Source organism: Mya arenaria, chromosome 4 (assembly GCF_026914265.1).
Source record: "Mya arenaria isolate MELC-2E11 chromosome 4, ASM2691426v1".
Classification (NCBI taxonomy): domain Eukaryota; kingdom Metazoa; phylum Mollusca; class Bivalvia; order Myida; family Myidae; genus Mya; species Mya arenaria.
In genome coordinates, this window is record NC_069125.1 from 51,067,576 (window position 1) to 51,211,754 (window position 144,179).

At 36.5% G+C, this 144,179-nt stretch overlaps 4 protein-coding genes across 8 annotated transcripts; 2 read left to right on the forward strand and 2 right to left on the reverse strand.

The window, feature by feature from the left end:
- The first annotated feature begins 2,136 nt into the window (after positions 1-2,136).
- Positions 2,137-3,930, forward strand: LOC128231153 (uncharacterized). Its single transcript, XM_052943612.1, has 4 exons — positions 2,137-2,322; positions 2,463-2,578; positions 3,183-3,341; positions 3,533-3,930. Coding segments are annotated over exons 1-4 (366 nt in total). The 5' UTR covers positions 2,137-2,320; the 3' UTR covers positions 3,622-3,930.
- Positions 3,927-31,446, reverse strand: LOC128231152 (AP-2 complex subunit alpha-2-like). 4 transcript variants are annotated; one of them, XM_052943607.1, is made up of 25 exons: positions 31,347-31,446; positions 26,157-26,244; positions 22,206-22,274; positions 21,706-21,848; positions 21,129-21,322; positions 19,545-19,674; positions 19,210-19,311; positions 18,837-18,945; positions 18,348-18,570; positions 18,030-18,126; positions 17,522-17,659; positions 17,031-17,213; positions 16,574-16,671; positions 15,963-16,092; positions 14,560-14,661; positions 13,360-13,551; positions 12,675-12,872; positions 12,045-12,077; positions 11,301-11,509; positions 10,973-11,145; positions 10,435-10,558; positions 9,065-9,181; positions 8,137-8,206; positions 7,406-7,540; positions 3,927-7,164 (listed from the first exon to the last, which is right to left on the reverse strand). In XM_052943607.1, exons 2-25 carry the CDS (start codon positions 26,218-26,220, stop codon positions 7,087-7,089), a joined length of 3,111 nt encoding a protein of 1,036 aa, XP_052799567.1. In that variant the 5' UTR covers positions 26,221-26,244; positions 31,347-31,446; the 3' UTR covers positions 3,927-7,086. The 4 variants fall into 4 exon arrangements, with proteins under 4 accessions (XP_052799567.1, XP_052799569.1, XP_052799568.1 ...); XM_052943609.1 differs by lacking the exon at positions 12,675-12,872; XM_052943608.1 differs by lacking the exon at positions 12,045-12,077.
- A 192-nt stretch (positions 31,447-31,638) lies between these two features.
- Positions 31,639-61,978, forward strand: LOC128232381 (doublecortin domain-containing protein 1-like). The gene is made up of 39 exons (XM_052945897.1): positions 31,639-31,742; positions 41,830-42,019; positions 42,226-42,495; positions 42,714-42,799; positions 43,201-43,313; positions 43,564-43,726; positions 43,959-44,064; positions 44,304-44,403; positions 44,822-44,915; positions 45,181-45,347; positions 45,661-45,756; positions 46,409-46,591; positions 46,856-46,951; positions 47,231-47,399; positions 47,651-47,777; positions 48,139-48,280; positions 48,463-48,570; positions 49,070-49,255; positions 49,598-49,743; positions 50,067-50,190; positions 50,400-50,484; positions 50,613-50,698; positions 50,911-51,072; positions 51,301-51,547; positions 51,919-52,072; positions 52,425-52,592; positions 53,349-53,540; positions 53,813-54,107; positions 54,396-54,549; positions 54,730-54,989; positions 55,199-55,367; positions 55,613-55,690; positions 56,036-56,179; positions 56,306-56,407; positions 58,105-58,241; positions 58,668-58,760; positions 59,031-59,180; positions 59,403-59,588; positions 60,192-61,978. Exons 2-39 carry the CDS (start codon positions 41,841-41,843, stop codon positions 60,285-60,287), a joined length of 5,613 nt encoding a protein of 1,870 aa, XP_052801857.1. The 5' UTR covers positions 31,639-31,742; positions 41,830-41,840; the 3' UTR covers positions 60,288-61,978.
- A 1,115-nt stretch (positions 61,979-63,093) lies between these two features.
- On the reverse strand, positions 63,094-72,133 carry LOC128230056 (putative phosphatidate phosphatase). 2 transcript variants are annotated; one of them, XR_008260154.1, is made up of 8 exons: positions 72,084-72,133; positions 70,940-71,037; positions 70,546-70,697; positions 70,029-70,336; positions 69,663-69,720; positions 68,322-68,498; positions 64,040-65,293; positions 63,094-63,952 (listed from the first exon to the last, which is right to left on the reverse strand). XR_008260154.1 is itself a non-coding variant. In XM_052942052.1 (7 exons), the coding sequence occupies exons 2-7, from the start codon at positions 71,010-71,012 to the stop codon at positions 65,153-65,155; spliced, it is 909 nt and encodes a 302-aa protein (XP_052798012.1). In that variant the 5' UTR covers positions 71,013-71,037; positions 72,084-72,133; the 3' UTR covers positions 63,094-65,152. The 2 variants fall into 2 exon arrangements, 1 of the variants encoding a protein (XP_052798012.1); XM_052942052.1 differs by having other exon boundaries at positions 63,094-65,293.
- Positions 72,134-144,179: the final 72,046 nt, after the last annotated feature.

The window sequence follows — 144,179 nt, forward strand, 5'->3', positions numbered from 1 at the left end:
CAAACCCCAGGGGAGTTTAGGTCATACACCACAAATACCATTTTGGTAAAGCTTCAGTATTTGGCCCATTTTTTGAGCGCTTTGCAAAATTTATCCTGTTTTGTATTTTATCCTGTTTTGTATTAAACAACATTTCTTATCAGTGACTTTATTAAATACTTAGATGATTACCTCAGGGCAACTGAAAGCACCGAATGTGTTAAGAACATGCATGAAGAATGTGCTGATACTTATCAAGAGGGGTATCCTCAGAACTAGGTATACCCTTAGCGGAGGAAAAACTGCAAGGCCTTCGAATGGCTAGAACCTGATAGCCAAAGGTATACTGACATAGGATGAAAGTTTGCGTACCGTTAGGAATACTTAAGCAGGTTCGGGACAAAAAGGTTTTTTTAAAAGCTGCTTGGAAAGGACAAAATCACTGTTACGGACATACAATCCTTTATCGACTACCTGGTTTTCTGTTGCCATGCAATTCGAATGGAAAGTCCATTATGCCGGCGCTTAATTGACTTGACTCAATTGAATATGGCTTGGCAAAGCTATATCAAAGCTATATCATCGCAGAATTACCACTGAAGTAAAAATATATTTGAATTTCAGTTCTTTACATGCCACTATGGTATGGACTTTCATGATCGGTATTTGGTTTCCAATGAACACGTCTAATTGTTTTCTGAAAGTGCAGGAAAGGACTGTTTAAGTTTTGAGAAATCCCTCAATAGTCGCTGGTGCCAAGCCAAAAAGATTGTCCATTGGGTAACACTGGGAATATCATTCGACATCACAGTCGTCGAACTTTACCCCATTGTAGTAGCACTCTGTGACTGTATTGCCAACATGCAAATTCGACTAAATTAAGACAATATTACTATGGTTTACATTCCTCCATATACTCACTTCTAAATCTGCAATAGTGATGAGGTCAGTAAGGCACGGGATGAAAATCGAGCGCCTACGAAACATGTATTCGATGAGACGATGTTCCCTTTTACCAACTTCAACTTAATGATTTTACCAACGCTCATCTTGTCACACCTTTTACATGTGTCTGGATCGTCGGGGACTTGGTCCAATTCTGTGTGAGACAGCAGGCAATTCATTAAGGGCGGGACAACCTTGGTCTCAACAAGTCAGACGAGACGCGTGGCTATGTTTCCTTGAATGGGAGTTAGGCGACGTCCGCAAACAATTGAAACCTGTGTTCTTTTTTGCGGAAAAAAACGTCCAGAGGTAGTGTTGCTTTATCTGGGTGGAAACGACCTGGTTGGCATCCCATAAGTATGCATATTTTCTTCCATTAAAAGAGGGCATGGCTTCCTTCGTGCTGCCTTCCCAGACAATACTCTTGTTTGGACCAACATTCTACCAACATTTAGCTGCTAAAATAGATCACTCGTCAAATACAAAGCGTAAACCGGTGAATTGGTTCGGGAAGGTGAAGTAAGACGGACGGGGAAACACGACATCTCAATATCTACATTTCCCTGGACGACCTTGCTTTCTTCCACCAGAGTGGAATACACATGAACTTTCTTGGTACATATTCTTAACTTGCTGTCGTTAAAGAATCTGAAGCCAGTCAAAACACAAAACGACATAGGTTTTGCTTATTAAGTTGTAAAAGGTTTTTTTTATTCAATTGAGTTGGAACATTTAATCAAAGCCCCGGTGTCCACAGTGAACATTTATCAATGTATCAAGTATACCATGAAAAGCATCGATCCATTCAAGACAGACGGTATGTATATACTGTAGGGACTGTTAGTTGGTTACATTATTCTTTATTGAACTTATTTCATATTTGGCGCATTCATTAATTTGCAATTGAAAATAAAATAAATATTGGCACAGTCAAATACATCTTTCAGAATACTCCAAAATCTTTAACTGTGAGGGGCAGGATGCGCATTCTGAAATAACACATGTTATTGCATTAAGATTTTTTCCCCGGGATGCTTAGCTATTATCTCGAAAACATATCAATGTCAATATAGATCGTTGACTCAAGGCATGTACGTTTTTCTTAACGAATGAACGAACACTTAAATTATGATGAAAGAAATACAAGCACATGAGGCTAAATTTAAATGAATGTGCTTACTTTCCACCAATCGTTACTGCTGAAAGTGAGTAAAGGCAGGATGATAAACAGTAGCGTATTTGAACATGTATTCAGGATGTAGATAGCAGTGTCCCTTGTCAATATGTGTAGATACTGCAATCGTTCCGTTAATATAGATATGAAAGTGTGAAGAATTCCTTGGATCTAAAACGCAGAATACTTGTACTTCATACAAGGAAATGATCCCGATATTAGATGTAAGCATATCACGATACTTTTTTTAAAACTATATCTGCAATAAATGCTCGTATAATTTTATTATTATATTCTTGCTGTTGCGAATCGATCCCGAGTTGCAGAAACTGGGTGAATTTATTTCCTTTTTTTATTGTTTAAGGGAGGAGGTGGCTAGCAGAAGACGTAAAACTCAAGAGCATTGTACAGAACAGCAAAACGCTAAGCGATCAGCAATCTACGTCGAACATCACGGACCCTGTTCTCGGTCGGACTCGGGTAATTATGTTATACATTTTTTATGTTCATCTACCGGACTTTTATAGCCTATGTCGTCTCTGAGCATATGGTACGAGCTGAACAAGGTTCCATTGTTAAGGTTACGTCAACACTACTTAACGCGAACTCGCTGTTCTTACTTTGCCTCGCTTATAACAAAAAACAACAACATTGACTTAGTTTAATAGTCAGTAAATTTAGTAAACATTTGACTCTAGTTTCTATTTTAGCAAGCGTTTGGCTTTGGCTTCAAAATCAAAACATCATATGTAATAAGCATGTAGCAAGCATTTGACTTTAATTAGCATTAAATGCATTCTACTACGGGACATAAAGTACTGTTAAATTTACAGTTCCATTTTTTACAAAATATTTTTTTGTAGGATACTAGTACTTGTATTTGATTTTATCGTTCTTTTCTAGTAGGTTGCATTGTCAGCCATGTTCTTTTGTAGAGTAGTGAATTATGGGGCAAGGAAAACTAAATAACTCATTGGTATTTGTTATCTGTATGTTCTTTTCATGTCTCTGTCTCTTTTCAATATACCGATATCCGAACGGCCAATTAAAAATAACTAACTGTTGTTCATCGAATCCTTTTAAGATGGTCACCAACCTCGAAGCAGTTACAAGCGTTCCGGTGTGTACATGGACGACGCGGATGAACGGAGGCCACTACTGAGCAAGGAGGAACTTGCGGAGCAGATAGAAGACTGCCACAGGCGTATCATAGAGAGGGAGCAGGAGTACGAACGGAGGGCAGGTCCGTCCGTCGCGCTTTTCCGGTCAATAGCATAAATTGAGTATGACCTCTATGATAAAAAATAAAGCTAATTCGCCCATTGCCGAGGATGTTAGTCAAAGTATGGAGCATACATGTAATTACGACAAGTTTTTAGAGAGGAGCTATATCTGTTGATGTATTGGATTGTAATGACACCTATATATTTTCAGAAAATCTAGAGGATGCCGCCGCACAGTTTGAAAAGATTCCACCGCGAAGTGAGTGCGCGTGTTGTAAACGGTGCTGCACTATCTTATAAACTGTACACTAGTATGAGAAGTCGTTGTTTACGACAATAATATTGAGAAAGAACTACACAATGAAATAGCTTCCGGACACCAGCTGTTGTTTCAAGGGGAATCCACTTCAAACGTATATGTATTTCCGGACATAGCTACATGTACAGTGTACAGATCTCACCGGACATCATATTAACTACAAATGTTGCAGATATATATATACAAATAACTTATTCTTGAATCGCCATGTTTAAGCCTATGACTTAGAATACATTGTGACATTATGATTATATGTATAGCAGTAATAACACAAAAACATGACAAACTGAGATATGGACATTTTATTTACTTATAACATCTTCATATTTAAAACAAAATAATCATGATACACGTCTACAAAATTTAAGTATCCTAGGAAACCATTTAGTTCATAATATATAACACAATCCTCACAGTAACATCTAGACTGTATAAACTACAGAATTACACAGAGTGTTAACGTACATAATTATAAATACAGGTTGCATCTATTCACAACGTAGATAATGATTTTTATGAGCCCATAATTTAACATACATTGTAACATGTATACTGAAGCTATTTTTTATTATTCTAGAAAATGGAGGATTTATTCACACCATCTCTCAGGAATGTTTTCATATATTTTTAGGTGAAAGTATTTTTGTATGGGTTAATCATTGAATAAAAACAATAATTTGAATTCACACCATGAGCTTCCAAAACTGGTATGGACTCTACCATATGACAAATGAGCCCCCCAGAGTGAAAATTCCACCAATCTTCTCGCAAACTGGAAGAGCCCCTTAACTACAGACAGTATTTGCATGATGAACATGACAGGATTATTGCACACTTTAAAAACAGACTGAAGCAATTGAAACGGCTGTAATGTTCATTGTTGTTTTATTTCTATACTACTTAATTATAATGCAACAGACATTGTTTAGACTGATTAAAAAAACGTTATGAGGTAAATAAGTTTTAACACGAGACTTCTACATTAATACTTCCAACAAACACTGTCTTTAATGTCTAGATGTAATAGTTTCAGTTTCAGTAGCTTCCGAGGAAATTCTCACAATCTTTAATGCCATTTCGAAGCCAAGATGCAGGCTAACAAAAGTAAAGTAAGGCTTTCACAACCATTTCATTCTGGAGTTTTTTGCGAAACACAATTGTGTTATGCAGTCTTAATTTTGAATAAAATTAATAAAATAGAAAGCTATATAAGAGATGTGTTTCTTACATTAATGAAAAAAAAATGCAATGTGCATCTGTTTCAAGGCATTCTTATTTATAAAGGTTTTAAATAATTGACTGTTGTTAATTTGTAGTGAAATCATTACTTTTATTAGGAACAAATATCATTATCATATTTGTTGTTAAACTGCTATCAATGTACTTTTTCCTCTTATATCTAACAAGAAGAGGATATATATACTTTAGCTAATTCATAATCACAATTGCTTCTCATTTTCTATTTACAAATAAAACGTACATGTACATAACATGGTAAATATGAGTATCTTGCTACATGTTTATCAAGGACAACACAATAAAGCGAATACAGAACAAATTACATTACTTAAGATAACGGGGCCATCATACCAATACACATATAGCACGACTGCTTTTTTCAAATTAATAGTTATAATATCTATTTCGAACAAAGAGCTCTATGTTGGTCAGCTCAGGCAAAGTTAATAGGATTTTGCAAGTAAAACTTTCAACTGAATTTGTGACACTCACTAAAAATATATATACTTATTATAACCTATTTTGTGGTACGCTCAATGATATGATGGCCTGAATGTCTTAATGCCGTTTGTAGTTAACAGTTACTGTGCATCTTCCCAGGTATGATTCAACACCATACAAAGGTAGAAGCTAACTATGACATGTAGCTAACAATTAAGGATATATTAAGAAAATATTTTGCAATCACAGGTATGTTGCAAGAAATAAAATAACTGTCTAAGATGGTCAACAGTTTACCTTGTTTAAGCTGTTTATTTTTACAATGAAAAACTCTGACAATGAACTATAAACACTGTTGCCAAGTATACCTTCAATAGCACTTCTGCTTGGAATGCAAAAAACAACAACAGCGAGTTGACCATTAAGTACATATAATATATTTAAAATCTTGCAAAATAACCTAAACCATGCAACTTTAGACTTACAGCTTGGGATACAACTGATTTGATGGAAAATGTATAATAATCACTTCTCTAGGAACCTTAAACAAAATGAATGGTTTTGCTTGTCAGATATAAATACTTTTAATGGTTAAACAGCAATGAATGTTGTATAACTATTAAACGTGAATGGTCAATAACAGTTTGTCTTGGGATTGCTTACATGTTCACAAGGTCAAACTATATAACATGAGCACCCTGCTGCAGATGCATATGCCTGTTGTTGTTTTTTCATAAAAGAAGAGGAATAACTCAACAGTTATTTAAGTCAGAGTAGTGGGCCTTGCTACACATGTGGTTATTGTCCATGGCAACATGTGTACCATGTTTCATTGAAATATCTTGAGTGAATTTTGAGATATGGCAAAGTTTTGCACTACAATGAGAACAGCTGGCTATGACATTACCTCAACTTTTTTCTTTGAAAAACTCCCCCTGACAAGCTTATAATCAAGTTCAAAATGATGTATGTTGACAACAATTAAATATATTACTAAATTCTAGTACATGTATATACTGGTTATTCAAACCTTGAAGGAGCATGCACAAGTAGGATAAGATGGGGTTAAGCGGATATAAATGTCCAGGAATCAAGGGCAATACTGAGCGCCACTTCATCAAAATCATGAGCACTTATTGTAGACGAAAAACTTGAAAATGATTGCACAAGTATAAAATATACTGAACTATTTGGCCATATTCCACTTTCAAACCATCAGTGGTAGTGGTATTACTGAAAAAACACGCAACATGCAAGAGTGTATTTACTACATGTTCTCAGCATTTCTGAAAGGCCAGTAAGAACAATTCCTTCACAGTTAAAAGGATATAAAAGTCTATCTACCAGTTTTCTAAGTAAACATGCAATCATTATCATATCGCAACCCATTCCAATGCGTTTTTCAACAATGGTCCCATAACAAAGTGCTTAAAGATAAAGCTTCATGAAAACATATACAATTTGGTAATACTATAACATTCCATATGCAAAGGATATCTCCATATAAACAACAATTTTAGTATACAAGTATATTCATAAATAACAAATAAAACCGACAATCACTCACAGGCAGCTACATGATATATGTCTCTTTACGATTTATAATTTTCTTGTGAATGCAGTGTACTGAATGGAATGACGATGGCCACAAAGAATGTTATCACCCCATATGTTACATATACCCAAAGCGTACAACATTCACACAAGGGAGACATCTTGTCCCCAGTAAGTGCATCAAGAGTTCTGTCCATTCCACCCGGTGAGAATCAGAGCTGGGATTGTAGAAGATCACACAGGATTTTGGCAACTCTGTCTCGGCTCGCTCGAACTGTCAACCGGTACATCTACAAACAGACAAAGGAAACACATTTTTAAAAATCTATATGACAAAATAGAATTATAAGGATTGTGTAAAGCTGACCTTAAGTTTAATATATACAACTGAATTACCACCAAAGACATTAACACTCTTTGTTCCTGATCAAAACAGTTCAACTCAAACTGTTGCAATCTTATTCGTAATCTATTTTGCAACTGAGGCAAGCAGAACAAAGAGAAGACAAATTCTCTGACACCAATCCTCACCTGTGCCTGTTTATTTGGCTCGAGTCTGACGAGGATTCCAACCTGTTGGTTGCGGGTGTGCAGGACGCCAGCAGACACAAAGTTCTCCGGGTTGGGGTCTATATTGTCTAGGACACTCACATTGAATCCCAGCAGCTAAAAACATATGGGAACATTTAACTTAGGTAAATGGCTATTTTAAATATCACCATCAATGTTTCAACTCCTTCATTTACTCTCTAGTACAATGACTAAATGAAGTAAAATCAAAGATATATGTCTCGATTAAAGGCTAAACTGTTTGCATTGAACTTAGCAATTGTCAGTTGTGAAGCATTGAACACCAAGTGAATATGGAAACAAGTGCAATATCTATAGCCTGACAATCAACCACACTCATCAAAGGAAGCTGAGAGCCACTGTCAGAAATTGAGCATATTCTTTAACATATCAATGTGGATTTTTCTACTAAGGAGATTGCTCATGCTTTCAAATCAATTGCCAAATTAAATTGTAGCCTTAAAATACACTCTTTGAAGTGCTGACATTTAATGCTCAAAATCTTTGCAGAAAGGCATTATGATCATGCCTGTATAAGCCGACTGAAAAGTACACTTTGCCAAGTTTGTTTGCAAATAGCAGTTTAATTATGTATAATTAAAAAAATAATGTTCTTGAAACCAATGACAATATAAAACACTTTGAAGTAAGTTATGCGCCAAACTAGGAATGTATATAGCAGCAAATTTTACCTTGCTTTTTGTTGTTTCAATATCTATTGGGGCGCTGGCTTTAAATATTTGTTGACTTTCTTGACTGGGACTGAAAAGATTGAAGATCAAATGAAAACATTTTTTTTTCACAAATTGATATCCTTTTCGAGTTTGAGAAATACAATTAACCATTATCAAATGGTTGATAGTGACCCCTTATATGGCCAATTGTTCAGAACATTGTTTAAGTTAACAATGCCATTAATTGCATCATTGTTGACTGTTAAAGGTAAAATGTTTCATGATGTACTGATGAAATCAAATAAAACAAGTAAGCTGAAACAGTTGTCTCATATCAGCATATGTGTAGCTATAAAACTCCCTGAGTAGTAAAGATGTGAAAGTTAACAAAGATGAGGTTAACAAACTTGTTAACTTTAAACAGTTCTAAGCAAAATGTTCAAAATCTAATAAAGTGAATTCACTGGAATGTCCAGTCATGTGCTGTTTCTCATGATACAAAACATGGCTCTTTTAAAGGTCACTTAAACTGGTGATCAGCAACTGGAGATTAGTCAAATCTAGGAGAAAAGACAAACAGAATGAAAATAATGAAGTGATTGGAAACTTGGTCAATCACACTATTGCAAATGTTCAGAAGGAAAATGGTCACAGCATAAACCAGTTGAATTTTGCAATGTTACCATTTTCCTGAACCTACACTAAATATGTCCACCTTGTCCATAACATTGACATATTTTGGCTTTCAATATCAAAGGAGACAGAACACAAAATAAAATTTCGGATCAAATTGAAAGCTCACTGTCTAGCTATACCTTATCAAGAGCATTTTCAAAATGATAACAGATAGAATTTTTTTTTTCCAGATGTAGCCAAAAAAGGGCTCGTCAAAAAAAACCAAATATGCTAAAATACATGTACTCTGTAACATAGACCATGTGCTTACTTGCTAAGTGCCTTCCATCTGCCAAAGAAGTTGCCGGAGTCCATTTCAGCTGGGGTGATGTACTTGCTCAGGACCACTGGCAGCTTCAGGTTGATCTTCTGCTGGGCTCCACTGTACCTATAATAATAGTTCTATATATTTACTCTGTGCGATATCATAAGTATAAAAACATAGATGTTCAGTTAGCTCTTGTTTTGTTGATTGATTTTTTTTCACTTTTGTTTACCTTTTCTCTGTGTCTTCTATCTAGCAAAATAAGCAAATGGATTTAAGACAGACATCACAACTCCGACAAATGCTATAAAGTGACACGCTAGCATCGCAGTGACACACCAGCATCACAGTGGCACACCAGCATTACAGTAGCACACCAGCATTACAGTGGCACACAAGCATTACAGTGGCAAACCAGCGGTACAGTGGCACGCCAGCATCACAGTGGCACGCCAGCATCACAGTGACACACCAGCATCACAGTGACACGCTAGCATCACAGTGACACACCAGCATCACAGTGGCACACCAGCATCACACCAGCTTCACAGTGGCACACCAGCATCACAGTGACACACCAGCTTCAGTGACACACCAGCATCACAGTGACACACCAGCTTCACAGTGACACACCAGCATCGCACCAGCATCACAGTGACACACCAGCTTCACAGTGGCACACCAGCATCACAGTGACACACCAGCATCACAGTGACACGCCAGCATCACAGTGACACACCAGCATCACAGTGACACACCAGCATCACAGTGACACACCAGCATCACAGTGACACGCCAGCATCACAGTGACACACCAGCATCACAGTGACACACCAGCATCACAGTGACACACCAGCATCACAGTGACACGCCAGCATCACAGTGACACACCAGCATCACAGTGACACACCAGCATCACAGTGACACACCAGCTTCACAGTGACACACCAGCATCACAGTAGCACACCTGCATCACAGTGACACACCAGCATCACAGTGGCACACCAGCATCACAGTGACACACCAGCATCACAGTGACACACCAGCATCACAGTGACACACCAGCATCACAGTGACACACCAGCATCACAGTGACACGCCAGCATCACAGTGACACAACAGCATCACAGTGACATGCCAGCATCACAGTGACACACCAGCATCACAGTGACACACCAGCATCACAGTGACACACCAGCATCACAGTGACACACCAGCATCACAGTGACATGCCAGCATCACACCAGCATCACAGTGACACACCAGCATCACAGTGACCTGCCAGTAGTAAAGTTTGTATCAAGGCTACGACTATACCTGAAACATTTTTTCATTGCAAAAGAGCTAATATAAAGTGAACACATGTTGAGCCTTACATGAATTGTATGTTGAGTATAGGTGCATCAGTGAACTCCTGTACACAGGCCATATTGAACTGTTGTTTGACCTGGGCCCCTGCCTCCACCTCCCCTCCAACAGGCTTCTGCTGAACTGACAAGCCTTATCACAGGTTAAGGATTACACAGGAACTCGATGCACTTCTCTTGACAAATTTCTTAAAAATCATCACATATAAGCTTTTTTAAGAAACAACATGATGAATCAACTGAAAGCATCTATGCCTATAAATATTAAAATACCAACAAAACACATTCGTCTCCTTTATATTGCTATTCACTGAGTAATGGGCATTGAGATAACAAATTTAAAATACAATCAAGTTATCATATTCACCCTTTACAAAATGACCCCCAATTGGCTTAAACTCTCACTCCATCATTGAATTAATGTCCAGTAGCATTTGTTTGGATCTTATTTCGCCTTTATTTATCAAACATTAAACTTTCCCGCCCCTAAAATCCAACGACTTTAAGAAATATCCTGTGCCCAGCTTGAGAAGGGGTCAAAGGATACTGGTAGCGAGGTCGCCGGGTGTACTAATGTCCACACAGAAAGCGTTGAGCTGGAAAGACGTCTTGTTTCCGTAGAACACCCAGACTCTGCCCAGGTCCTCGCGGTACTCAGACTTCACACCAATCTGTAGCAGGTCATTCTCAAACAGCACACCATTGTTCTTGCAGATGAACCTGTGTTAGAGAAAAAGACAAATGTTCAGGGCTATAGACTATATAAAGATGTTTCCAATGCTCAACAAAACGTGGATGTCATTTTAACCTTGGGACATTCTAAGAGAGTGTAAGCACCTCTTTAGCTTGTAAAACAATATACAAAGAACACTCACTTTTTGAAAGCCTCCTCTGCTCCGCCAGTGAGGCCACCAAGGTCCATGCCATTGGTTGCTGGTGCAGGTGAACTGGTGGTCAGAGTATCAAACATGTCCACTAGGAAGCCATCTCCTCCGCCAACAGGGGGTGCTGTCGTCTGGGTTGGTGTGCCAAGGCCCAGCAAGTCAACAGAAGCTGAAGCTGCCCCGCTTGCAGCTGGCGATCCCTGTAATGTGGGGGCAAGAATGATCATACATGCAGTGATAGTAATATGAAACAAATTTATTTCACACAAAGATTAGGAAGTAAGCTAAGACATTCATAAGAGATGAGAAATTGAGAATCTTGAAAGATTAAAAAAAAGTATATCTAGTACAATTTCTTGGTATTTTATGGTTTATTCAAATTTGGTAAAGTGTGAAAATTACAAATAAACATTTAATCAAATAAGCTACAAAACTGAATTCGAGCAATGTCCATAAAAGAAAATAGACATAACAAAATACTTTTTAAAGTAAACAAGACTACTGTGTCAATGTTGAACTTGTAAACATTTAACAAAAATAATAATTATTTAAATTGTTTTAGAAAAAATACATACATGTAACTGATTCTAAAATACAATCAAATGATGATTATCATTCTTAAAGATCAATTCAAACAGTAGGAAAAGCAAGACATGTTGCGACAGTCAACAAACAGAAGGGGAGGGTAATCTGAGTAGAGTGCTGAGAAACTAGGGGGAATAATTAATATCCTACTTGGTCTAAAAAGTCATCAGTACTGCTCTCCCCCTGTGGATAAAGGCCAACATGCATGTTAGTGTACAGCAGGTCAATCACTGCCAAATGCAGTTTAGTTATTAATGCTGATTAGTTGATTCAACCACAAAATACTTGGTAACATTATTAAATGTTTCTTACATTAAATGCTTATTTGAAAAGCACACAAATCAAAACTTATTCTAAATAGCAGCTCAAAATTCATTGCAGTACTAAAATAGCAGCATTATTCTAGCTTGACCCTAATAAACATAAAATGTCAAACAAGTATGTTTAAAATACAAAAATGGATTAAGAGGAATGTATATGGCAGTAGTGTAAATGAATTAAGGTTTGTGATATGAAAGGGAGATTAATAAAAATGGTGTAAAGGTAATAGGTCTTCATGGAAATGTGGATAAATTGCAATTGTTTTGATCTGGACAAAGTTTATGATGGCACTGTGTGTAGGCTGTGTGCAAAGCTACATGTAGCTATCTTTACACTGTCACAATTTGATATCAGCAGCTAACTGCGGTACTCTGCTCCAATGCTCCAGTTTCTAAGCTGCGTTTGCAGGCTATGAGATAATGATATATGATGTAGGTGAAGGATAAAATGTATTCATACAAAATCGAATCCTTGGAGAGTTATGCCTGATTCAGGGGCACCAGCCCCTAGGTTTGTCAAAGAGTCGCCAAAGTTGTCATCCAAACTGGTCCCTGTATCTCCAGGGAAACCAGCAAACGTGACCCCAGGGGTCGTTGTGGTGGTAACCGTTATTGTCGATGGGGGTTCCTCAAAGGACACAAGTGCATCAGCCTTGGACTGAGGGAATGCAGTGAGTTTAGTTCTCAAGTTCTTGACTAGAGTTAAGATCTTAACTTTCACACACAAATATACATATAATGCAGATTAGAAAGCAATATATTCTCTAATAATAACACTACAGTTAGTATAGTCAGTATCATATATGAAACAAAGACGGTTAAAACGAATGCATTAAAAGAGAAACAATGTTGCAATAAAAGAGAAACAATGTTGCATTCAAAGAGAAATAATGTGAAAATGAAGCAACCTATTTTCAGCCATGGATTAAGTTACATGGGATTTGTGCATGTTTTAATACAACATTTCCACAAATGACCCTAAATCCTTTCATAGTAAAAGAGAAAAACCAAACTTTTCATTCCAATATATTGTCTGACTAAAGTAGGAGTATGCATAAATAAAGTAATTCACTGAAACAATTAAGATTCAGATGACATAAGATGACATAAGTACAACATTGGATGAATGAAGAACCACAACATACCTGAGACATGAGGTTGATAGAGGTGGGTTGGGCAGAGTCGCTGCTATTTGACATTTGGGCAGTGGGCAGCTTGGGCATCTGGTCCTTCTGCTCCGAGCCATCGGGCACACTATTCGGCTTCTTCTTCTTCAGTTTGGCCAAGATGGAGGACTCACGCTCTGGGAATGGTGGCATCTCTTCCAACACTGTAGCCTGCACAAATGGTGAAAATTCATTAGCAGGGAAATTGAATACAGAAAAACAACATTTGTTTGGTTATGCGATTGAGGAAAAACAGATTCTTGCAAAAAAATCATTTCTGCATTTACAACAGCTGTCACAGAGACGGCGCACTCGACTATTCCACGGTTTTTACAAAGTTTTGGTTTAACATGCATGGATCACTGTGAATTTAGATTATGTGCAAAACTTTAACCAGAAATAGAATAATAAGAGGCCATAATTTGCATTAAAATAGAGCTATCCAGCTTGATTATTTAAGTTTGATCGTTGAGCATTGTGTAAAGTCTCGATGCTCAAGAAATTGCTGAGATTTTTAAGTTGAATAATAAAAGGCACTACTTTGCATCGATGCAATATATAGTTACCTTTCTTGATGAATTCAAGGTTGGATAGTAAATGTCAATGCCATATTATTTATTTGCTGAGATATTGACTTAAATGTGGTTACATGCTAAACCTTTACCAAAATTTCTAAGTCAAAAACTAAAGAGCCAAAATTTGCATTTTATTCAAAATAGAGCAAACAAACTTGGTTATTCAAGTAGCTTCGATGGTTGAGTAGCATTGCATGAAGTCTCAATGCAATATATTTATTAGTTGATGACATATTAAACCTATGTGTGCAAACTATAAAACCTGAACCCCAATTTTCAAGTTGAATGATCAAGGGCAATTAGTTGCATTACATGCAAGATTGAGTAATCTTACTTGATTAATGAAGTAGGTTGAGATAACGTGTCTTAAGTTTAAATGCAATACATCAGTATTTGCTTAGATAATGACTTAAATGTGCTTACATAAAAATCCCTAACCAAGAAGTGATTTCAATGTTAGGGTGTCAGAGTAGTAAAGCTCTCCTTATTCTTCGAAAAGACGTGCTAAAAATCACTTTTAAATAGAAATACCATGTGAATATCATGAAATCAACGTAAATTACAAGAAATTCATGTATATTACTATTATAATTAGTGCACTTACTAAAACATCAGCAGTAGCTATTGAACTAAGCTGCAAGTACTCGATACTCCTCTGTTGCAGTTCTACATCCGAGTTCCTCATATTGTTGTCGCTTTTCAGGACCTGAAAATAGAAATACTTGTAGTCTACATTTTGAAACAATTTAAGATTTTGACAAAGTAAAAGTAGAACTGTTTGTTATGAAAAGTAATAGGCTTTGTATCTCGTTTGCTTCTATCATGAGTTAGATTTTAAAAGACATAAATTAGTTTTAAAGACTTCTTTTGATGGTCTTACTGTATTGTTCAGAACTTTGATAAAGTAACAAATGGCAATTAAGTTATTTTTAAGAGCGGTCACAGACAGCTATATCCCCCGCCTCATGGGAACATTTTTTGTAACGAAAGCCAATCAATGGTAAGGGTAGTTTCTCAGGAATAAAAGAAATGCGTAAAATTAAGAAAGGGCAATAACTCTTTCAAAAAAGGTCAAATTGCAAAAGCCTGACAATATGCACTGTGTCACTATATAGTCATAAACATAAAAAGAGTTGCAAAGAAACCAATTTTAAATGGAAAAAAAAAAGGACGACAACTCTTTCAAAAATGGCTGAATCGCGAAAGCCTGACAATATGCGCTGCGTCACTTATAGTCATCAATATGTGAAAGTTTGGTAGAAATCGCATGAAAAACGTAAGAGGATTTGCGAAGAAACCAACTTTAAATGTAAAATAAGCAAAGGGCAATAACTCTTTCAAAAATGGTCGAATCGGGAAAGCCCGACAATATGCCCTGCTTCACTTTACGATCATCAATCTGTAAAAGTTTGGTAGAAATAGCATGAAAAACGTAAGAGGATTTGCGAAGAAACCAATTTTAAATGTAATATAAGCAAAGGGCAATAACTCTTTCAAAAATGGTCGAATCGGGAAAGTCCGACAATATGCGCTGCTTCACTTTATGATCATCAATCTGTGAAAGTTTGGTAGAAATTGCATGAGAAATGTAAGAGGAGATGCAAAGAAATGAATGTGAGACGGACGGACGCACACACGCAGGCACACACGCACGGAATCGCGCCTACCATTACTATATCCCCTAACCTTTTCAAGGCAGGGATAAAAATTGAAATATTTTATGATGCCCTCCTGTTGTCACATATCTTTTTAGAAATACTAAACTACAACTGTGCACATGAAAGTTTCATACTAAACATGAGTTGTAAAAATCTAATATTTAACACCATCATTATCTTCAACAAAGTTCTGAACAGTCAGCTTATTGTTGCCTTCCTTGAGGAAAACCATGCTTGCAATCCAGTTCTACCTGACAGAAGAACTGTCAATCGACCGTGAAGTAGAGATACCCATCATTTAAAATCATTATTTTACAACCAATTTACACATGAACAATGAGCCCCTTACGTCCTGTATGGTGTGTTTGATCTCTGGGAAGAGGTTGATAAACTTGATGTAGGTGGAGAGCAGCAGCCCTCGTGTGGCCGGGGAACACAGGTGGTACTTAGAGTGCAGCAGCTGGAACTGAACCAGCGGGCTGAAACATAACATAGTCTATGGTTTAAGCCAGCTTAGAAAAAAAGTCAGGGTGCTGCATAAGAGTGACAAGGTGTTAAAGGAGAAAATGGCACATAGTTTCAAGCGATGAAGAACTTGAACATAATGAATTTCACAGAAAATTACATACTGTGTTACAGTAATATCAGGTTTCAAGGGCCAATAAGTAAAGTGTGTATGCATTTGTCATCATTTTACAAGATTTAATCAAGGCAAAATAAATATTTGAGTTTTAAAATTCATTCTATGATGGCAGACACAATGCTGGTCTCTATGATGACTTTAAAAAGGACTTGGTGTGGCACCCTTCCATAGCTCTTCAGCTAAAACCCTATTAGTATGTCTGCAGGGTATCTACATAGAGATTCTTTAATTTCTTCTTTATTAATATCAATTTAACAAGTAACAAGGATTTTGAAAAGAAGCTTTTGCAACATTGGTTGCTTACAAATGTGACTTACCTTGACCTAGGATCTCCAGCTATAAGGTTACCAAACTCGCCCATGATGTAGCCGCCCACCTTCACCATGTTCTCATGACACGCAGGAGCCTGCAGGGCCTGAAAATACCACAATATATTGCCAATTAATGAGACCAACTAACAGTCATGTTAACATACAGGACTGTATTTTACCCAAGGTATTTTAATCTGAAGAAGAATTGAGACAAGGCTGGCATTCTAAACAGCCTACAAAAACACACAAATTAAGGTCTTGTGCACAACTGATCTAATCCCAGGATAAATTGATATATAAAGTCATATGGGTTTTAAGCTTTTCCATTTTTAATGTTATTTGTTCAAATTTAATTCTAGATCAGCTGAAAAATATTTGTGCACATGGCCAATTGGGAACCATGCTTTGAATCTAGTAAGAAGCAGGACATATTTCGAAAATTCCGCCAATAGCTTATTCTCACCTCAAAGACAGTTTTGGCTGCGTATCCTTGCACATCATCCCGATTGATGACAATCTGTATGACACGGTACCACACTTCCTCACTCACATAGTCTCCAGCAATACGAATCAGGTTCAGGATAACATCAACGTACCAGGTGTAGTCCACGGCATACTTCTCAGCCAGGATGGCAACTTTCAACACCTGCATATTCAAATCACAGCATTGAACAATATTGTTAAAGAAGCTTTAATTTTATATTTAACACTCCTGCACATTCTATTATGTCTTTGGAAATTGAAACTGTATGATAAGTATTTTCTAATACTGCAATAAGTGGCTTCACGACACAAGACTCATATCAATATATATACGTTATAAGAAGAAAATGGACTCCAAACTGAAAATGGAAAATATAACTTACTTGTTATTCAAATGTGTTTATAGCTTGAATAGCATTTGTAAAAAAAGAAGAAATACCAGCCCCATGTATCCAGTCAATACCCACTCACCATTTCCTCCCTAATGGAGTAATCAGCTGACTCAAGGTACTCCAACATTTCCCCAACTATCTCCTCGGCGTTAGTGCGGTCACACATGGCATACAGCAGGTCCACCGCACGCTGTCGTACACTCACATCTCGCTCAGTCTAGAACAGGGTTAACATACGCAGGTTGAATGGCTGATACAAGGATGAGTTATTAGATGAGGTATTAGATTGTCTATTCACATCATGTTTGAATCAAAATTCATTACACTAGAGCAACAAAAATTTATAGCAGTGACATTTGAAATTATTTGCATTTGCTTTTTCTTACTTAGATCAAATTTCAGCAGATGTGTTCTTTTTATCTCAGAAATGTAAGAAATCAACCTTTCTCCCAGAATAAAATCTAGCTACATGTCATTGGGATAAGAATTACAGCAGTACTGAGAATTACCGCAGATATTAATTTTATTTCTACTCCATTGTACATGTATAAATGTGAAACTGTAAAACATTCATCGAAAAAACCAACCTTTAATGCAGTTATGACAGTCTCTTGGTGCTTTTTCACAGCTTCATGGGAAAATTCTGATGTAGCTAGCAAACACATACTTTCTAAAGCAAGATATCTGAAAAAATGAAACAGTACTTTAAATACTTTTTTTTCTATTTCAACATATTTTCCGACTTTTGATACAGAGGCTTATGTGAAAAGCAGTTCATCTGTTTATCTTGTGAAGCATTTAATACAACAAATCTAATGAGAAGAGTTCAGAAAGTTTAAAACAAACTTGCAAATTACTATATCTATGCAAGTACAATAATCTTTTGAGCCATGTCACTAACTAACCTAAGATTTGTTTCCCTATGTTGTAGAAACTGTCCCAGCTGGTTGCAGGCTCTGACTAGAAGGTTGGGATCACTGTCCATGTGTATAATAAGGTTTATTGCTTCAAACAGCACAGCATTCTTTGCGTTTGAGTGCTGCACTTTTTTGGACTTTGGCGGCTCTTGGGCTTTGTTCAGGATTGTCTCGAGACACTCTGTCAACCGTGTCTTCACTGCCGGATCCTCTGTTCATGTTAATGGACACATTTTAAACATGGTCTTATTTCATATTGCATTTTTATTGATTTGAATCTGTAACAGGAGACTTAAACGACTCTTTGGTTGTAATCCTTAAAGACTCCTTGAACTCAAGTTTTCAAGCATAGTTTCTTGTTTTGAAATCTAAGTCTAGTTTTTAATACATTTGAATTAGTTATCTATCTTAATGTACGACAGTATTTCATATATTTCAGAGAAAACACCATCCTACTGAGAGCTGCAGAACATGTACCTGGAGGAGGGTAGTTTTGTAGAAGTCTCAGAAGTTTGACTGACAGCCAGGGGGCTGGCACAAAGTAGTATGTGTAGTCCTGTAGGTCTGTGTAGGACGATGTCACAATCTGGAAGCATATTCATGTTATATGAAACATACTATTCCTGCACAGAAATCAAATATATTGCAAAAACACTGGAAAAATATATTGTATTGCATATGTTCATTTTTGTTGCATTGCAGGCAATACCAATACTGCCTTATAGTTCACATGCCTTGCTAGACAGTGAGAGAGTAACACGATATTTGTCTGGGTTTTTACTTTTCTGTACTCACTTGCATTACCTTGCCATGTTATTCCCTGATTACTGTATGAACAATTTGTTCCTACCCTGCTTAGCCTGGACACAGCCAGGGAGACACAGCCCTTGTATTCCTCCGGGTTCTTCTTCACTAGATTTTCAATCAAGCTGGCAGCTGCTGTCACAACACCCTGAAATTGGAGACATACATGTAAGGCTAGAGGTAAGTATTAAGTAATCCTTTGTTAGACCAACACTCAATTTATTAGTAAGTATAAATAATTTAATGCCATAAAGAATCAAAGAAGAACCAGTGCAAAACCTTAATTTCCGAACCTTCAGCCCTTTTTATTTAATACTGAACTTAAAATAAAGAGTTAACAGAAACCATTTTGTGTTCAGTTAACTGCAAATGTACTGTTACCATATGCTGGTCATTGAGTAAGTGTATAATTCTGGATGTCCATTCTCCCATGGGAATGATGTCTGGTGATGACCGCAGTAGCCTTAGCAAGGTGAGAGCTGCACTCTGCTTAACAGAGTCTATTGTGTCCCTGAGGAAATCAACATACAAGAACAGAATTAATATTGCTATTCGAATTTGTTTGTCTTTCTCTCTCTCTCATAGAAAAGTGTAATAAAATAGCAAGGGGTGAAAGCCATACAGTGCTTCTAATATCTGTGTCCCTTGTATGCCTTCAACCTTCAGCCACCCATAAATGTCTTTATTAGAAAGATATGATGCCAACACTATTATTACTCAGACAGTATTATCTTAACATTAAAGAGAAAGCCTTTCAGGAATAATGTCTACCACAGTGGGATTTTTGTTACTAATGCATATTTGCTACAGAATATGTGACAACATTTTCCTAAAATCAGGCCACAGGGGAAAAAGATGAAACCTAGAAATCACCTTTTTCAACACACCTAATGTTTAAGATTGACAGTGGTATCGTTTTAACAGTGAATTAACAAATAGACAGTAAAAACAAAACAAAATGTCAAATCAGCTTGTTGAAAAAATGTGTTTTGTTGTGCTACATCATTTTTGCCTGAGGCCTGGTTTGTTCAAATTCAAATATGTGAAACTATAACTTACAAGAGTGAACATTAACCAGGGGTTATAACAGCTGATAATTGTCAATCCTTAAAAAATTTCTTCAATCAACTATGCATATGGGTTGCTCATACCCATATCAGGGTCAAGGAGCTTGGACCCCTTTTTGTAACTGTTTTCCTATGTAATTTATAAAAAATTCAGGTACTTCCGAATGTTTGCAAATGTCTTAAAAAAAGCAAACTTTACAACGGTAAAATAATAGGAAGCTAACAGCTGGTCATCCTGATTTCAGTCCTGAACTAAGGAACAGGCCTAAGTAGCTTCTTTCAAATGGCTGAAATGCATACTTCAATATGATTTCATTAATGAAAAATATTTTTTTGCGATTATCATTATGATAGTTCCAATCTATAAAAGAATAAAAATTCTTGAAGAAATAAATGTAACGCATATTACTGAAAAACAAAAATAGTGAGCTAGCTTTATCCTGTTATAAGGGACTTAAAAGTTTCAGGAAACCGGGGCCTAAATAACAGATGATACTGAAGGAACAAAAACAATTCTTGAACAGAACATCTGTACTTGGTAATTCCACGGAAATCCTTCAACTCTTCATCCAGGAACCTTCATATACATGTACAAAAAACTCAATACAAAGCAAAGCTTCTACTTAAAGACACTAAGCTATTTTAATTATAGCAAAATCCATCCATATCTAAAAACCAGCAGTTCTTTAATGTAGTTTCCTAAATTCTACTAGATCTCCATTTAAAGAATGATACTGTCCTAGATAAGATTATACTAAATTTCCATTTTAAGAGAAATTTAGGGCTACATGAATATCATAATATAATATTTTGGTATACTTGTGATAATACTAACACCACACGAGAAACATAAAGGGTAAAGTGATAAGCTTTTATCCGCTATTTTTAGAACACTTACCCAGAGACAAGAAGTTTTGGTATATCTACAGAGAGTCCCTCTGCCATCTCGCGTGAGCCGATATTCGCCACGCACTGGAGCGCGAGAGTGATGTGTACAGGGTTACGACTGGCCAGGTCATTACGGATCGCCTGTATCACCAACTTCATCAGGTCATTGTTGGCTCCGATCAGCACAGAGATAAACAGGTAGCCCTGATAAGAATAATATATAACTAACTAGTAAGTACTACAACATAGACTTGTCTATCAAAAATAGGTAAGTTCATGTAAGTGACATAATTATTCAACATATATATTATATTTGGTAAAATGCCAGTTTTCAGTATTGTTTATGTGACTTCCTTTAACAGAACTGAGGAAACAACAGAGATAATTGCCAATTATGTATTTAGAAGTCTCTCACAACACTTACAGAATGACAATTTCAACTTGAGACTAATGCAATACACTAGTAAATACAAGTTTACATTCCATAAAGGTCATCTGTTATAGTTTATCATGACATCATTCTGATACATTTGTACAATTGGCTCAGTTTAAAAGTTTCAACACAACTAACGCTAACGAAAACTCACAATCTGTTTCTCTGTGTACTTGTTGGAGCTGAGGAGGTTGACGGCCTCCATGTGGCCAAAGTCGATATCGTGGCCCAGCAGGAAGATGAAGAGAAGCTTGCACACATACTTCTTCTTCTGGTAACCGTCCAAGGTCTTGTCTCCTGAAACAAACAGGTACAGGTGAGCATGTTACAGGGAAGTAAGTGCAATATGGAGAAATAAAAAAGCAGTTTTGTGGAAATATTTAAATGGTTTATTTAACACAAATAGCCAATGGATTTTATTATGTATTTTCAGTGTATAAGAATCATGCAAAAACTGAATCTAAGCCAATAAAAATGAACAAAAATGAATGCACGTGACAAATAGGTTAATAACTAACCTGATATAACTTGCAGATTGTCAAGCGTTAATTTCAATTATAAAAGAAACAAGATTGAACATTGTAGGACCGCACCACAGGCAGATCATCTAGTTTACATTAACATACTTTTATATTGAAACCATGCGATCTATACCTTTAAACTTGGAGCGGATGTTGGCCAATTCTTTGTTGATTCTCTTTATTTCAGCCTCCTTGCTTTTACCTGAAATGTCAACAACACACATCAATACATACTGATGACAAACTGTGTTACAAAGGGCTTCGACTTTCTCTCTTGGACGGAATGTAATCAGGAAGTTTTATTAGCAACGTCCATATTTATGGCTTCCAATTTTTTTAAAGTACGGAAAAACAGCACCATTGGTCCTGTTTTAAAAACCAGAACAAATCCTTGGAATATCTTATAATTCAAACCAAGAGAGATGAACAAATACAAACAGAAATCAATGCAGCCAAGTTGTTGTTTTTTGGCCTGAACAACGCTCTGTCTGTTTCATTTTCTGTAGCTCCACAAAACCAACAATTAAGTAATTTTTGCTGATGGTTTAAATCTACAAATGAGAAGGAATGCATAAATTGAACACAAATTGCAATATATCATTCACTCAATTTTCCGATGACAGCATCTTAGTGTTGGGAAATTTAATATTCAATATAACACTTCAGGAATTCTTTGATAGAACGATCATAGAACCAACTTGTCAGTTAAGCTCCAGTAAAAGAGAAGCTGCCCTGTAATAGGGGATCAATGGTCTGAGAGTGGGCCAGAATCAATAACTAATGGAGGGCTGACACAACTATCTGTTCTTTCACAGCTCTCAATGTTTTTATTGATGCTAAGGTCTGACAATGTATTAATTAGTAAATCAAGGTTCTCCAAATTTATAGTCTTGCGTTAGAGTAAGTTTAGAGTCTTGATAGGTTTAAAAAATTGGTGCGATGATTTCAGTTTGTAAAGATAAGGTTTAATTATTTTTCTGCAGTAAGAACCATTCTGTGCAACATAATGTAACTGTAAGAGGAGCACACCATTCCTGATGGAATTTCCAATCATGTCCAAGGATTACATGAACTGCCAAAAATAATTGTGATATTGATTACAAAGAACATTTATGACAACATCACTAGACAATTGTCTTAAAGCTATGGAACATTAGAAAATCTATATGGCTGCTAGGTTAAATGCATGCAAGAAATGTTTGAGTTGAAATATCACGATTTCTAAGCATGAGAAAGGATAAAAAACAAATATAGAAACAAGCTGCGTATCCAGCATACTCTTGTGTGTGACCTGCGAACAGTTAATCAACTAGGTCATGCATCAGAATGGTTTGTTTCAGGTTTTTACACAACGCCACCTTCATAATTAATAAAACAAAACAAATTTAATGTTAACAAACACAAACCAAATCAAAACAACATTAGCCTAGGGAATAGCTTGAGCAGAAAATTATTTTACATGAAACAAAGTCAAAAATAAACGATAAACAAGACATGTTTGTCAAACAATATTATCTCCTGAGCGCCATGTTGTCAGGATTATTTGGTAAATTGAATGAAATATGCACGGCCCTCCAAGTCAAGTTTTAGGGCCATGGGTGCAGGCAGTGTAACGTTATCACCCAGACAAGCTTTTTGCGTTCAAGGTCACTGTGACCTCAACCTTTGACCCGATGACCCCTTAAATTAAAAGGGATCATCTACAGGTCAGGTCCAATCCCCTAGTCAAGTTTGATGATCATAGGTCCAGTCTTTGTTGAGATATCACTGTTAACTTTTTTTGTGTTAAAGGCCACTGTGACCTTGACCTTTGACCAAATGAAACTTAAAATCAAGAGGGGACATCTACTGGTCAGGCACAACCTTCATGTCAAGTTTGTTGACCATAGGTCCAGGAATTGTCGAGTTTGCTTTGAAGGTCACTGTGACCTTGACCTTAACCTGATGACCCTCAAAATATAGTCAAGTTTGAGGGCCATGGGTGCAGGCATTGTCGAGTTATCACTCGGAAAAGCTTTTATCATTCAAGGTCAATGTGACCTTGACCTTTGGCCTGATGACCATTAAAATCAAAAGGGGGCATCTACGGGTCAGGCCGAACCTCCAAGTCAAGTTTGAGGGCCATGGGTGCAGGCATTGTCAAATTACCAATCGGACATACTTTTCCCATTCAAGGTCACTGTGACCTTGACCTTTGACCTGATGACCCCTAAAATCAATAGGGGTCATCTACTGGTCAGGCCCTATGTCGATGTCAAATTTGATGACCATACGTTGAGATATCACTTGGACAAGCTTTGGTCTACTGACAGACCGACCGACAGACATGTGCAAAGCAATATACTTCTCTTCTTCGAAGGGGGGCATAATAATATTTGCGGAACCGCAAAGAGAAACAATTCCCCAAATTTTTTACCCCAATCTAACTAGACTACAGAACTTTGAAGCATTGTTAATTTATTTCCCCTAAGAAATCAATCACAGGAATGTTCTCAGACAAACTGGCCAATAAACAGATTAATTGGATAAGTATTTAAATCAGTGATAGATAAGCTGCTTTTCGCTAAACTAGTTAATGTCAACCTCCATTCAACCTACGTTCGAGCAACAAATATTAAAATAATCATACAGCAAAAAGCGGTGATTGACAAAGAAAGTTTATTCAAGGAAACAAGTGACTGTCAATATATAAGGAAAGGTAAATAAATAACCCTCTGGGAAAATCCTTAACTTCATTCTTCCATAAAGGACTGAAAAACACAGCTCAATAGTAATGAACCTTCATGTGTAAACCTACAAAGTAGCAAAACTAGAATTTTTTCTCAGTTACAAAAATTGTTCTGAAAATGGTAATAATTGATAATGGTTGTAGACTTCGTTCCATCTCTTATCAAGGAAGAGAACACAAGAAAAATTCTGCACAAGAGCACTGCCAGATGATGCCAAAGATTGTCTGTTGTTGGTTGGTTCGGTTGATACAGGGGCATAACTCTACATTAATCAAGCAATTGTAATAGATCTTGCTACATATTTATGTGAAAATCATCACTTGAAACATAATATGCGCTGAGAATGTTTATTTCAGCTATAGATAGCAAAGGTTTGAGTCTTTGCACTAAGTCGCAAACAACTCTACAATGAACTTTTTCAGGGGAGTTCCTGTTTAGTAGTCAACGCAATAACAACAAGAGATGTTTGTCAAACATTATGCGCCCCCTGAGCGCCATGTTGTCAGGATTATATGGACAATTGAATGAAATATGCATGGACCGAAATGACAGCTGATTTGTCACTGACATTGGATGCCATTAAGGCAGTTTTAAGATTATGACCATTCAAGTGTGAGGATAGAGTGTGTTATGACCATGACCTTTGACTCTATGACCTCAAAATCCATAGGAGTCATCAGCTGGTCACCAAAAACCTAAATGTCAAGTTTGAGGGCCTTGGTTGCAGGCATTGTCAAGTTATCACAGACAAGCTTTTTTCGTTCAAGGTCACTGTGACCTTGACCTTTGACCCTTAAAATCATATGGGGTCATCTCTTCTACAGGTCAGACGCAACTCCAAGAAATGTTTAAGGGCCATGGGTGCAGGCATTGTCAAGTTATCACTCGAAACATTTTCGCATTCAAAGTCACTGTGACCTTGACCTGATGACCCCCAAAAACAATGCGGGTCATCTACTGGTCAGGCCCAAATTCCATATCAAGTTTGATGACCATAGGTCTAGGCATTGTTGAGTTATCACTCGGACAAGCTTTAAAATTATTTTACTATAAAAGGTCACTGTAACCTTGACCTTTGACCCGATGAGCCCTTAAATCAATAGGGATCATCTACTGGCCAGGGCCAACCATGTCTAGTTTGATGACCATAAGTCCTGGAATTGTCGAGTTATCACTCGGACAAGCTTTGGTCTACCGACCGACATGTGCAAAGCAATATACCCCTCTTCTTCGACGGGGGGCATAATAATTAAGGAGTAAGCAAAGTTCAAATGGATTTGTTATGAACTTGTTACTAAACTAGATTATACCACTTTTTTACCCTCCAAAAAGACGAGCCAAAAATTAATGCTTACAGTTTCTGATATCAGATATAAAGACGGCAAGGCCGCGCATTCCATCTCCCTTCACAGTCGGCATGACGACAGTGGAAGCTTCTCACACCTGAAAAAGTATTAATTTGTTTTTAACATGTTATTTTAATGAACATGGGTAAATTTATAAAGGTTAATTTTCGATGTCAGAAATTCAAGACACAATGAAATCTTGATAGGTAGTTTTCATGTACATGTATTTGCTATTTGTTTGGGGAAAGGGGAAACATATGGAAGGGTGTACCCCTGCTCCTGTACCTACCCAACATAACCCAAGCCTGTCAATTGTTATTGGAAACAGCTAAAGTAAGCACTATTACACATAAAACAGGAAATGAGTAGTCCAACTTGTTGTTCTCTGCAAAATGTTTAAAGATTTTTTTATGCAAAGACAACCACATAAGCATCTCGTGTAATACTGCATTGTGTTGATCAGATTTCAAACAGTAATTTTTAAATATTCATTGTTTATTATATAAAGCTGATTCATTATACAAAACAAAATTGCATTCCTGGAAAGATCAATCATTTCCAATTATTTGCGTAGCTGGAAAGATTATTCATTTTCCAACCATTATTTCAGAACTGGAAAGAGCATTCATTTCCTTTCATAATAAGTTGTTTTTTATGAAATTGATTAAATCTAAAAATTAAATTAAAAATCTAACACATCCTAGTTTTATGACTTTCTTCCTGATATTTTACAGGTATATGACTTTCACCCTGATATTTAACCACACTTCATAGTTAATTTACAGTTAAATGACTTTCTCCCTGATATTTAACCATACTTCATAGTTAATTTACAGTTAAATGACTTTCTCCCTGATATTTAACCACACTTCATAGTTAATTTACAGTTACATGACTTTCTCCCTGATATTTAACCACACTTCATAGTTAATTTACAGTTAAATGACTTTCTCCCTGATATTTAACCATACTTCATAGTTTTATTGCTTTCTCCCTGATATTTTGCCACACTTCATAGTTAAATGACGTTCACCACTCATCAGTATTCTTGACTTTCTCCAGTAATATTTAACCACTGCATAGTTTCATGGCCATCCCTCCTATTTCACCACAGTTCAATACCTTAACGCAAAACTGATTTTCATGTAAAAGCAATAGGAGAACCCACAAAGTACTAATGTGTATGTTTTCATAATTGTTTTGTTTAGCCATGAGCTTAGTAAAAGATGAAATGCATTTCATACCATTTCATCAGGTATTTGTGGTTGATTTTGACTACTTCGACAGATACAAATATTCCAATTTTTTTAACAATGTCATGATTATTCCCCCATTGTTATTGCTCCAATCATTTTTGTTACCCATCCCATCACCGGTGTTTCAATTCTGGCTGCCATTGTTTCCATTCAGATTACAGATGATTGTATTCCTGTAGCCTTTATTAGCTCTCCAGCGCCCTTGTTACCATTTCAGATGCTGTAACTAGATGTACCCCTCTCGTCGCTGTTGTTTCCATTTTCTACCGTTCCATCGCTGAAAGTAGGTGTTCATTCCATTTCTCTGTCACCCTTGTTAGCCCTCCAATCACCCTTGTTAGCACTCCTTTCCCTTTACCAGCCTCTCATTGTTTCCATTTGCTACTTTTCCAATCACTGGAATTTCCATCACCTTTGTTTTCATTCCTGTTGCCATTATTGACCTTTGTTACCACTCCCTTCGATGTTACTACCATTCTCTACTTTTCACATTGCCAGAATTCTGTTCCATATGTCTTTGTTTTGGGTGCAATCGCCAGAAATAACCTTGCCGTCATCAATTTTTTCATCCGCACCAAGGTTATTTGACACTGTTACCTTTTTTGAAGTCGCTGTTAATACAATATCTGTCTAAGCTACTGCATATTCAGATGCTGTTAGCTGCTTTCCCATTCTTATTCAAATTCTGTAGCTGTAGCTACAACTGAATTCTGGTATCTGTCATTACTGCCCCCGTAGTCTTGGTTACAACTCTTTTCGTTTGATTTATCTTTATTATAAATCCCTAATTGCATTTTAAATAGAACATCAAGAATGATATATTTGTCACAATGATTGTTAAAGCAAAAGTTATGGTCAAATTATTATACTTCAACAATTCGCATAAGAGATCAGATCCATAGTGTTGTACAAGTTTTATTTGTTTATCATACAAAATGGATAATTTGCATACAATTGGCACGAAAGGCAAGTATTTTACATAAACAGTAACAGAATTTGACCCAAGAGCACCCCTGTTACATCCTACCAAGTATAGTTTAAGATGCTCACACATAACATTGTCAGATGACATGATTAAATTTATAAGGAGCGTGAATAAAGAAATTATTGTTTCACATATTCATGATGTTACAGTACACTCAACGAGTTAGACCCACTTTCCCCTCGCTCACTCCGAGGGATAAAGTTGATGATCGCGGATTTCCTCCGAGGGTAAAACTGTTGCCCTTGCTAAAAAGCCCCCCCCCCCCCCCCCCCCCCCGGAGTTCCTCCGAATGGCTGGCTTACCGCTGAGTTTAATATGAACGATAGCGTTAAGAATTGTCAGATTTTATGATCCCACGGCGGAACTCCGAGCCTAATCAGATAAGCAAGAAATCATTCTTGTTTAGAAGTTATTTATTTTTATGCTTATAAACATTGTTAAGCGTAAAAGATTCTTACATGTACCAACGTTTAATTTATATTTGTGTCCGTAAACGCCAATTGAATATTGTCTTGATTAATAAACATTGAATCATTAAAGTACTGCCACTAATTTTATTGCATCATAAAGCAGCCGACTATTTACACGATTCTGAACCATGACCTCTGACGTCAAGCGCATGATCAATACAATGTAGAATATACTATTTATTATTGGTGGTTAAAAATAGCTATGACGTTTACTGGAATTTTCCACAGAAAACAAGGAAAAATTAACCTCCTGATTTTCCAAAAATGTGTAACCTAGCCTTTCTCGGATGAAATGTGTTTATCAATGTATTCTGTCATAAGCAAAAGCATGTTTATAAGATGCATGCGCAACTAGTGAAATACAACTGCATTCTTATGGTAAGCTAACTTCATGCAAAACGGGCAGAGGAAAAAGAATAATAGCAATTTACTGGAGCCGTCGTAATCGGTTGAAAATTTTCATAAAAAATAAAATAACTTTAGCGTAGATTCTTATCAAGTGTCCGCAGAGTAAACCCCTCCGAGGAACGCCGAATTCGTTGTTCTTCGGTCAACTGATCACCCTCCAAGGGCCTTAAATTCAAACTCTGAGGAACGCGAACAGTCGATAAAATCATTGTGTTGGCCGCGATAGCGCAAATCCGCGGAGGGAAACGGAAAGAGGGTCTAACCCGTTGAGTTTACTGTATGAATTGATATGAAAACTAAACACAGTATTTTTTTCTTAATAAAACAGACATTAGTGATCAAAATATGTTTTAGATATAAAAAAATACAAATTAGTTATACCTTTTGACTGTCTCATAATTGTTATCCAATAACCAACAGTTGTTTCTATATTGCATTGATACCTGATACTAATCATGATTTTTAAAATTTATTTTGACATAAATAGAATTTAATGAATGTTTGGATTGAAAAAAGAGTAAAAGTGCCACTATCATTCTTTTGTCCTCGGCATGAGAAGTGTAAAATGTCTTTGTCTGCTTATTGAAATCCCTGTAAAACATTTTTTTTCATTAAATGGTAAACTTATGAATACCTCTGCAATGATGAGTTTGAAAATGGTGACAGATAGTTGATAACTGTGACACTAGGGACATTTTTTAAATTAATTTAATATAATAACATTGAACTGTTGCTTCAGGCTCTTTAGCACTATGAGCCTTTGACAATGTTTTGTGATTATGAACAAAAGGTTAAAACAATGTATTGACTACTGTTGGTATCACTCTAAAATGGGGGATTTCAAGCCTGCTTTTTTAAATGAGAATTTATTTGTCATAGAGTTTATGACTTTTCAGTCAGTCTGAAATTAAATAAATCCCATTTAAAAAGCCTTTTTTGCCACTTCTCAGTATCTGTATCTGTTTGAATATGACGCCGGACCAATTCTGGCATAAGGCGTCGGTAGTCTAAAATAAAAGACGTGTTATACGGGATTCTTTCAATCCCTAACGTCTAAACGGGTTTGTGCAAAAACTGGGTGGGTTTGAAAAATATTGAAATTGTATTTAGTGAAGTATTTTATGTTTGAAATGGATAATAAAAGGTTTATATTAATATTTTACCATGTAAGTACAAGCAAAAACAAGCATTAAACTCATGATCTACCTTTCCAATAAAACGAAACTTGACTGACATAGACAACAATTATGCCAAGGGGAACAACTCGACCCAATCGTAATAACTTGGCCCCCTCAGACAAGCTTCGTGATAGACCTCTTAAATTCAATCGTAACAACTCGGCCATGACCGAAGTGCTCCGATTGTTGTAAAAGTGTGAACTGCAGCCTTGTGTTATGTTTTGACAGAATGAAATGAAGATAACCCCATCAAACTCATAATTATTCGTTGAATATTTATTTTTTGTGTACGGAACTAATATAAAATAACATTATCTAGTAATATTTCTTGTTTTTATGATATTTTATGAGCGCAATATGCTTTAACCCGGAATCCCGATCGGAACAACTACCCACTTTTGGTACAAAACAATTTGTACGTGAAGGATTTGCCATATCAAATCATAAAAAAAATCCGTCAAAGTACAATTATTTGGACTAAAGGCGTCGGTGTCTATGCCCCCCATGTTTTTTACTTTTGAATGCATCACCCAATAGCAAATTAATTTCCCGGTAGCATAAGTTTTACCTTGGAGATTTGAAAAGCACTTTCAGCCTTGCATATGCCATAGGAGTCCGCATTTGGCTACGCAGTGCCAGAGATTGGACTACCCATTCCATTCAAGCCAAGTTTACACGGTTTTAAACATAACATGCAATCAAAACTGTTGAATATGAGGTAGATAAAATAGATGTTTTAAGTTAAACAGTAATTGTTTGAAATCTTCTTGATAATATTTTGAAATGAATCATACAACAGTTGGCTGAGTTGTCATGAAAGGTTAATGGTAGAATTATAAGAAACTGCGACAGTAGTCTACAATGTCAGCGATTTCCATTGCTTGTTAACACGATTTTCTTACCCAAAAAAGTTTTCAAAATAATTTTAATGCCTGTTTAATAGAGAAAACTTGAAAAGTTTTAGTGGGAGGTGTAACATCCTCTGCAGGTGGCAGCCATTTGCAATTTGATTAAGGGGCGAAAACGAGGCCGAAATATACACCCACTTTTTGTAAGCAATGTTTCAAAAATAAACAGTAACAAACGAAATTATTATTAATTCCAAGTTAAAGTAAAATATATAAAAATATTGTTTAGATTAAAATAAAACTTTATTTAAATATTAACCCCATATTATAAGTGACGTCATCTCCTAGGTGATTCCAAATATTTCAAGATGGCGGACAGTGTGTAATTTAGAAACAACTTCATATTTCCATCCATTGCTTCCAACGTACTCTTTAACAAGTGAAACACAGGTGAGGAATTAGTGTTTTACACGTGTCCTAACATAAATTGGGTACATTTGGTAATGGAAACTCTATGTAATAGCCCAAAAGGACTAATGTTTGGCATAATTGATCGAAACAGGTGCTTGTTTGTACAAGCAAGGGATATAAAATACTATTTATATTTCACCAGATATAATTAAAACGTAAGTCAAATAGTGTATTAAAACATATGCTTTAAGCTCTATGTATCAAGGATAAGATATGTTCACTGTATTAGTGTAGTTACAATAGCTGTTAAGCCAAATGTTGTGGACTCTTAAAATGTTTCCCTGTAATGGCACTACTTTCATCTGTGAACCCCTAGCCCAAATATATCGATTATTATTTTTTAAGCTCAAATTCCAGTTCAATTTTACTAACAATTATAAATTATTTTCAAATATGCATATATGATCATAACATTTGTTTTAAAAAATGAGCTTTTAAAACATGTTATTATATTGTTCACAATGTGTAAATACAGTAAATCTCATACTAGGATGGTGTTGACAAGCACCTTTGTACCATTTCATACCGTTTATTCTATTTTTACTTTCAATGTTATTTCATGAAGAATCGTTTAGCCAAAGGGTCAATGAAGTGACTCATATCAACTAAAACTTTGCATAGCTTCTACTATCATTTATATCGGGACCAATGGCGGCACTTCAAACCACTGTGCTGCATTCACCATAAGCAAACAGCATAGCGTGTAGACGCCTCACGTCTGCCAATACCAAAACTTATATAAAGACTCGTTATGGACTAATACTTTCCCTTTTGAACTAAAGAAAATTGTTTTTCATTTCTGAATGTTTATGTGTGCATGTATACCAGTAGTGCATTCCTAGAGATAAATAATGTGTATCCTGTATGGAGATTGAACAAAGTCCTTTTATGTTCCCAATCCAACACCACAACCTCAACATTAAAAGGCTTGCCCAACACTGTTGCCATAAGTTCCAAGTGCCCTACCGACACTTCTCAAATTAAAATTAAATGGAAGTAACACAGCACTTACATGCTATACAATGTTTTAGGATGTCACGTTACCTAAGTTTGTGCATTGATCAATGATGTTAACCCCAGTAAAAAAAAATCTGAACTGATGCATTATCTTTTATCTAAGGTAATTCTCTTTTTTTTCTTCTTTTTTTTATATTCAAATGCTTTTTGTTCGAATTGAAAGCTAGTGAAGCAAACAAGTGTTTTGCATGATAGCCACATATATTCATGAACCTGGTCTGACTAAGATTGGTAAAATTTGAGTGGGACTACGACTGGCTTACAAAAATGTTTCGCAATTTTACAATAGATAAGAAACAAATAATATGGCTAACAAGTTTTTGGTCTTGTAAAAGCAGGCAATAATTTGCAAAATCTGGCAAAACCAGTAAGACTTTTCTCACCACCAGTATAGTATAGGATTGGAGCCAGCCAAGGTCACATTTGTAAATACACAAGAAGATATCCAATAATTTCTTAGGACCTTATCAGGCACAGACCAGGTACAATACATTGTTTCTCAGGGCCTAATTAGGCACACACCATGAACTACACATTGTTTCTCAGGGCCTAATCAGACACACACTATGGACAACACATTGTTTCTCAGGGCCTAATCAGGCACAGACCAGGTACAATACATTGTTTCTCAGGGCCTAATCAGACACACGCTATGTACGACACATTGTTTCTCAGGGCCTAATCAGGCACAGACCAGGTACAATACATTTTTTCTCAGGGCCTAATTAGGCACACACCATGAACTCCACATTGTTTCTTAGGACCTTATCAGGCACACACCATGTACACCACATTGTTTCTTAGGACCTTATCAGGCACAGACCAGGTACAATACATTGTTTCTCAGGGCCTAATCAGACACACACTATGTACGACACATTGTTTCTCAGGACCTAATAAGGCACACACCAAGTACAGCATGTTGTTTCTTAGGACCTGATTTGGCACACACCATGTACAACACATTGTTTCTGAGGACCTAATCAGGCACACACCATATTCGACCCGTTGTTTCTCAGGACCTGATCAGGCACGCACAATAAACAACACATTGTTTCACAGGACCTAATAAGGCACACACCATGTACGACACATTGTTTCTCAGGACCTAATAAGGCACACACCAAGTACAACATGTTGTTTCTTAGGACCTGATTCAGCACACACCAAGTACAACACATTGTTTCTCAGGACCTGATCAGGCACACACCATGTACAACACGTTTTGATTCAGGGCCTAATCAGGCACAGACCAGGTACAATACATTGTTTCTCAGGACCTAATCAGACACACACCATGTACAACACGTTTTGTTTCAGGGCCTAATCAAGCACAGACTAGGTACAACACATTCTTTCTCAGGACCTAATAAGGCATACACCATGTACAACATGTTGTTTCTCAGGGCATAATAAGGCACACACCCTGTACAACACATTGTTTCTCAGGACCTAATCAGGCACACACCCTGTACAACACATTGTTTCTCAGGACCTAATAAGGCATACACCATGTACAACATGTTGTTTCTCAGGACCTAATAAGGCACACACCCTGTACAACACATTGTTTCTCAGGACCTAATCAGGCACACACCATGTACAACACATTGTTTCTCAGGACCTAATAAGGCACACACCATGTACAACACATTGTTTCTCAGGACCTAATAAGGCACACACCCTGTACAACATGTTGTTTCTCAGGGCCTAATCAGGCACACACCATGTACAACACATTGTTTCTCAGGACCTAATAAGGCACACACCCTGTACAACATGTTGTTTCTCAGGGCCTAATCAGGCACACACCATGTATAACATGTTTTGTTTCAGGGCCTAATCAGGCACAGACCAGGTACAATACATTGTTTCTCAGGACCTAATCAGGCACACACCATAAAAAACACGTTTTGTTTCAAGGCCTAATCAGGCACAGACCAGGTACAATACATTGCTTTTCAGGACCTAATCAGACACACACCATAAACAACACATTGTTTCTCAGGACCTAATAAGGCACACATACTGTACAACACATTGTTTCTTAGGACCTGATCAGGCACACACCCTGTATGACACATTGTTTCTGAGGACCTAATCAGGCACACATTATGTACGACACATTGTTTCTGAGGACCTAATCAGGCACACACCATGTAAGACACTATGTTTCTCAGGACCTAATCAGGCACACACCCTGTACAACACATTGTTTCTCAGGACCTAATAAGGCACACACCATGTACAACTAGTTGTTTCTCAGGACCCGATCAGGCACACACCATGTAAGACACTATGTTTCTCAGGGCCTAATCAGGCACACACCATGTAAGACACTATGTTTCTCAGGACCTAATAAGGCACACACCATGTACAACACGTTGTTTCTCAGGGCCTAATCAGGCACACACCATGTAAGACACTATGTTTCTCAGGACCTAATAAGGCACACACCATGTACAACTAGTTGTTTCTCAGGGCCTAATCAGGCACACACCATGTACAACTAGTTGTTTCTCAGGACCTGATCAGACACACACCCTGTAAGACACTATGTTTCTCAGGACCTAATAAGGCACACACCATGTACAACTAGTTGTTTCTCAGGGCCTAATAAGGCACACACCATGTAAGACACTATGTTTCTCAGGACCTAATAAGGCACACACCATGTACAACATGTTTTTTCTCAGGGCCTAATCAGGCACACACCATGTAAGACACTATGTTTCTCAGGACCTAATAAGGCACACACCATGTACAACTAGTTGTTTCTCAGGACCTGATCAGGCACACACCATGTAAGACACTATGTTTCTCAGGACCTAATAAGGCACACACCATGTACAACTAGTTGTTTCTCAGGGCCTAATCAGGCACACACCATGTACAACTAGTTGTTTCTCAGGGCCTAATCAGGCACACACCATGTAAGACACTATGTTTCTCAGGACCTAATAAGGCACACACCATGTACAACTAGTTGTTTCTCAGGACCTAATAAGGCACACACCATGTACAACATGTTGTTTCTCAGGGCCTAATCAGGCACACACCATGTAAGACACTATGTTTCTCAGGACCTAATAAGGCACACACCATGTACAACTAGTTGTTTCTCAGGACCTGATCAGACACACACCATGTAAGACACTATGTTTCTCAGGACCTAATAAGGCACACACCATGTACAACTAGTTGTTTCTCAGGGCCTAATCAGGCACACACCATGTACAACTAGTTGTTTCTCAGGGCCTAATCAGGCACACACCATGTAAGACACTATGTTTCTCAGGACCTAATAAGGCACACACCATGTACAACTAGTTGTTTCTCAGGACCTGATCAGACACACACCATGTAAGACACTATGTTTCTCAGGACCTAATAAGGCACACACCATGTACAACTAGTTGTTTCTCAGGACCTAATAAGGCACACACCATGTACAACTAGTTGTTTCTCAGGACCTAATCAGGCACACACCCTGTACAACTAGTTGTTTCTCAGGACCTAATCAGGCACACACCATGTACAACTAGTTGTTTCTCAGGACCTGATCAGGCACACACCCTGTACAACTAGTTGTTTCTCAGGACCTGATCAGACACACACCCTGTACAACACGTTGTTTCTCAGGGCCTAATAAGGCACACACTATGTACAACACGTTGTTTCTCAGGACCTGATCAGACACACACCCTGTACAACACGTTGTTTCTCAGGACCTAATCAGGCACACACCATGTACAACTAGTTGTTTCTCAGGACCTGATCAGGCACACACCCTGTACAACTAGTTGTTTCTCAGGACCTGATCAGACACACACCCTGTACAACACGTTGTTTCTCAGGGCCTAATCAGACACACACCATGTACAACACATTGTTTCTCAGGGCCTAATAAGGCACACACCCTGTACAACATGTTGTTTCTCAGGACCTGATCAGACACACACCCTGTACAACACGTTGTTTCTCAGGGCCTAATCAGACACACACCATGTACAACACATTGTTTCTCAGGGCCTAATAAGGCACACGCCATGTACAACTAGTTGTTTCTCAGGACCTGATCAGGCACACACCCTGTACAACACGTTGTTTCTCAGGGCATAATCAGGCACACACTATGTACAACATGTTGTGTGCAATACATGTACATAAGGTTTTTTGAAATATGGTAAAAGACTGAATATAATAACAATAATTGAATTATGTAATTAGAATGTGTGGAACTTTTTCTTTCAGGCCTTGTTCAAATCTTTGTACTGCTTTGATTGCCCAATAGCCAAATTGGCTAAGTAGTAGAATCCTGATTACGTCATTACCAAAGAGCCATTAGTATCTACACTTGCGATGGTGTTTGTTATTGGATGAAATCTCATGTTTGTGCAGAAATTGACATTACTGCAAAAATAAGAATGTTTAAATGAATATTTATGAAACACATATTGACATATTGACATATATCTCTTTTGGTTCCCAAATCTTGTTAGATTATTTTTCTTTTCAATGTTGTGGGATGAATCTTGCGACTGTATGGAATGAGAAACATTACAGTCATTAAAATGTGATCACCAAGATCATTATTATGATTCCAAAGTCATTTAAGGTCATGGTTGAGCCATTTTCTGGCCATCAGTTACGGACATCAGTGAGGCATACTGGAAGTCTTAATTATTTATGTCCCTTGGTAGCTGTAATTTCAACAGTATTGTTTCAACTAAAATTGTCACTCTTGTACTTTATATCACAGGAATGAAATTCACATAGGCATTAGTTTTTGAAAATGGTAAAGCTAACTTGTGATACATCCTTTTTCTTGAAGTCAATGCAGCAGCAAGCCTTTTTCTCTCCCTTAATGTGTTCATGTAGCTCTTTGTTTGAATTATTAATATCCTCAAACTGTTCTTGCATTTAATGAAAGTGGCACTTTGATGATGCCAGACAGATTTATTTCTTAACCCCATAAAATCTTAAACATCTTGAAATAATTGGCATTGAATACCTTGGTAGTTCATTTGTCACAAAGTTGGATGACATGAGCCCAAAATAGAATGTAATGGGGGAGTTGAGGGTTTGTTTGTGATTGACAAAATAAGCCAACAAACACTCCCAGCAAAGGATGTGAGACTGTGCCTTGAAATGAGGAAAAAATGTAATGATATTAATAAAAGTAGAAAAACATTAACCAGGGATTCTTAAGTTCAAGATAATCTTGAAATTAGGATTGAAAGTTTTTAACTTCAGGCTTTTGTACAATTGCATAGATCTTTTTTTTCTAGGACATTTGCATAAAAAATAGTAGGAAGAACCTTCAAATAATTATGAATGACTGGAAACATTTTCAAAAGGGGTCTCAGCCAATTTACTGACTGCTTTGAGCATGAATCCCTCATTATCATATTAACAAGAACATAGAAATTTATTATTTCATACCAGAATAATCTCAATAGGCACATTTACATGTATTAACATTTTGAAGTCAGAGTAAGTACCGGTATATGGCAAGGTAGGTTGTAGAAGTTTACCTAAATGGCTGAATTCCACCAGTTTACTAGACATAAGGAAGAGCTATGTTTTGACATACAGCTACAGCAAACATAGAAGGTTAAAATCTGAAACTAAAAGCCTGACTCTATCGGTAATACATGTAATGGCCATGTAAATGAAAGATTGGTGCCTACACATACTCTATTTTTATATCAAATATTTATCTTTACTTTTCAGTGTCAACATGTCTTTTACAAATTGTTTACTTTAAGCATTTGATTAAATAAGAAGGATGAACCAGTAGAATAAATGATTATTCCTTCATACTGTGTTGGTTTGCAATTAAATCATTATACTGAGCAAATATAGCAATTTTGAAATTGTGCAGATCGTGTCGGAAAGTATTAAGGCTCGAAATTAAACACTAAAATGATGCTGGATTTATAATATAAAAAAGTTGACTGATGTTAATCTGGTAAGCATTTTTCTCGACTAATGGAGATAATGAGAAATTAAATGTGTTTTTTCATCGGATTGGCTGTTATTGGTTTGTTGTTAAAAGCAATTCTGTGTCACAATCGTCAGTTATTAAAGCACACAGCATGGAGTCAAAAGCCATTCAGTAGCCCTGTATTTAATGCTATAACCTTGTCAATTGCTCAGATAACATTGTCAATATCTCACTGTTTCCATAGATTGTGTCAAGAAATCTGTCATTAAAGTGGGAAATGATAGGGCATGAATTTCACTGACTGAAATGCCACACGATTGATGACATTTTGACTCCTATATCATACAGTATCATTGCTGGTCAAAAGTACTTGAGAACATTAGTAGACACAGACCATGTACAGTTGCCATGAAACACAAGTACATCTATGTGATGGAATGTTAACTGGTTTATAAATTATCTATATTGTTATTACTATCATTCTTTAGGGAAATATTAAATAGAATTTTAAATTTGAACTAGCAAAGCATGACTATTGCAGGGCTAGAGTTCATAATGATATTTGAATAGCTGTTTTGCCATTGTTTTGCCGATAGCTTGGATGATACAGTTTAGCACACGATGCTAGGAAATTTGAAACTTGAATTAAGAGAGTCCAAAGTGGATGGATGGGAGGTTATGGAACGCATTTACATCATACCTGTTGAAACAGAAGATGATACACAATCTGGCTCCTATCAACAGAAAAATGAAGATTTTGAAAAAAATCCTGTTTTCCCAGTAACTCTTTCAAAGAAGAAACCAGCTATTAGCAAAATATCACACCAAGAAGCAGTTGTGACAAACCAAAATTTGGATGAAGTTAATACAATTAGTGGCATGAAAGAAATTCAAGCAGAAACCAGTTTAAAGAAATCTGGTCTATTGAAAAATTCTTCAGATTCAGACATTAAAACAAAAAAATCGGTGACATTTGGGCCTGTTTTGGCAGAAGTTCATCATATATCGAGGGAAACTACTGTGGACAGTCTGGGTGAAACTGCTGCCATAAATGCTGATAGTAACAGTACCAAGAAGTTGGATGAAGATGATGAAAAAAATAAAAACATAGTTGAAGTAGAAGATCAAACTGAAACACAAGACCAGGATGATGAAGATATCTCGACCAACCCCAAAAATGAAAAAGGAGATGTAAAAGGAAATATTGTGTTTGATTCCAAACAACATAAAAGCAAGAAAAAAGAGGATATAGCTGAAGATAAACGAGAACCACAGCTTGCAGGCACAACTACAAAAAAAGAGTTTATTCCACTAGACAGTTCTTCGTTGTTAATCTCGTCAGAATCTTCCTCTGATAAGTCACTGGACTCTGCAGATGGTCCAAAAGTCACTTTAAATAGACCAAAGACGGCTAGAAGATTTGCCAGGGGAGGCAAAAGAGAAAATAAAGATTGCAAAATTGAAGTTATTGAAGTGAAAAATGTTAATTTAGATGATGCAGGAAATACTGCTTTTCATGAACATTTTATGGAACCAGGTTAGAATATCAACTCTCAGAGGTTGATGTTGGTGTTGTGGTTGTCTGCCAGTAGCTCTGCCTTTTAGTTCATTTACAGTTAGTGAGATAATCAAGAGTTATTTTAGTGATAAATCTTGCCAAGATATCTTGCTGCATTGAGTGAGACATAAAAAATATAATAAAAAACTATGCCTTTCTTGAAAAGCTAAGGGGTCGGCAATATATAAACAAAGTTGTAAAGTAATATAAGTAGTAAATATATATAATCTAAATTAGCTCTTTTTTATTCTTTGAGCTTTTTATTTTTAAGTTTTAAATGATTTTCTAAACAATTACGTGAAAAGTTCTGCACATTGTGCAGTTGGGACTTTCAAAATTCAAGGGTGGTCAGATTTCTAAAATTCCTACTACATGTATGAAATAATAATGGTAACTGGGACACAAAGCCTATCATAATAACTTACCACTTACTGGTTTGCATTTGTTAATTAATCCAAATATTTAATGGTCAGAAAGTCGGTTATCTTTGTGCTTTTGCATAAGATGAAGTTTGTACTAATTTCTAACATTGATGCAGGTATACTTATATTTTGCATACTGTGAAATCATTAATGTTCGTGGGGCATTAATGTTCGTCGTTTTCGTGGGTCGGGTGATCCACGAATTCAAGATCCCACGAAGTATAGACCCTTTATTCACTTTTTCAATTGCCATGTTATGTACATACTCAGGTTTATTCGTTACAGAGGTCGCATTATTCCCGCGTAAATATCCGTCTCACTGTATATCTTACTATCATCGTTTTGTTAGTATATTGTATCTGCCTTTAACAAATAATAAACCAAATCATTTGAATGTGTTTTATGAACCAAATGACAGAAGCACGTGCCTAAACGTGTGCTGTTCATGAAAATCTCCAGGCTAATAAGATGAGTGTCGGTTCTCGATTTTTTTCTTTAATGAAATAATTAATCAATTACATTGGAGGTCCTGAGCACCCACGTGACAATGTTCAAAACAACACGTTCAATACACTCATTTAACAAAAACGTGTGAAAAGATTGAAATTATGTTATGAAATGAGATGATTTTCAAAGTGATTTAATTTGTAAACATCAGCTATCTTTTGGGATTGTTTTCTCAAATATACGGACCTTCTCGATGTTTTCACAGTTTGCAAAATTCTTAATTGGCATTCAATGGCTTCGCCTATCCGTATTTACGATCAGGGTACATCTTCTTTTATGACCTTAATTTCAAATTAAATCGATAACTGACACGGGTATATGCACTAATTGGCATGTCGTACCTCTTTAGCAAGTGTCATAAACCGTGTGTCGTAGAAGACTGAAATCACGGGCCAGCGCGTGGAGATAATGCAGACGATCTAGGACGATCGCAGTTTTGATTTTTTTTTCAAAAATGAAAAACCACGAATTCAAGTACCCACGAAATTGTAATTTTTCGGCAAACCACGAAATTTCATGCCAACGAATATAAATGATTTCACAGTATGTTTAAATTCTAGACTGACACACAAACCCATCATATTAAATTGTATCACAATGATGTTATTTCAGAAGACGCTGCCATGTCAAACAAGTGGGCAGAGAGCAGCCAGGAGAGTAAACTAGTCACCACAGTTACACATGTCAGCTTGAAGAACCAGACACATGGGGGGCCTGGGGGGCTGGTCAGTTATGAGGATCTGCTGATTGCCCAATATCTAGATGAGCTGAGGAATACACGCAAAACAAAAGGGGCAGATGAGTGAGTTCTAAGTGTTTAGTGCATAATTATTATCCCATGGAGCTTTTTTTTCCCCTGTTTTCATTTGAGATTTGTTTTAGTGATATGTAGAATTTGTTTGTATGATTTATCTATTACTTTGATAGCTTTCTCTGGCAAGTTAATAAGCCATCCAAGCTGTTAGACTTTGAATCCAAGTGTTACTATTTTCTGGTTTTTCCTTTCAGTGGACCATGTATCAAACCATCCCCCTACACTCAGAAGCTTCCCCACTCTGACTACACATACAAGTACCCACGTCGGCGCCCCATGTCCGCCACTTATGCTGGGGGAATGGGAAAGCCCAAAATTGATGCTAAGTTCATCGCAGACTCAACCCTGTGGGATCCTGCAACGCCAAGGAACGATGATGAAGGGCCAGAGAAATACCAAGTGTACTTCACTGAGAAGAGTCTGAGGAAACAGCGACCTGCCAGTGCTCCTGTAAAAACCAAAAAGTATGCCTAGATTCTTTGTCATTTTCGATATAAAATGTAATAAGCATTATTAAAAGATTATTGTGCATTCTCTTACTCCAAGAAAAGTTTGTAGAAATAGTTATTTGTTTCTCTTATATAAATGTAAATAACTTGAAACTAAAAACGATCTGTTAAAATGCACTGCATTTCCTTGATTGGCACATTTGAATGACTGTTGATGGGTCGATGTATTTCAGACTTAACAGACCAACGAGTGCGGCTTCCACACTCTCCTATTATGGAAGAAGTAGACCATTCTCTGGCAGGTCTTCTCACTATGGAGGTTAGTTATCATTTAGAGGCTAATGATAAGCTGTTTTTATGTATGGGTATTGTAATGAGGACAATTTTCACTCCATTTACTCATTTTATCTATGTGACTGTAAATTGCTTTGAGAATTAACCAGCATATCAAGCAGTTCCTATCTTTTTGTGACACAAATCATAAGCGAGAAAAAGTTGCAAATGATAGATAGTTTGCACTTGTTTTATTTACAGATCTGGTATAACCAATGTTTTAATTCTGTTAAACAGACTTATTTTAAATGGAAAATACATTTATGTTAAAAAGTATAGAGGATATAAATCAGTATTTGTATTGTACATATTGTAAGCACCATGATGTTTAATACAGCACGTGTATTTATATTGAACATATTGTAACTACCATGATGTACCATACAGGACGTAAGATCAAGTCCCAGTACAAGAAGCAGCCTCATACCATCAGAGTGACAGCCTTCAAGAATGGCACTCGGGAACCATTCCTCAGGATTGCAGCCCCAAATATCAAAATGGTATGTAAAACGTTTGTAACTCTATCTCAGCTATCATTGGAAAATGGTTGTTTCTTTTTTTAAGTATTGTACATGAGCATTTAAAATTATGCTGTCAGTGGTTTTAAAGTGTTCTAAAATTGCAGTATTTATGATCTTTCAGAAAACGTGATTAATTTTAAGTATCTTTTATTGCCAGATGTTTATTGAAATGAATTGTCTGGATTTATAATTATATGTACTGAATTCAAGAGATAATTGCTTGTTTCAGCTACTGGAATATTGCACAGACAAGCTTAACCTGCCATTTGCTGCAAGGCGAGTGTTTTTAGAGGATGGGGTAGAGGTTTTCACAGAAAAAGACATACCACTGGATGGAGAGGTGTACATCTCAACTGGGGAAAACTACCGTGACCCGTACGCAAGCACCAAACGTAAGTGCATCCTACCACTTCTTCCTTATATGATGTTCCCAATCGATGTATTTCTTAACAATGTTCCTAAAAGGATTGGTTTAGATGTTTTGTTATTATATTGAAGAAAAAGGATTAAATTTCAAGTAAGAAGTAGCTATTTCAAAGTATCTGTGTATTTTTATAAATAACACCAGTGTAATGCAAGTGTTTACATTTATAAATTATTGTGCAAAAAAACATGTGTTTTCAGGTCACATAATCTTGAACAATGGGGCTAAGTGGAGTCTTACAGGGGTGATTTTACCATTGGAGGGGAAGAAAAGAGTCTCCAAGCCGAGACTCTCCAAGAGAATGAAGTAAAGACAGCTTTGCTTGAAACTAGTGAAGTATTTTGTACACAGATTTATCTACATTTACATGCCAGCTGTTTCTATTCTATTTAAATGCATGTAGAGAAAACCATACTGCAAGTTCCTCTCAATTTCTGAGGTATATACATTGACGAAAAAAGTGCCATTGTAAGTTATTTAACGTAAACTGGTATTTTTTTACGGTTAAGTTGAAACTTCTACACCTGCATTTTCCACTATTCCAGGAAGTTATCGGAGCACAAGTGTGTTCGTATCATCGTGTACAGGAATGGCAAAAGCACAGAGCCTGTGGAGGTTGTGGCAGACCTCTCAAAGATGGAGGAGGTAAGAATGAATAGATTACATATATTCAAGGCCTTAATTCTTATAGATACACAGACGGCCAATTATCAAAATTGCCCCAAATTGGCAAAATTTATCATTATTTTAAACAGCTCAAAAAGCTTCATAAGGTGTACACCTTTAGAATATTAGAAAATAAGTACAGAAATAAAGGTATTTTTCAGTATATTGCAAAACTATCCAAAATTTTATTGTAAAACTTCAAAATATTTCGCCAAATAATTATGTATAAATCTTTTTTTACAATTTTAACAATTTACATGTATGTGCTTAAATAAAATTGAAGATAATGAGTATGCTGAAATCTATACTTAGATGATTTCATAAAGAAAATCGGCATTGTAGATTTTGTTGAATTTCATTGTTTGCAACATGGTAAATATTTTCACTCTATTTCTAGTTTCTGGTTGCCTGCACATCTAAGCTAGATCTGAGAAGTCATGCAAAGATACTTTATGATTGGGAGGGGAATGAAATCACCCATCTGGCTGAGAGTATGTATTTCAAGTTTATCTGTAAATACACATACTGGTATGTATGCGGGTAAATTTGTTAAACGGAAAGTTACAGAATCTTAAAATAGTGAAATTGTGGTGACATTGAAGTAATATTTGTTCTTGGTCTCATGCTTTGAATGATAATCCTGAGGAAAATAAAGGCATGTTCTTTGTTCTGAAAGTGTGAGTATTTTTTGTAGCTTTTCAATGTTATTGAAATGAAGTATTATTTTTCACTGGTCCATGTACTGCTGCATTCCAGCCCCTATCCTGGATGAGTGCCTGCAACCAGGGGGTAACTATGTGCTGGGCCCTATTTGGGTGTCAAATGGGGAGGGGTTCAGCCCCTCAGGCACCCGTGACTTCCTTATCACCATACAAGAGGTCCTAAAGGCCAGGCTCAAGGAGGCAAAATTATTCAGAAAGGAGGTATGTGCATACATATGTATAAGAATACTCTGTAGTTTTTGGTTTTAGATTTTGTTTCTTTTTCTTAGAATGGATGTAAATATTTAGCTATTCTTTTTTTTTTAACAAAATAAGAGCAGATATTGTCATGGCCTTGGCATCTATGTCGTGCAAGAACTTTAACCCCCAATAAAAAACATGTCTTCATGAAAGATGTAGGAAATGGATTTCATTAAAACTACAGCGTCTAAAAATGAAAATTAGCTGCATTTGATGGAGGTATAATGATGAGCTTGTAATGAGATGTTGTATTGTGTATGTTGTATATTTTCAGCTGTTTCACATGCGTGATGGAGAGAAGGATGAGGTTAAGGTTGCCGTCAAGATCCTGTCCATGTCTTCCAATGAGGTTGAGGAGGCTATCATCTATGTATGTGCTTTACTTTCTGATTGTAAAAAGCATAATCATAAGATTATAATACTTCATGTAGATAGGTTTACCAGTATTGTCAGCCAAAAATCATTCAAAGGTCAGAAGCTTTAACTATATCAAGATGGAGGTGACTCAATCGTACAAGTACTTGCACTTTATTCTTTGTTAATCACATATCAGTAGTATGCCCCCACCAAGAGGTTGGGGGCAGCTGGCATATAGGGTAGTTTAGAGAGAGGGTGATACCCTACAGGTGAAACAGGCCTGGTGAGACATCAAACCTGGAAACAGTCTTTGCTAGAATTGTTTTAATAGAATATTTGGGGCCTGGAAGACCCCAGGGCAATTTCTCTTGCCCCTGGGGTGTGGTTTAGACAACATTTGCAGGTATTCTAAATCTGCCTTTATCCCCAGACCCTCCTCCTGGTGACTGTGTGGCAAAATATTTATAAATATAGGAATTTGCATATACATATAGATGTAGGGGAAATAGTTTTTGTTTTCTTGTTATAAATATGTTGAATTTATACATGACTTTTTATTCCTTTATATTTTGCACATGTAGAGCATTGCAATGTTAATGATAAGAAATGTGTGTAGAGCTATTTGTTTTCTGAGCAAATCTTACTTGTGCAAGTGTTTTTTACAGACTGACAATGACATGGAGCAGTTGAATGATGCGTTGCAGGGGATTAAGGAGAAGCTTGACAATCTCCAGGAGCTGGTAATAAAGGAGGAGGCTGAGGGGACGCACTTCCGCATGCGACACATTCGCAAACTTGATGACGATAAGACATTCAAGATGGTTGGCATTCCTGGCCTCAAACTCAAGGTACAAAATACTATAATATTAAAAATCAGTCTTTGATTTGATATGTTTATTTTAGTTACAATCAAATAATGTGCTCTTTTGAATTTTTTACATGATTTTGAGAAATTGGTTTTGTTTGCTGTGTGTTTTACATACACTATGATACAGGCATAGCATATTAAATTCTTCAACCTATGGGTTTGATTCAAGAATTGATATTTTCATGAAGCAAAACTTTAGTATGTATATCTTACATGAAATAACATCCTTTGTTTTTTATTATAGATCCATGAAAATGGGACAGTGAATGCACCTCGCGAATTTTACTTCAACCTGAGGAAGGCAGCCCAGGGAAGCACCAAGGAAATCATTCTACAGAGGGTAAGCTATGATATGGTCTCAAGCTGACCATTGTCCAGTAAAATATGTGCTTTTTTTATATGGTTTCTTTGTGACACAAATCTGAGGTCATCCTAGATTAGGCATGGAGATACAGTTGTGTGTGATAATTACCTTTGGTCAGTTTTACTTAGGATTGAAATTTAAGTTTTCGATTCTGAAATGACAATTACTTACATGGAGGCATTATAAGTTTAGTCATAAAAACTTTCTTAACAACAAGGACATGGAGTTCAATAATGTTAATATTAAATATTTCAGCTCCTGGATGAATTGTCCAACATGTTTGTGAACCCAATGAAGCCAAAGATTGCCCCTGTTGCCAAAAAAATATTCAATGCATTTGGACGGGAGATTACTGATGTGTATACACTAGAGTCAGAGCAAGAAGTCTGGGTCTCATTCGGAGAACCTTACATCTCACCAGTCAGTAAGTACAAGCTGGTTGCACATATCCGGGTCACATCGGAAAATCTTAACTCTCTGACTCACCAGTCAGTAAGTGCAAATATTTAACATTGTCAACTTAACTTAAGTATTATAATTATTTGTTTAAAATGTTCACTTATTGTAAATCCAAATGCTGTATAAGCATTCTAAGGATTAATTAACCCAATTAATTTACAATAATATACTATCTACCTATGTTTAGGCTGCCAATTGTCCATTTTCCCATTACAGCATACTGCCTACAGGTGATATTTGACCTGGCTCGGGGCAAGGATGTATTTGGAGAGAAACAGGTTATACTTCGGGAACAATTACAGCAGGATGGTATTGATGAAGGCAACCCGCAACAGGCCGCAAAGTAGGCTTTTGTTCACTAACTATACATTTAGTGGTTGAAATAAGAACATGCCCAGCACTGATGAAAGTCTTGAAGGGCTTCTTAATTTTCTAAAGCCAAATGTAATGTAAGAATAAGGGTTGAATAAGGGGTTTTTTTATCAAAAATTTAATTTTGTTAACTGCTCAACATTGAATGTTATATTCAGTTAACCATTTCGAGTTCAAAAAGTATTTACAGAGATGTTGATTTTAACAAATGTACATCTGGCTTATGATAAAAATATTTAAAGATATTCTTAATATTGATAAGTTAATTAATTATATTGAATTTTGCATAACATTGCCCAATAATGAGACAACATGATTTTGTATCATTTCAGCTATGAGTATTATGAGGCCCATATTGGGTTCCCTCCTGGCTATGAGTATGAACCATGTAAATATGAGGGAGAAAGGGACCATTTAGCCAACCTAGCTAATATGGCAGAGCTTGACCCTAGGGGATCATTTCTACAGTACATGGTAAGTGTTGATACCATGTTTAGCTCAAGATACTCCCCCAAACATAAACATGCTAGGGTTTTTCTGAAGGGAAACAGAATATGAAGTTCCAAGTTAAATGTTTAATGCATTTTGATATAGGCTCGTGTGTTTGCCAAGTGCCATTAACATGTATAACCTGCAAGCAATCTCAATATTTTCAGCCAATTCCCTCAGCAGTGCTGTACCCAGAGATCATTATGAGTCAGAAACTGTCCAAGGGCCACAAGGAACTCTGGCCTTCTGAGTCCCAAATATGGGTCATTTCCAAGGTAAACTTGCACATTCATTCAAGGAATACTGGCCTGAGTCCCAGGTATGGGTCATTTTAAAGGTAAACTTGCACATTAATTCAAGGAATACCGGTACTATCCCGAGTCCCAGATATGGGTCATTTTCACGGTAAACTTGTACATTCAGTACAAGGAACTCAGGCCTTCTGAGTCTCAGATATATGGGTCATTTTTAATGTAAACTTGTACATTCAGTATAGATGTACATTACGATTGACCAACAATTGTTGCTGTAAACAATATAAAAAATGTAGCTTGTTGAATTCAATTGTATGATGGATTATATTTTCTAATGTAAAAAGGAAAAACATTTTTTTTTTTGAAAACATACCGTACCAGTTCTAATGCTTTGTTTAATTTTTGATAAAAAATGCAGTTTGAAAATACAACAACACTGCTTCATATCATCATTTCTTTGTTTGTTAAATTGCAGCAAGTTTTATTAGAAAACAAAATTCAAAACTGATGCTTTTTTCAGTCTGGATTCATCTACTGTAAGCCGTTTCCCCAGCTGTGTTTAGCTGTGTCAGACCAGAAGGTGGACACCACCCTGACAGGCAAGGAAGCTCCCGTATCTGGCTATGTGGTCACCCTGCAGAAGAAAATGGTTGGCAACCCACACCAGATGTGGACATTTAACACAGACGCTACCATCAGCTCAAAGGTAAGGGGGTGATACCGTAAAGAAATAGTTTGCATTTTGTATAAGACAAATTAGAATATTCTCAGTTATAGGGAAACATCCTTACAAATTCTTCACTTAGACATGTAAATAGTTAGTTGCAATTTTTGTTGTAATAACAGATGGTTGAACTATTGTTTAAAATTTGCCTCGTTGTATTCAATTTTCAAGTTGTTGTATGGAGCAAGTATAAATGGTTAGATTAGAAGATTAGCTGAAGTGTTAACTCAAACAATATTATTTTTCTTTGAATGTTTGTTTCAAATCCAGTATTTATTAATCAAGCTTTTACATTTTATAATCTATGTATTGTCCCTCTTTAAGGCATATGGGGACCTGCTATTGACATACCTTGGTAAGAAGTTTGGTGAGGAGTCAGATGACTCGGTTCAACCGGAGGGTGTGAAACCGGGCAACAGGGTTTACATGCTCCTGGCTGAACCCCTGAAGAAGGGCAAGAGCCTTCAGAGGTGAGACCTTAGTTGATGGTCTTATTTCAGTACACTTTACCTTATTTCTACTTCAACTAGGGAGGTTTGATGCTAGTTGTAATAAAACTTGAACCTTTGTTGGAGTGAAAATCGACAGCCATATGATTCAGATATCAATGTTGTATGATTAATAATAAATCTTTTACACAACTATTTTTTTCTAGGAGTGAGATTTACAATTTAAAGTCATTGAAACAGTCCTTATCTACTGATTTTTCATAGGGTTCTATTGAATTATTCAAAGTTGTTTTCTAATGTATATTATAGTTTTTATGTAGTTTTTAAATGTACACTGTTTGCAGGTTTGCCATGAAGCAGGAGCGGTTAGTAAACATGGGCCAGTGGAAACACAATGATGCCACCAACCCAGAATGGAACAAGCAGGCCCTCTCCTGGCCTGTTCGGTCAGATGGATCTCTTAACCAGGTAAGCTTTTCTAACCAAAGATCAACTACATCTGAATGTTGAACTGTATCAGATAATTGAGATAAACCTTTTTTAAATTGATTAATAAAAATAAAAATGTCAGAGTCTCATCATATCTCAACTTGTACTCGAACACTTCCATTTGTGCTGATTTTAATCAGTTTGTGTAAGTGATATGTTTATAGTTCATAAACAATACTGTATTGTAGGACTATGACTGGCCAATGGAAGGCTTCATCCTGCCATGTGCACCAAAACTACACAAGAAAACCCATGATAGCGAACTCTCAGGAAGTAAGTCTGTCATTTACCTCATGTTTCTTGCTATCAGTCACTATAAACAATTTAACGGAGCATATAATACTTGTTCACTTGTGTGATCTAAAATAAATGTTACCTGTACCTGTGTTTGCTGTCTTCAGTGACGCCACTGAGACTCATGGTAGTGAGGAACGGAGAGAGGAATACCGGCATGGCTGTACCAGTGGTTGGCCCTAACCTCACCAATGTAAGTTTACATCTAAAACAGGGTCAAACGTTTAATTTATGTTATGGGTACAAACATTATTGTGATTGTGCAATAAACTGAACAGTAAGTGACGACTTATTAACTGAAAATTATATGAATCAAGAAGACTAGATGAAGCTCCTTAAAAGACACTTATTATTCTATGAAGAAGTTACTGCCTCAACCTAATTTTCCTTATCCATTTGCTCCAGTTCATGAAGGACATCTCAAAGAAGCCTCCTCGTCCAGAGAAGAAGGGCAGACGTCGCCAGGTGCAGGAGGAAACTATTCCTGACACAGACGAGGGCAATATCGAGACGGATGTCAACCTGCACTGTCGTGACCTCACAGTGCGGGAACTAGAGTTCAGCATGGTAAGGATCGAAAAGAAAAGATGATGCTTTAATTATTTGAGAACAAAGAGTTAGTTGTTGATTTTCTTTTTCTATGCTTTTAAAGTTTAGATGGAAAAAAAATAATTGCACAATAACTTTTTTTAGCAGTCAAGGCAATTTGGTTTTGGGAATATTAAAAAAAATAAAGACCACATTTATTGTTTATTTCACTATGTATGTGATGCAAAAACTTTTAATCTTTTTTAGTTCTTGGACCACTGCACTTCCCTACTGAACCTCCCATTTGCTGGGCGGCGCTTGTATGACAATGGCGGGAATGAACATTTCACCTTAAAAACCCTCAAGCGGGACCAGTTAGTGTATGTCTCATGTGGGGAAATCTGGACTGACCCAATGCTGTCAAAGGTGGAGCAACAGAGGCGATATCTGCTCTCTCAGCTGGCACAAGATGTAGCCAAAATGCGGCAGTTTGCTGCTTTAAGAAACCCTGAACGTAAGTATCGAGAATCACTTTCTACTTTTAACTCTATTTTAACTTTGTTAATTGTTAGTAAATAGGTATAAATAATAAAAAAAGGATAATGCATTTATTTTGGTATACATGTCTTCCTCTAAGGTTGTTGGTTTGAACTTTCTCATAACACCATTACTGGTTTATATGCAGAAAGCAGACTTAAGAATGACTTAATAAGCAAAGAGTTTTCATTGCATTCTTGATTAAATAACTGTAGTGTAAAGGAGAAAATGTAATGATATCCTGACTTATATTAGGCAACTGAATTTGATATAGTTCTGTAACAGGATGGGCATGTTATGATTACGATATTGGAATGGTCTGACCTTTTTGCTCCCCTTCTTTTGCAGGTTATGTGCTGCAGGTTGACCCAAGCCTGCAACCAGGTTCCAACGCAATTGTTCACCAGCAGTGGACAAAGGAGGATGACCAGCTAGCGCAAGAGGAGGTGGACACACAGAGCATCCCTGTGGGTAAACCACCACCTAGTGTCATCTCTGACAAGTAAGTGCTACTGAAAATTAAAATTAAAGTTGTATGTATTTGTTTCAGACCGTGTAAGCCCTCTTCTTTTTAAATTAAATTTTAATTTAAAACGCAGACATATCTTTTTTTAATATTGATTTGTTTGAATTTTTGCTAAAGTTATCAGGGAGTCGAATCCAGGTCACCCTGGTGAGAACCAACCACTAATCACTTTGCCAAGCAATGTGCCTACCTGACAGCCAAAGGTGCTTAGTAAAGAAATCAGTTGTTTAATGAATATGGAATCTGTTTCTAGTGGCCTTTTTCTATGATGTATGTATATTTGATTTATTTGACTCATAGCATTATCAACTCCTTTCTTCTTATTCAGTGAATTGCTGGGTGACAAGTCAGCTCATGAGCGAGCGCACGAGAAGTCCGAGCAGCGGCTTAACAACCTCAAGTGGCCATGGGAGAGGCTCGTCAACGTTAACAATAGCTTTGACACTGATCCAGAGGCCAACAAGTTTACAGACAGGGAGATGTATGAGAAATTCAAGTAAGCTTGATTTTAGCCTTTGTTTTATGCTTTTTAAAAGATCTCTTAATGATCTGGTTTAGTAGAGTTCATCCTAGAGTCAAATCTTGAGAGAAGTTACTTCTCCCTTGTTTGAAAAACAAGAAAATAGTAGACACAATAATGTCTTATGTTTTTAAATAAATTGTTTTATTAATACATTAGTCAGTCACTCATCCCTACACTCATTCAGTAAGTTTATATTTACAAATAAAATAAAGCCATATGTAATAAAACTCTTTATAAATTACAATTATCTAATTATTTAAAGATGAATCAAGTGTGAATAGTTCCTAAATGAAGTGCCCTTAATTATATAATTATTTAAAGATGAATCAAGTGTGAATAGTTCCTAAATGAAGTGCCTTTAAAAGTTAGTTTCATTATTCTGTTAATTGAAGTTGAGAAATATAACCATAAAACAGCAAATGTTAAGGGTTGTCTGGTTAGCCCAGTGGTTAGCGCACTCGCTTCTCACCTGGCGACTCGGGTTTGATTCCCGGCTTGGGCTCATGTGAGTTTGGTTTGTGGTCACCAAGCTGGACAAGTGGTTCGTCTCCGGGTTCTCTGGTTTCACCCACAACACAAGACCACACTCGTAAAATCATGCCAGAGAGTGATTAATATAATGTTGTAATAGCTTGTTTCACAATCTTTGTAAAATGTTTAAAACTTAAAAAACCCTGCTTCTTGTTATGTGAATATCTACATGTACATGTTGTTTCTATTAAATTTAAGGCCCAAGCAGGTTACAAAAATCTCCCGTGACACCCTACAGAGGTTTGTATTTGAAGATGGCTATATCGCGCTAGCAAGCAATCGCCAGCTGGTGCTTGGGTTGTCAGAGCCGGAGGGGCGTGTTGTCGAGGTCCACCTTGTCAAGCGGAGACCTGACGACGTCTATCAGCAGTGGCTTATGAAGGAAAATGGGTGTGTAAAGTACTTGTAGATGTAATCATTATCTATAAAAAAGTACTTTTAAATACATGTAATAAAATCACTATATATTACATGTATATATATGGCTTTCATTTCATGGACTTGGCTTTGTCAACTGTGTTTGAAAAAATATATTTGTCTAAATTCGCATCAGTCATATCAATTGGTGAAACATAGTCATTCTTCAAAACCATGTGATGTAACTAATTCTCATGAAAGTTAGACAAATGCATAGTGTTTTATGTTAATATTCTCACTTCCAGAGAGATCCGTCCTAGATACAGTCTCCAACTTGTGCTAACAGTTTCCATGCCAAACAATGAACCTTTTGCTGAGGATGAAGAAGGCCGACCTTTGACCTTTATAGGATGCAAGGTCACGCTCCAAACCCGTAGAACAAATGAGTTTGGCAAAGCACACCAGCGATGGCGGTATGACGCAGAGACTGGGTTCATCCACGCTTTCTTTGCGGACCTGCCTGATAAGGAAATAACAGCTGCCAACAAGGCTGATGTCTGTACCTACGCCATAGCCAACACTTCAAAGATTGACCAGCCGGTAAGTGTGCTAAGTTTGTAGGGATTTGTGAGGATAGATACTATTTGTATGGCAGGAGCTGATGAATATTTGCATTGCTAAATAATCTTATGTTCTACAATAAATAATTGCAAAATCTATCGCTTCAATGATTATATAATGGTGTTTTACCTGTCAGAGAGTGGATAGCTTTGACAGCAACTGATTTCAATGTGTTCATCAGAAAGCTTCCATTGTCTACTTGTTATTTTTTATGCTAACACTACTTATATCTGTAATTCAAACATATTTGCATTCTTTTCTCCCCAGGGCTATGTCGCGTCTGTGCCGGTGCAGGTGTCCCCAGATCGAGCGACTGTAAAGCGGATCAAGGTTTGCATGTCATGTGCACGTGCCATGAGAGGACGTTACAAGCTGGACAGGCTCCCAGACAGTAGACAGTTCTCCTGTGCAATGGGAAATGGTACGTGTTATGATACGTTGTTGTAGTACAATGATCAAGTATATGACCATTTAGTAATGAAAAACCAGGAGTTTTACTGATGTCTGGGAATGATTATTACCTTGTCTAACTTGTTAGACTGGAAAAGTAGAAGTATTCCTCTCTGTGATTTATTTCATCAATCAACAATGTTTATTTCAGCTAAAGCCCTGAAACTACAGCAGATTGGCAGTTTCCGTGTGCTGAACGGGAAGGTTGATTTGTCAACGCATGAGTATGCACTCACCCTGCAGGATTGGGAGGATAAACTCGCAAAGCTAATGGTTGAGACGAGTGCCCGTGCCATTACCAAGGAGATCAATGTGGCAAGCACTGTACAGACTGTGAAGGTTCTGGCTTACAAGAATGGAGAGGGCCGTCTCCGGCCAGGCGAGATCATCTGTGGATCTAGTGTTGTAGGGGTATGTGATAGAAAATGTTCATGTTTTGATCTAACTGTCATTTTATCATTGTTTGTCTTTTTGCTACACAAGATAAAAATACAATTATACTCTATATACATATGTAACAATAGTTTACTAGATTAACTAAAATTTGAGTAAAACAAGCATACTCTGTTCAAGATCATTTCATAAGGATTTGTTTTTGATCTTAAACTCTTTTTTGACAGATGCTGAACCAGTGTACAATGCGACTGGGGTTGAACCAGGCAGCTGTCCGTATGTTCACAGAGGACGGAACGATGATCGTCGAGGTAGAAGACCTTGTTGACTGGGCTGTACAGAACTACCGTTCACTCATGGCTGACCATCTGGAGAAGGTTTGCCAGGGAAAACAAGGTGAGTAGTCCAGCTTCTTGCTGTTGATAAAGCTATCAAAATTGTTGTTACTTTTGTGGAGTTTACTCATTCGGATCTTAACAGTAAACAATCAAGGTTCATTGATGTAGGATTTATTGCATTTTGTCAAAAGCAGAGAATTTCAGTAAATTAATCTTAAACTTTGTTGAATTATTAAATATGAGATTCTTCAGAATAAACTGCAGTATGATGTATTTCCTTGATGAAAGTATCTGTATTTTCAGACAATGGTGAGGACGAGGGTAACCAGCGAGGGGAGGGTGAAGGTCAGGACTCACAAGAGGAAGGCCAGGATAAGGCTGGTACGTTACCATGGTTATGATACAGTACAAACGAAACTGTTATTAACCAGAACAGAACATATATAGTTGAACATGTACAGTTCATCGTTATTACAATAACATAAACAAATGGCATGTAATGTATGGAAGCGATTAAAATTAATGCATTGTAACATTGTTATAACAAAAATAAAATTAAATGTCTTACTGTAAGTGTCTGATACACATGTTCACAGCTGTGCATACATGTACTTTTATTGTGAAATATATTTTGTTTTGTTTCAAAGCAATTATTGGCTGAAACAGTATGATAAATATAAGGTTGTATTTTAGATATTTATGTTCTTAATCCATTTTTTTCCTCAGAGACTGATGACAAGGAGACGGACAAGTCGTCACGTCAGCGAGACTTCCTGCTGTCTCAGGTACAGATGCCATCGGTAGAGACCATCCTTCGATATCCCATCGAGATCTGGGTCTCCAGCGGGAAACCCTTTGTACCGCCAGAAGGTAAGTAGTTGTTAAAACCAAGAATTTTAGCATTTGAAGCTTTGAGTCGTAAGTATGCATGTTTATAAGCTGAGTTATAAGTGATCAGTTCATAATTCTAATGACAATTATACAAATGCATTCCAGTTGTTGAGTCCAAAGTTGAAAATCGAAAGAAGAAGCGAGCATTTAGGGCTGCAGTTTCTCTGGAATTGGACATGGAGAAACATATCCTGAGGATTATGAAGGGTAGGTACAAGTACTAGCAGCACTGCAGCATACATATCATACCAAAGCACCAACGTAACACTTAAACCATTAAGGTTAACAGCTGCTTGTAATTTTATGAGGTGTATGGATACCATTGATTCTGCTGATAGAACACTTTGACCATACAGGGAAAGTAAATATTCTACTCACATAATTATTAAATAAACAATTTATTTTATAAGTGAAATAAACTGTAACAAACACCAGCTCTTATAACATATCATTTTATTGAGTTGCAACTTTTTAAACAGAGAAAATATCGTGGATGACATCGCAATATATAACATCAATGTACTACGTACTTATTGTAATAAAATTCAAAACAAAAAGTGAACATATGTGGACATATGCGGCCGCAAAAAACGGAACTGCAAGGGTTCGCTTTAAGGCGCCAAGCAGTCCGTTAAAAATACAACCAGCCGAGATAAGGGCAGATAATTTGTATTTTTACCCCCCCCCTTTGCTAAATATTTAAAGTTAAACTTAACGCAATGTTTGTACGCAATACACACCCTGCTGACACGCAATTAAAACGCAAAGCAAACTGTTTCCACAGCGTTTAAAGGTTAAACGCAAAAAATACTGGACACAACACGCAAGAACCTGCTGACACGCAATCAAAACGCAAAGCAAACTGTTTCAAAGCGTTTAAAGGTTAAACGCTCAAATTACTAGACACAACACGCAAGAACCTGCAGGGTTACGCAACATAGGTGTTACCATAACACAAGAGCAACAACCTAAGGACTTGTATATTATATTGCGTTAAATTATCGTCTTAACATGTTTTTGCCCGTTTGTCTGTAACCAACAATTCACCGATGGGTATGGGGCTTAGCCCCGCCATCAAGTTTCAAGTTGGCAACAAACATAAAAAATATTGGATTTAACCAAAAAGATTATTGACTGATTTACTGATCATGTAGATTAAATGTTGCCCTACTCTCAGCTGGCTGAATTTTTCTTTGCGACTTGTAATAAAAAGAAGACATGTGAATGAGTATAACAACTTATGTTAAAAGACTGGCACTATATAAAATATAAACGAATCTCCCAGTCTTATCCTTGGCGCATATTGTAGTAATAGGTCCCGTTGTCTGTGTGTCACTCGAGGGGACAACGATCAAACACACCGACGCCGTTTGTGCTCCTGGCAAGTTTTTTCATCTCCACGAACAATTCTCTCAATCATTATTACAACACCGAGCGCACTGAAAATACACAAGCAGAAAAAGGACAGCAAGAACACCGTTTAATGCCTTGATGCTGTAAACAACTTAACTGTTTACTCTACATGTGAAAAACAATGGGGAGTGGGAGGGCGGGTGTAAACTTTTGTATGCTATCCTACAGACGACGAAAACGGAAAGGAAGAGCTATGACAGACTGGTTACTAATTTCAGCCTTAAATCTTGATATCTGATTACATTTGATCCCAGAATCGAAAGCTGTCTATAAAAATTAATTGCACTTCCGGCTGTCAGAAAGTGTAAACAAACGACCACAATGCGTCAAATTACAAAGTTGTGTATTACTGCGACTACATAAACAATTCTTACAGGACTTAAATAGAGCGGTTTATTTCCTAAAAATAAATGTCGTTATGCCTATAAAGTCATATAAACGAATATTATTTGTGTAAGTAAACTTAACTGACTGCTCTCTCTCCCTGGTAGGTCGTCGTCTGGATGAGTTGAGCCCGGGCGAGTACAAGGGCACTAAGAATGCTACGAAGCCTGTGGTGGTAGAAGGCCACTGGGAAGAGCCCACAGCTGAGGAACAGCAGAAACATGACTCTGTGCATAAACTACAGGTACGTAATTTTGGGCATATATGTTGGTTTAGATCAGAGGTGGGGCAGGGTGTATCTAAATTTGAGGATGCAAATCCTGCAAGGGGTCTTGAGGCATGATTCCCTGCACAAAAGCATTTTCTTGTATATCTTCAAATATTTATTTTTTAAATAATAATAGTTGTAAAAACTCAAGCAAACAGGCTACAGTGCCTGACTGGAACTACCCATGTTTTGATAAGACAAGCATGACAAACAACTTGAGGCAGAAGTTTGCAGAATAGGTAACATAGCAGATTTGAAGCTTAAACTTATTATAAGTTATAGTTTTTGTCTTCTTAAACTACATAAATGATGGTTGGTTAAAAAGATATTTCCATGCTTTACAGGTACCTTTTGTTATGTTTTTAAATAGTCTGATTAATGTGACATTGTGACTGTTTCCAGGAGCACCTTGCTGAGGTGAAGAAATACCAAAAGGAGAAGCAAGCTCCCCTTGTCCTGGATCTGAATAAGTCCCTCTATAAACAACCTGACACGGTGAGTACAATAGTTTACATGCTGTCTTTTAGTTAATTCTTTATGGCATCAACCACTATTCAGCATCTTAAAATCACTGATGTGTTTGTACATTAAAGCAACCCAGGAAGTTCAAACATGGTCCATGTCAGTTCATCCTTAAATTTTTTGAAATGTTTTTTTTTTTTTCATTATTTTGAAAACTTTATAAAAAAACATTAAGACATTTCATAGCACTGCACTGATATATAATAACACATCCCATTCATAATTATTTTCTGTGTTTAACAGAAGCGTGTCCAGGTGTACCCTAATGGTGAGTCAATTGAGCGTACCACATACATCTGGGGGGACAGTTTCCAGCAGCTCCTCGACAACGCTTCTATGCGACTCAACCTCTGGCAACCTGCCAAGAGGCTCTTCAATATGGAGGGGAAAGAGGTGGGTGGAGGAATACTCTTACATTTATCTCTCTAAAAGTTTGGTTAATTAGTACAAGAATTATTTCTTTTAAAAGGCTTTGAAAGACCACAAATGGTTTAAAAAACAACTCTTTTTTTTCCAGTATAGCGCACAAATGAAAATTGAAACTGATAGGCGTATTATATAAATATAATTATGCTATGTTTCATATTGACCTTCATTTGGTCTTTTCTATATCAGGTGACCCAGTTTTCGGAAATCCAGAAGGATGAGCTACTGTGTGTGTCAACAGGTCGCCCATTCAAACAGAACCAGTCTAGCCGACTTGACGTTGAGATCAAGGCCAACTGGTCCCGGGCTCACAAGCAGTATGGGGCCACAGCAACTGATGTACATGTAGAGGCCCCTGTCAATCCTAAAGTTAATGTAAGTTTTCAGGAATTGTTCTTCCCTCTTCCAATTTAATTCAAATTTTCTAATTTGTATATAATGCTACCATCAAACTTTAAAAGTGGAACATTTCATCACTTTCTTAAGGTATTGCATCATATGCATTGCTTAAATGACTGTTCACTGTTTTGATTAGTTTTTTAAACACTCTATATTTCAAAATGTATGACCATGCAGGTCCAACCAAGTATGATAGGATCTTTCTTTGAGGTAAATCTTATGTACCTTCAAAAGAATGGGCAATTGTGATACTATTGTAATCTGTAATGTGATCAGTGTTATACTTGTCAGTATTTTATATTGTGTTTTGAAAAGTATACCACCTGCTTCAAGTTTTAAAGTTAGAGATTCTGATGGTTATCAATCTTTTACAATCTCATCCAAAATTTATGAAATCAAGTTACCAATTAAATGACTGTTACTTTCTCCTACAAGTTTAAAATCTAGCTACAGTAATACACTTAATGAGATATTGCAGAATGCAGTTAGTCAGTATGGATGGTTGGAGTGTTAAATTATATTTCCCTCAAGTAAAACTGTTATACTTATTACGTTGTAATTGTTTCTTCTCATCTGCAGGTGGATCCATTTGGGCCTCCAGCCCTGGCTCTGCCACTGAACAATCAACCCAAGCCGATCAAATCCAGGTCAGAGTCACCGAAGGCCTGCTGCTAGGTCCTCACCTGCACCCTCCCACACACACACACGCACGCACAGCTGCAGTAACTTCTAAGCCATCTTCGCAAACTCTGAGAACATTAACTTACATTACGGAGAACCCCTGATTGATTCAGCTCATCAGGGGAAGTTACACAGTGTACCAGACCAAGCTTACCCAGCAGAGAGGACTGCCCTCCCTTGTAGTCATAGCAACTAGAGAACATGTCTGTTCATGTAGTCTGTGCTGAACATTCTGTCTAACGCACATCTTTTTTAGTGCTTGGATGTGACTTTTTTGACTTGACGTTTTTAATTTTGAAAGTGTTTAGTGTTTTTCTAAGTCAGTCTTTCTCGTTCATTATACCATATTATTTGTTGAAGGAGCTTTGCTTATTTCACTTATAAAATGTAAAATCTGTAAAATAGATATTCAGAGCAAACCTTAAATAAATGCTTGAATAGTTACTGGTTATGGTTAACACAGATATATTGCTTCGTAGCATTTATGGAAAGGTTTTGTACTAGCAATAGTGTTCATATATTGAACTTACCATACTTATCTGTGATAGGACATATTTATATTGTCTGTTTATGATGATTTTATATGCTATGTTATGATAGTCTTATTGAAATTATTAAAAAAATTGCTCATATACTGTTGTGATGTACTCATTAGTTAATATGGATAGTACGGATCCTGTTAAAGCTAGAAAAATTTAGAGCAGCTGATTATGGCACATACATTTGTATACGCCTGCCTATATGTGATGTCAATGGATATGAGAATATATTTTATTATAATGTTTGTGGTCTGGACTTGAATGATATGCTTTACCATGAGGTTTGTAGTCTGGACTTGAATGATATGCTTTATTATGAGGTTTGTAGTCTGGACTTGAATGATATGCTTTACCATGAGCTTTGTAGTCTGGACTTGAATGATATGCTTTACCATGAGCTTTGTAGTCTGGACTTGAATGATATGCTTTACCATGAGCTTTGTAGTCTGGACTTGAATGATATGCTTTACCATGAGGTTTGTAGTCTGGACTTGAATACTTTGCTTTATTATGAGGTTTGTAGTCTGGACTAAAATTATATGTTTTATTATGATTTTTATAATCTGGACTTGAATTCTTTGCTTTACCATGAGGTTTGTAGTTGCTTTTTGTTAGTTGATAGGAATGTTGCAATAGCATAGAATGCATTTTTGATTTTCATTTTGTAAACATCTACCATTTTCTGACAATATTTTTATCAATAACTCTTTATAACAAGGTTGTTGGTTAGTTGCTGAAAAATTTAGCATTTTAATATTGCTTTATACACATACTGTATTTGTTGATAAGGGTAAGATCCAATACAAAAATGTACTCTGTTTTTTACATATCACTTTTTGTCGGCTTATGCCCCCATTTTATTTAACTGTCCTTTTATAATACCAGTAAAGCAACTCTTTGCAGCTGTACTGTTTAAGGGGTGTTACCGGTAATGGATTTTCATTACAAAACTTATCCTAGGAATCATAAGTCATTTTAATTTAATTTGTGATATCTTTTTTATATACATATTTATATGGATATTTTTAGAATTTTAATTTTAATCTTGATCTGTACATTCCGTCCTGCTCTGTTTTGTTTTACCTGTGATTGTTCTCTGTACACCTAGACATTTTGTTTAAATGTAGAAATAAAGTCTGAAAATATTCCACTGTTATTTTGTCTTATACCATAGATCATCTGGTAAGTTGTAAGGGTCATTATACAATTGTGTGTATCTAGAATCATAGCTAAATGAAAAACTTAATGGTTTCTAAGATCACTTGGACCATAGATGATTTTCGTTTATTAGTTGGTTTAAAATTCAGACTTTAAAAAACAGGAGGAGGGAAACAATAGAAAAAAAAAGATTCAAAAATATTCAATTTGTGCCGGTTTTCTTCCAAGATTATACCGGTAGAAATTTTTGGGGAATTTATCCTCAATGAGAAAACAATCATTATTTCATAATTTGATTTTGTAAAATTAATTTCTTGTTCTATTCAAGTTGAGATTGTGAAAATACATGTATGACAAAATATAGTGTATGGTCAATATGGTCCATTTAATGAAAACTCAGTCCTTTAAAGCAGCTTTGGTTTCAATGAGTCGATGATTTTGTTTCAGCTGAAATATGTTTGGTGTTCATCAGAACACATGCATTAGCTCTAGTGTATGAAGATGGTTTAATAGCTTTGTGTGACAGTAAAGCTAGACCTATAATGTAACTCCTACACTACACATGTCACCATAATGTGGTGAATATTATATTGTGAACATTATTCTATCTTAAAATTTTGCAACATTCAGAAATACAATAAGGTAACTCTGCCTAAGATTTTACATAGTTTTTGACACCACATGAACTAGTTTCTAAGTAATCCTAGAGTTGATCAAGGAAACGTTCTGACAAAGTTTTGTGAATATTGGTCCATAAGTAATGTCTCGAGTATGTTCTAAATATTTCTCAAGATTTGTCCAAGTGACCTAGTTTTTGACCTCATGTGACCCACATTTACAACTGTTCAAAACATTTATCAAGTGGGACAATCTGTTTAAAGATGGGCAATGCCATAAAAATCTCCCCCTCCCAAAACTTTTGTTTTTTTGGGAGGTAATAATACTGCAAGAGTAGGCCAAAATGGGCCAGGCTGAAATGGTAACTTGGTAAAATTGAGCCTGATACCAGCTATGTTTAGCGAGCCGGCACATCTCCAGACAGTCTGACTACATGATTAAAGCAGGATCACACTGGATCACACTTAAGACGCCAATCATAATTGTTTAAAATTTATTTTAAAACTAAAAATATGAAAGTATAACAGTATAACAAAAACATGCAGCAGAAAATACAAATCAATAGATGAAAACATCAGAGTACATTTACAACAGGTTTACACATTATTTTTAATATCTTTGTAAGTGACAAAAACTTGTAAGATGGGACATTGCGAATCTATTTTTATGCAATTACAATTGAACACACTTAATGAAGGTAGTTAAAGTAAAACTTACAAACATATATATAACTGTATTAAGGTAACATTACAAAATAAATTGCATCAATATTGATATTGTAGCAGTCATGAATACAAAATGAAAACATAAGGACAATATACACAAATAACTGCACAAAAGATGAAGAAATAAGTTCCATTGTTTTTAAGTACATTGAAAAGTTGGATTGATGACACTTTTTTATTGTTAATGCTGTATGAATGGAGGAGGGCAGGTATGCAACCTCCCGGAAAATGTTCAAGCATGACCTCCTGTGTCCATACAGTGTGAGGAAAGGAAAGAGTGTGATCAATACGGTATGTGCATCAAGTTTCCTCCATAGATTCAATAGATCACACGGATATATTTTTATTCACCATAAATGGACGATTTGACTTATAGCAGCCCAGGCACAAAAATTTGTTTATCATTGTAAGCAAAGTCTCAAATATGCATGACTAGAAAGAATTATTCACCAGCCATGAAAAACATTATTTAAACAAATCCTCATCAATTTTAAGAAAGACATCTGTATAAACAAACCCACACCAATTTTAAGAAAGACATCTGTTAATGATATGGTCAAACATCGTGTTTACAATGGAAGTTGCATTACCTTATAATGAGACACTTCAACACTATTACCTTATAATGAGACACTTCAACACTATTACCTTATAATGAGACACTTCAACACTATTACCTTATAATGAGACACTTCAACACTATCACCGTATTACCTTATAATGAGACACTTCAACACTATTACCGTATTACCTTATAATGAGACACTTCAACACTATTACCGTATTACCTTATAATGAATCTTCAAAACTATCACCTTATAATGAGTCACTTCATTACTATTATCTTATAATGAGTCCAGGGTTGTCAATATGTCGGCAATGTTGGATAACAAAAAATTGTCTACAAATACGCCGAATCGTAAGATAATGATACAGATTATCGGAAAATTTTAAACCAGTCAAGGCGATGCTCTAAATAGCAAAAAGAGATGATATAGGCGAAAAGGTCCGTTTTTAGTGGTAAGGAACATTTATTAACAAAAAAACTCGCCATCAATTTTTTTTTCCTTCCGAATTTGAACTGGCACAAACTCCATTTGAACCGTCCATTTTGGTCGGCGGCCGGTTCTTATTGACAACCCTGTGAGTCACTTAAATACTATTACCTTATAATGAGTCACTTAAATACTACTACCTTATAATGAGTCACTTAAATACTATTACCTTATAATGAGTCACTTAAATACTATTACCTTATAAAGAGTTACTCTATGCGGCACTCTTCTACTAGATTTAATAACATCTTTAACAAAAATATCACAGAAAAATCCAGAAAATATCTCTTATAATATATCAGAAATGAGTAAACACTGATCATGTACAAACAACACGTCAGATCTATTGTTAATAAGGATGTGATCAAAGGATAAATGCAAAATACATTAACGCGATACAAAATACATTAGTAGTAATCATGAATAGTTTTATGTATTTTTAATTGATAATGGTACTGGGAGTTTTTTTAAACCTGAAATGATTGTGTTTAGGTTTCTGGTACTGTATTTCCAATTGAAACATCACCGTCAATAATATGACAACTTAGGCTTTGTTATAATCAACAATTAACATTTAAAGCCCACAAAAACAATCTAGCGAGCTTACATCATTTCAGTAAAGCAACAACATTTACAATATGTCAACTAGCATCCTTTCAAAATCAAACGACTTCTCACATTTTTGACTGATAGAAATGTATCCATATAAATATCAAATCAATAAATTTAAAAAGAACTTGAGTACATTTAAACATTGAATCTGATCAGAGGTTGGTGTCAAATTTTGTCATGTGGGCTTTTGGATCTATCGGGTCCCCCTGGGGTGGGGATTTCATACCCCTGTAGCTGTTACATTCCTTCTCTCTTGTTGGTTGCAGAGTGAACAGGTCTGACACACAGTATGCCTGAAAAATGGGGTAGACATATAGAAACATGACAGCGCTATAGCCACACCAGGCCATGCACACACCGAGGCAGCTGCAGAGTATACAGGTCTGACACACAGTATGCCTGAAAAATGGGGTAGACGTATAGAAACATGACAGCGCTATAGCCACACCGGGCCATGCACACACCGAGGCAGCTGCAGAGTGAACAGGTCTGACACACAGTATGCCTGAAAAATGGGGTAGACGTATAGAAACATGACAGCGCTATAGCCACACTGGGCCATGCACACACCAAGGCAGCTGCCTTGGTTAATTTGCAGAGCAAACAAAATAAAATGAATAAGAAAAAATGAAATGAAATCAACTTCTGTAATCGAGAAACAACTAGAATGTTATATTTAATTATGGTAAATGCCGTTGCAAATGCATTGAGGCAGGTCAAGGCATTTAACACTGCTGACTATGTACAATTGATCAAACCCTACAGTGGCGCTTTTTGCTCGCACACTGACATCCGATCTATGTACATAATGGGACTACTTAATGTTGAAATGATTCCAAAAGACATATTGATGCGGTAATGGCTTAAGTGATATTTTTGAAGTTTGTAATGCTGAATCAATAAATGCGTCGTTCAACACAGCCTTTTCTGATAAAATAAGCAAAAACTGGATCGGGTTTTTTTTGGCCATAATTGATGAACAAATTTCAAAACATCTGAAAAGAAGTCCAAAGAATGCAAAGTATACATCGGCCAAATCTAAAATGAGATAATTACATGTACGAGGTGACTCATATTGGTGATTATATATGTGATAAAATTGTTGTTGTTTTTCTAACTCCCAAATATTGGCATCATGACAGACTGTTATAAGTGTTAAACATAATAATAATAACTAGAAGCTCCGCAATGCGACGAAACCAGGTTTTTGTTATGGGGAATCAGAAATTATAGCCAATTAATTTGTTGTATGACTTTATCTTTACTTTTATCAAAAAGAGACGTAACTGAAAATTACTGTTGGCGGAAACCATTTTTCTATTTTTAGTAATAGTGACCTTGACCTTAGCCCCTCCCCACTCAAAAGCAATTCCAAGCTAGCTCTTCACATAAGCTACCTACACACTAAGTTTCATCAATATTTATCAATGTTAACTTATGTTATTGGGCAGAAACCATTTTTCTATTTTTAGTAACAGGCGACCTTGACCTTAGCCCCACCCCCCTCAAAAGCAATCCCAAGCTAGCTCTGTACATAAGCTACCTACACACCAAGTTTCATCAATATCGGTCAATGCTAACTAAAGTTATTGGGCAGAAACCATTTTTCTATTTTAAGTAACAGTGACCTTGACCATTTTTCTATTTTAAGTTAGGCCTAAAAAAAAAAATTGTTTGGTTAGGGTTACATCCTTTTCAAAAATAGGTAGGGTAGGTAGGCTTTCTATTTTTTTTTATTTTTTTTTTTATTAGGCTTTATATAAGAATATCATTTTTATCATTGGAGAATGGTGTTAAAGTTATCTTCTGTATAATAATTTAAGGTTTAAACTACATTGAAAAGCAATTAAAAAAAAAACGAAATTTTTTTTTTTTTTTTTTTCAAACTGACTATAAAAACGGTAGGGTCGGCGCCTTTTCGGTAGGTAGGGTCGGGTAACCCGAACCAAATGTATTTTTTTTTTAGGCCTTATAGTGACCTTGACCTTAGCCACTCCCCACTCAAAAGCAATCCCAAGCTAGCTCTTAACATAAGCAACTTACACACCAAGTTTCATCAATATCGGTCAATGCTAACTAAAGTTATTGGGCAGAAACAACTTTTCTATTTTAAGTAACAGTGACCTTGACCTTAGCCCCTCCCCCCTCAATAGCAATCCCAAGCTAGCTCTTCACATAAGCTACCTACACACCAACTTTCGGTAATATCTATCAATCCTAACTTGAAGTTATTGGGCAGAAACCATTTTTCTATTTTTAGTAACAGGCGACCTTGACCTTAGCCCCACCCCCCTCACAAGCAATCCCAAGCTAGCTCTTCACATAAGCTACCTACACACCAAGTTTCATCAATATCTGTCAATGCTAACTAAATTTATTGGGCAGAAACCATTTTTCTATTTTAAGTAACAGATATCTTGACCATTTTTCTATTTTAAATAATAGTGACCTTGACCTTAGTTCCTCCCCACTCAAAAGCAATCCCAAGCTAGCTCTCCACATAAGCAACTTACACACCAAGTTTCATCAATATCTATCAATGCTAACTAAAGTTATTGGACAGAAACCATTTTTCTATTTTTAGTATCAGTGACCTTGACCTTAGCCCCACCCCCTCAAAAGCAATCCCAAGCTAGCTCTTCCCATAAGCTACCTACACACCAAGTTTCATCAATATCTATCAATGCTAACTAAAGTTATTGAACAGAAACCAATGCCCGCCCGTCCGCCCACCCGCCCGCCCAACGACAACCTCATTCTAATAACCCGGTTTTTGTTGAAAACCTGGTTAATAATAAATGACTGTTATAAGTGTTACAGAACAGAGGTGTTTTTGTGCGTGGTATATAGTGGGTAAATCAGTGAAGATGTTGTTGAGTTATCAAAGCTGAACAGTAATCATCTATGTCATCAATCTAGTCTGTTAGCAAAACACTAGTTTAAAATTATTATAGAGCGCCCAAAAACAAAGAAACATTAGGTCTGGCAGAACTCATGAGTGAAATAATGATTGGTTCATATAGTTTGTTGGTGATGTAAAGAGTGCTTTAACTAATTTATATGCTGAAATTGGCTTTCTTCACATAAGTTACCGTAGTGGCATTTCCTGCCGAATGAAAATTCTTTAGAACTCAGCATACTGGGGTATATTATATATTTAACACATTTTTTCCATAACAGTAATATACATCTCGATCCTTGTTTAGTTTTTTTCAGGAAATAAAGAGGTTACCCTATAACACATCGTAGTTTATTTAAAAATCACGAGGAGCTGGAATGTGGATTCTACATGTGGATAATAATGAGCATCTTCCCACTTACAATGGAGAATGCAGTGACTGCTCCCACAAGGGCACCACCTATGACATCAGTGGGATGGTGCTTGTTGTTCATCACGCGACTAAGGCTCGTGTACCATGCCATCATGAGTAGTACAGCTTGCAGCAGGGGGCGGAAAATATAATGTTTAAGGAATGTTGTTCTGCGCTGGATGTATATCTGAAAAAAAAATGAAGAAAAAAATAATTAAGTTACCGGTAATTAACTACTATTTTTACATTTTTAACGAAAGCTTTACATAGCTTCAACTGCGTATATGATAACTGATCATGAAAAACTAATGGCCAGTTTGTTTACTTGAACTGCAAATTATTTACTCAGGGTTAATTCGCATCTGTGTTTTTCTTAAGGCAAATAATCATGCCACGAGGAAACTTACCCATTAGCGAATTATTCGAGTGTAGAATTTTTGCCCATTGTTTCTTAATAACTTGAGAATTATTCGCGGTAGTTTTCTGTTGTTTTAATATCCTGGGGTATAGCTGCATTATTTGAATGATGTGCTTGTAAAATCATTCAAAATGGCTGATTATTGGATGATGTTCAGATGAATAAATTAGTTTGAGTGATGTCTAGAATGTTAATGATGTAACAAGATAAATTAAACTATAACTTAGAAAGTTTTTAATTGACTTAATTTTAACTTTGTTATTCAATACCATTTTTTCTGTCAAATAACATAATATATCGAATGACCAAGCTCATTTTAAAATAGAACAAAATATGATATTTAATTAATTCACCTTTTAATACTTGAAGTAATGATTGAAAAACAAATGCATATATTTTATATCTGTCTTGACAATATAAAACAATTTATATATGATGTTCATGCTACTGGCAAATCATTTGATATAAAGTATACCATAAATATGCTATATTTATTTGTTCCTATACATTTAAGTATTTCAATTTAACAATATGGTTTAAAAGCCTTAGGTTTGTATGAATTTAACGGTTCCAACTCACTCTCTCACTTCCATTTCTTGAGTATGAGGTCTTTTAGTTTTTCACTACATTTCTTACTCCTTAAGGACCCCTGGGTACATGCATACTCTTTTTTTTTAATGAATACCCAGAGTTAATTTGCGGGTAGAAAAACTGGCCATAAGTATTAACTTCTAAAATTTATAAAAAATTTGGACAAGGGTATCATTTTTAAGAACTTAGGTTCTACAGCAGTTTAAAGTAACAATTGCACTGTTTTTACATATACAACAAATGTTTTCACAGCTTTGTACAAGATAAACTAGACAGCATTTTGATTAATTACAGGATGAGGTAGAAGATCATAAAATAAGACAAGATTATCCATTTACTTACAATTAGGTATACGGCAACATAGGTAGAGAAAGAAGCATGGCCAGAGGGAAATGACTTCCTGAAATATTATTTGCAAATAATTGACAATTAATGCACAAAAAACACTTGAGAATTTACCTATCTATTAATGTACAGAAGATAAATGATATATATCAAACCTGAAATATCAACACATATAACGCCTGATGTATTCATGTATATATATATATATATATATAAATATATATATATATATATATATATATATATATATATATCGAATGATATTAATTCAAATTTAGTTTGATCAACTATATTACTTTTAGAATAGAAAACAGATAACCACATTGACTTTCTTCTTCATAAAAGATAGAGGTCTTTGCTTACCTTACTTCATCAATTAAATCTGGCCTGTCACCGGTACACTCAAAGTCCACAATGTATCCTGATGAACAGTCCACCTTTGTAAAGTTAACCTGACATACATCAAAGAAATGAGGTCGCAACCGCCCAATACTGAACTTCCCAATGTCAGCAAAGATGTGTTCAACTGCTGCTCCAAATATAAATGGTACAAGTGACAAGTAAGTGTCTCTTACAAATACCACAAGCTTTCCATATTTCGTTATGTCCATTTGCTTATGAAGATCTTTTTTGGAAAATTTGAACACCAACAGGGCTTCTATGATCAGCATCTGTAAAGACATAACAAAAATAAAATATAACAAAAATAAAACATTTAACAATGCTACTGTTTGTTTTGCTGTTATTGTTCAAACATGGTAAAACAACACCTTACATATAGTTCAATAATAAACATAAAAGTCACTGTTAAAGAGCAGTTAAAAAATATTTGTAGCTGTTCATCAATCACATTTACATGAACATGCCACTTAAAACTTACAAGGAATACACCTAGCGAGAAGCCAATGCCGTAGAGCATGCCCGATGTAACCGTGGAAGAGTGGAAGGGGTACATGAGCGTCTGGTCATCGCAGAAAAATCCCCGCTTGTATGGCTCACCTACCACCTTGAACAACAGCAGGATGATCCCACCTGGTAGTAAACAATTATAGGTCTATAAGAATTAAGGCTCTGTATTAATCAATATAATAACTAGTTTATAATACAATTGCTCATTAGATTATATGTTTTTATGGCATTGACAAAAAGTCTGACTGTACATTTATTAAACTGCATTTATTTGAATATGCAGGCCTCTAAACCATTTCCCAGCACTTTTTAATAGGTATTCACTGAATTTCATGTATAAAGACCTTTAAAGAGGTATTTCAAACCTGTTCCAATAATAGCCACATCAGAAACCACCCTCCATATGATGGCTCTTTTCCCTTCTAATAACATTTTCATACAGGCTCTCGAGCAGCTGTTTGTTCTATAAAATAAAAATTCACATAATCTTTTGCCTGCTATGGGTGCGTCGTAGACAGTTACTGTTATGCACCAGTCAATTGTAACCACAGCCCCCCTAGGTCCAGGGAATAGCGGGGACTTTGACTTTTGGTCCAGCCAACCCCAGATAAAATCTCCGCCCTGCGGGAACGAACAGATGGTAAAATCCCCGCCAAATGCCCCTGCACCCCAGGGACCCTAGGTTAGCCCAATCCCCGCTATATTTTTGCGAAGACAAAACCACCACATTTACCCGGCACTGCGGGGGCCACCTAGAAGGTTAAAACACGGCCCATTTCCCCGGCTTTCCATGGTATACCCCCAGACCTGGGCCATGGTAACAATTGACTGGTGCATTACAGTATATGCAAATGTTGCTGTTATGTGTTTGTTAAAGTAAGTAAAAAAAACTTAATTAAACAAAGTTTAAAATAAAAGTTGCTAACATAAAATCTATGAACGAGTCCCACTCACTGTAAACATTCTTTTGGATTTTTTCTTAGTTGTCTCTTATATTATTTAATATATTTCAATGAAATTCAGAGTTAATATTTTTTAGATTTCACAGCTGACAAGGTATCCAAATGATGGTGAATGGTCCCTGCAAAATACGAAATTGTGAATACCTTACAATATTTCAGCCAAGAAACAAAGCAAAGACAACGCCCTTTTTTTAAGATGCTGACAATGAAAGTGCAGTAAACGGTTGTCAGTTCTTATAGATATATCCTGTACTGTATCCTCAAACTCAAAGCTTAAATACTTGAAGGAAGAAAATGACACATCGCGAATTCATGTGAATTTTTTTTGTTATTTGATAATCTTCATTTGAGTTGCCCTAATTGATGAAATTATTAACTGACAGTTAATGAAGGAAAAATATATAACATTCGCGAATTCATGTGACAAAACAGTTTTATTTGATAATTTTCATTTGAGTTGCCCTAATTGATAACATTATTCACTGACAGTTAAACATATGATAATAATGAAAATAATAATGAAACAAACAAATAACAATTTGTTTACTGTAGGCTAGTATCTGAACTCCACAACGTAAAAATATTTAAGGCTCTAAGTCTAACTGTAATTTATCATTTTGACAGGTAGTAGGAGTTACATCCCCTTACACTATCATTTATGAAATAGGAATACGCAGGGAACCAGACAAGCGAGTTACCCGTGATTATGTGACGTCATTACAACGTTTCCACAGAGAGCGTTTACTGCACGAAAGTCTCAATTAGGTAAATATTATAATTAGTATGGACAAGAAAGTTGGTTTAATATAGAATAGACATTATAGTATAGTTGGTATACATATTCGAAAAATTCACAAAACAAGTGCAATGATATGAGCACGTACACAGAGTTCAGACATGAGCACGTGCACAGTGCTCACAACCACGTGCTCAGTGCTGTCTGTTTGCAACCTTGTGATTCATGAATCTATGTTTGAGAAGATGAAAACCAGAGAATGTTTGAATATAGACATATATGTACAATTTTTAGCTCAACTATTCAAAGAATATGGAGAGCTATACTACTCACCCAAGCATCGGCGTCGGTGTCGGCGTTGGCATCACACCTTGGTTAAGATTTTGCATGCAAGCACACATAGGTTAATATCTCAGCAACTACTTGAGGTATTGCATTGAGACTTTATACAGTGGTACTCAACCTTTCAACCTACTTAATTAACCAAGTTAAAAAAACTTTAATTTGCATTTAATGCAAATAATAGGCCTTTATTATTCGACTTAGAAATTCTGGTTAAGGTTTTGTGTGCAAGCACACAGGTTAATATCTCAGCAACTACTTGAGGTATTGCATTAATACTTGATACAATGATACTCAACCATCCAACCTACTTAATTAACCAAGTAAGATAACTCTTGTTTGCATTTAAGGCAAATAATTGCCTTTTATTATTCAACTTAGAAATCATGGTTAAGGTTTTGCGTGCAAGCACACATAGGTAAATATCTCAGCAACTACTTGAGGTATTGCATTGAGACTTTATACAATGGCACTCAACCATCCAACCTACTCAATTTACCAAGTTAGATAACTCTAGTTTGCATTTAATGTAAATAATTGCCCTTTATTATTCAACTAAGATATTCTGGTTAAGGTTCTGCGTGCAAGCACACATTTAAGGTTAATATCGCAACAACTTTTTGTGGTATTGCATTAAGACTTTATACAATGGCACTCAACCATCCAACCTACTTAATTTACCAAGTTAGATAACTCTAGTTTGCATTATATTCAAATAATGGCCCCTTTTTTAGACATAGCAGTTCTGGTTAAGGTTTTGCTTGTTACCATTTTTAAGTCAATTGATACCTCAGCGAATACATCATGTATTGCATTGAAACTTTACACACATATGCTCCCAACCATTTAAACTTCTTCTTTAATCAAGTAAGATAACTCTTTCTTTCATATTATATAATTTTTACCCCTTTATTATACAACTAAATTCTGGTTAAGGTCTTGCATGTTAGCACACAAAGGATAATATCTCAGCAATTACTTGATGTATTGCATTGAGACTTTATACAATGGTATTCAACCACCCAACGTAATTGAATAACCAAGTTAGATAACTGTATTTTGCAAATAATGGCCCTTAATTATTAGACTAAAAAAATCTGGTTAAAATGTTCCATGTAAATACATTTATGTTAATATCTCAGCACATCATGTATTTCATTGAAATCTAATCTAACAGTGATCCATGCATGTTTCGCCAAAACTTTTCAATCCTTACACTGAAAAGCGGCAGAATAGTCGAGCGCGCTGTCTCTGTGACAGCTCTTGTTATATAGCAGGTTTATTATATTAGGCAAAAAACATTCTTAGATTCTACTTATGCACCAGTCAATTGTAACCAAGGCCCCCCAGGTCCGGGGAATAGCAGGACTTTGACTTTGGGTCCAGCCAAGCCTGGCTAAAATCATTGCCCTGCAGAGCCAAACTGATGGTAAAATCTCTGCCTAATGCCCCCGTACTCCTGGGACCCTAGGTAATTAAGGCCCATTCCCCGCTATATTTTGCGCAAAGACAAAAAACACTGCATTCACCCGGCACTGCGGGGCCACCTGGAAGGTTAAACCACGGCCCATTTCCCCGGCTATCCCTGGTATACCCCCGTGACCTTGGGGGCCATGGTTACAATTGACTGGTGGAAGTTGGGCCTGACCAGGAGATGACCCTTATTGATTTTAGGAGTCAATGGGTCAAAGGTCAAGTTCACAGTGACCTTGAATGCGAAAATGTTTCAAGTGATAATTCAACAATGCCTGCACCCATGGCCCTCAAACTTGACTTGGAGTTGTGTCTGACCTGTAGATGACCCCTTATGATTGTAGGGGTCATTGGGTCTACAGTGACCTTGAACGAAAAAAGCTTGTCTGTGTACTTGTCAATGCCTGCACCCATGGCCTTCAAATTTGACATTTAGATTTTTGGTGACCAACTGATGACTCCTATGGATTTTGAGGTCATAGAGTCAAAGGTCATGGTCATAACACATTCTATTCTCAAACTTTGAATGGTCATTATCTTAAAACTGCCTCAACGGCATCCAATGTCAGTGACAAATCAGCTGTCATTTCGGTCCATGCATATTTCATTCAATTGTCCATATAATCCTGACAATGTGGCGCTCAGGGGAGGCATAATGTTTGACAAACATCTCTTGTTCAAATTGTCTTGAACACTTCCTACAGCATTGCTATCCGTGTTATTTTCTGGCTCTTTCATTGGGGTGTGCGATGAACTTTTGTGCATCAAATGTGACTAAACATAGAAAAATGGTTTCCTACCAATAACTTAGGAATAATAAAAGATGATGTGTAGGTAGCTTATGTGAAGAGCTAGCTTGGGATTGCTTTTGAAGGGGCCTGGTCTTGAGGTCACTGTTACTAATATACTAAAAAAAAATGATTGAGTTTGAAAATCCAATGCTAGTGACTGTAACTAAAAATATGAAAATGTTTTTTCACCCAATTACTTTAGACTGCTACTTCCCTAACTTGGACGGAAATTAATTGGCTATAATATCTGATTGCCCAAAAATTATTCAAACCTGCAGTGCGTTCAGAAAAACGCTAGCAAACGTTTTGTTTTGTATCCCTGTTGCAACGCAGCCCATACACTGCAAGCGGGGAACCAAACAGCAAATGTTTGCCGCAAACATGTTTACTAAACACATGGCTGGTTTCCTCCCATTGCAGCTTTTCTAGTATTTTTTGTATTGAATATCAAGGCTTCCAAAATATGTCTTATAAGTAATCATAGTTATGGTTATTTTGGCTAATTTTGTTACTAAACGCTTATGAATGGAATGTGTTGTGCAAAATAAAAAGGGTTAGGGCCAATGCTCATGAAATAAGTTTTTGTATTCAATTAACAATTATTGACACATTTATTAAAATTATAGTACAAGTCATTTTTCAGTAATTTAAACTTTGCCTTTCTGTGTCTGGCTGGGATTTTACCTAAAATCTTTGGCCTGAAATACAATAGAAATGTGGTTTAATTGTCAAAAATGGTCAAAGTATATATCAGTGTTTTATATGTGAAGGTATCACTTCAAGGTTAAAATAAGGTGTTTTAGGTTTCTATTTTCTGGCAAATGGAAAGCACAGACCCTTGTGCTCTCCTGCTGTTAAGGGATGATTATTGTATCATGATATTTTATCAACGTTTCCTGATATACATATTGATTGGTAATCGCTCATTGTGTTTCAATTAGATTGATTTCAAATTGTTTAAGGTAGAACATAAAATAGATAACATGCTGGGGTGCAGAGGAACCTATTGAGGTTGTGATCAACACCAACATCAAATCCTTGATCTGCACCTGAACTAGTGATGAAACGATTATCGAGTAAAATCGATAAATCGTCGCTGACAATGCTATGTCAGCAACAATCGATAGTGGTTGTCTAAAATCGATGTCGCCAATGTTACTTCCGGTAACTACGTATTTTCTTGCTTTGTGCCTAATTCGAGTAAATGTAAATTTTTCTTTCCGGTAAATTCTCGTCGAGTTCATGTTAACAAGGGATGTCTCTCTTACACAAATGCCGTCATTCGGAAGCCCTCGGCCATTTTTATCGAAAACAACCTCATATGTATATGGACGGTTTATATACTCCATTTATCGTGTAGTTATTTATTTTAGCAGTTAATCTTAATAGCTTTACTCTTGGGAATCTTAATTATGTTTGCAATTATACACTTCATTGGCAATCAATTTAAACTTAGATAAATCAATACAAGCTAAAACACTACAATTAATCAATTTAATTAAAAAATTTACGGACTACTTCTACTGATGAACCGGCATACATCAGAGGTTGTTTGCAATGAAAACAGCCGAGGAGCTCCGAATGAAATGCGGTGAATGTAAACACTTTTGCTTAAAAACTTACAAACCCTTCCAAAATGTTTTTAATTGTTTATATGTTTCATAAGACCGTCTTTAATAACCTGTTTCTAAAGTGTAGTGGGGCTGGTCTCACCTGCAAATACCGGGGATCCTGGCTCGATACTTTCTGTTTTTGATACCTTTTTATGCCCCCACAAAGTGGCGGCATATAGGGTTGCCCTTGTCCGTACGTACGTCTGTCTGTCTGTACGTACGTACGTCCCGAAGATTGTTTCCGATCTAATTCTTGAAAACCGTTTGTCCAATCCTCACCAAACTTTAAACACATGTTTGTGACCATAATATCTTGATCAAGTTCGATAGTCATGGAAATCGCTTTAGTCATTTAGGAGTTACGGCCCTTTTTTGCCAAAAATACTTCAAAAATATATGTTTCCAATCTAATTCTTGAAAAGTATGTGTCCAATCCTCACCAAACTTTACATACATGATTGTGACCATAATATCTTGATCAAGTTCGATAGCCATGGAAATCGCTTTTGTCATTTAGGAGTTACGGCCCTTTATTTGCAAAAAAAGACTTGAAAAATACGTCCCGAAGATTGTTTCCGATCTAATTCTTGAAAACTGTTTGTCCAATCCTCACCAAACTTTTAACACATGTTTGTGACCATAATACCTTGATCAAGTTCGATAGCCATGGAAGTCGCTTTAATCATTTAGGAGTTAGGGCCCTTTATTTCCCAACATTACTTAAAAAATATCTTATCCGATCTAATTTTTGAAAAGGATTTGCCCTTGTGCAGATTATCCTGAATAATCATTATGGCTTATTTTCTGTGACAAAAAATCGAAGTGGGGGCATCCGTGTCCTATGGACACATTTCTAGTTTGGTATAGTTTGTAATTAGCTAATTTACTTCTTTGTGAAAGTTTTATGAAATTAATATATTCTAAAGAAATGTTCAATAATACAGGTTATTGAATGTTAAGCTGGTTCACAAATGTTTAATAAGCTTTTACATGGATAAAAAGCTAAAATAACTTACTTGACGCGGTGTGCATCATTTTGAAATTGATGTGCAATTATTAATTATGTGTTGTGTTGTAATGTCTTTTCGTTAAGACTAGCGCAAAAATCATGGCTATAGCATCACCCGTGCTAATTCCAGGTTAAACCATATAAATGACCATGATGATCATGATGATACTATGTATAAACAATGTATTCTTTACTAAAATTTATGCATTTTCGATTATTGTCCGATTGTAAATCGAAATGCTTTGTCCGATTCGATTTGATTATAGATAGCAAATGGAGTCCGATTTACAAATACTAACTTGAACTCTTACTCTGTTGTTGTCAATGAAAAGGTAAGATACCGGTTATCATGTTTCTTAAGTGGAATTTGCAAATCAAAACTAGATAATCAGTTACCGGTACTCCTTGAAGCAAGAAATGCATTTACAGTAAAACTACCATGGCTCAAGACACTGGGGCCTGAATTTAAACCTCGAATGATCCGATGTCTAGAACTACCCAAGTTTCCATTTTAGTCAGTTATGAAATGTCTTACAATGTATTTTCAAAGTTTGAAGTCATCATTTAGATTGTCAACTTCGGCAACAAATATGTATTGTATTCTGGAAATCTGTGAAAATGTTAAAGAAGAAAACAATAAACAGTGAATGAATAATAGCAAAGATTATTTTTAACAAAGAAATCAACATGCAACATTTGAATATGACAGTATATATTGTGGCATTGGTAAGATTTAAATTTCGCAAATCAAGGCTGTATGATTGGCGAATTTTGTCCCTCACAGAACTGTTAAATCCCAATATCAATATATTTCAGAATTTACAATGTTTAACTGTTATGGTAGGCATTTATTCATATCTTTGTTACTGATTTACATTTCTTGCAATTAAATTTTAATCATTAACTTTTCACAAATATGTTCTCAAATGTCCTTATCAAATGATCGCGGCCATACGTAAACGGTGAATATTGGTTTATCACACCTTTACAAATATCCTTTCATCTGTCTGCAATTTTTACAGTTATGAAGTTTATGACACCTGGCAATTGTTTGTTTATTTGGAATACGTATTAGGTTAAGTGTGTGAAATTATGACCTCAAGGTAATAATAAGGTTTTACGCATGATTTGTGTATTTCGAACCGGCAATGGTGCTCGAGTCCTAAATATATTTAGGTTTTGATCCATCAGTATATCTTGTATGAAAATAGAAGGTATTACAATCGGGACTAAGCGTCGACCTTGACCAATCTCCAGGCCCCAATTTTATCTTACTGAAAAAAAATTGCGAATGTTAAATAGATAGCTAGATATTTTTGCTTAAATAAAGTGGTTAACACAAAACAATTTGCAAATGTTATCAGGTTTTCACCAAACCCAGATAAGTAGATCAAATATTTGATCATGCTGGAAATCCTTGTCTTGCCCACAGCCAAAGATAAAGAAATGTACCCATTTGGGAGGACTTTTTTATTGTCATCATGCAATGACTTCCCTTGTTGAAGACAGTCGTTTGTAGCATCATTAAAATCTTGTCATGTGTCAATTTTAAAATCCAAATAAATCATTTCTTGCTTCAAATTGCACCAAAAGCAGTTTTCAAGCTGCATTGAAGAAATTAAGCTGCACTCTCCTCAGAACTATTAAAAGAACAACTTGACTATTTACAAATTTTGATTCACTGAGTGCATATCTATGAAGACTCCAAATTATCACATATCTATATGGGAATTATTTTCACTATCCACAAGAGTTCCAGCAAAAAAATACACTCTAATTTTATTTGTTTAACTGAGTTGGGAGAAAAGGCATGTACCCAGTGGCCGCTTGTGTGAGATAGGTTCATCCCAACCCTTGCGCAGGGTGTTCTACGGAAAATCGATTAACCTTACTTCCACAAGACCCTATGCTCAGGTTGGAAGATCAACTTACGGCAATAAAATGCCACCATACATATGAGACAAATTGAAAAAGATTGGCAACATCTTGATATAGCTGTTGATCATTTAAACTAATGATGTCAGTGTTTATTCACAAACAAATTATGTTTGTGTATTTTCAGTTTGATGTGCGCCACCTTCCAACAAGTCTTGAAATGCCATGAGGATGAGGTATTAACTTTTTTTAATACCGCAAAAAAGACAAACTTCATTAAAGAATAATATCCTTATTTTAAAAAGTGCCTGTTTAAAGAAGTCCCATAGAATACAAATTAATGAAGTAAGTCTTGTTTTGGGTGAAATTATCAAAGTTTGTATTTTATGTGTGTTATAATGTATAATGATTTAATTTTAAGCTCCATCAATTAAATAAGGACATTAGGTTCTTGATTATTCAGGTTTCATAGAATATTGATATCGAGCAATTTGAATGTTTAAGAAATATAAAAAAATCATCAGAAATTATTTTTTGCAGAATTAATATGATTTACTATTTGTTTGAGTGTTTATTTTAAAGTAAACACCCTTTGATTTAAAAAAAAATAATGTTAACCTTGTTATTTTTTCCAGCTTATAGAAGTTCAGATGACTGACACATATAACCCTTTGATTTTGCATGTAACCAGAAAAGGGAGCTGGACTTTGTAACCCCAAGACTTTTCAACCCCCTTACAATGCTTATTTTTATCATTCATTATATGTATTACAAAATGCATATTTGAATTATACATTATATTTATTCCTTTTTATCTAGGATAGCACGAACGCATGAATGCGAGAGGACGAGGGATACTCCCAAGTTTACGTTTTGCTTGGGCTTCTACTGGAGGAGGTAAAGATCATCCCACTCCAGGCCCAGCTGGTAGGAGAGGGTGTTGGACGAAATAGGCATGAGGTATTTTCTTACATGGACACACCCATACAAGAGTTGTGCTCCAGTACTTTATACATCAATTATGTATTACCTGCATACATATAGTAAACTGATCTATTAATATATTTTGTAGTAAATATTGATATTACTGGATCAATTTATTGACTGATCAGTTAATATTTAAGCTTACTTTTACCAAAAGGCGTACGGAGAGACTGCAAAGGAGTGTGCAGATGCTTATTTCTGCTATGGGCAGGCTCTGTTGGACCTTGCCAGAATGGAGAATGGCGTGCTGGGAAACGCTCTCCAAACTTAAAAAAAAAAAATCAGCCAGTTTTATGCAATTGCTTGCTGTAGTATACTTCATTATTAAGCTCATATATAGTTGACTTTGGTTATCTATACATTATTAAATCTATTTTTCAGATGCCTGGTCCTAAGATGGTTAAAATCAGTGTCTCACCTGTGCCTTACATGGCGCTTGGAAAAAATCCTTGAAACTTTTGTGCCTTTTTACACAGTGTCACGTACAAAAGCAAGAGGGGTTGACAAGGTACTGTTTTTTTTGCTATTTAAGATATCATCACACAAGTGCAATTACTCAATAACTGCACATTGAACAAAAGCAGATATTGACTTTTTTCAGGAAGATTTAGATTTATAAGAAAAACACTAGTATATAGTGTTACCGATAGGTGAAATTAGGAACAACTTTTTAAGAACAACTTTTTAAGACATTTCATAACTTTAAGGTAACTTAATATAAACATTAATGGAAGGGCAGTTCCATATCATGTGTTAAAACATTGCAGAATTGTGTAATGATCTTTTTGAGTGGTGTCCTCTCTTTGTCCATTTAAAGAGGGAATCATAATCCAGTATAGAAGAAGTATGCAGTGTATAAGACCTAGTGACACAACTAACCATGAAAGCTCTTTGAGTTACATGAAACTGCTTTTTAGTATAGTTTATGCTTCGTGTATGTTAAAGCCCGGTGGCATATGTTCTTCAGATGAAGGAGAGGTCAGCATGGAGATATGCGAGGGAGAGTAGGAGGCGGATTCTACAGAGAAGGACAGTAGGGTTTGTACAATATATGTGTTATAAACTATTTAGCTCAATTGTATGAAGTATGATATATTCTCAGGGTAGAAAACTCATTTCAAATATGCATGATCTCTAGAGTGTGTAGAATAAGAAACAGACCATATCTGGTATTGATGTCTAGTATAAGCTACAAGGTCAGAGGTAATGTCAATTGTGTTTTAGATGTCATTTGTGTTTTAAACTGTTCCCTAAGTTGCTAAGGCAATACAACCACAACTAGGGTTTAATGTAAGGATAAATTGTGGCAGTTAATAGTGATATATAATTAAATACATGTTATGTATCTGTAAGACTTTGGAACTAATTTCAACTTGCAAAAGCTAGCGTGTATCTTCTCTCTGTGTTTTAGTAACATTAAGCCTATTGAAGCTATTTAAATATTCTTATATTGGTGCAATATATGCTTTGATCTATGTTAAGTTTTAGATTCAGCAGTGCATAATTGTTATTTAGTCCCACAACTCGGAAGGTAAAAATGAGTATTACTTTTTTTTTGGATTTTGGAAGCTGGAGGCACGGATTGCAGCTATGGTGGGTGAGAGGGACCGGACCAGGAGGGAGATGGTGGACCTGCTGGCCTGTCTCTGGACCACTGACAGGCGAGTATGGCTGCTTTCAAGGATCAATTCCACGGGGTCTAGGAGGGAGATGGTGACCTGTTTTATAGACTGTCGACACACAGCTGAGGACATCATAGTGATGTTATACTATAATGGCACATCGACTAACCATATGGCTGCGTGCCCATAGAGGGATCCTTGCACTATCGAGGCACTATCAAGACACTATTTTGGGAGAGGTTGGTTCAAGCAGGGAAATTGCATTGTAAGCGGTAGGTGAGACTTTGGAGGCTTGATTTATGATACGATATGTGGCCGGGGTTGATGGTTTAGCTGGTGGGCCGGTGGGTTGTGTAAGGTTGTGGTTTGGCTGCAGTGATGGATTTGTTAATTGGCTGGATGGCTGACTGTCAAGAGGCGGATGGTCCTTGTGATTTTTGAAAAGATATTGGTGGGGCATTTGTGGGCATAGACTCCTTTCTCTTGTTCCTCCTCGGTATTTCTTTATCAGCCGTTAAAGAAATACAAAAATATTTGCTCTGCATTCTTAAATTTTGACAATGACAAAGCGTCAACTTTACAAATGGTCTAATTCATTAAACAGTCAATCATCGTAAGTATAAGTAATATAGTGTTTAAGTTTTGCATTGACCACTTTTGCAGAAACTTTAGGTACTGTTTGACAACAACACTGGCTAAGGACGACATTTAAATTGACAATAATTTAAACAACAACTGATACTTCCTCTGTGTCCCTGCCACTCATTGCTGGCAACAGCACTATCCTCCTCCTGGTCCTCACTGCGTTGCCGCTTGCTTAAATGTCAAAGTTAAATGCCAAAGTTAATAAAGCATAAAGGAAAAAAGTGATGAAGAGAAAGACTCATTAGATCTGAATAAAACATTAAATAAGTCATATAGAAGTGCAGTTGCTTCTCACAAAGCAAAGCGGTTTCAATTCCTGGCCTGGTGCATGCAAGTTGTTTTTGTTTGTTTTTTTGTCCTCAAGCCTGACAAGTGTTTTGCCTCAGGAAATAACTTGTCAAGTTGTTTAAGCTTGATACATATCAATAATAATAATAGTTGGAAACAAAACATTTATGTTAAGAAAGTTACCGACAGTGCTGTGCCTGCATTCTGCCCCACCGGTGCTAAATCCAACAGTTATTCATGTATAAGCTCGAGCAAACATATCATTAAAAAAGTACTGGTAAAAATGTTATTCTTGACCGTTTGTCACAGTTCAATTCTTAATTCAATTTTTATATACATCTTACATCTGTAGTTAGGGTCGCAAGTTGGTTCAACTAATGTAGCCCCCCTCATGAGCAGATACCCAGGTATTATTGGGATAAACTGAGAAGATTTTATCCTGTACATCGCTCGCGTAAGTCTTTCGGCTGTGGCAGCCTGCAACTGCGGAGGAGTGGACATGGTGACGTCAAGAGTCGTCTGCCTTGTGGTGGACTTTGAAGGCGTAGTCGGTGAACTGCATGCGGGGTGTTTTTTCATGTGATTTCTAAGATTTGAAGTTCCACCACAATATACCAGTTTAACCTTACACAGTTGACACACAACACTTTTACCATCCTTGAATTTTGTGAAATACTTTCAAACACTTGAAGTCAATGTTGGAGGCATATTTCCGTAGTCGTGATACAGGAATAACGATTAATAATTCAAAACATAATTACAAGATGCAAAATGATGGAAATTTGATTGAAAAGTGAAAAGATAAACAAATTTGTTTTTGTATTTATTGTTCAGATAGCAATAATTTCTTCATGCATATTCATCAAAAATATGATTAATCATTAATAGCTTTGATTGCACGACCCTTATCTTGTGATTGGACGATCAATTCCTACGGATTAATGATCAATCCGTTTAATATCAACTAGTGCCAATTAGTGTCAATTAATCACATCTGAGATCATAAAACAACACTTGTTATTGTAAACAAGGTCATAGAACTTCACAGGGTGCTGCACAAGGACACAATATCACGCCTTGTGCAAACACCCAATTAGCAGACGATTTGTGACACATACCCGCTTCGGGAGAGACATTGTTGATCACCTGCAATATTTCATCTGAAAAGTTTTATAACAATTGCTATGTCTCTGCTAAGCTATTTCATTGAAATTTTTATTCTGAACGAATATTCGAATACCCATTTTGGTATCCGAATACTTGCGTAGATTATATCTCCTCAAAATCTTTTGTATGAAAGCGATAGATTTTGAGAGCTTTAAATCTTTCAATATATGACATGTTTCTTATATAATACACCAACTTCATTGCCCTTTTCTGAACTCATTCTATAGCTTCAATTTCTTTAATGAATTTTTGGTGCCTACAATATTTCAATACTCTAGATGTGTTCATATAACTGTAATGTTTTTGCTTTTCTTATGAGGTCTTACCATACTTGACTTTTAAGTTAAATCACCCCACATGCTGATGGGCCGATGGAACATGTCCAGATGGGTGGCGCTCCCAAGGCCAACCCCTGCTGAGCCTGCCTTGTGTGAGTGCTCCACAACGCAATCTAACAAAAACTTACCACACCTGCTGAACGGGCTGGTGGAACCACTCCAGACGGCTGACGCTCCCCCGGCCAGACCCCAGCTGAGCCTGCCTCATGTTGGTGCTGTACGAGCAGAACAGCAGAGGGATCTCCCTGGACTCCTCCAGAAAGGTCAAGGGCCGAAGCCCAAGCCTCCCCAGAGAGCTCTTCGGGATCTGCTCGAAAGCATCAACCTAAACAGACGGCTGGCGCTCCCCCGGCTCAACCCCAGCTGCGCCTGCCTCACGTTGGTTCTGTATGAGAAGAACAGCAGAGGGACCTCCTTGGACGCCTCCAGAAAGGTCAAGGGCCGAAGCCCAAGCCTCCCCACTGTTGTCCAGAGAGCTCTTTGGGATCTGCTCGTAAGCATCAACCTAAACAGACTCAGCCTCCTCAGGAAGCCCACAGAACAACTCAGAACCATGGAGCGATCCTTGCTGGCCTCCTGAGTGGGTCCCAGAGGAACATCCATGAGAACTTCCCGAGAAAGATTCACCTGGATGCCCACCGGGACGCCATGGAGTCGATCCAGGAAATTGTACTGACGCGCCTTTAGATGCCCCTCCAGCCTCCAGCCATTACTGGTCCAGAGCAAGGCTAGCAGGTCAACTCTTCCCTCTCCCTCTCCACAAATGCCAGTCTTGCTCCCGCTTCATCCGTTACCATTCACCCTCCAAAGCAGCCACACATGCCTATAGCTCCCGAATCTAAAAAATCATCATTTTTTACTTTCTGATTTGTACAACTGACTGACCATTATTCACTGCTTAATCTAAAACTCAACGCAGATAAAAGCATATATTGCATATGAATATTTTAATTAGATAAGCTTAGTCTAATCTAATCTAAACTAAAACACAGAAAATACACGCTAGTTTAGGCAGGTTTAAATTATAGATACATAACATGCATTATATCATATAATCTCATTATTTGCTGCAGAAAATGGCCAAAAAATTGTTCCGAAATTATTTTTTTCAATTTTGGTCCAAATTGGCCAAGTCTGTGGCAAAAAAAACAGAAATTGTAATATACAAACAGTGTTTGTCATACCACATCCTTAACTACCAGGGGATATCAGATTTTAGCTAGGGGACATCCTTCGGGCAATTACTGTGTGTATATTGCCTTCACTGTTTTCATTACATCAAAGTGATGTAGGTTTGCCGTTATTTTCTCTTGGAAACAATCGTCACACTTTGGCTAGGAGAATCCAATATAATTATATTATTAATGCAATTGTCATAATTGGCAAAGCATAAAAATTCTGAATTAATTAACCTAGTCGTGCTCTTATATCAACAGGGACACGCTTGATTAACCTCACAATCTGAAAACTGATGTCGCCGGGTCTTGACCGGTTGAGGTTCAGAACTTTTAGAATCCCTGATGTTATCCATATATTATACACTTGTAGTGGGGGTATTCACTTAGCAACTTGTAGAACTCTTGTTCTATATGCAGTTATTGAGTAATTGCACTTGGCCGATTATATCTTAAATAGCAATAAAGAGTATCTTGTCAACCACTCTTGCTTTTTTACGTGACACCGGGTAAAAAGGCACTTCAAAGATATCTTCCCTGCGCCACGTAAGCTACAGGTGGGATGCTGTCTTAACTCTCGAAGGATCAGGTTCCTCTGAGAAATAGAAATAGTCATATAAAGGTAACAAAATGTACTAAATATGAGCTGAATAATTGAGTATATAACAGTAAGCAATTGTATAACACTGGCTGGATTATTTTTTTAAAACTCTTTTTTTTAAGTTTGGTCAAACTTGGCTTAAATGTTTACTGATCAGTCAATAAATAAAAGTAATATCACGGTTTTATTACAATAGGATACATGAAATAAAATGTAGATGTAGACTCCCCTTAATAAACCTTTTTTAGTCTCTTTGATTAACCAAAAGTTTAAATCCTGATTTTCGACCTGCAACAATATTTTCAATGATCAGTTCACTCACCCCTCCTTTCCCCTCCTCACCTTTTTAAACACCGATGAATTGAATTAATCGGTATTTCGAACTTTTTCGGTCCCAATTTTTTTCCTTCTTTATTCAATGTAAACATTAATGTTTAAACTGAAAATCACTATTTCGAATAAATCGATTTTTCGAACTAAATATTCAGTCCCAAATTTGTTTTTCACGTGTATTCATCAATCTTTATTTCGAATTCGAAACTGTGCACAAAAAATAGTCAATGTAATTTTCGAATCCGCTAGCAGACGACCCATGCTCCTCTCTTTGTTGTGTTTTCACACCTACGCTGACATCGGCGTGACAAACCAATTAACGTTATATTAAGGTGCAATTATCACGGTTTAAGGAATGCCTTGGTTTAATTGGCGCATGTATGGAGCAAACAACGATATCGAATACATAGAGTGATTAATATTGAGTGATATTATTTGTATATAACGGATGTTTTTTTCGGTAAAATCGTCATTCGAAATGTCTGCCAAAGCAACACCGATCAATGCTGTATTCACTCGACCCACTGCCGAGCAAATGTTACTATTATATCATTATTTGTGTAAACAAAATAATAAGAAAATATGTTTCGGAATTTTATTAAACATCGCTTTACATAGTGTAAAATACAATGGTATAATGAGGCCATTTGAAATTTCACAACACAAATAATTTGTGATGCCGATAGAGAAGAATTCGGATGCGCCGGATTTCGGAGACAATCGTTGGTGGAACTTCGGATTATTTCTCTCATTGTTTATTTCGAATAATCTTTATTTCGAAGTATTTAGCTGGGTCCCAACCACTTAGAAACAGCCGTGTTTTACTGTACTTCAATTTTGTATTCATTTTTTAGCTCGACTATTCGAAGAATAGGTGGGCTATATTACTCGTCCCGGCGTCGGCATCGGCATCGGCGTCCGGTTAAAGATTTAGGGCAAGTTGGGATTTTCACGCAAGTCCAATACCTTTCATTCAATTGAGTTAATACTTCACACAGTTGTTCAGGGCCATCACATGATGAGGTTAGATAACTCCATATTATTCTTTACACAGATTATGGCCCCTGATTGACTATGAAACTTAGGTTAAAGTTTTAGGGCAGGTTGGGATATTTATAAGTAACTTCTATACCCTTTGTTCAATTGGCTTAATACTTCACACAGTTGTTCAGGACCATCACACAATGAGGTTACATAACTCCATATTATCCTTAATACAAGTTATGGCCCCTGATTGACTTAGGTTAAATTTTTAGGGCAGGTTAAAGTTTTAGGGCAAGTTGGGATTTTCACTTAAAACTCCAATATGATTCATTCAATTGACTTAATACTTCACACAGTTGTTCAGAGCCATCACATAATGAGGTTAGATAACTCCATATTATCTTTTAAACAAATTATGGCCTTGATTGACTATGGAACTTAGGTTAAAGTTTTAGGGCAGGTTGGAATATTTATTAATAACTTCTATACCCTTCATCCAATTGACTTAATACTTCACACAATTGTTCAGGAACATCACCCAATGAGGTTACATTACTCCATATCCTTAATACAAGTTATGGCCCCTGATTGACTTAGGTTAAAGTTTAAGGCAAGTAGAAGTTAAGGGCAAGTTGGGATTTTAATAAAAAAACTTCTATACCTTTCATTCAACGCACTTAATATAATTCAAAATTAATTACGACCATCTTACAACAAGAAACATAACTCCATTTTAACCCTAAATACAAATTATGTCCCTGAATTTTTTTATTATTTTTTTAAATTTCTTTTGACAGGCACATTTTTACATTCTTTACCAAGGGAAACAAGGAGGGCTATACTATATGGCCCTTGATTTTTTTTTATTATTATTTTTATTTTTTTATTTTAATTTCTTTTGAAAGGCATATTTGTATAATCTTTACCACATTTTCATAATAGATAATCAAGTTATTTGAATGACTTGCGTCATTTTTCGGGTGGTGGGAGGTCAGCATCAAAATCACCTTAATATGGATTGAATAATTTTAGTTAGGTTTGACATAAATAGACCAAACTTGGTAATATTACATGTTATTGTATTCACTTCGAAGTCAAAGCGGCGACGTCGAGCGCGCTGTCTTACGGCAGCTCTTGTTTATTTGACTTATTTGTATTTTCAAAGTCCTGATAGATGCCTGGTTGACTGACTGGATTTTAAACATATGTACATTTTATAACTGCAGTGACTAGTCAAACAATCCATACAAATGAAACATCAAATTACGGATATATAAATTATCTTGTTCCTTATTTTATAAAGCTTCAAGATGGCAAGTAATAAAGGATCCTATTCTGAATAAATTATTGTACAAGTAGATGGATAAAAACAATGGTTTTTAAACATTTTTAACATATTCCATCATTGTTGTGGAACTTAATAATACATCATTATACTTTTATAAAACTCTTACTGAGGAAGATGAGCTTCATATGGAGACATTTTCTCATTTTTCAGCTTAAGGATGTGAAGGAATAATGGTTCTTCATCATTGTGCATGTGGTCCTCAATCAGCTGAAAAAAACTAACATGGTTGTTTACAACATTTTTAAATCAAAGGGAGTTCACTATAGAACAAAAATCGAAACCTTCATTGAAAATAAATGTAAACACATCCCTTAAACTATCTAGCATAATTGGAATCTCTGATGAAGGCTAATTTCAGAGTGCGCATGCGGGTTAACGCTTCCGTTTTGTTGTTTACATTATCAACAGGGTCAGGGGTGACAGACTTTTATTATCGGTACAATAATTATGTTGAATTAGTTTGCTTATGGTTCAGTTTACCGCCCCAAAAAGATGCCAACACTACTGACTTTGATGCCTTTATGATGCGACCTTCGAGTTGTTACAGTAACATTTACGGCACAAATACCGGAATCCTACTTTTCAACATTCTTTGTTATATGATTTGATCAAAACAACATAGAAATAAAATTCCCAAAGTTTTATTAATGTAATCAATGTATAAATTTTACGACATTGTGGCGCGAAAATTAACATACACAATCTAATACGGTCATCTGCTCTTCCAGTATGCACTACACCTGTTGGGCAGTCTGATTGATTGATAAACAGCTTGATGGATGTCATATTCCAACTGTTTGTCAATCAAAAGCACTGACATATGACAAGACCCTGAACCTTGACATATTTTATGCGTATTTTCCAAAAATCTAAAAATAGTTCCAACCATCAAGTTTTTGTTTTCATTGTATCCATCTTGTTTTTGACTGAATACAAAAGGGACTTAGACATTATACCGCTTTTGAACCCAAACTACTGACTCGGAGACCCAAATCTTCCCTTTGCCATTGCCAGAGGTTCATATGTCTGACATTGTGCTACTAACTTGTCATTACATGCTGTTGAAAACATGCATAATATGGTGTTTAAAGACACTGTATTTGCATGTTAAATTTAATATTAAAACAGGTTAAGTAATGAAAAAAATGTAAAAAATGGAAGGGACTCCTTATTTCAGGAAGGGACACCTGATTTCAAATGTTGGTGTCCCTTCGGGATCCCTTGGAAAAAAGGTAAGTGTCGACCCCTGATTGACTACTATTTTTACTTCATTTGACATGTATTTTCGAAGTCCTAGAAGATGTCAAGAGACAGGGGCGTAGCTAGGCCTATAAAAAGTTGTAGGCCCGATAGTTCTAGGTGAGTTGGGTAAACCCACCCCAAAGATTTCTTTCAAATTAGAAGCAAAATAGTGCAATTTGGGAGCATTCTAGGAGAATAACGAAAGGCACAATTACATCCATTTTATATGCACATTGCACAAACTTAAATATATATGCAGTGATTGCAATAAAATCAAACAATACACCCATTACATAGTTTAAATAAACACCAGACTTGCTTTTGTTATAATAATGTTATATAAAACCTTTGAGTTGTTTTAAGTTTTTATTGCATTTATGGGTTATTTAAATTTTGTCATTTTTTAAAAAAGTTGTAGGCCCAGGCCTTCAAGGCCTCTATTTAGCTACGCCACTGACAGACTGGTTTATTAACATGTACGATGTACATTTTATCACTGTAGTGGGACAATAAATATATATGAAACATCAAAGTACATATATATTATTCCTCCTTAGTGCAATGTGCCTCATCTTTAGAATTTGTCCTGTTCTTTAAAGCTTCAAGATGGCAAGTAAGAGAGGATCCTAGTCTGACGATAACTTTGTATCATTATTTTTATTTGAGTTATGTATTTTCAAAGTACATGTAGATAGATGCAAACAAAGCGGTTTTTAAACATGTAAATTTTAGTATAGTGGAACTATAATACATCCTAATACATTTATATAATTCTTACTGAGAAAGATGAGCTTCATTTGTTGCAGTTTTCTGGGGCTGTCAGACTTTTCAACTCCTAAAAGTGCCTAGGATAATAACTACATCAATAAACACTTTATCTTGTAATTTATTTTCAAAATCAAGAATATATAAAGAATAAAAATAAAACAAACAGTTGGAAAAAATACCTAACAAATAATTATATAATATATACAAAATATACATACTTTAGACACTTGATAATACAATAATTCATAAAATATATGTATGCTTGTGTCCATGTCGGAGTATATCTCGTGCATATTTAGCACCTATATAAGACCCTCGCCTACCAGTCCGGCCGGGTGATGGACCAGCTTCATGTAGCAAAACGTAAAATTGGAGTTTCTCTCGTCCTGCTCTTGCGTTCAAGGGGCAGTGCCATCCAAGATAAAAATAAATATAATAGATAATTCAAATAGGCATTTGTTTTATATAATGAATAAAAAAAGCATTGAGAAGGGGTTGAAAACATTTAGAGTTGAAAAACCTGCTCCCTTTTCTGGTTCCTAAGCTTGAGGACATTCAGAAACAAAGGATCATCTATGTTGGTCATCTGAACTTCAATAAGCTGAAATAAATAACATGGTTATTTCCCACTTTTTTAAATCAATAGGTGTTTACTTTAAAATAAACACTCTAAACAAAAAAGTGAATCAAAATAATTCTGCAGAAAAAAGTTTCTTATGATATTTTTATATTTCTCAGACATTCAAATTTGCTCCATATCAAATTCTCGTAAGAAACCTGGATGACTGTATGGTAATCATTATCACAAACCTTGTCCACTTTGAATTGATGGAGCTTAAAATTGAATCACTATATATTAAAATACACGCATAAGATACAAACTTTGATCACTCACCCAGAACCTTAAACTAACTTAATTATTACATGATTTTGTATTCCATGGGGACCTCATGAACATGCAAATTGCTCTTTCAAATAAGAAGTTTTCATATTTTATGCTTCAAAAAGTATTTAAAAATCAATAAAAACCTCATCCTCAAGACCATGAGCCACACGTTGAAATGTGGCATGCATCAAAGTCGTGCTGTTGATTTCCCTGTAAGTTTTTCAATGAAAACTAAAAAATGGTTTCCTCCAGGGCTTCTCAAAATCAGACTCAGGTCGCACTTTTAAATTTACTCTTGTGGCACATTTTGAACAAAGTTGATAGAGAACTACCATAAGTTGATGCTACATGTACATACAAACTATCAGGGGTCAGAGCCTAGTGGTTTCAGACAAGAATGTTTCAAAGATTTCCATTTCTAAACACTTTACAAATCTTATAAGTGTGCATGTACGTGTATCATTAAACTTACTTCATGTCTCCGGCTAATATTTGATTATTAAACCTGGTCGTGATGAAAATTTCAATGTATATAGTTTAGAGACATGACATGATATTCCACTTATTTTATTTTATCTATTCAACAAACAAAAATTATCATAGTATTAGCAATCATTTTATGGTGGTAAAGAGTCAATCTTGCAAAATGATGATGTCAATAATAGGCTTGAGCTTTAGCTCAAGTCTTTTGTAATAGACCACAAAAAATCAACCGAGTCCATGTGGAGTTGTATATCATACTCAAAAGTACCAGATTCGAATGAAAATCAGACTGTGAAACATACTTGGAGTAATGTTTGTTTTACAAAATAAGTTCATGTAAGAGTATGAAAGAATTTACATGTATTAGCAGTTAAATTCAAGTGTAAAACAAGGATATGAAAGGGAGAACTCCTATAAACTGGAAAATTCCTTGCAGTTCTGGGTTTGATCTTAATTGAGCAACATGGCATAATAGTTCTATAAATATTATACCACAGGGGAGGGAATTCAGATATACAATACATAATTGATTCAGTGCGTTTTTCTCTCTTATGCCTGCACTGCTCTAGCTATGAACTTAGTTAAATGGTTGAAATATACCAAACAGCATTGCATGTTATATATGGGAGAACATATATCCTTTCTCATTATCAATTGATATATACCTCGGATTTTGCAATCATGTATTGGCGTTCATACTCTTGAGTAACTAGGTTATTTTCCTCCGTATGCTATGTATTTGCGCAGAAGTTAAAATATATCTACCCCTGCGTATGCAAGTCATATGCTTATGAACAATGTAAAATTTCTTATTTCCATATAATACTTTTACGTATAATTGGTCTAGGTATGTATATTTGTGAATAATTTCTTATACTCTCTTTGTTTGTTGATTGGCACAATAGAATTACACACTAGTATAAAAGTATAGTTTCTTGCTTTGATATACATTTTATTCTGCTGCTCATGGGATACACCAAATCGATACGGTGCGTGGGTTATTTCTGTAAGTTGGAGGTGAGTGAGTGAGTCAGTATGCAGGCTGGCAGATTGTGTCCATAGGTTGGATTGGTAGACGGGCAGGCTTTAGAGTGAGTGAGTGAGTGCCATGCTATCATTCATATGATCTTTGAATATAACATAGATGGAATCATCGCTCAAACCATTCAGCACTATCAGTGCTTTGATTCTAATACTGATAATGACCACCCTGTTAAAAAGTTAAAAAGCTTGTTACTGGTTGCTCACAGCCCAGCAAGGTCATGCATGGATGTAACATAATGTTGTGCATAATTCTGGGGTAGATTAGCCCACTCAGGAACTATCTTCACTGGATGGTCTGTGGCACTGTATGGCAAGGCGATTGACTCATCCCATGTTCATGGCATATGTTCAACTGGATTTCTATGGATATGTTCGATAAAAAAAGATGTCTATGTTTTTATGCCCCCGAAGGTGGGCATATTAAAATCGCACCGTCCGTCCGTCCGTCCGTCCGTCTGGCTCTGTAACTTTCCCTTGTATGGACAGATTTTAAAATAACTTGCCACATGTGTTCCACATACCAAGACGACGTGTGGCTTGCAAGACTCATGTCCCTACCTCAAAGGTCAAGGTCACACTTAGTGTTTATTCACAATGGAGTGCTGCATATAAGGACATAGAGTATAGGTTGTCGTGTCCGGGCTGTAACTTTCTCTTGTATGGACAGATTTTAAAATAACTTACCACATGTGTACTTCATACCAAGACGACGTGTAGCGTGCAAGACCCGTGTCCCTACCTCAAAGGTCAAGGTCACAGTGTTTATTCACAATGGAATGCTGCATATAAGGACATAGAGTATAGGTTGTCGTGTCCGGGCTGTAACTTTCCCTTGTATGGACAGATTTTAAAATGACTTACCACATGTGTTCCACATACCAAGACGACGTGTCCCGTGCAAGACCCGTGTCCCTACCTCAAAGGTCAAGGTCACACTTAGTGTTTATTCACAATGGAGTGCTGCATATAAGGACATAGAGTATAGGTTGTCGTGTCAGGGCTGTAACTTTCTCTTGTATGGACAGATTTTAAAATAACTTGCCACATGTGTTCCACATACCAAGACGACGTGTTGCCTGCAAGACCCTTGTCCCTACCTCAAAGGTCAAGGTCACACATAGTGTTTATTCACAATGGAGTGCTGCATATAAGGACATAGAGTATAGGTTGTCGTGTCCGGGCTGTATCTTTCCCTTGTATGGACAGATTTTAAAATAACTTGCCAAATGTGTTCCACATACCAAGACGACGTGTCGCGTGCAAAACCCATGTCCCTACCTCAAAGGTCAAGGTCACACTTAGTGTTTATTCACAATGGAGTGCTGCATATAAGGACATAGAGTATAGGTTGTCGTGTCCGGGCTGTAACTTTCTCTTGTATGGAAAGATTTTAAAATAACTTGCCACATGTGTTCCACATACCAAGACAACGTGTCACGTGCAAGACCCGTGCCCCTACCTCAAAGGTCAAGGTCACACTTAGTGTTTATTTACAATGGAGTGCTGCATATAAGGACATAGAGTATAGGTTGACGTGTCCGGGCTGTAACTTTCTCTTGTATGGACAGATTTTAAAATAACTTGCCACATGTGTTCCACATACCAAGACGACGTGTCGCGTGCAAGACCCGTGTCCCTGCCTCAAAAAGGTCAAGGTCACACATAGTGTTTATTCACAATGGAATGCTGCATATAAGGACATAGAGTATAGGTTGTCGTGTCCGAGCTGTAACTTTCCCTTGTATGGACTGATTTTAAAATAACTTGCCACATGTGTTCCACATTACCAAGACGACGTGTTGCGTGCAAGACCCGTGTCCCTGCCTCAAAGGTCAAGGTCACACTTAGTGTTTATTCACAATGGAGTGCTGCAGTAATTAAAATAATTATTTCCCACTTTTTTAAAGCAATAGGTGTTTACTTTAAAATAAACACTCTAAACAAAAAAGTAAATCAAAATAATTCTGCAGAAAAAAGTTTCTTATGATATTTTTATATTTCTCAGACATTCAAATTTGCTCCATATCAAATTCTCGTAAGAAACCTGGATGACTGTATGGTAATCATTATCACAAACCTTGTCCACTTTGAATTGATGGAGCTTAAAATTGAATCTCTATATATTAAAATACACGCATAAGATACAAACTTTGATCACTCACCCAGAACCTTAAACTAACTTAATTATTACATGATTTTGTATTCCATGGGGACCTCATGAACATGCAAATTGCTCTTTCAAATAAGAAGTTTTCATATTTTATGCTTCAAAAAGTATTTAAAAATCAATAAAAACCTCATCCTCTAGACCATGAGTCACACGTTGAAATGTGGCATGCATCAAAGTCGTGCTGTTGATTTCCCTGTAAGTTTTTCAATGAAAACTAAAAAATGGTTTCCTCCAGGGCTTCTCAAAATCAGACTCAGGTCGCACTTTTAAATTTACTCTTGTGGCACATTTTGAACAAAGTTGATAGAGAACTACCATAAGTTGATGCTACATGTACATACAAACTATCAGGGGTTAGGGCCTAGTGGTTTCAGACAAGAATGTTTCAAAGATTTCCATTTCTAAACACTTTACAAATCTTATAAGTGTGCATGTACGTGTATCATTAAACTTACTTCATGTCTCCGGCTAATATTTGATTATTAAACCTGGTCGTGATGAAAATTTCAATGTATATAGTTTAGAGACATGACATGATATTCCACTTATTTTATTTTATCTATTCAACAAACAAAAATTATCATAGTATTAGCAATCATTCTATGGTGGTAAAGAATCAATCTTACAAAATGATGATGTCAATAATAGGCTTTTGTAATAGACCACAAAAAATCAACTGAGTCCATGTGGAGTTGTATATCATACTCAAAGTACAAGATTCGAATGAAAATCAGACTGTGAAACATACTTGGAGTAATGTTTGTTTTACAAAATAAGTTCATGTAAGAGTATAAAAGAATTTACATGTATTAGCAGTTAAATTCAAGTGTAAAACAAGGATATGAAAGGGAGAACTCCTATAAACTGGAAAATTCCTTGCAGTTCTGGGTTTGATCTTAATTGAGCAACATGGCATAATAGTTCTATAAATATTATACCACAGGGGAGGGAATTCAGATATACAATACATAATTGATTCAGTGCATTTTTCTCTCTTATGCCTGCACTGCTCTAGCTATGAACTTAGTTAAATGGTTGAAATATACCAAACAGCATTGCATGTTATATATGGGAGAACATATATTCTTTCTCATTATCAATTGATATATACCTCGGATTTTCCAATCATGTATTGGCGTTCATACTCTTGAGTAACTGGGTTATTTTCCTCCGTATGCTATGTATTTGCGCAGAAGTTAAAATATATCTTCCCCTGCATATGCAAGTCATATGCTTATGAACAATGTAAAATTTCTTATTTCCATATAGTACTTTTACGGGTAATTGGTCTAAGTATGTATATTTGTGAATAATTTCTTATACTCTCTTTGTTTGTTGATTGGCACAATAGAATTACACACTAGTATAAAAGTATAGTTTCTTGCTTTGATATACCTTTTATTCTGCTGCTCATGGGATACACCAAATCGATACGGTGCGTGGGTTATTTCTGTAAGTTGGAGGTGAGTGAGTGAGTCAGTAAGCAGGCTGGCAGATTGTGTCCATAGGTTGGATTGGTAGACGGGCAGGCTTTAGAGTGAGTGAGCGAGTGCCATGCTATCATTCATATGATCTTTTGAATATAACATAGATGGAATCATCGCTCAAACCATTCAGCACTATCAGTGCTTTGATTCTAATACTGATAATGACCACCCTGACTGTTGCTCACAGCCCAGCAAGGTCATGCATGGATGTAACATAATGTTGTGCATAATTCTGGGGTAGATTAGCCCACTCAGGAACTATCTTCACTGGATGGTCTGTGGCACTGTATGGCAAGGCGATTGACTCATCCCATGTTCATGGCATATGTTCAACTGGATTTCTATGGATATGTTCGATAAAAAAAGAAGATGTCTATGTTTTTGGTTATAGGATGCATAGACAAAATGTCAAAATTGTCTGCCGCGATCGGCCACCATTTTTGTTGACAGTGACATTTTTTTTTATTTTTTTTCATGAAAATGGCATTGGTTATTTTTAAAACCATATAATACTAAAACAAAGCAAAATATATTTCATTGTTTATTTGTTTCATGTTATATAAGACATAACAAATTATTAAAAATGAAATACATTCAACCAGCACGTAAACAAACAAACTGTAAAGCACACAAAATGTCATTCGCTTAACCTTATTTCACTTTCTTCAAACCCCTCAAATTCATCGTCGTCGTCAACGCTCTGGAAGAAACGCTTCATTTCTTCTTCAGTCATGTCTTTTGTCGTCCTGTCAGTGTAGTAACCGCATCCATCGACTTTCCCCGTGATGGAAAGCAAGCAAGATAGGCACTGAAAAGTACCGTGTGTGACAATTTGTAGCTGGATGGCACTGAAAAGTACTTTTTATGACAATTTGTAAGATTTCTTTCTAACAGTATATCGTAAATGAAACCTGTCGAGAATGAAAAGTTTAGTAATGCAAAAACCTTATATTGTATTGGTTTGTTCTCAAAATTTCAACACCTACAGAAAAGAATAAAGAATGTGGCATAGTGCGAAAAAACAAGACCATTATTGCAACAGTTTGTAGTAATGGTATGTTAAACTGCTTTAAAGGCACTGTGCGAGTTTTTCACACCTTATCCTACAATTGACAAAAAATATTTTGACAGTGCACAGCTTTGCTTCTTTTTATGCATGTTAAATAATTGATATATTCAAAATAATATGGAATGAATTTTAATTTAATTTATTTTAATCATACAATATTTTTTTTTAAATTATAAATGTCTTACAATATACCGTATCCCGATCTTCAATTGACGTTTTAACCCGTATAAATTTGATCGATTGACGCAAGTAACATCACTTTCTACATAAATCTAAATAAACGCTCGGCCTGAAATCGACCTCATAAAAAAAGTTAAAAAGCTTGTTACTGGTTTTAAGACGCAGGCATTTTTTTACATCGAAATCTGAGGAAAAAAAGTGCGTCTTAATTTACGGTATGTTTTCAAACAATAATTATGTTGAGTGGTAAAAAGTAAATAATTCCCTGCACAAAGAAATAATTGACAGAACCTGGTGAGATTTCAATGTTGATGATAAATTACTTATTTTCAGAGATTTTTACTGGTTTTCCTATTTTGAAGCTTTATTTGAACAAACTGAAACAAAGCAAACACATGTGGGCTGCACTGAGTCTGGGGCAATTCTTGAAGAGTTTTTGCTCTAGATGGCCTTTCTCAGTCTAAATAATTCTCTTTCAAGAGCGAGTACAGTCCCCCTTTGTTTTTCCCTACACTCTGCCGAGCATCAACTTCCCTACAGTTGGGGAGGTAAAGACTACTCGTTGATCGGTAATCTCTCCTTGCCAGTCAGCTTGTAAATATTTTTCCAAGGAAATTCTAAATAGAAATAGATTTCTACATAACACTACTAGCAATTGCTTATACTTAAAATGTTGTTAAGTATTTTTATATTTGATTTATACTACAGTCAGTACAGTGTAACACAGAATTTTATCCAGTAGTAACAGAAACCCAGGCAAACAACCTGTGGAAAGTGAGTGTTCATGTAATTTCTCATTCAATGGCGTTGTGTAAATTGCTGTGGTGGGGCAACTCTTTAGGTGAGGTATGAGTTGATGGAGCTATGGCACTCCACCTTTTAATAAGTGCAATGGGTCATTATACTTCCATTGATATGAAGCACAGTGAACAATTTTCTGTTTTAACAGACACTTCATTTCGTTGCCATTCGATAATCTTGACATGAACCTTTCATTTTGACATGAACATTATGACCAAATGTAATAGCTAAATCATGCTGTGCTAACGAGGCTTATTTGCAGTTAGAACGTTTGTTAATTTGAGATTTTTGTTCATGTACCTGTATTTTTGTGATAACGAAAGTTTGCTTATTTTGAGTAAAATCTTCAAAAAAAATACCAATATTACCATATTCCTCTTCTGTCCTCAGGATTCATCAGCCTCTCTTGTCAGCTCCATATTTACTGCTTCTTGTCTGGGTAGCAGAAGACAGAGTTGTTGGCTTTGAAATTGTGCTGGCCTTGTAGTTACAGATTTTGCCAATGTTTATCTATGATCTTCCTTTAAAGAGTCTCCACAAAATGGTCGAAGTGAATTTTTACAACCTTAATGTAAATCGCCCCTACTTCAGTCACCACTTAACTCTGTAAATAACTACTACTATCCATATTCAGTTATGAATTCAGATTTCTGGTTTATATGACTGTGTGAGAATAAACAACTTGCATGTGGAAATGCCATTTACTTATGAAATGTAGTAATGATTGTCAAATATAAGGAAGTATATGAGAAACAATTATTACGCACATAAGTGGGAAACAAAAAATCGCCATGAAAACATACAAGATATAATAACATACGTGATGGGAAACCAAAACAATGCTCTCACATCATTACCAACCAAAAACAGTAATTGGTCATGTAAATTCCTAATAACGCACAACAACCAGCTTGTTAATAATTATCAGTCAAGTCAAGCTGTACAAAATATTGAAGAAAATGGGTGTTGCTAAGCAAGAGCTGGACAAAAATGTATTCCTTGAAAATTTTCCTTCCAATTGTCTTAATTGTTCAGCTCCATAAGTTGAACCACTTCTGTGCAATCACGTATCAACCAGTCACATAATGCCAGCACATCACACTCAGTTATAAGCAGTAAGACAGAAGTACAGATAAATTTTTACATAAAATGCATTTGAAACTCCTCGGCCATTTTTATCGAAAACAACTTTGGATGAATTTAGACATTTTACATACTCAGAAACCAGTATGTTTAAGTCCGCTGCAAGAAGATCGCGTAGTTATTTAAGTTAGCATTAGAAATTATTAATGACATAACTCTTGGGAATCTTAATTATGTTTGCAATAATACACTCCACTGGCAATCAATTTAAACTTAGAAGTCAAATACAAGCTAAAACACTACATTGAATTAATGATAAATTTCAAATTTTAACAATCATCTTCTACTGATATACCGGCAAACATCCGAGGTTGTTTTCAATTAAAATGGCCTAGGAGCTCCGAATGCAAAGTGTGTTATACACCTTGGTTGCATGTAATAAAGTGTAATAATCATTGTTAAAGAGTACTGTCACATTGAATTGCAGCAAGCATGTACACTAATAGCCAAAAAGTCTTGTCCGCTCTACAAAAACTACAATATCTGTTTAAACTACAATATCTGTTTTGTTTTATATCGCACACTCATAAATTTGGAATCGATGGAAAGAGGACATTAATATGCATTCAATGAAAAAAGAATTTGGAATTTCAAGCCAGTACTGCTGGTACAGTAATGTGTTGAAAATTGGCATTGAAGATTTGCAAGGCACAAATGATTGCGTTGAGTGGGTCTTAAAATAAACGGCGTTTTCAATAGTGTGTATCACCCCCATTAACCCGAATGAGTTCAGTGCACCTTTTTCCCATTGACACTACAAGTCTGTGCAGGAATCTAGCCGGAAGTTGGCCCCATTCCTGGGCAATGGCGTCACATGATGGATGTTGTACACGTTCTGTGCCCTAATCTGTCCCAAACGTGTTCGATTGGGTTCATATCTGGCGATAATGCCGGCCATGGCAACGTTTGGACATTGTTGGCCGCCAGGAAGTCTCAAGTCAGCCTTGCAGCATGGGGCCGGGCGTTGCTGAGTTGGACAGTACCTGGATGGGCAGTAAGGAATGGGAGATATCGGCTGCAACACCTGGTCTACGTTACATTGTGCAGTTAAGCCATGACCGCGTCCTCGACTATATTCGAGAAATACAAGTTGGGTTTTATGATGGTGTGTAAAACCCTGCCCAAACCATGACGCTCGGCCCACCCCAGCAGTCAATGACACAGGTGTCCGCAAACCTCTCACCAAAGCGTCGATCGACATGTTGACGTCAGTCGCTTGAATCAATGTTAAATTGACACTCATCTGTAAACAGAACGGTTTGCCATTAATTCAAGCGCCATTTTCAATGACATGATGCCCATGCTACCCGTAGACGCCTGTGATTGGGAGTTAATCTTGCTCCACGATATGGCTGTTGGCAACGTAACCTGACTGCCTTGAGACGTCGCCGTACCGTTCTGGCACTTATGCGAAGTCGATTACGAGCAGGTGTGTTTCATGCCGTGTCATTTTGTCAGAATTATGCCCCTTTTTCGACTTAGAATTTACGTTAAAGTTTGCGTACCACCTTAAATATTTTCCAATTCAATTTATGTAAATATTTCAGCACATCATGTATTGCATTGAAATCTAATCTTACAGTGATCCATGCATTTTTCGCCAAAAAATTTCAATCCATACACTGAAAAGCGCCGACTCTGTGACAGCTCTTGTTCTACCTTAGTGCCATTGTGCTGGGGTCTACTTCTCAGAATATCTCATTTCCATAACAAAGGCTTTAAGCAATAGTCCTAATTATGGTTAAGACCTCGTCAAAACCAAATCAAAAATAGAATACCGCTACACCAAATACACCATTAACCATTGTTAAGCCTATATCTATTGATTTCGTTTCGGAAGGGGTGCATGAGTTGCGCCCTCAAGTTTATATGCCCCCCTCCCTCCCCTTTTCTCCCTCTCTTCTATATGTGGTAATTTGAAATTTAGCTCCAAATTGTAGATCCCACCCTGCATAAAGTGATAACTGTGTTATTAAAACTCTATTTCAGTTTAAACTTATTTTATTTGATTGTAATGATAACGCTTCAGTAAGTTTCTTGGGTAGAAACCAGTTCTAGTGTCCATATGAGGTCATAAGAAAGTACCTTGGTAGGGATCAAACCCACAACCTCTTTGATAAAAGGCAGACAGCTATACCACTAAACCACTATGAGTGCCACTATATAATTTCAGTACTTATGGGATAATTAATGACCGTATGGCTAGGTGATTCATAGAAACAGAAAACCACTTACGCAGAAGCTATTGTGGCGTTGACAGTGTTTTATGTATCCTTACTGCCAGTGAACAGTGCAGCAATCAGAGATAGCTGTTGTATTCTGTGCCTCCAAAGGATTTCTCTTGCCAATTATATGAAAGGCACACACAGAGATACTCTTGACAGTCTTAGACTGACAGAAAGATACTCAGACAGACAGACTGACAGGTGACCTTGACAAAGTAATGTCATACAGAATTCAACTATAATCCATGTCAACTAACTCGGTATATTTCATAGTTTGATTTCAAAGGACTATTATTATTATTATTGTTATTATTATTATTCACTTAGTTGACGCAGTATTCATAATACATCTGTTAGCAGGTGTGGCTCAATAACATGGTGTTCCTGAAGTCTTTAGAATTCTTTTTCTTCGAAAAAGTGTTGTTTTTGTGCAATAAATAGTTTTCTTGCATTTAACAGAAAATCAAGCCTTTAACATTTTGTTGTTTTTGTGCAATAAATAGTTTTCTTGCATTTAACAGAAAATCAAGCCTTTAACCAGTCTCACAACCTTGCTAAATGACATGTATTAAATGATTTGTTAATACTCGTTCAGCATATGTTTTTAATATATATATTCATATTTAGTTTAGTTTACTTGTGTGCTTGGATAGTAAATAAATTGTATGTTCACATGTATGTAGATTGCTTTTATTTATGTGCTATGTTTTAATTGTATGAAAGTTTTTATTTTATGTCTTGTTTGTTTTATATATTCAAAAATACCAAAAGAAAGAAGATAAAATCATAAAATACAAAAAAATAAATATTAGTTTTGCTGAATATTTCTAGAGTTTTTATTTATATTAAAACAAAAGCCCCCAAAAGTAATATATTGAAAAATACCAAACAACTGTTTATTTCTTCAAACTGTTGTACTTGTTTTCAAATTTTGATGTTTTGAAAGTTTAAATAAAAATATGATATCACAAAAATACTATAAGATTTTTGTTATTTCTATTGTGCTTATAGTTTTGTTGAATATTTGTAGAGGTGATTTTGATGTTTTTTATTTATAAAAAAAGCTGCAAAAAATATATATATTTAAATTCACCCCAAAAATTATTGTTAATTTTGTTCAATCATTTGTGTTTTTTTATCTTTGTTGTTCCATGTATTGATGTTTTTGTATTGTATGTTTTTTATTTTATTTATTTAAAAAATACCAAAAGATTTTGAAAAAAATGAAAGTAGAATGTTTGCTTTTTTGTATGAATTAACATAATTGATGTGACTATATTCTTATGTTGTTGTGTTTTTGTTTTTGTTTGTTTGTTTTTTATTATTATTTGAAAATATGCCCAAATTCTGCTCTGTGATGTGATAACTTAGTGCCAAAATTCTGATCGTAGATATGTGTATTTAGTGTTTTAGTGTTAAAATACTGCTCTGTGATAGTGTAATTCTGATCGGTTATATGTGTATTTTGTGTTAAAATATTGCTCTGTGATAATGGAATTGTGATCGGTGATATGTGTATTTTGTGTTAAAATACTGCTCTGTGATAATGGAATTGTGATCGGTGATATGTGTATTTTGTGTTAAAATATTGCTCTGTGATAATGTAATTCTGATCTGTGATATGTGGCCTTAGTGACAAATTTTGATCTGTGATGTGGCCCAAGTACCAAATTTTGATCTGCGATCTGGCCCAAGTGACAAATTTTGATCTGTGATAAAAAAATATCTTCTCATAGTGCCGAAATTTTGCTTTGTGATTTTAGGCCTTTGTGCCTAAATTCTGCTTTGTGATTTTAGTGCCAAAATTCTGCTACTTTTTAATATTGTGGCCTTATCACACCATATGATTTAATTGTATTAAATTTGTAATGTGGTTGTTAACACTGTATAAATGTATATCATATATATTGCCATGTTGATTACGTCACTATGTATAATCTGACCTTCATATGTTTTAAATAAAGAATAAAATATATGTTATTGTTATTTTAGTGTTCCATTACCAAAATAATGACCTCTGTTAAAATAACATACAGCTTGATTCAGGATTTGACTTTAAATACACATGGGCCAGGATTTCGCATAAACAAGAGGGCCAAAATGGCCCTAAATCGCTCACCTGATTGAACAAAGGCTTCTAAAGTTTATACAGACATTATACTGGATGTCCAGTATCACACCCTTTCCTGTATAAAAATATGAAAAATATGTAATTATTTAAAAAGTAACCAAGGGTCACAACTCTTACATTATTGAAGTTGAATTTACATACCTTGTCACAAAACTTGTCAGAAAAGAGCATATTGCTACCACTAATTTCACCTAGGACCATTAAATCCTACTCCCAGATTTCACAAACCCTATTGAGGTCGTGGGAGTTTCATACGACACGTTGTCTAAATGAACAAAACACATTTGCTAATCGATTTTGAAATCCCTGCCTGCATGACAAATTTACAGCCTGGACACAACCTGCTACACTCTTTGTACATGTATGCAGTATTCCTTAATGAATAAACTCTGTGACCTTGAACTTTGAGGAAAGTCAAGGGTCTTACATACGGCATGTCCACTTCATGTACCGATCACATGTGCTGGTGTATGTTAAAATCCCTCTGTGCATGAGACATATACAGCCTGGACTCGACCAAATACACTGTATATGCATATTAGCATAATTCCTAAATAACCTCGCTGTAAGTGTTACCTTGAACTTTCAAAAAGGGTTGTGGGTCTTGCACAAGACACGTTGATTTGATGAGCCTATGTATTTTAACCTCCCTTCTGGTCATGACAATTTTACAGCCTGGACAGGACCAAAGTATTATATAACAAGATATGTTTGTCAAACATTATGCACCCCCAGGCAGTTTTAAGATTATGACCATTGAAAGTGTGAGGATAGAGTGTGTTATGACCATAACCTTTGACTCAATGACCTCAAAATCCATAGGAGTCATCAGGTGGTCACCAAAAATCTAATTGTCAAGTTTAAGGGCCAAGGGTGCAGGCATCGACCAGTTATCACACAGACAAGCTGGTCAAACACAAGTCAGGTTTGAGGGCCATTGGTGCAGGCATTGTCGAGTTAGCACTCAAAAAATTTTTTCGCATTCAGGGTCACTGTGAAGTTGACCTTTGACCCGATGACTCCAAAAATCAATAAGGGTCATCTACTGGTCAGGCCCAACTTCCATGTCAAGTTTGATGATCATAGGTTCAGGCATTGTTGAGATATCACTGGAAGAAGATCTGTTAACTTTTTTGCATTAAAGGTTACTGTGACCTTGACCATGGCCCAATGACCACCAAAGTCAGGAGGGGTCATCTACTGGTCAGGCCCAAACTTCATGTCAAGTTTGATGACCATAGGTCCAGGAATTGTTGAGTTTGCTTTCAAGGTCACTGTGACCTTGACCTTTGACCCCCAAAAACAATAGGGGTCATCTACTGGTCAGGCCCAACCTCCAAGTCAAGTTTGATGGCCTTTGGCATTGATGGCATTGTTGAGTTATCACTCGGACAACCTTTTATCATTCAAGGTCACTGTGACTTTGACCTTTGGCCCAAAGACCCCTAAAATCAATCGGGGTCATCTACTGGCCAGGCTCAACCTCCAAGTAAAATATGTGTGCCATGGGTACAGGCATTGTCAAGTTATCACACGGACAACCTTTTACCATTCATGGTCACTGGGACCTTGACCTTTGGCCCGATGACCCCCGAAAACAATAGGGGTCATCTACCTACTGGTCAGGCTCAACCACCAAGTCAAGTTTGGGGGCAATGGTTGCAGGCATTGTCAGGTTATCACACGGACAACCTTTTACCATTCAAGGACACTGTGACCTTGACCTTTGACCCGATGACCTCCAAAATCAATAGGGTTCATCTACTGGTCAGGCCCAACCTCCAAGTCAAGTATGAGGGCCATGGGTGCAGGTATTGTCGAGTTATCACACGGACAACCTTTTTACCATTCAAGGTCACTGAGAACTTGACCTTTGGCCCGATAACCCCGAAAACAATAGGAGTCATCTACTGGTTAGGCCCAACCTCCAAGTCTAGTATGAGGGCCATGGGTGCAAGCATTGTCGAGTTATCACACGGACAACCTTTTACCATTCAAGGTCATCGTGACCTTGACCTTGTGACCTGGACCCCTCAAATCAATAGGGGTCATCTACTGATCAGGTCCTACCTTCAAGTCAAATATGAGGGCCATGGGTGCAGGTATTGTCGAGTTATCACACGGACAACCTTTTACCATTCAAGGTCAGTGTGAACTTGACCTTTGGCCCGATGACCCCCAAAACAATAGAGGTCATCTACTGGTCAAGCCAAACCTCCAAGTCTAGTATGAGGGTCATGGGTGCAGGCATTGTCGATTTATCACATTGACAACCTTTTACCATTCAAGGTCACTGTGACCTTTAGCCCGATGACCCCCCAAAACAATAGGGGTCATCTACTGGTCAGGCCAAACCACCAAGTCATGTATGAGGGCATGGGTGCAGGCATTGTCGAGTTATCACACGGACAACCTTTTACCATTCAAGGTCACTGTGACCTTGACCTTTGGCCTGATGACCCCCAAAACAATAACGGTCATCTACTGGTCAAGCCCAACTTCCATAACAAGTTTGTTGACCATAGGTCTAGGCATTGTTGAGTTATCACTCGGGCAAGCTTTAAAATTATTTTACCATTAAAGGTCACTGTGACCTTGACCTTTGACCCGATGAGCCCTAAAATCAATAGGGGTCATCTACTGGTCAGGCCCAACCTTCATGTCAAGTTTGATGACCATAGGTCTTCAAGTTTGCCTTCAAGGTAACTGTGACCTTGACCTTTGACCTGATGACCCCCAAAATCTTTGTCCATGTCAAGTTTAAGGGCCATAGGTCTAGGCATTGTTGTGTGATCACTCGGACAAGCTTTAAAATCCTTTTACCATTAAAGGTCACTGTGACCTCGACCTTTGACCTGATGACCCCTATAGGGGACATCTACTAGTCATGCCCAATATTAATGTCTAGTTTGGTGACGATATCTCCAGGAATTGTTGAGTTATCATTCGGACAAGCTTTGGTCTACCAACGGACCGACCGAACGACCTACCTACCGACCGACATGTGCAAAGCAATATACCCCTCTTCTTCGAAGGGGGGCATAATAATAAACTTTAAGTTTGACCTCGACCTTTCAGGTAGGAACGTTGGTCTTTCATGCGACACATCATATTCATGTACTGAACACAGTTGCCAAGGATTTTACTTAAATCCCTCCCTGTATGACAAAGTTAAAGTATGGGCACAACCAGACGGACGGTCATGCCATGACAAAGTTTATTTGCTAAAAGACCATCGGCTCCTTACAATAAACAGATATCATTACATAATCTTCGTTCTTATGGATATCAGTACAACTAAATTTCTAAATCGTTAGAACTACGAATAGTTCATAAAGATATATATATATATATATATAAATCGAAATCTTCGGATTCTAATATTTAAAACATCTAAATATTTTTCGTACCCGAAATATGACTTGAACGCGAAATATGAGCATAGTTTTCTACTATTACTAAATTGACTATTCCAATCCTGAACAAACGTTTTGGTCATCCCAAATGTATCCAAAACCTATGGATTGTAGACATACATGTATTTTGCTACCCAATTATTTCTACATGTAAGTCTTCATTATACAAAATGTACATCATAATATAGCATTTCTTAACAAATCTATGATCAGGCTTTTTTAAGTAATTAAGCCAATATTTAACACAGCGTTTATACTATTCTTTCTACATTGAGTAGCTTCCACAACTCCCTCAAATAGTTGTGTTGACTTAGTACATATAAACCTTTTACATGCAAAAATATGAACCCTTTCGAGGTCATCATATTTATCCGAGAACCCATACCTCTGCTCCATGTAGGAGTTGTGAGAATACTAGTATTTTGCATCAATTTGACAATACTCCATTTGACAGTTGACCACATTTATATAAAGAATATAACAATGCCGAAAGCGCACGATAACTCTTTATAAAAGGTTCTTTACCTTTTTAAAGGCAACATTTTTGGTTTTAATTTTCGTTTACCTTTACTAGAGTCTTGTATGTGTCACAAAATACTGAAAGTCAATTGAACTGTTTTTGTAAAACGTACACAGTACTGACAATAACGCTATATCATCGGCAAACGGTATCTGAATGCAACTATATTCCATGGACATTATTTCTATCTAAGAAAGTAACTTATTCGTCAATAAAAGGGGGAAATAATATTGGACTTGCTAAACAGTCCTGTTTTAAACCAACATAGCTTTGTATATAGTTACTGTACTACCACTTCCATTACATCTTATGCATGATTTTACAGAATAATTTTCCTTTCCGACTTAAAACATGCCATAGATGGTTTCTATCAATAGTTACAAAACAGTTTTGAAAGCTACATATAATTTGCCTTTCTTTTATAAGACATGCGTTCTACAGTGGAATTTGATTTCATGGCATTATCCACAAATCTTTAAATCTGGACGGACATGCAGTGCAATTTGAATATGCCCTCCTTTAGGGGCTCAAGACAACAAAAAGCTAGCTGTAGATCAGTAAGCAATTAAGCATGATTTTTTTAGGTTTTCATATAGCAAACAGAACAAAAATACCCGTATCCCTACGGTGAGAAAACCAATAAGCCATTTCTGTTTGCCCGGACGAACAGGCGGACGGACAGACAGGGCGATGACTACAGAGTAACTTTTACGGGACCCTTACAATCAAGATAAATAAATGATGATAAATAAATTGTGATTGCTGCTGTGAATGTGGTGGTGATGGTGGTTGTGGGAAATGAATGTATAACGAACGAATATAGGTATGATTTAATAAATAAATATATGAATGCATGACTGAACGCACGAAAGAAATAATGAAAAAAATAATGAAAAATTATCCAAAATGACGCAAGATGATCGTGATGACTACATAAATACTGCCGGAATTCCTCTACCATTTCTAAAAGTTTGATTTTGAATCCGCCATTGTAACCATGAATACATACATGTAGAAATCCCGCTAGTTTCACGGCACAAATAGTTTGCGACCGACCCCCTGTTAAGGTTCCACATGTTTTTTAACGTTCGACAGTATCATATTTATTTTTCATTATACCCTACTTCAAATACATATTAGTGTACCTTGTATCATAAATATGTGTATGAGCCTGCTTTTCTTTGTAGAAACTGTGTTTGGCTCCTGGGAGAGAGATTTTAAACGGAACCATTCTCATACCACCCCCTTAATGGTATCAAATGAAAACCTGACGACTGTAGGGACACACTTTTTGTTATGTCCTTTCTATCAATATGTCCATGTTGAGCTTCAGGCACCACACACTGCATATTTATACTCCACAAGCGGCCAGGGCCGTAGCTAGGCCTAACACTTGTAGCCCTGATAGTTCTATGGGAGTTTGGGGACTTTTATGTGCACATTACACACGCTCAAATATATTTCCAATGATTACAATAAATCAAGCAATACACCCTGCACGTAGTTTAGATAAACACTAAATTTGTTTTGGTTAGAAATAGAGTTGTTAAACGAGTTAAAGTGGCTATTTTTGTTGCATTATATGGTTATCTAAATTTGTTATTTTTCAAAAAGTTGTAGGCCCAGGCTTACAAGGCCTAGAGGTAGATACGCAACCAGCGGATCCGGGGCGCAAGGGATATGAGCAATCTGTATCATTTCCGCCTGGTCCATTTTTGCCCATTTTCAATTATTTTGATTTTTTGTATTATGAACGGTACGTAGTTATAAATGTTGATGTAAGGAATTTGTATTTGCTGGAATAACGTTTAATGGTGGCAATGTTCAAGAAAGACACGATAAGTAAGCTATTGTTATTGTTCAATCAAACGATCAAACGTTTATACCGACTTAAGAACGACTGTTATTTCGCGTTAGGGACAACCGATTGCTTCAGGGCGACCGGGAAAAAAACGGCCGATATGACAAGTCAAAACGGCAATTTAAATTCAGAGCGAGGCCGTCTGGTAAACAAACCGATTTGTGGAATAATTTGAAAATAATACAAACATTAATATCTGTGCTAAAAAGGTGAATTTCTATTTTGGAAACGAATGCCATGTTTGTTTGCTGCAGTATACATATGTGTATGTATTGACCTTCGTCCGTTTTTATTTTTTAAACGAAGTACACGTGCATTTTACTGTTCTAAGGAAATAGGTAGGCATTAGCAGGGCCTTTCCATGATTAGTATTTGTATGCTGCTTAACCTTCGTGATATTTTAGCAATAATTTTAAGCATTATTCACTAGCGCACCGCAAAATGAAAAGTGTCCCAAGTGAATGCTTTAATGACAATATTGGAGAAAAAGAATATAATACGGCAGAATGCACAATTTCAGATTAAATATAGCTAATAATTACTCCGGTGATGATCCAATTTTTACTTAAATACATTAAAATAATATTTATTTTCAGTTGCAGCCCACTTACCCCAAATCCTGGATCTGCCCATGTTCAAACGTGGGGACACAACCTTAACAGGTACTTGTCAACATAAACCAAAGAAAACATCATGACACAACTGCAAACTCTTGGTTGGTAAGTAGGTAAAAAGTCATATTGTTGATTTTAATATATGATTTAAACGCAGCTTGATACAGGGTTCCTGTTCACATGTGCGTATTCATGTAGAAAGAGGAATATTTACGCACAAAATTTGACGCCAAGTGTGCGTGCATGCTCAGAAAGTTTTTTGGAGAAATCGACAGTTTCAAAATTGAATTGTTCTAACATTTTACACTAAAATCGATCTGGAGGTTTTGAAATTTGAATGAGGTTTTCCCTTCTCAAATAAACTGTTTGCAACCTAAAACTGCACTCTCACAGATTAAACATTTTTTTTTGTTTGGTTGGAACGAGCCAATTTATGCGAAAATGCATGGAACGCAGTGATATAATACTAATGACAAAAAATCAGATTGCATATTTTCATATTTAAGTTTAAAAATTAATGTTTTATGCATTTTTTTTTAAACCGTTAGTAACACTTAAGGCCATTTAAATTAATTTTCAAACAGAAAAAAAAATTGTGCTCTGATCTTTTGTCAGCAGTCTTATATCACTAGTTGGCAGCTATTTAGGCAAGAATTGGCTAATTCAAAACAAAATAAATAATAAAGTTGTCAAAATGGTAAATCTGTGAGAGTGCAGCTTTAACAATGCCAAAGATGGCCATGCAGGTTTTTGATCTGCATATAATGTACCTTCATTAAAATTTGGCAGATTGGATTTGGTTCACTTCAGTGGTAGTTCAAAGTATTCTGCAACTGGTTAACAGCAAAAATGGTTAACATCTAAAACGCTTTGTACAAATCAATAGTGTTTAGAATCGGCTTGAGAGACCGATTATCGAAAGTACTATCAGCTTTTGACAATACCTTATTTGCAGTTTAAGTCTTATATAACCACTCATAAACCTTTACTTTATGCTGATGGTATGTGTATGTGTTAAGTTATTTAGTTATGTTGCTGCTTTCAGCATATTGTTTATGATAACACCTGAACACTTCCGAGTGTATAAATGTTCTCAGTGGAGAAAATGGGTGAAATTACCCGAACGTTAATAACGTGAGGAAAGAAGAAAAACAGGTTGAATCGATGATCGATTATGACAAAATACAATTGATTGTCGCCAATTTTAGGTCTAACCAATCAATGTTTGATTATAATCGATCATCAGAACATCGCTACAAACCAATATGAATTTTAGCTCTTCTAATTTAAAAAAAAAATGATGAGCTATTGTCGTCACTTGATTGTCGTCATTGTCGTCCTTGTCAGAGGCGTTGGTTAAGTTTTGCGTTTAGGTCACTTTCATGGAAACTATCAAAGCTATCACTTTGAAACTTGGGGAACTTGTTCATCTAATACCCTTCTTCACATTGGATTGATAAGATGCTTAGTCTCACCTGTTTTTTGGAGTAAAAAATATGAATTTTGATGAATTTTGGTTGATTTTGAGAATTGGACATAGCTTTTACAATTTTTGTTGGATTGATTTCAATTTTTTTTTCACACAAAAAAATGGAGAATGCCTTCAATAAGGCAAACAGGTTTTTGAGTCACACATTTGGAAGGGTAGGGGGGATATTTTAGTATTTTTGTAAGTTTTAGCTAGTCTGAATTTTAGCTCACCTTAGCCGTAGCCAGCTCCATCTAGGGTCAAAAACTAGGTCACATAGTCCAAATATGGAAAAACCTTGTTAACACTCTCCAGACAACATTTTCAGCCCAAATATCCCGGAAATTTGTCATAAAGGTTGTTTTGATGATTTCTAGCTCAAGTTCGAATATGGGTCATCTGGGGTCAAAAACTAGGACACAGAGCCCAAATATGGAAATACCTTGTTAACACTCTCTAGGTAACAATTTAATACATCAGAGAAGCCAAATCCCTGTCATTGCCCTTTAATTTTCAACAAGTCTATAGCACAAAGTTTTACTGAGATGAGCGATATAGGGCCATCTTGGCCCTCTTGTTTAAGTTTTGTGCTTGGGTCACCTGCAAGCAAACTATCAGAGCTATCACTTTCAAACTTTGGAATACCTTTTCACGGTCAAATGTACAATATGAAATTAATAAACGGTTAAAGGATAAAATAAGACCAGTGCAGGCACATCTTGTTTATATGAGACAGTCTACGAAAACAATGTCACAAAAAAGGCTTTTTGATTTTGGGTTCGGACAAACGTCCTAAGACTCAATTGCAGCTGACAGGATTTGATGCTTATGAAGTAGAAGAGCCTGTAACTAAATGACACAGAGGCAGTAACTTTTCAATGCCGAAAAAAAAAAAAAAAAGAACTTGGTACTTTCTACTTCATTATATGTGCATTTCATTTCCTGGCAACACAATCATTCATTTATTGCTCCCCCCCCCCCAAATTGTTTGCACCCCCAAAATTTTACGAAGAGGGTGCATGCACCCTAAGAAAATAAATGGGTGGGAACCCTGTTGTTTAATTTAAAAAACAATTGTACACTTGTAACTTGATAAGATTGGGTTAAAATGTGTGACAAATTCACTGAAAAATGCATGTGACCTTCCAAAAAGGATTAGTCAAATAATTTAAGAAAGTTTAAACAATGGCACAACTCTCAAATTATTTTGCATGAAAACCATATAATGAATCTGGTTTTTTAGTTTTAAATTTAATTGCAGTCCTCTGGAAGTACTGTTAGAACCAACCATGGCAACACCCAACCTCAATGAGAGCTGGTCAGCATGAATCCTTAAGGTGGTCAACATGAACATCATCAGGGAACAACATGATCCACACACCACCCCTGAGCACAGGACCCTGGTCAACATGAACAGTTACCCTGACTCATGAAACAGTAGTAAGTAAAGCATTAATACTCCATCCTTATAAACACAACTGTAGACTTTTGATACCCACCAACAGCTATTTACTCTGCCCTTTCAAACACAACCAAAGACTCTTGATGCCCACCAACAGCTATTTACTCTGCCCCTACAAACACAACCTAAGACTCTTGATGCCCGCCAACAGCTATTTACTCCGCCCCTACAGACAAGACCAAAGATTCTTGATGCCCACCAACAGCTATTAACTCCGCCCTTTCAAACACGACCATAAACTCTTGATGCCCGCCAACAGCTATTTACTCCGCCCCTACAGACAAGACCAAAGATTCTTGATGCCCACCAACAGCTATTAACTCCGCCCTTTCAAACACGACCATAAACTCTTGATGCCCACCAACAGCTATTTACTCTGTCCTTTCAAACACAACCAAAGACTTTTGATGCCCACCAACAGCTATTTACTCTGCCCTTTCAAACAGAACCAAAGACTCTTGATGCCCACCAACAGCTATTTACTCTGCCCCTACAAACACAACCAAAGACTCTTGATGCCCACCCCACCAACAGCTATTTACTCTGCCCCTACAAACACAACCAAAGACTCTTGATGCCCACTAACAGCTATTTACTCTGTCCTTTCAAACACAACCAAAGACTCTTGATGCCCGCCAACAGCTATTAAGTCAGCCCTTTCAAACACAACCTAAGACTCTTGATGCCCGCCAACAGCTATTTACTCCGCCCTTTCAAACACGACCATAAACTCTTGATGCCCACCAACAGCTATTTACTCTGTCCTTTCAAACACAACCAAAGACTTTTGATGCCCACCAACAGCTATTTACTCTGCCCTTTCAAACAGAACCAAAGACTCTTGATGCCCACCAACAGCTATTTACTCTGACCCTACAAACACAACCAAAGACTCTTGATGCCCACCAACAGCTATTTACTCTGCCCCTACAAACACAACCAAAGACTCTTGATGCCCACTAACAGCTATTTACTCTGCCCTTTCAAACACAACCAAAGACACTTGATGCCCGCTAACAGCTATTAACTCTGTCCTGATAAACATGACAAAAGACTCTTGATGCCTACCAGCAGCTATTTACTCTGTCCTTACAAACTTGATCATAGACACTTGATGCCCACCAACAGCTATTTAGTCTGTCCTTACAAACACGACCAACAGCTATTTACTCTGCCCTTTCATACACAAACAAAGACTCTTGATGCCCGCCAACAGCTATTTGCTCTGCTCCTACAAACACGACCAAAGACTCCTGATGCCCACCAATAGCTATTTCCTCTGCCAAACAAACAGGACCAAAGACTCTTGATGCCGGCCAATAGCTATTTACTCTGTCCTTACAAACAAGATCAAAGACTCTTGATGCCCACCAACATCTAATTACTCTGTCCTTATAGACACAAACACAAGCACTTGATGCCCACCAACAGCTATTAACTCTATGCTAAGAAACATAACCACAAACTTTTCATGCCCACCAACAGCTATTTACTCTCTCTTTATATACATAACCACAGACTCTTGATGCCTGTCAACAGCTATTTCCTTTGTCCTTACAAACACGAGCACAGACCTCTGATCCTTGCCAATAGCTTTATATAACAACAGAAACACTGTGTCCAACCATTTCTGTCATTTAAGATATCAGATATAGCCACAATGATTCACTTTGTCTTTCGAGATGAAACAACAGGTCTCTGCTGCATGTTCACACCAGTTCTCTGTTTTATCCCATACAACCTCCAACACCTTTGTGTGCAAACATTGATTTACTCTGTCTGTAGAGATATAACTACAGGCCCCTGATGCTAGCCTGTATCCCTTTACTATGTTCTTCCAATTTACTCAGTTCTTCAAGATCATAATAACCATAAGAACCTGATGCCCCCCCCCCCCCAAAAAAAAAACAACAACAAACAACAACACAAAAAACAAACAAAAAACAACAACAAACAAACACACCCCAATTTACCCAGTCCTTCAAGATCATAATAACCATAAGACACTGATGCCCCCCATAACAATTGACTCAGTCCTTCATGTTCAAAATAACTATAAGAACCTGATGCCCCCACATAACAATTTACTCAGTCCTTCAAGTTCAAAATAACCATAAGAAACTGATGCCCCACATAACAATTTACTCAGTCCTTCAAGTTCAAAATAACCATAAGAAACTGATGCCCCACATAACAATTTATTCAGTCCTTCAAGTTCAAAATAACCATAAGAAACTGATGCCCCACATAACAATTTACTCAGTCCTTCAAGTTCAAAATAACCATAAGAACCTGATGCCCCACATAACAATTTACTCAGTCCTTCAAGTTCAAAATAACCATAAGAACCTGATGCCCCTACCCCCCAACAATAATTTGCTCAATCCTTCAAGATGTAAATAACCATAAGAACCTGATGTTGGCCATCAATAAATAACTTATTTCCGCAAGATCTCAATACATGTAACTATAAGAACCTGATGCCCTCCAATAACAATTTACTCCCCCCCCCCCCCCCCCGAGTTTTTCAAGATTAAAATAAAAATAAGAACCTGATGTCGGCCATCCAAAAATGACTTATTTACTCAGTTCTTCAAGAGCGTAATAACCATAGGAACTGATGCCCACTAGAAACAATTTACTCAGTCCTTCAATATCAAACCTGATGCCCCCAATGCACACCCAACAACAATTTACTCACTCCTTCAAAATCATAGTAACCATAGGAACCTGATACCTGCCAACAACAATCTACTCAGACCTTCAAGAGCATAATAACCATAGGAACCTGATGCCCACAAGAAACAATGTACTCAGTCCTTCAATATCATAAGAACCTGATGCCCCCCACCCCCAACAACAATTTACTCACTCCTTCAAGATCATAGTAAGCATAGGAACCTGATACCCGCCAACAACAATCTACTCAGACCTTCAAGAGCATAATAACCATAGGAACCTGATGCTCACCAGAAACAATTTACTCAGTCCTTCAACATCATAGTAGCCATAGGAACCTGATACCCGCCAACAACAATTTACTCAGACCTTCAAGAGCATAATAACCATAGGAACCTGATGCCCACAAGAAAAATTGTACTCAGTCCTTCAACATCATACTAACCATAAGAACCTGATGCCTGCCATCAACAAATTACTTGATTCCCCCCAACATCAATTTACTTAGTCCTACAAAATCAAAATAATTATTAGAACCGGATGCCCCTCAATAAAATTTACTCAGTCCTTCAAGATCAAAATAACCATAAGAACCTGATGCCCTGGAACAACAATCCACCCAGTCCCCAAAATAACAATTTACTCAGTCCTTCAAGATCAAAATAACCATAAGAACCTGATGTCAGCCAACAAGAAATAACTTATTTTTTCAAGATCATAATGACCATAAGAACCTGATGCCCTCCAATAACAATTTACTCAGTTCTTCAAAATCATGATAACCATCAAAGCCTGATGCCCTCCCCCCCACACACACACACAACAATTTACCTCAGTCCTTCAAGATCGTAGTAACTGTAGGAGCCTTATACCCGCCAACAACAATTTACTCAGTCCTTCAAGATCATAGTAGCCATAGAAACCTTATACCTGCCAACAACAATTTACTCAGGCTTTTAATAACCATAGGAACCTGATGCCCACCTGAAACCATTTACTCAGTACTTCAACATCATAATAACCATTAGAACCTGATGTTGGCCATCAACAAATAACTTATTTCTGTAAGATCATAATAACCATAAGAACCTGATGCCCTCCAATAACAATTTGCACAGTCCTTCCAAGATAAAAGTTACCATAAGAACCTGTTGCCCTGAAACAGCAATTTACTCAGTCCTTTAAGATCATGATAACCATTGGAGCCTGATTCCCCCCCACACAACAATTTACAAAGTCCTTCAATATCAAAATAACCATAAGAACCAGATGCTCCCCATCAACAAGTTACTTGGTCCTTAAAGATCGAGATAACCATAAGAATCACAGATGCCTTCCAATAGCAATTTACTCCTTTAAGATCAAAATAACCATAGGAACCCGATGCCCCCCCCCCCCCAACATTAATTTACTTAAGTCCTTCAAGATCAAAATAACAATAAGAACCTGATGCCTTGCAACAGCAATTTACTCCATCTTTCCAGATTAAAGCACACTGGATGCCTGCCAACAGCAATTTACTCTATCTTTCCAGATTAAAGCACACTTGATGCCTGCCATAATTTATTTACACTTCTCATATATAATCAAGAACCCATGTGTCCTCCAAAAACATTTCACTGTGTCATTAAGGATAAAAGCAGGCACCTGATGCCCACCAGCAGAAAATTCCATTTTCCTTCCTGGTATATCCACCTTTACCCTACATGTATGTCAGCCAGCAATTCAAAGATTTACTGTTTTCCAGATATGACTATAGATACACTACTATAATTGCCTTTGAGCAATTTACTCAGTCTCTCACGGTCCTTTTTGACACAGACACCTTATGCCTTATAACAACACTAAGGTTTGTCCTTTCGGATATAAATGCAGAGCCCATTATTCTACTAACAGCAATTTACTCTGTAAAAATACATGCACCATTCTTTTGCCATTTCAACAATTTACCCTGTACCAGAAACAACAGTAGGAATCTGATGCTCACAAATGACAAATTACTTTGTCCTTCTTGATATAACCACATAATGTGTACACTCCATGTATAAATTAGTGAACCAAATTCTTCTAGATATTTAACCATATATACCTGATATAAGCAAGCAACAATTTTGATCTGTCCATTAGATATATATTTGTCATATGTCTCCCAACAGCATGAAATTCTAATCCTTCCTAGTTGAAATTTCATCAACTATGTTGACAAAACCAATGTTCAGCCAAAAACTTAATGTAATCTTGTTTTATAGTGAATGCAAGAAAATATAACTACATCCATTTGATGCCAGCCCTGAACATATGGCTAAATGTTACCTGTCCATTATTGTGAGGCTTTTTGGACTTTAAACATTTTTTATAGGTGTATGTGTTTTCCACAAAAATCTGTTTTAGTCACTTGTGCATACAGTTTAAGTACATTGAACTATGAATTTAAGAAGGATTTGTTGAATTCAAAGACATGAACATGTAATAAATATAGTAAAAACAATTTGGTGTATAATTGAACTGTTTTCATCAATTGCTCTTTGTGATATATGATAATATATGTGAATTTGGTGTGTTATTGAATTCACAGGCATCTGGATCATTGTTTGTCACTTAAATGCTGTTTAAAACCATTTTGGGTACATACAATGAGATAACACATCTGAAGATATTTAGTGTCTTTGATATACAAAAATATCAAAGACACTAAATATCTTCAGATGTCTTGTTTATCTCATTGTATGTACCCAAAATGGTTTTAATCAACATTTAAGTGACAAACAATGATCCAGATGCCTGTGATTGAATTGTCTTAATTAATTGTTCTATGTGTATATGTGAACCACAGCAAACAGAAATGGGTCTTATTGTGAATTAAAATCACACAATTAAATGTTTATAAATGTGTTAAATTACATAGAAAGAAACATTAACGACCTGGAAAGTTCCATGTACCTTAATAAACATGTCAATTCTATTTTTAGTTACAAGAAACTATGACATCATATTTACTGATGACGTCCGTTATATCTATTTCTGCCTGTCTTGGTTCAATTTATTTGTTCTTACATTCAAGCAGTCACTGCCTTGAGGATGTGTACACTTTGATCCTATTTTCATTCGAAAAGGGCTACATTTTTATTGCTGGCAGCCAATATCAATTGAAACATTTCTGTTGTATCTATTGTTTGTTTTTAAGATTGTCAAGATTTAGATTGTTTTAGAGATGATAAATGAGTAATTATCATAGCCTTGGTGTCAACATTGTTGTCAGTGTGTTGAACCTTTAACAACTGGGTTGACAAACCCAGAAATTGTCAAGATATTTAAATGAAACTTTGTACACATGTTGTCAGATAAAATACGCACATATTATCTAATAATGTCTCTTGACAAGAACAATGTCATACGCAATCTTTAACTTGGCCATAAACTTTATAACCAATCATAATATTAACATGAGACTTTGTGCACATAATAGTTGATACAAAATGCACATGTGTATCAATGCCCATAACTCTGGATTTAATAACTGTTGAGTTATTCCCCTTGATAGTTTGAAAAAATGATGCAAGAACTTGAAATTGGCCCAAAAATCATACAAGATATACACCTGAAAAAAGTCGAAAAAAATGTCACTATTGACAAAATGCGCATGTGTAGCAAGGCCCATAACCTTTGATTTAATGATAATCAGGTTATCATCCTTGATAGTTTGAAAAAGTTATGCACAAGCTTTACTTTAAGCATAACTTAATACAGTAACCGTTTAAGGTATTCACGTGAAACATTGTTTTCATATCACAAGTGAAAATGTGCACACAGTAGGGCAAATCTTGCTTTTATAAGTGTCCAGTTATGCCCCTTATTGACTAAAACGAACAGACAAGTGTTGGTAAACGCTCCACTGGGCTCTTGTTAGCTCTTTTTGCTGGCAGCAACTGTATGGTTTAATTTTATTTTTTTAGCCATTTGTAGTAAAGTTAGTGTGGTATTGATTGTTTTTGCTGGCAACCACTGTCTATAATCATTTTTTTTTAATTGGTTTTTTATTGCTGTCTTTCTTTGTAGTCATGGTCTATGTATTAAGTTATATTTTAACCTTTTTGTTGTTAATAAGGTTAGAATTTGGCTCTTATTTACACCTCTGCTTTTGGCAATCTTTGTCTGTGCATAGCAATTTTAAACTATTTTGCAGTTATCTTAGTTTGGTTTCGGCTCATATTGATATATATATATGTATTAAGTATTTTTGAACCATTTTCTTTGTACCTTAGTTTTTTTGTGCTGATAACGGTTCAAATCCTCTTTACTGTAGTTCAATGTCATGACATCATTTCCTCAAAATTAAACAGCAAATTTGTTATCCATTCTGAAATGTTAGCATATTGTTGCATAGTCTGAAACCTTGAAAAAACATCAACTGGTGACATTGAATTGTTGATAGCTGTTTGGTTTTGTGCAAGACTAAAAATGGCACTTTAGGAGAAAATGCCCAAACATGGATATGGAAAACCTGCAAGGACATGGATATTCGGCATCATGACAACATGCCTGTACATGAGGCAAGTTTCATCCAGCTGGAGATGGGCCTGCTTGGATTCAAGCTACAAGGTTACTCACCTTTATAAAAGTCTGAAGTTGTTTGACAGAGTGAGATATAAAGAAAAGTATCAGAAATGGATGAAAAGACACTGGATGTGCTTTACATGAAGCTGTTTACATGGAGAGGATGAGATGCTGCTACAGGATGACAGTGTTTAACTTCATAGTGACCTCCTGGTACTCTGGGATGTCTTAGGTTTATATCGTTGTTATATTGTTAAAATATGTGTAATAGGTTTCTTTCTTCTATATTTATTTAGTTGTTCTGAAAGAACATTTTATTGTGATATTTTTTTTTTTCATTATCTGAATTAATTTTACTACATGCAAATTTCCAATTACCTATTCTATATTCTTCCAATACTTTTATAAAGGCTGATCTTACCTTAGTTTGTTGTTTACTATGTATACGTTGACATTTTGACAAGTATAATGTTAACTGAATTTGTTTTTTAAGTATTTGCTGGTAAACCATGCTCTATGTATTAAGAGACTTTTACCCACTACTATGTTGACTAAATTTGTTTTTATGTGTTTAGCAGCCATAGTCTTTGTATCAAGTAAATTTAACCAGTGTCATGTAACCTTAGTTTGTAATTGGCTCTTTTTGCAGTAGCCATGCGCTATGTATTAAGTTTATTGAACAACTATGTTGTTACCTTAGTTGTTTTTGGCTCTTTTTGCAGCAGCCATGCGCTATGTATTAAGTTTATTGAACAGCTATGTTGTTACCTTAGTTTGTAATTGGCTATTTTTGTGGCAGCCATGATCAATGTATTAGGTTTATTGAAAAGCTTTGTTGTAACCTTAGTTTGTTTTCGGCTCTTTTTGTGGGAGCCCTGATCAATATATTAAGTTTATCGAATGTCTACCTTAGTTTGTAATTGGCTATTTTTGTGGCATCCCTGATCAATGTATTAAGTTTATTGAATATCTATGATGTTACCTTAGTTTGTATTTGGCTCTTTTTGTAGCAGCCATAATCAATGTATTAGGTTTATTGTACAGCTATGTTGTTACCTTACTTTGTAATTGGCTCTTTTTGTGGCAGCCATGATCAATGTATTAAGTTCAATGAACAGCTATGTTGCTACCTTATTTGTATTTGGCTCTTTTTGTGGCAGCCATGCGCTATGTATTAAGTTTATTGAACAACTATGTTGTTACCTTAGTTGTTTTTGGCTCTTTTTGTGGCAGCCATGCGCTATGTATTAAGTTTATTGAACAGCTATGTTGTTACCTTAGTTGTTTTTGGCTCTTTTTGTGGCAGCCATGCGCTATGTATTAAGTTTATTGTACAGCTATGTTGCTACCTTATTTGTATTTGGCTCTTTTTGTGGCAGCCATGATCAATGTATTAAGTTCAATGAACAGCTATGTTGCTACCTTATTTGTATTTGGCTCTTTTTGTGGCAGCCATGCGCTATGTATTAAGTTTATTGAACAGCTATGTTGTTACCTTAATTGTTTTTGGCTCTTTTTGTGGCAGCCATGCGCTATGTATTAAGTTTATTGAACAACTATGTTGTTACCTTAGTTGTTTTTGGCTCTTTTTGTGGCAGCCATGATCAATGTATTAAGTTCAATGAACAGGTATGTTGTTACCTTAGTTGTTTTTGGCTCTTTTTGTGGCAGCCATGCGCTATGTATTAAGTTTATTGAACAGGTATGATGTTACCTTAGTTTGTAATTGGCTATTTTTGTGGCAGCCATGATCAATGTATTAGGTTTATTGAAAAGCTTTGTTGTAACCTTAGTTTGTTTTCGGCTCTTTTTGTGGGAGCCCTGATCAATGTATTAAGTTTATCGAATGTCTACCTTAGTTTGTAATTGGCTATTTTTGTGGCAGCCATGCGCTATGTATTAAGTTTATTGAACAACTATGTTGTTACCTTAGTTGTTTTTGGCTCTTTTTGTGGCAGCCATGATCAATGTATTAAGTTTAATGAACAGGTATGTTGTTACCTTAGTTGTTTTTGGCTCTTTTTGTGGCAGCCATGCGCTATGTATTAAGTTTATTGAACAGGTATGATGTTACCTTAGTTTGTAATTGGCTATTTTTGTGGCAGCCATGCGCTATGTATAACATTTATTGAACAGCTATGTTGTTACCTTAGTTTGTAATTGGCTATTTTTGTGGCAGCCATGATCAATGTATTAGGTTTATTGAAAAGCTTTGTTGTAAACTTAGTTTGTTTTCGGCTCTTTTTGTGGGAGCCCTGATCAATGTATTAAGTTTATCGAATGTCTACCTTAGTTTGTAATTGGCTATTTTTGTGGCATCCCTGATCAATGTATTAAGTTTATTGAATATCTATGATGTTACCTTAGTTTGTATTTGGCTCTTTTTGTAGCAGCCATAATCAATGTATTAGGTTTATTGTACAGCTATGTTGTTACCTTACTTTGTAATTGGCTCTTTTTGTGGCAGCCATGATCAATGTGTTAAGTTCAATGAACAGCTATGTTGCTACCTTATTTGTATTTCGCTCTTTTTGTGGCAGCCATGCTCTATGTATTAAGTTTATTGAACAGCTATGTTGTCACCTTATTTGTATTTGGCTCTTTTTGTGGCAGCCATGATCAATGTATTAAGTTTATTGGACAGCTATTTTGTAATCTTGTTTGTATTTGGCTCTTTTTTGTGGCAGCCATGATCAATGTATTAAGTTTATTGTACAGATATGTTGTTATCTTAGTTTGTATTTGGCTCTTTTTGTGGTGGCCATTTTCAATGTATTAAGTTTACTGAACAGCTATGTTGTTACCTTAGTTTGCAATTTGCTTTTTGATGCAGCCATGATCAATGTATTAAGTTTATTGGACAGCTATTTTGTAATCTTGTTTGTATTTGGCTCTTTTTGCGGCAGCCATGATCAATGTGTTAAGTTCAATGAACAGCTATGTTGTTACCTTATTTGTATTTGGCTCTTTTTGCACTAGCCATGCTCTATTTAGTAAGTTTACTGAACAGCTATGTTGTTACCTTAGTTTGTAATTGGCTCTTTTTGTGGCAGCCATGATCAATGTATTAAGTTTATTGAACAGCTATGTTGTTACACTAGTTTGTATTTGGCTCTTTTTGCAGTAGCCATGATCAATGTATTAAGTTTATTGAACAGCTATGTTGTTACCGTATTTGTATTTGGCTTTTTTTTGTGGCAGCCATGATCAATGTATTAAGTTTATTGAACAGCTATGTTGTTACCTTAGTTTATAATTGGCTCTTTTTGTGGCAGCCATGATCAATGTATTAAGTTTATTGAACAGCTATGTTGTTACCTTAGTTTGTACTTGGCTCTTTTTGTGGCAGCCATGCTCTATGTATTAAGTTTATTGAACAGCTATGTTGTTACTTTAGTTTATAATTGGCTCTTTTTGTGGCAGCCATGCTCTATGTATTAAGTTTATTGAACAGCTATGTTGTTACCTTATTTGTATTTGGCTCTTTTTGTGGCAGCCATGCTCTATGTATTAAGTTTATTGAACAGCTATGTTGTTACCTTAGTTTGTATTTGGCTCTTTTTGTGGCAGCCATGCTCAATGTATTAAGTTTATTGAACAGCTATGTTGTTACCTTAGTTTATAATTGGCTTTTTTTTGTGGCAGCCATGATCAATGTATTAAGTTTATTGAACAGCTATGTTGTTACCTTATTTGTATTTGGCTCTTTTTGTGGCAGCCATGATCAATGTATTAAGTTTATTGAACAGCTATGTTGTTACCTTAGTTTGTACTTGGCTCTTTTTGTGGCAGCCATGATCAATGTATTAAGTTTATTGAACAGCTATGTTGTTACCTTAGTTTATAATTGGCTCTTTTTGTGGCAGCCATGCTCTATGTATTAAGTTTATTGAACAGCTATGTTGTTACCTTATTTGTATTTGGCTCTTTTTGTGGCAGCCATGCTCTATGTATTAAGTTAATTGAACAGCTATGTTGTTACCTTAGTTTGTAATTGGCTGTTTTTGTGGCAGCCATTTTCAATGTATTCAGTTTATTAAACATATATGTTGTTATCTCAGTTTGTATTTGGCTCTTTTTGCGGCAGCCATGAGCAATGTATTAAGTTTATTAAACAGCTATGTTGTTTCCTTAGTTTGTAATTGGCTCTTTTTGTGGCAGCCATGATCAATTTATTAAGTTTTATTAACAGCTATGTTGTTACCTTAGTTTGTAGTTGGCTCTATTTATGTGGCAGCCCTGATCTATGTATTAAGTTTATTGAACAGCTATGTTGTTACCTTAGTTTGTATTTGGCTCTTTTTGTGGCAGCCATGCTCTATGTATTAAGTTTATTGAACAGCTATGTTGTTACCTTAGTTTGTATTTGGCTCTTTTTGTGGCAGCCATGCGCTATGTATTAAGTTTACTGAACATCTATGTTGTTACCTTAGTTTGCAATTTGCTTTTTGATGCAGCCATGATCAATGTATTAAGTTTATTGGACAGCTATTTTGTAATCTTGTTTGTATTTGGCTCTTTTTGCGGCAGCCATGATCAATGTGTTAAGTTCAATGAACAGCTATGTTGTTACCTTATTTGTATTTGGCTCTTTTTGCACTAGCCATGCTCTATTTAGTAAGTTTACTGAACAGCTATGTTGTTACCTTAGTTTGTAATTGGCTCTTTTTGTGGCAGCCATGATCAATGTATTAAGTTTATTGAACAGCTATGTTGTTACCGTATTTGTATTTGGCTTTTTTTTGTGGCAGCCATGATCAATTTATTAAGTTTATTGAACAGCTATGTTGTTACCTTAGTTTATAATTGGCTCTTTTTGTGGCAGCCATGCTCTATGTATTAAGTTTATTGAACAGCTATGTTGTTACCTTAGTTTATAATTGGCTCTATTTGTGGCAGCCATGCTCTATGTATTAAGTTTATTGAACAGCTATGTTGTTACCTTAGTTTATAATTGGCTCTATTTGTGGCAGCCATGCTCTATGTATTAAGTTTATTGAACAGCTATGTTGTTACCTTATTTGTATTTGGCTCTTTTTGTGGCAGCCATGCTCTATGTATTAAGTTTATTGAACAGCTATGTTGTTACCTTAGTTTGTACTTGGCTCTTTTTGTGGCAGCCATGTTCAATGTATTAAGTTTATTGAACAGCTATGTTGTTACCTTAGTTTATAATTGGCTCTTTTTTGTGGCAGCCATGATCAATGTATTAAGTTTATTGAACAGCTATGTTGTTACCTTATTTGTATTTGGCTCTTTTTGTGGCAGCCATGTTTAATGTATTAAGTTTATTGAACAGCTATGTTGTTACCTTAGTTTGTACTTCGCTCTTTTTGTGGCAGCCATGTTCAATATATTAAGTTTATTGAACAGCTATGTTGTTACCTTAGTTTGTATTTGGCTCTTTTTGTGGCAGCCATGCTCTATGTATTAAGTTTATTGAACAGCTATGTTGTTACCTTATTTGTATTTGGCTCTTTTTGTGGCAGCCATGCTCAATGTATTAAGTTTATTTAACAGCTATGTTGTTACCTTAGTTTGTAATTGGCTGTTTTTGTGGCAGCCATTTTCAATGTATTCAGTTTATTAAACATATATGTTGTTATCTCAGTTTGTATTTGGCTCTTTTTGCGGCAGCCATGAGCAATGTATTAAGTTTATTAAACAGCTATGTTGTTTCCTTAGTTTGTAATTGGCTCTTTTTGTGGCAGCCATGATCAATTTATTAAGTTTTATTAACAGCTATGTTGTTACCTTAGTTTGTAGTTGGCTCTATTTATGTGGCAGCCCTGATCTATGTATTAAGTTTATTGAACAGCTATGTTGTTACCTTAGTTTGTATTTGGCTCTTTTTGTGGCAGCCATGCTCTATGTATTAAGTTTATTGAACAGCTATGTTGTTACCTTAGTTTGTATTTGGCTCTTTTTGTGGCAGCCATGCGCTATGTATTAAGTTTATTTTACAGCTATGTTGTTACCTTAGTTTGTAATTGGCTGTTTTTGTGGCAGCCATTTTCAATGTATTAAGTTTATTAAACATATGTGTTGTTATCTCAGATTGTATTTGGCTCTTTTTGCGGCAGCCATGAGCAATGTATTAAGTTTATTGAACAGCTATGTTGTTACCTTAGTTTGTAATTGGCTGTTTTTGTGGTAGCCATGCTCTATGTATTAAGTTTATTGAACAGCTATGTTGTTATCTTAGTTTGTATTTGGGTCTTTATGTGGCTGCCCTGATCAATGTATTAAGTTTATTGAAAACTATGTTGTTACCTTATTTGTATTTGGCTCTTTTTGTGGCAGCCATGCTCTATGTATTAAGTTTATTAAATGTCTATGATGTAACCTAGTTTGTTTTTGGCTCTTTTTGCACCAGCCATAATCAATGTATAAAGTTATCATTTAACAGCTATATTGTTATCTAGTTTGTTTTTGGCTCTTTTTGCACCAATCATAATCAATGTATTAAGTTATTTGATCAGTGTCATACGGTAGCCATAATTTATTTGTAAAGGTTTTTATTGAAATGCTTTGTTGTAACCTCTGTTTGTTTTTACTCTTTTTTTGTGGTTGTCATGATCAATGAATTTAGTTATAATTAAAAGGCTATATTATTACTGTAGGTTGTATTTGGATCTTTTTGCATTAATCATGAACTATATATATAAAGTTATCATTTAACAAGTATGTTGTTCCTTTGTGTGTATTTGGCTCTTTTTGAGGTAGCCATAATCTATGTATTAAATTGTTATAAAACAGCTATGTTGTTAGCCTAGTTTGCAGTTAGTTCTTTTTCCTGCTGTGTTTCAAGGTTGTATTGAACGGTTTTGTTGTAACCATTTAACCACTAAGTTATATTTAAACCATTATGTTATTACCTTAGTTTTTAGTTGTTGTTTTTTTGTAGCCATGATCTATGTATTAAGTTTATTGAACATCTATGTTGTTACCTTAGTTTGTAATTGGGTCTTTTTGTGGCAGCCATGCTCTATGTATTAAGTTGATTGAACAGCTTTGAGGTTACCTTAGTTTGTATTTGGCTCTTTTTGTTGTAGCGATGCTCTATGTATTAAGTTTATTGAACAGCTATGTTGTTACCTTATTTGTATTTGGCATTTTTTGTGGCAGCCATGCTCTATGTATTAAGTTTATTGAACAGCTATGTTGTTACCTTATTTGTATTTGGCATTTTTTGTGGCAGCCATGCTCAATGTATTAAGTTAATTGAACAGCTATGTTGTTACCTTAGTTTGTATTTGGCTCTTTTTTGTGGCAGCCATGATCAATTTATTAAATTATTATTGAACAGCTAAGTTGTTACCCTTCTTTGCATTTGGCTCTTTTTGCAGCAACCATGATTTATGTATTATATTATTTTTGAACTGCTTTGTTGTTTCCTATTTTTTTTGTTTTTGGCTTTTTTTTTGCATCAACCATGATCTATGTAGTAAGTACCTATAAACCAGTGTCATGTTATCTTAGTTTGTAATTGACCCTTTTTGCTGCAGCCATAATCTATGTTTTCAATCATTATTGAACTGCTATTTTGTTACCCTAGTTTGTGTTGTTGTTTTTTGTGGCAGACATGATCTTTGTTTGAAGTACTAATATAACCACTATGTTGTTACCTTAGGTTGTATTTGGCTCTTTTTGCAGCTGCCATGATCTATACTTTACATTTTTATTGAACCACTTTGTTGTTACCTTTGTATGTATTTGCCTCTTTTTGTGGCAGCCATGATCTGTGTATTAAGTTGTTATTGAATGGCTTAGTTGTAACCTTTGTTTGTAATTGGCTATGTTTCTTGCAGACATAATCTATGTTTTACATTTGTATTTTACCATTGAGTTTAGACCTTGGTTTGTATTAGGCTCTGTTTGCTACATCAAATATTGTATGTTTATAATGTCATCATAGAATATTTTTTGGGGGTTATTTTAGTTTGTTTTTAGATGTTTTTTTGGCAGCCATGACCTTTGTATTAAGATATTATTGAATGGCTTTGTTGTAATCTTAGTTTGTATTTGGCTCTTTTTGCAGCTGCCATGATCTATGTGCATATGTAGTCAGATATTATTGAATGGCTTTGTTGTACCCTTAGTTTGTATTTGGCTCTTTTTGCAGCTGCCATGATCTATGTGCATATGTATTTAGTTATTATTGAAATGCTATGTTGATACCTTGGTTAGTACTTGGACCTTTTTGCAGCAGCCATGCTCTATGTATATAATTATTATTCAACCTAGTTGTTACCTTTGGTTTTTTTGCCTCTTTTTGTGGCAGCCATGATCTGTGTATTAAGTTGTTTTTGAAAGGCTATGTTGTTACCTTACTTTATATCTGGCTATGTTTGCAGCAGCCATGATCTATGTTTTAAGTGAATTCTAATTAGTGTCCTGTTACTTAAGTTTGTATTTCTCTCTTTGAATGAGTGACTTTTAACCTGTATTAATTTAACCATTTTGTTGTAACCTTAGTTTGTGAATTAATTGTAGCATTCTCAAGGTATTAAATGTGTTTTTTTTGTCAATTTTTATTACCTTAAGTTTGTTTATGGCTCTGTTTTTCGGTAGCCATGGTCAATATTTTAAGTGGATTTAATACAATTTAGATATTATGTTAGTTGTATTTGGCTCTTTTTGTTGGTAGCCATCATTTATGTAATATGTTATTTTGAAGATTTTGTTGTTAACGTAATTGGTTTATCATTGTTTTTGTTGGAATCAATTGTCTATGTAATAAGAGAATTTTGTACCATTTTGTTCTTGTATTACCTTAGTTTTCATTTTGCATTTTTGCTGGCAGCAATGATACATATGAGATGCAAGTTATTTTTGACACTTTTTTGTTATAAATCTTTCTTTGTTTTTGGCTTATTTTATTGGTGGCCGAGATACATGTTTGAAGTGATTTTAAGCCATTGTTGTTTATACCTAGATCTCTTTTGTCATTATTTGTAGGGAAAGTCTATGTCATATTATGTGATTTTTTAACTATTTTTGTTGGTAGCTATGCTGTATGTACTAAGTGACTAAAAACATGTTTGTTGTTACACTAGTTTCTTTCATTTCTTGTTTAGCCATGGTGTTGAGTTTACAACTCCCAATCAAATTTCTGTTACTTAAGCTTGGCTTTTTTTGTCTATGTGTTAGTGGTTTTGACCCATTTTAACCCTGAAACCAATATTGAGGCATTTTGTTAAGTGTACATTAAAACATTGAAACCTTTTGTTACATGTCTCCATTCTATCATTTGTTTGATTGCAAAGCATTTATTATTCCAAATGACAGTACTGTATTTTAATGGTAAAACTATTGCTGTTTACATTCTTTAACTATTTTCTTTCATAATATAGATTCTCTTGCATTAAACCAACAATATTGTTTGCTTCCATATACAATTAGAGAATTTTTTTTCGGCCAACAGCAATATCCTCTGTTTTCCCAATTGAGCCACTGATACTCTTTGTCTGTCAGTGAACAATTACTCTGTTGAGATATATCTTGATGCACCTAATGCCTGCCTTATGTCATTTAATGTACAATCACAGGCACCAATGTCTACCATCAATGCTGAAGTCTGTCCTTTAATATATAAATATATGCCACCATGTCTGCCAACAACACCTAACTTTGTCCTTCTATGTCTAAACACATGCCCATATGTCTGCCAAAAACACATAACATAAACATAGTGCCAATTACAAGTGACTTTGTCCTTTAATACATAAACACAGGGCCCATTGGTATACCACAACACATAACTTTTCCATTTCATTTATATAAACACAGGGCCCAATGTGCAACAACAACACGTAACTCTGTCCTTTTAATTTAAAAATACAGGCCCCCATGACTGCCGGCAACATGTAACTTTGTCCTTAAATATATAAACATAGGCCCAAATTTACTTTGACAATGTGTTACTCTGTCCTCTAATATTTAAACACAGGCCCCCATGTCTTCCAACTACAGGTAACTATTTCCTTGAATATTAAAACAAAGGTCTTCATGTTTACCAGCAACACCATTTTGTCCTTTAATATATATAAACACAGATGCCTTGGTTTACCAACAACACATAACTTTTTTTCTTTTATATATAACACAGGCCCCAGTGTGCACCAACAATACTGTCATTTAATATGAAAATACAGGCCCCTGTCACTTTGTCCTTTAAATGCTTCCCCCCATGTCTGCCAATAATATGTTGCTACCCCCTTTGATATGTAAACACAGGCCCCCATGTCTGCCAACAAATTGTAACTCTGTCCTTAAAAATATAAACAAAGGCCCCCATGTCTGCCAACAAGACCTAACTTTGTCCTTTAATATTTAAACAAAGGTACCCATCTCTGCCAAAAAACACATAAATTTGTCCTTTAAAATATTTACACAGTGCCAACTACAAGTAACTTTGTCCTTGACATTCAACTCTAATGTGTACCGACAACACATACCTTTGTCCTGTTATAGAAACACACAGGCCCTTATATCTGCCAATACACATACCTTTGTCCTTAAATATATAAACACAACCCACATATCTGCAGGAAACATGTAACTGCGCCCCTAAAAAGATAAACACAGGCCCCTATGTATGCGAACAACACCAAACTTAGTCCTTAAATATACCAACACAAGTCCAAATCTCGGCCCAAAACACACAAATGTGTCCTTTAATATATAAACTCAGTTCCAACTATAATTAACTTTGTCCTGGAATGCATAAACATTGGTCCACCATGTGTACCAACAACACATACATTTGTCCTTTAATATATGAATAAAGGCCCCTTTGTCTACCAAATACATAACTTTGTCCGTCAATATATAAACACAGGCCCCCATGTTTGCCAACAACATGTAACCCTGTCCCTTAATATATAAACACATACCCGCATGTATCCTGACAACATGTAACCCTTTCCCTTACTATGTAAACACAGGCCCCCTTGTTTCCTGACAAGATTTAACCCTGTCCCTTACTTTATAAACACAGGCCCCCTTGTTTGCCGACAACATGTAACCCTATTTCTTAATATATAAACACAGGCCACCTTGTTTCCCCACAACATGTAACCCTGTTTATTAATATATAAACACACACCCCATATGTGCTGACAACTCACAGGTCCCATGTTTGCCAACAATATGTAACCCTGTCCCTTAATGTATAAACTCTTGCCCCTTGTTTTCTGACAACAAGGGGCCAGTGTTTTATAAATTAAGGGACAGGGCAACATATTTTCGGCAAACATGGGGCCTGTGTTTATTTATTAAGGGACAGGGTTACATGTTTTCGGCAAACAAGAGAGGGCCAGTGTTTATACATTAAGGGACAGGGTAACATGTCCTAGGCAAAAATATGGGGTATGTGTTTATACATTAAGGGAAAGGGTGACATATTGCTGGCAAACAAGAGGGGGCCAGTGTTTATATAGTAAGGGAAAGGGTTACATATTGCTGGCAAACATGGTGTCTGTGTTGATATATTAAGGGACAGGGTTACATGTTGTCGGCAAACAAGAGGGGGCCAGTCTTTATATATTAAGTTTCACTCACATACTGTGGTTTCACTTTGTCATTATTGCCTGATGTAAAATTAAAAAAAAAAAAAAATCCGGGGGATATGGCATGTATGATAAACACTGGTCCCCTCTTGTTTGCCGACAACATGTAACCTTGTCCCTTTATTTATAAACACTGGCCCCATCTTGTTTGCCGACAACATGTAACCTTGTCCCCTAATATATAAACACACCCCCCATATGTTTTCCGAGAACATGTAACTCTGTCCCTTAATATATAAACACAGGCCCCATGTTTGCCGACAATATGTTGCCCTGTCCCTTAATTTATAAACACTGGCCCCTTGTTTGCCAACATCATGGTACCCTGTCCCTTAATATATAAACACTCACCCCCTCTTGTTTGCTGAATACATGTAACCCTGTCCCTTTATAATAACACACACCCCATATGTTTGCCGGCAACATGTAACCCTGTCCCTTAATATATAGTACACAGGCCCCATTTTTGCCGACAATATGTAACCCTGTGCCTTAATGTATAAACACTGTCTCCTTGTTTGCTGACATCATGGTACCCTGTTCCTTAATATATATATACACTGGCCCCCTCTTGTTTGCCGACAACATGTAACCCTGTCTGTTAATATATCAACACACACCCCATATGTGCCAACAACATTTAACTCTGTCCCTTAATATAGAAACACAGGCCCCTTTTTTGCCGACAATACTTAACCCTGTCCCTTTTTTATGAAACACTGGCCCCTTGTTTGCCAACAACATGTAACCCTGTCCCTAAATTTATAAATACTGACCCCTTCTTGTTTGCCGACAACATGTAACCCTGTCCCTTAAGATATAAACACACAACCCATGTGTTTGCCGACAACATGTAACTCTCTCCCTTAATATATAATGACAGGCTCCTTGTTTGCAGACAACATATAACCCTGTCCCTTAATTTATAAACACTGGCCCCCTCTTGTTTGCCGACAACATGTAACCCTGTCCCTTAATGTATTAACACTGGCCCCTTGTTTGCCGACATTATGGTACCCTGTCCCTTAATATTTTAAACACAAGCCCTATTTTTGCCAACAATACCTAACCCTGTTTCTTAATATATAAAACACTGCCCCATTGTTTGCCGACAACCAGTAACCCTGTCCCTTAATATATAAACACTGGCCCCTTGTTTGCCGACAGCATGTAACCCTGTCCCTTAATATATAAACACTGGCCCAATGTTTGCCGACAACATGTAACCCTGTCCTTTAATATATAAACACTGGCCCTCTCTTGTTTGCCGACAACATGAAACCCTGTGTCTTAACATATAAACACTGGCCCCTTGTTTGCCGACAACATGTAGCCCTGTCCCTTAATATATAAACACTGGCCCCTTGTTTGCCGACAACATGTAACCCTGTCCCTTAATATATAAACACAGGCCCTCTCTTGTTTGCCTAGGACATGTTACCCTTTCCCTTAATATATAAACACAGGCCCCATTTTTGCCGACAATGTGTAACCCTGTCCCTTAATTTATAAAACACTGGCCCCTTGTTTGCCGAGAACATGTAACCCTGTCTATTGATATATAAACATAGGCCCCTTGTTTTCCGACAATATGTTACCCTGTCCCTTAATATATAAACACTGGCCCCCTCATGTTTGCCGAAAACATGTAACCCTGTCCCTTATTATATAAACCCAGGCCCCATTTTTGCCGACAATGTGTAACCCTGTCCCTTAATTTATAAAACACTGGCCCCTTGTTTGCCGAGAACATGTAACCCTGTCTATTAATATATAAACATAGGCCCCTTTTTTGCCGAAAATACGTAACCCTGTCCCTTAATTTATAAAACACTGGCCCCTTGTTTGCCGAGAACAAGTAACCCTGTGTCTTAATATATAAACACCGGCCCCATGTTTGCCGACAATATGTAACCCTGTCCCTTAATGTATAAACACTGGCTCCTTGTTTGCTGACATCATGGTACCCTGTTCCTTAATATATATACACTGGCCAACTCTTGTTAGCCGACAGCATGTAACCCTGTCCCTTAATAATAACACACCCCCCATTTTGCCAACATGTCAATCTCTCCCTTAATAAATAATTACAGGCTCCTTGTTTGCAGACAACATGTAATCCTGTCCCTTAATATATAAACACTGGCCCCCTCTTGTTTGCCGACAACAATAACCCTGTCCCTTAATAAAAACACACACCCCATGTTTGCCAACAACATGGTACCCTGTCCCTTCATATATAAACACACACCCCCTCTTTGCTGACAACATGTAACTCTGTCCCTTAATATAACACCACAGGCCCCATTTTTGCCGACAATACGTAACCCTGTCCCTTAATTTAGAAAACACTGTCCCCTTGTTTGCCGATACCATGGAACTCTGTCCCTTTATATATAAACACACACCCCATATGTGCCAACAACATTTAACTTTGTCCCTTAATATATAAACACAGGCCCCATTTTTGCCAACAATACATAACCCTGTCCCTTAATTTATAAAACACTGGCCTCTTGTTTGCCGACAACATGTTACCCTGTCCCTAAATATATAAATACTGGCCTCTTCTTGTTTGGACAACATGTAACCCTTACCCTTAATATATGAACACACAGCCCATATGTTTGCCAACAACATGTAACTCTCTCTCTTAATATATAAACACTGGCTCCTAATTGCCAACTACATGTAACCCAGTCCCTTAATATATAAACAATGGCCCCCTCTTGTTTGCCGACAACATGTAACCCTGTCCCTTAATTTATAAACACTTGCCCCATCTTGTTTGCCGACAACAAGTAACCTTGTCCTTTAATATATAAACACACCCCCATATGTTTGCCGAGAACATGTAACTCTGTCCCTTAATATATAAACACTGGCCCCCTCTTTTTTGCCGACAACATATTACCCTGTCCCTTAATATATAAACACAGTCCCCATGTTTGCCGACAATATGTAACCCTGTCCGTTAATGTATAAACACTGACCTCTTGTTTGCCGACATCATGGTACCCTGTTCCTTAATATATAAACACTGGCCCCTCTTGTTAGCCGACAACATGTAAACCTGTCCCTTAATTATAACACACACCCCATGTTTGCCGACAACATGTAACCCTGTCCCTTAATATCTAAGCACAGGCTTCATTTTTGCCGACAATATGTAACCCTGTCCCTTAATTTATAAAACACCGGCCCCCTGTTTGCCGAGAACATGTAACCCTGTCTCTTAATATATAAACACAGGCCCCATGTTTACCGACAATATATAACCCTGTCCTTTAATATATAAACACTGGCCCCCTCTTGTTTGCCGACAACATCAATCCCTGTCCCTTAATATGTAAACACAGTCCCCATGTTTGTCAACAAAATAGTACCCTGCCCTTTAATATATAAACACTGGCCTCCTCTTGTTTGCCGACAACACTTAACCCTGTCCTTTAATAAAAACACACACCCCATGTTTGCCAAGAACATGTAACCCTGTCCCTTAATTTATAAAAAACACTGGCCCCTTGTTTGCCGAGATCATGTTACCCTGTTCCTTAATATATAAACACTGGCCCCCTTTTGTTTGCCGACAACATGAAACCCTTTCCCTTAATATATAAACACAGGCCCCATGATTGCCAACAACATGTAACCCTGTCCCTAAATATATAAATAGTGGCCCTTGTTTCGAACAACATGGTACCCTGTCCCTTAACATATAAACACTGGCCCACTCTTGTTTGCCGACAACATGTAACCCTGTCCCTTAATATATATACACTAGCCCCCTCTTGTTTGCCGAGAACATGTTACCCTGTTCCTTAATATATAAACACTGGCCCCCTCTTTTTTGCCGAATACATGTAACCCTGTCCCTTTATAATAACACACACCCCATGTTTGCCGACAACATGTAACCTGTCCCTTAATATATAGTACACAGGCCCCATTTTTGCCGACAATATGTAACCCTGTGCCTTAATGTATAAACACTGGCTCCTTGTTTGCTGACGTCATGGTACTCTGTTCTTTAATATATATACACTGGCCCCCTCTTGTTTGCAGACAACATGTAACCGTATCCCTTAATATATCAACACACACCCCATATGTGCCAACAACATTTAACTCTGTCCCTTAATATATAAACACAGGCCCCATTTTTGCCCACAATACGTAACCCTGTCCCTTTATTTATGAAACACTGGCCCCTTGTTTGCCAACAACATGTAACCCTGTCCCTATATTTATAAATACTGACCCCTTCTTGTTTAATGACAACATGTAACCCTGTCCCTTTAATTTATAAAGACAGGCCCCTTTTTTGCCGACAAAACGTAACCCTGTCCCTTAATTTAGAAAACACTGGCCCCTTGTTTGCCGACAACATGTAACCCTGTCCCTAAATATATAAATACTGACCCCTTCTTGTTTGCCGACAACATAGTACCCTGTCCCTTAATATATAAACACTGGCCCTTTGTTTGCCGACAACATAGTGCCCTGCCCCTTAACATATGAACACTGGCCCCCTCTTGTTTGCCAATAACAAGAACCCTGTCCCTGTATAAAAACACACCCCATGTTTGCCGACAATATGTAACCCTGTCCCTAAATATATAGAAACACCCCCCATATTTGCTGACAACATCTAACTCTGTCCCTAAATATATAAACACTGGCCCACTCTTGCTTGCCGACAATATGTAACCCTGTCCCTTAATATATAAGCACTGGCCCCTTGTGTGTCGACAACATGGCACCCTGCCCCTTAATATATAAAAACTGGCCCCATTTTTGCCGACAATACGTCAACCTTTCCCTTAATTTATAAAACACTGGCCCCTTGTTTGCGGACAACATGTAACTCTGTCCCTAATTATAAAAACACTCTCCCCTTTTTGTTTGCCTACATTATGTAACCCTGTCCCTTAATATGTCAACACACACCCCATATATTTGCCGACAACATGTAACTCTCTCCCTTAATATATAAACACTGGCTCCTTGTTTGCCGACAACATGTAAGCCTGTCCCTTTATATATAAACACTGGCCCCATCTTGTTTGCCGACAACATATAACCCTGTCCCTTTATAAAAAAACACACACCCCCTCTTGTTTGCCGACAACATGTAACCCTGTCCCTTAATATATAAACACAGGCCCCATGTTTGCCGACAACATGTAACATTGTCCCTAAATATATAAATCATGGCCCCTTGTTTCAAACAACATGGTACCCTGTCCCTTAACATATAAACACTGGCCCACTCTTGTTTGCCAACAATATGTAACCCTGTCCCTTAATATATAAGCACTGGCCCCTTGTGTGTCGACAAACTGGCACCCTGCCCCTTAATATATAAACACTGGCCCCCTCAGGTTTGCATACAACATGTAACCCTGTCACTAAATATATAAACACTGGCCCCTTGTTTCGAACAACATGGTACCCTGTCCCTTAACATATAAATACTGGCGCCCTCTTGTTTGCCGACAACATATAACCCTGTCTCTTTATAAAAACACACACCCCATGTTTGCCGACAACATGTAACCCTGTCCCTTATTATATAAACAAAGGCTCCATTTTTGCCGAAAATACGTAACCCATTCCCTTAATTTATAAAACACTGGCCCATTGTTTGCCGTGTCTTAACATATAAACACTGGCCCCTTGTTTGCCGACAACATGTAACCCTGTCCCTTAATATATAAACACTGGCCCCTTGTTTGCCGACAACATGTAACCCTGTCCCTTAATATATAAACACAGGCCCCATGTTTGGCAACAATATGTAGCCCTGTCCCTTAATGTAAAAACACTGGCCCTTTGTTTGCGGAAACCATGGTACCCTGTCCCTTAGTATATATACACTGGCACCCTCTTGTTTGCCGATTACATGTTACTCTGTCCCTTAATATATAAACACTGGCCCGCTCATATTTGCCGAGAATATATAACCCTGTCCCTTATTATATAAACCCAGGCCCCATTTTTGCCGACAATGTGTAACCCTGTCCCTTAATTTAAACACTGGCCCCTTGTTTGCCGACAACATGTAACCCTGTTTCTCAATATATAAGCACAGGCCCCATTTTTGCCGACAATACGTAACCCTGTCCCTTAATTTATAAAACACCGGCCCCCTGTTTGCCGAGAACATGTAATCCTGTCTCTTAATATATAAACACAGGCCCCATGTTTACCGACAATATATAACCCTGTCCTTTAATATATAAACACTGGCCCCCTCTTGTTTGCCGACAACATCAATCCCTGTCCCTTAATATGTAAACACAGGCCCCATGTTTGTCAACAAAATAGAACCCTGCCCTTTAATATATAAACACTGGCCCCCTCTTGTTTGCCGACAACACTTAACCCTGTCCTTTAATAAAAACACACACCCCATGTTTGCCAAGAACATGTAACCCTGTCCCTTAATTTATAAAAAACACTGGCCCCTTGTTTGCCGAGATCATGTTACCCTGTTCCTTAATATATAAACACTGGCCCCCTTTTGTTTGCCGACAACATGAAACCCTTTCCCTTAATATATAAACACAGGCCCCATGATTGCCAACAACATGTAACCCTGTCCCTAAATATATAAATAGTGGCCCTTGTTTCGAACAACATGGTACCCTGTCCCTTAACATATAAACACTGGCCCACTCTTGTTTGCCGACAACATGTAACCCTGTCCCTAAATATATAAACACAGGCCCCTTGTTTGCCGAGAACATGTTACCCTGTTCCTTAATATATAAACACTGGCCCCCTCTTTTTTGCCGAATACATGTAACCCTGTCCCTTTATAATAACACACACCCCATGTTTGCCGACAACATGTAACCTGTCCCTTAATATATAGTACACAGGCCCCATTTTTGCCGACAATATGTAACCCTGTGCCTTAATGTATAAACACTGGCTCCTTGTTTGCTGACGTCATGGTACTCTGTTCTTTAATATATATACACTGGCCCCCTCTTGTTTGCAGACAACATGTAACCGTATCCCTTAATATATCAACACACACCCCATATGTGCCAACAACATTTAACTCTGTCCCTTAATATATAAACACAGGCCCCATTTTTGCCCACAATACGTAACCCTGTCCCTTTATTTATGAAACACTGGCCCCTTGTTTGCCAACAACATGTAACCCTGTCCCTATATTTATAAATACTGACCCCTTCTTGTTTAATGACAACATGTAACCCTGTCCCTTTAATTTATAAAGACAGGCCCCTTTTTTGCCGACAAAACGTAACCCTGTCCCTTAATTTAGAAAACACTGGCCCCTTGTTTGCCGACAACATGTAACCCTGTCCCTAAATATATAAATACTGACCCCTTCTTGTTTGCCGACAACATGTAACCCTGTCCCTTAATATACAAACAAAGGACCCATGTTTGCCTTCAATATGTAACCCTGTCCCTTAATATATGAACATCGGCCCCATTCGTCGAAAATATTTAACCCTGTCCCTTAGTATGTAAAACACTGGTCCTTTCTTTGCGACAACATGTAACCCTGTTCTTTAATATATAAACACTGTCCCCCTCTTGTTTGCCGACAACATGTAACTCTCTCCCGTAATATATAAACACTGGCCCCTTGTTTGACAGCATCATGGTACACTGTCCCTTATAAACACTGGCCTTGTCTTGTTTGCCAATAACATGTAACCCTGTCTCTTAATATATAAACACAGACCCCATGTTTGCCAACAACATGTAGCCCTGTCCTTTTATATATAAACACTCGCACCCCATATGTGCCAACAACATTATTTTGTATCCCTTAATATATAAACACAGACCCCTTGTTTGCCGACAACATAGTACCCTGTCCCTTAATATATAAACACTGGCCCCTTGTTTGCCGACAACATAGTGCCCTGCCCCTTAACATATGAACACTGGCCCCCTCTTGTTTGCCAATAACAAGAACCCTGTCCCTGTATAAAAACACACCCCATGTTTGCCGACAATATGTAACCCTGTCCCTAAATATATAGAAACACCCCCCATATTTGCTGACAACATCTAACTCTGTCCCTAAATATATAAACACTGGCCCACTCTTGCTTGCCGACAATATGTAACCCTGTCCCTTAATATATAAGCACTGGCCCCTTGTGTGTCGACAACATGGCACCCTGCCCCTTAATATATAAAAACTGGCCCCATTTTTGCCGACAATACGTCACCCTTTCCCTTAATTTATAAAACACTGGCCCCTTGTTTGCGGACAACATGTAACTCTGTCCCTAATTATAAAAACATTCTCCCCTTTTTGTTTGCCTACATTATGTAACCCTGTCCCTTAATATGTCAACACACACCCCATATATTTGCCGACAACATGTAACTCTCTCCCTTAATATATAAACACTGGCTCCTTGTTTGCCGACAACATGTAAGCCTGTCCCTTTATATATAAACACTGGCCTCATCTTGTTTGCCGACAACATATAATCCTGTCCCTTTATACAAAAACACACACCCCCTCTTGTTTGCCGACAACATGTAACCCTGTCCCTTTATATATAAACACAGGCCCCATGTTTGCCGACAACATGTAACATTGTCCCTAAATATATAAATCATGGCCCCTTGTTTCAAACAACATGGTACCCTGTCCCTTAACATATAAACACTGGCCCACTCTTGTTTGCCAACAATATGTAACCCTGTCCCTTAATATATAAGCACTGGCCCCTTGTGTGTCGACAAACTGGCACGCTGCCCCTTAATATATAAACACTGGCCCCCTCAGGTTTGCATACAACATGTAACCCTGTCACTAAATATATAAACACTGGCCCCTTGTTTCGAACAACATGGTACCCTGTCCCTTAACATATAAATACTGGCGCCCTCTTGTTTGCCGACAACATATAACCCTGTCTCTTTATAAAAACACACACCCCATGTTTGCCGACAACATGTAACCCTGTCCCTTATTATATAAACAAAGGCTCCATTTTTGCCGAAAATACGTAACCCATTCCCTTAATTTATAAAACACTGGCCCATTGTTTGCCGTGTCTTAACATATAAACACTGGCCCCTTGTTTGCCGACAACATGTGACTCTGTCCCTTAATATATAAACACTGGCCCCTTGTTTGCCGACAACATGTAACCCTGTCCCTTAATATATAAACACAGACCCCATGTTTGGCAACAATATGTAGCCCTGTCCCTTAATGTAAAAACACTGGCCCTTTGTTTGCCGAAATCATGGTACCATGTCCCTTAATATATATACACTGGCACCCTCTTGTTTGCGGATTACATGTTACTCTGTCCCTTAATATATAAACACTGGCCCGCTCATATTTGCCGAGAATATATAACCCTGTCCCTTATTATATAAACCCAGGCCCCATTTTTGCCGACAATGTGTAACCCTGTCCCTTAATTTAAACACTGGCCCCTTGTTTGCCGAGAAACTGTAACCCTGTCTATTGATATATAAACATAGGCCCCTTATTTTCCGACAATATGTTACCCTGTCCCTTAATATATAAACACTGGCCCCCTCTTGTTTGCCGAAAACATGTAACCCTGTCCCTTATTATATAAACCCAGGCCCCATTTTTGCCGACAATGTGTAACCCTGTCCCTTAATTTATAAAACACTGGCCCCTTGTTTGCCGAGAACATGTAACCCTGTCTATTGATATATAAACAGAGGCCCCTTGTTTTCCGACAATATGTAACCATGTCCCTTAATATATATAATCACTGGCTCCCTCTTGTTTGCCGACAACATGTAACCCTGTCCCTTTATATATAAACACACACCCCATATGTTTGCCGGCAACATGTAACTCTCTCCCTAGATATATAAACACTGGCCCCTTGTTTGCCGACAACATGTAACCCTGTCCCTTAATATATAAAGACTGGCCCCCTCTTGTTTGCCGACAACATGTAACCCTGTCCCTTAATATATAAACACACACCCCATATGTGCTGACAACATGTAACTCTGTCCCTTAATATATAAACACAGGACCCATTTTTGCCGACAATACGTAACCTTGTCCCTTAATTATAAACACTGGCCCTCTTGTTTGCCAATATCATGGTACCCTGTCCCTTAATTTATTAACACTGGCCCCCTCTTATTTGCCGAATACATGTAACCCTGTCCCTTGATAATAACACACACCCCATGTTTGCAGACAACATGTAACCCTGTTCCTTAATATATAAACACAGGCCCCATTTTTGTCGACAATATATAACACTGTGCCTTAATGTATAAACACTGGCCCCTTGTTTGCTGACGTCATGGTACCCTGCCCCGTAATATATAAACACTGGCCCCCTCTTGTTTGCCGACAACATGTAACCCTGTACCTTAATATATAAACACTGGCTCCCTCTTGTTTGCCGACAAAATGAAATCCTGTCTCTTAATATATAAACACATGCCCTTGTTTGCCGACAACATGTAACCCTGTTCCTTAATATAAATACACTGGCCCCCTCTTGTTTTCCGACAACATGTAACCCTGTCCCTTAATATATAAAGCACTGGTCTCTTGTTTGCCGACAACATGTAACCCTGTCCCTTAATATATAAACACAGGACCCATGTTTGCCCTCAATATGTAACCCTGTCCCTTTGTATATAAACACTGGCCCCTTGTTTGCCGACATCATGGTACCCTGTCCCATTATATATAAACACTTGCCTTTTCTTGTTTGCCAACAACATGTAACCCTGTCCCTTAATATATAAACACAGGCCCCATGTTTGCCGGCAATATGTATCCCTTTGCCGACAACAATTACCCTGTCCCTTAACAAAAACACACACCCCATGTTTGCCGACAACATGTAACCCTGACCCTTAATATATGAACACACACCCCAAATGTTTGCCGACAACATGTAACTCTCTCTCCTAATATATAAACACTGTCTCCTTGTTTGCCGACAACATGTAACCCAGTCGGTTAATATATAAACACTGGCCCCCTCTTTTTTGCCGACAACATGTAACCCTGCCCCTTAATTAATAAACACTGGCCCCCTCTTGTTTGCCGACAACATGTAACCTTGTCCCTTAATATATATATACACCCCCCCCATATGTTTGCCGAGAACATGTAACTCTGTCCCTTAATATATAAACACTGGCCCCCTCTTTTTTGCCGACAACATGTTACCCTGTTCCTTAATATATAAACACAGGCCCCATGTTTGCCGACCATATGTAACCCTGTCCCTTAATGTATAAACACTGGCCCTTTGTTTGCTGACATCATGGTACCCTGTTCCTTAATATATAAACACTGGCCCCCTCTTGTTAGCCGACAACATGTAACCCTGTCCCTAAATTATAACACACACCCCATGTTTGCCGACAACATGTAACCCAGTCCCTAAATATATAAACACTTACCCCTTGTTTCCAGCAACATGGTACCCTGTCCCTTAAAATATAAACACTGGCCCACTCTTGTTTGCTGACAACATGTAACCCTGTCCCTTAATATATAAACA

What these genes read in the sequence shown, in the direction of transcription:
- LOC128232381 (XM_052945897.1), top strand. Translation starts at nt 41,841, where the DNA reads ATGTCAAACAAGTGGGCAGAGAGCAGCCAGGAGAGTAAACTAGTCACC. An exon ending in TGATAGCGAACTCTCAGGAA is followed by an intron (nt 50,485 to 50,612) that starts GTAAGTCTGTCA and finishes TGCTGTCTTCAG; the next exon opens with TGACGCCACTGAGACTCATG. An exon ending in TTGGCCCTAACCTCACCAAT is followed by an intron (nt 50,699 to 50,910) that starts GTAAGTTTACAT and finishes CATTTGCTCCAG; the next exon opens with TTCATGAAGGACATCTCAAA.
- LOC128230056 (XM_052942052.1), bottom strand. Translation starts at nt 71,012, where the DNA reads ATGAAAATGTTATTAGAAGGGAAAAGAGCCATCATATGGAGGGTGGTT. An exon ending in ATGTTGCCGTATACCTAATT is followed by an intron (nt 68,499 to 69,662) that starts GTAAGTAAATGG and finishes TTTTTTTTTCAG; the next exon opens with ATATACATCCAGCGCAGAAC. An exon ending in CAGTCACTGCATTCTCCATT is followed by an intron (nt 65,294 to 68,321) that starts GTAAGTGGGAAG and finishes CCCATTTTTCAG; the next exon opens with GCATACTGTGTGTCAGACCT.
- LOC128231153 (XM_052943612.1), top strand. An exon ending in CTGTTCTCGGTCGGACTCGG is followed by an intron (nt 2,579 to 3,182) that starts GTAATTATGTTA and finishes AATCCTTTTAAG; the next exon opens with ATGGTCACCAACCTCGAAGC. An exon ending in GGAGTACGAACGGAGGGCAG is followed by an intron (nt 3,342 to 3,532) that starts GTCCGTCCGTCG and finishes ATATATTTTCAG; the next exon opens with AAAATCTAGAGGATGCCGCC.
- LOC128231152 (XM_052943607.1), bottom strand. Translation starts at nt 26,220, where the DNA reads ATGCCGACTGTGAAGGGAGATGGAATGCGCGGCCTTGCCGTCTTTATA. An exon ending in ACTCCATTAGGGAGGAAATG is followed by an intron (nt 17,214 to 17,521) that starts GTGAGTGGGTAT and finishes TTGAATATGCAG; the next exon opens with GTGTTGAAAGTTGCCATCCT. An exon ending in CTGATGACTTTTTAGACCAA is followed by an intron (nt 11,510 to 12,044) that starts GTAGGATATTAA and finishes CCCACATTACAG; the next exon opens with GGATCGCCAGCTGCAAGCGG.